Source organism: Lycorma delicatula, chromosome 2 (assembly GCF_047948215.1).
Source record: "Lycorma delicatula isolate Av1 chromosome 2, ASM4794821v1, whole genome shotgun sequence".
Taxonomy (NCBI): Eukaryota; Metazoa; Arthropoda; class Insecta; order Hemiptera; family Fulgoridae; genus Lycorma; species Lycorma delicatula.
In genome coordinates, this window is record NC_134456.1 from 232835966 (window position 1) to 232957861 (window position 121896).

Consider the following 121896-nt stretch of genomic DNA (forward strand, 5'->3'; position numbering starts at 1 on the left):
CTTGTATTTCACATTTTTAAAGTATAAACTTTTATTGATCAATTATAATATTTTTCTTGGTTTTTAATTTTTTTTAATTTTTTAATGTGCTGTTAAGAGAGCTTAAAAATTATTTACTGAATTTAAAACAGAATTACAATTTGAAATGCAGGAAGCACTTAATGAAGAAATTAAACTTCAGTATATATTCATATTACCTCAAAACAAAATACTGAAAAAATAAAATACTTGGAAATAAAAATAATAACGTGCTGATTGAAAAACTTAAAAAGCTGAAAATTTTATTCAACAAACTTATACAAAATAATAATTTAATAAGTTGTGCTGAAGAGTTGCAAAAAAATAGCAGTTCTCATTTGAAAACTGCAGTTGCAAAAATCGTAGAAGAAAAATTAGGAATACAGTTATAAAACCATGCCACTAACAATGTTTTTAGATTGAATAAAATGTCAGCCAAGAAATGTCATCTAATTTTTTAAACACTTTCTTCTAGTTTAGTTAAGTTCAAGATTTTAAATAATTGTCCAAAATTTAAATGAAAAGAATTTTTTGTCAGAGAGGATCTTAATAAATTAAAGAAAATGTTGGTCCTTACTGGTCCAAATGTTTGGTCTTCATTGGTCCTGTTTTTAAATACCTCCAAAACAAGGCCAGGAAAGGATCAATAATTAGTAAAAGATTAAGGTTGATAATTTTTTTAAATAATTTAGAGGAGACTAAAGCAAAATGGCCAACAGCCATGGGTGACCTTGATAGTGAATCTTGGGATGCTGAAACAATATCAAATGATAATATAAATGTAGAAGGAAAGTAAATCCTGTATTGACAAAAGGAAATTGCAGAGCCAGAAGGGAGGCTTGGAATTTCTTTATCCCCACACACACACAATTTGTAATGAATTTATCCCAAGTAATAGTAGACAGGGTAAAGAAGGGTTACAGAGGTGCTACATTCACCCTACCTTATCGGAAAGTTTGATAGTTCGTAGTGTGAAAATTTTTGTTCTGTAATATAGATAGAATGTTGCATCTTAATTTATTGAATAACTTTCAGATTAATTTATCATTACTGGACAATACAATTTGCTTGTCAGAAAAATTTATTGAAAATGCTTACCTATGTAAAATCCTGTTTCTGAAATTCTTATAAGATTATGATCGATTTTTGGCTCCTGCCATTTGAGATAAAATGGGAGCAATAGCTACTTGTGGCTTATCTATTTTTGTTTAGAAAATAAAAATGAACAGTATCTGTTGTAAATATTTTCTTCCAAATTGTAGTTATTAATAAAAATTAATATAAATTATGTGAACATTGTAATATGCAATATTTACTGGAAATCAGGTAAAGACACTAACCATTGTGTTGACCTGTGCCAAGATATGTAAGCAGAACTAAAAAAATTACCCCTCAATAACTTTTTTATTGTCAGTGGAAACTTTAATGCCAGGATATGGGATCTTAATCTTAATGTTTTATAGTTACTATATTAAACGAAGGAGGTTTTCATTTCTGAATTAATTCAAAAAGAACACTAATAGAATTTATGGAAAATAATGATCTAACTGTATTGAATAGGTGAAGAGAAAGAAATTATCCAGGTCAGTATTCTAGTTTTTGATCTAATGGCAGAACTACAGTGGATATGATTTGGGTATCAGAGATGTAAGCACAATCATAATGGATATGAACGTGTTACTGGTTGTTGAAATTTCAAATCATTTCCCTACAGTTTAGTAATATCTCATTTATATGGAAGAATAAACTTTACTGCTTATGAAAAAACAACTTATAGAAAAAATGCAAAATTATATTTTAGCTAAGTTTGGAAAAGGTGGGCCAGTTTACTGTGAAATTATTTCAGATTAATAATTTACATTTATTTTTATAGCGTAATATCACTCTTAAATGCTTCACAAACATCTGATATAAAGTGTAATAAATCTTTCATGAAAAGAGATAACTATAAAAAGTAACTGCTGTCATTTTGTCAATTGATGAGAAGTGTATACTAGTAAAAAAATTTGTCTTGAGATTGTTTAGGATTTGTAAAAGGCAGTGTTTTGAAGAAGACAAATTGAAGTGGCATTTGGATGCCAAGAAAAGTTATAAAGCAACTAATTGCAGTGACTAAAAAGCAGTAATTTCAGAACTCATTAGACAAACTACCTAATGTTAAAAATCCTGGAGAATTTTGGAAAGAAGTTGGCATTTAAGAATGAATAAGATCACCGAATTGATGGTCCCATTAAATGTTTTGGAAAACTTCTATCAAAGTCAATAAATCCCAATTGCAACAGTTTATTAATTTGTAACTATGAGCGACCAATATTCGGATTCATGGATAGCAGTAAATTTAAAGAGGAAGTTGGTTTTAATGGAATTCCTTATGAATTGTACAAGCTTATGACTGCAGAATGGGAACACTACGTACTGAATTTATTTAATAAAACATATACACATGAAAAATTCCAAAAACTTTGTCAAGAAACTGATTAAATTACTTTACAGGAGAGGAGAACGAGCAGTCCTTTTTTACAGACAGATAACATTGAAATTGTTATTATGAATTTTTTCTATAAAAATTTTCTGTTAAAAATATTTTTTCACTTATGAATACTATAGCCAAATTATTTTTACAAATAACAGTTAATACTAGGTTAATGACATGGAAGATAATAAATTGATACCAGAAGAATAAGCCAGGATTAGAACTGGAAAAAGTATAGGAGATAATACTTTTGTCTCGAGTGAGGCCACTATCACAGGCTTTGGTTGCAAATAGGACTGTAAGAAACACACTCATACAATCAAAACAGATGCTTGGAGTAGCAATTATTATTGTACAGATCTGTTATGAAGTGATTTAATGTATTGTGCAAAAATATGGGAACCTAACTAAAATCACTTAAGACATCTTAAAGTTACAGCTGCTAATACATGCAGTCAAGCAAAAAAGATACAAAATAACTGAATTCTACATTATACTGTTTTCAGTAAATTAGGTAAGAAAGAACAAATATAATTTGTTATATCCAACTGTAAATAAGACTCTTAATACCTACTGATATAAAGCACGTAAATAATCTACAATTTCATAGAAAATTGAAGATTTAATAATATTCATACAACTCACTTTTTCTTCAGATAATTTTCTTATAATATCTTCATTATTTTTTTAAGATTAGCAATTGTCTGTTGATATTCTGCTTCCATTGTAGCACACTGTTGTAAAAGAACTGTCTTTGTTTCTTGTGATCGTTTTTCACAGTTCTCAAGATCTTTAGTCAGACGACAAATTTGACCTTTCAGTTGTTCCTGAAATAATACAAGTAATTGGTTCAGAATTTGCTACATTTACAGAAACGAATTACTAAATTGTTCTATATGTATGTAGTAATAGCTGAAGAAGTAAACTTGTTTTGTAAAGTGTGAAGGTTTAGAAATAATTAAAGCATAAATTAGAACCAAAAATTATCATTTATTCTTATATTTTGATGATTTTTAACAATATTTATCTGTGTATTTTTTGAATAATTTTTTTATATATTTTAAATATTTTTTATATAATTTTTTTATAGAAATTAAATAATTATTACTTACATTTGAAAGAACATGGACCAATCAATAGAAAGGTACATGTATGCCTGTTCCCTTATCTTTTTGACAGCTATTGTCAGGATCTTTTTTGATGTCCATAACTTGATGTAAAAGCTAGGAGGTACTGTGCCTCCTTATGGTTTAAAAACAGAAATCCTACACAAACCTAGGAATGGGAGCATACAAAAAGTCCAATAGTACACAATCCCTTTATGATTTATGGCTTAATCATAAGGGATCTCTCACATTCTCCTTTACCATCTAATATAATCCTATACAATTGATTTACTAGAGTTCTTAAACAGATATAATTTTAATGATTGTATAATAATAATTATGTACACAAGGCATGTCAAACCATGCAGCAGTGTCGGGAACTGTTCTGCAGCCCACCAAGATTGATAATACATTTATTTAACTTTTGACAAAACTGGATTCTTTAATTAAATTATAAGAAAAATTCCTCAATGAAACGAAATTAGTTTTGAAAAAACAATTTATAAAAAAATAGTATTGCAAATTACTGATTGTAAATGCCAGTAGCCATGTTTTTTTTTGTTTTTTTTTTGTCTTCAGTCATTTGACTGGTTTGATGCAGCTCTCCAAGATTCCCTATCTAGTGCTAGTCGTTTCATTTCAGTATATCCTCTACATCCTACATCCCCAACAATTTGTTTTACATACTCCAAACGTGGCCTGCCTACACAATTTTTCCCTTCTACCTGTCCTTCCAATATTAAAGCGACTATTCCAGGATGCCTTAGTATGTGGCCTATAAGTCTGTCTCTTCTTTTAACTATATTTTTCCAAATGCTACTTTCTTCATCTATTTGCCGCAATACCTCTTCATTTGTCACTTTATCCCATCTGATTTTTAACATTCTCCTATAGCACCACATTTCAAAAGCTTCTAATCTTTTCTTCTCAGATACTCCGATTGTCCAAGTTTCACTTCCATATAAAGCGACACTCCAAACATACACTTTCAAAAATCTTTTCCTGACATTTAAATTCATTTTTGATGTAAACAAATTATATTTCTTACTGAAGGCTCGTTTAGCTTGTGCTATTCAGCATTTTATATCGCTCCTGCTTCGTCCATCTTTAGTAATTTTACTTCCCAAATAACAAAATTCTTCTACCTCCATAATCTTTTCTCCTCCTATTTTCACATTCAGTGGTCCATCTTTGTTATTTCTACTACATTTCATTACTTTTGTTTTGTTCTTGTTTATTTTCATGCGATAGTTTTTGCGTAGGACTTCATCTATGCCGTTCATTGTTTCTTCTAAATCTTTTTACTCTCGGCTAGAATTACTATATCATCAGCAAATCGTAGCATCTTTATCTTTTCACCTTGTACTGTTACTCCGAATCTAAATTGTTCTTTAACATCATTAACTGCTAGTTCCATGTAAAGATTAAAAAGTAACGGAGATAGGGAACATCCTTGTCGGACTCCCTTTCTTATTACGGCTTCTTTCTTATGTTCTTCAATTGTTACTGTTGCTGTTTGGTTCCTGTACATGTTAGCAATTGTTCTTCTATCTCTGTATTTGAACCCTATGTTTTTTAAAATGCTGAACATTTTATTCCAATCTACGTTATCGAATGCCTTTTCTAGGTGTATAAACGCCAAGTATGTCGGTTTGTTTTTCTTTAATCTTCCTTCTACTATTAATCTGAGGCCTAAAATTGCTTCCCTTGTCCCTATACTTTTCCTGAAACCAAATTGTCTTCTCCTAACACTTCTTCCACTCTCCTCTCAATTCTTCTGTATAAAATTCTAGTTAAGATTTTTGATGCATGACTAGTTAAACTAATTGTTCTGTATTCTTCACATTTATCTGCCCCTGCTTTCTTTTGGTATCATTACTATAACACTTTTTTTGAAGTCTGATGGAAATTCCCCATTTTCATAAATATTACACACCAGTTTGTATAATCTATCAATCGCTTCCTCACCTGCACTGCGCAGTAATTCTACAGGTATTCCGTCTATTCCAGGAGCCTTTCTGCCATTTAAATCTTTTAATGCTCTCTTAAATTCAGATCTCAGTATTGTTTCTCCCATTTCATCCTCCTCAACTTCCTCTATAACACCATTTTCTAATTCATTTCCTCCGTATAACTCTTCAATATATTCCACCCATCTATCGACTTTACCTTTCGTATTATATATTGGTGTACCATCTTTGTTTAACACATTATTACATTTTAATTTATGTACCCCAAAATTTTCCTAACTTTCCTGTATGCTCCGTCTATTTTACCAATGTTCATTTCTCTTTCCACTTCTGAACACTTTTCTTTAATCCACTCTTCTTTCGCCAGTTTGCACTTCCTGTTTATAGCATTTCTTAATTGCCGATAGTTCCTTTTACTTTCTTCATCACTAGCATTCTTATATTTTCTACGTTCATCCATCAGCTGTAATATATCGTCTGAAACCCAAGGTTTTCTACCAGTTCTCTTTATTCCGCCTAAGTTTGCTTCTGCTGATTTAAGAATTTCCTTTTTAACATTCTCCCATTCTTCTTCTACATTTTCTACCTTATCTTTTTTACTCAGACCTCTTGCGATGTCCTCCTCAAAAATCTTCTTTACCTCCTCTTCCTCAAGCTTCTCTAAATTCCACCGATTCATCTGACACCTTTTCTTCAGGTTTTTAAACCCCAATCTACATTTCATTATCACCAAATTATGGTCGCTATCAATGTCTGCTCCAGGGTAAGTTTTGCAGTCAACGAGTTGATTTCTAAATCTTTGCTTAACCATGATATAATCTATCTGATACCTTGCAGTATCGCCTGGCTTTTTCCAAGTGTATATTCTTCTATTATGATTTTTAAATTGGGTGTTGGCAATTACTAAATTATACTTCGTGCAAAACTCTATAAGTCGGTCCCCTCTTTCATTCCTTTTGCCCAGCCCGGATTCACCCACTATATTTCCTTCCTTGCCTTCTCCAATGCTTGCATTCCAATCTCCAACTATTATTAAATTTTCATCTCCTTTTACGTGTTTAATTGCTTCATCAATCTCTTCGTATACACACTCTACCTCATCATCATCATGGGCGCTTGTAGGCATATAGACGTTAACAATCGTTGTCGGTTTAGGTTTTGATTTTATCCTTATTACAATGATTCTATCGCTATGCGTTTTGAAATACTCCACTCTCCTCCCTATCTTCTTGTTCATCACGAAACCTACTCCTGCCTGCCCATTATTTGACGCTGAGTTAATTACTCTAAAATCACCTGACCAAAAGTCGCCTTCCTCTTCCCACCGAACCTCACTAATTCCTACTATATCCACATTTGTCCTACCCATTTCCCTTTTTAAATTTTCTAGCCTATCAACCTTTTTTAAGCTTCTAACATTCCACGCTCCGACTCGTAGAATGTTATTTTTTAATTTTCTGGTGACCCCTTCCTTAGTAGTCCCCACCCGGAGATCCGAACGGGGGACTATTTTACCTCCGGAATATTTTACCAAGGAAGGCGCCTCCATTATTGCTATGTGAAAATGCAGAGAGCCACATTTTCTTGGAAAAAAAGCTGCTGTAGTTTTCCATTGCTTTCAGCTGCGCAGTACTCAGAGGACTGAGTGAGTGATGTTGATACAGCCGTTTAAGTCGTCCTGACTCACGCCCCTAACAACTACTGAAAGAGCTGCTGCCCTCTTTCAGGAATCATTCCTTAGTCTGGCTCTCAACAGATACCTCTCCGATATGGTTGCACCTTCGGTCCAGCTACTCTGTATCCCTGAGCACTCAAGCCACCTCACCAACGGCAAGGTCTCATGATTCATAGAGGAGGAGTAGCCATGTACGGTGGATAAACTAACTACATGAATACAAGAAGGCAATTGAATTACCGCTTCAACTCAGTACTTGAGCGCATCGCACTATCCCCCCTACCGTACTAACATTACCCACAATGCTAGTATGGTAGCATTGTAGGACAACAATGCCACTTCACATGCCTCACCGAGTTGAGTTTCTGCGCACCCATGTGTTCATGCTTTCTTAACTTAGAACTGTTATACTTCAAGCACGACAATGAGTCACGAAATGCCAGTGGAGTCAGAAGCTATTAGTTAGCAGTCAGTGAATGAATGCTGTATTCAAGTCTAGTTTGCACATAACACTTTTTCATCTGGTTTAAAAAAGTATTGTTCTTTGTTTAGTGTTTAAATGACAATTTATTCAAACAATGCACAAGTCCTCTAGAGGTATGAGCAGAAAACGATCAATTGAAGAAGAGCATCGCACTTTTCAAGAAGATTTGGTAATTACAGTACTTTTGTATTTAAAGAAAATATAAAATTTTATGTTTGATGTGTAGAAACTCCATAACGAATTGTAAAGGGTATAATGTTAAAAGACACTATGATACAATTCTTAAAGAAAATTATGACAAATATGTACAGCAGCTTTGTGAATATAAATGGTCAAAATTAAGGTTGATACTTCAAAAACAACAAAGCATATTTGCCAAACCTATTGAAGATAATACAGCTGCTATAAAAACAGATACTCTGGTCCATAGTGCGTCTCAGAGTATCCCCGTGGTATACCTTACTATCAGTGTTCTTTTGGCTGTCGGTCGTGTGTGGACCTTCAGACAGTATCGAGGTTAGCTGGTCTTAAGACCGTATTCATGAACTGCGCATTTTAAATTAGACTCGGCATCTGTAGCTCTGCTACGGTGTGATTGGCGTGGACTTGTGCGACGCGTACTCGCCTCAACGCGGCGAAAGGGTGGCAACGACTGCTGGTCGTTAGTCCCCGTAACAGAAAAAAGGCTTTGCCTTTTAGTCCTTCTGCGCTCTTGTCAGAGCGAGGGCCGTAATCTGCGGTTCATTGTTGTACGTCTAGTGCACCAATCAATCGTTCCAGCAGCGGCGAAGAGGTATGAAGTGTGACAGGAGAACGCAAGGGTTTCCGGCTGCCCGTACTCGCTGCGGGTAGTTGTCACTGTGTGGGCTTGCCCAAATTAGTCAGTAGTAGGTAGACAGCGAGATTTTAGTTAATTCAGCAGGACTTAGGGAATCTTCGGCCATGTCGGAGTTCCAAGAGATTAAGAAGTCCAGGCGGAAGAGGAAACCTGCGCCAGCTCCTCCGAGGACGAGGTCAGCGAGGCAATGGATACAGGGGCACCCACCCAGGTGCGGTCCTCCCCTGTAGTAGAGGCTTTTAAAAATGCTAAGGACAGACCTGGCAGTTCTGCCCTGTTGTTGAAAGTAGTCCAGGAGGACCTGGACTACTTAGTAGATTTTCTAGCGCTTCCCGGCGGAGTCAGTTCGGGGGCGAGAAAGACGATTCTCCCTCGACTTGGCAAGTTGAGGGAAGCTTTCAAGGCGGTTAGTGAGGGTTTCGATGCCTTGGCCTCCAAGCCCCACGAGGTCAAGGCTCCCAAGGTGGTTGTTCAGTCCCCAGTGCAGCCCAGGCGCTACGCTGAGGTCCTGAAAACCAAACGCGGCCAGCAAGGCAGCGAAGAAGCCGGAGGTAATCTTCGTAAACAAGGCGGAGGGCTCGAAGACCACGAGTCAAGACTTGAAGCGCGATTTCCGTGAGGCCCTTCGTGGTGATCGGAATCGGCTTAGGATTCGTGATATTAAGGAGACCAGCAGAGGGTTAGTAGTTGTTGCAGACAATAAGGAGACGGTCCAAGTCATCAAGGACTCTCCTGCGGTACAGAAGCTTGAGGTCAAGGTGGACCTCAAGCGGTTGAGGAAGCCCCGGGTCATAATTTATGACATCGAGCAGAGTTTCTCCGATGAAGTTCTGTCTCTCATTCGAGAGCAGAACACGGATTTGGACGAGGCCTCGTTCAAAGAGCAGTGTAGGCTAGTCTTCAAGACTAGAAAGCGTGATGCCTCTCGGTATCACGGAGATTTTGAGTTAGGTGCTGGTCTCCACCAGAAGTTTTTGTCTGAGGGTAGGGTCTTCGTTGATTTTGCCTCCTGTCGCGTCAAGGAATACCTTGACGTGCAGAGGTGTTTCAAGTGTTGTAGATTCGTCCATAGGGCCAAGTTTTGTAAGTATGCGTTGGTCTGCGCGCATTGTGGTGAAGAGGGCCACAAGCGCGACGACTGTCCGCAAAAGAAGGAGGCTCCGGTCTGCGTTAACTGCAAGCGGTTACGCAAAAACCATAGGCACTCCATCAATAGCAGGGTGTGTGGTAGCTATTTGAGAGCGGTTGAGGTCTACTTCAACTCGCTCGATGGTTAGGTTCGGTCAACTCAATGCCCAGGGTGCCTATGCGGTCCAAGTGGAGTTAGGTAACGTCGTTGAAAAGCGGAGCCTCGATGTTTTACTTCTGCAACACCCGTACGTTGTCAAGGGTGACCTGCCAGGTTTTTCAGGTTGGAATAAGTTCCATGTTGGTGAAAGTAAATCCGCCGTTCTGTGCGGGAAGTCTATAGTTAGTGTCTTTGTACGGCAAGCCTCTGACACGCATCATGTCGTTGTTAAGCTTGCTGTGGATGGTTTCGACCTAGTTGTGGTTAGTTCGTACTTTCAGAACAGAGATCCCACTGATTTACATTTGGAAAGATGGGATAGAATTATCAGGCTGATAGCGGATCGTCCTATTCTTATAGGAGTTGATGCGAACGCCAAATCGCTTCTTTGGCACAGTGGGATCACAGATGACGGCGGTGAACTGCTAGAAGGCTTCATCGCGCAGCACCGTTTTGAGGTGTTCAATATCGCCGGCGAGTTCGCTACCTTCGCCGGCGCGGTGGGATTGCGGAGGACCTTCCTTGGTACCAACATTGATGTTACCATAGGCAAGGATATCCCTGGTAGGATTCAGAACTGGTCTGTAGTCGATGATTGCGAAAGCGACCATCGGCTCATAGTTTTTGATTGGATAGATGGGCTGCGCGATGTCTTTAGGGCGGACGCCCCTGTTCAGCAGGGGCGTTTCTTGCACAGGCGAACGGATTGGCACAAGTTCTCTAACATTCTTGCGGCCAGGATGTGGGTGTTCACTTACCCTGGACGAGGTCCCTCTAGATAACCTGGCAGAGAATTTCTCTTCTGCGGTGGTTGAAGCCGCAGAACTCTCAATCCCTCGGAGTACGGGTCGAGAGAGAGTAGCTGGTTGGTGGTCTCGGGACTTGACTGCGATAAAGCAGGCCGTGGGCCGACTCAGGAGAGCCGCACAGCGTGCGCGTGATCCTGACCGGCGCGAGGCCTTGTTTGCGGAGTATCGTCAGAAAAGGAACGAGTATTTTCATAGAATTAGGACTTCTAAGCGAGATTCCTGGCGCTCTTTTGTTCAAGAGCAGGGGAATAAAGACCCTTGGGGTGTTGTTTATCGTGTACATGGTCACAAGCGGAAAAAGGACAGTCTTCTGTCGGCTCTCTCGACCCAAGACGGCGTTGTAGTTGAGAAAGATCGTGTTCTATCTCGTCTGATGGACGATCTGCTCCCCGATGATACCGAGGTTGGTGAGACCTCGTATCACCGGAGAGTTCGAGCGGCGGTTGTGGATTTCACTACAGACTCTGTGTCTTTGGAGATTGCTAAAGCGGAAGTCCGCCAAGTAATCTGTAGCCTGGATAGGAACAAAGCCCCCGGATATGATGGTATTACGGTGGAGCTCCTTGTTCGCACCCTCCCTGTAATTCATGGCCCGTTGACTAGGGTGTTCAGTAGGTGTTTATTTGCCGGGTATTTCCCGGCTTGCTGGAAGCGTGGAAAGTTGTTATTCAAAGGTGGCGACAAGAACCCCACCGTTAGTTCTTCTTACCGTCCTCTGACGCTCTTACCAGTTGTTGGAAAAATTTTCGAGAAGGTACTTTACCTCCGCATTAATAGTAGGCTGAGTTCGAATCACATGTTGATGGACGACCAGTATGGCTTCAGACCCGGTAAGAGTACAGAGGATGCGATTCTTAGAGTCCTGGATCTGGCTTCAGGCAGTGAGTGCAAATATGTACTCGGTGTCTTCTTGGACATATCCGGGGCATTTAATAACTTGTGGTGGCCCTCTGCCTTGTTTCAATTGCAGAAGAGTGGTTGCACGCAGGATGAAATTAGGACTCTCTCGAGTTATTTCGGCGAAAGAACTGTCGTCCTTCGTGACGGCAGTTCGCAAATAGGAAAGACCTTGTCAAAAGGATGTCCACAGGGCAGTGTATTAGGTCCACTCGTCTGGACCATCGAGTTTGACTCTCTCATGCGGCTACGTTTGCCCGGTGGCTGTCGCGTTGTGGCGTATGCCGACGATGGACTGCTGCTGTTTGAGGGTGGCTCGCGTGCTGAGATTGAGCTCAGAGCGGCACAGGCATGTAGGGTTTTGCAGTTGTGGAGTCTTCAGCATAAGATGGTGCGGAGAAAACCACTATGATGTTTTTGAAGGGCCGTCTAGCTGCAACTCGCCATCCGCGGGTTGTGATGGACGGTCGTTCAATTAGGTATGTCACCCTTCAAAAATATCTGGGTGTTATCCTTGATGAGAGGCTTCTCTTCAAGGAGCACCTGCAGTATGTGGCGAAGAAGGCAGTTGATGCTTTCTTCGGAGTCCGTAGAGTGGTCCATCCCGATTGGGGGTTGAATTTCCGTACCATGCGGATTCTTTACAAAGGTGTTTGCGAGGCCATTATGTTGTACGCTGCGCCCGTCTGGGCTCATCGTTTGCGGTACCAATGCTATAGGGACATTATATTACGAGCCCAGCGTCTTCTTTTGTTAGCGGTTGTCGGTGGTTACAGGACTGTCTTGCGAGAGGCAGTAACTGTGATCGCGGGCATCATACCTGTTGATATTTCGGCTACGGAAAGTAGCCAGCGGTATGTTGCAAAGAAGGGAGGCCTTCTTACTTCTGGGCGTATGCGTGAGATCGAAGACCAAGGTTTCGACTCTTGGCAAGATAGGTGGAATACTTCTTTGACAGGTCGTATACAACAGGTTCTGTAGTCCTGGTGTAGCTACCGGACACGCTACTAGGTGGAATTTTATCCCCTCGGGGGGGAATCGAAATGCTATAAAACAAGCTATTTGACATCGCATTTAATTGCAACCAAGTCAAAATCATTCACTGAAGGGGAATTTATTATCAAATGTATGATTCAGATGGTGGAAGTATTGGGTCCAGAACAATTAAAAAAGTTCGAAAATGCAAGCTTAACAAGAAATACCATTGCCAGCAGAATTAATGATATAGCCAAAAATTTACGCAATCAACTAAAATCAATAATTCTAACATTTGAAACCTATTCCATTGGAATTGACAAAAGCACAGACGTACAAGATAAAGCTCAGCTAGTTGTTTTTATTCATGGATATGAAGCAAACTTGAAAATAAGTGAAGAGCTTCTGGAAATTATTCCAATGCACAATACAATAACTGGGAGTTGATATTTTTAGCGCAGTGATGGATAATCTGAATAACTGTAATTTATTATTACAAAAACTAGTTTCTCTTGCAACTGATGGTGCTCCTGCTGTGACTGGTGTTATTAAAGAAGTTATTACACAAGCAAAAGATAAATACACAGAACAAGGCAAACAACATGTGGTTACCACCTTATTTGACAATATCAACATTTTCAAACAGAAATTATTACTCTGGCAAAAAAAATTCAAAAAGAAAATTTATCTCACTTTGAATCTTACCAGTCATTACAGAAATCACCACAATTGAAATTTTCAGAATATACCAACCAAATTAAATTGTTAGAAAATGAATTTAAAAGAAGATTTTTGAACTTTAAGAAAAGTGAAAATCAATTTCAATTATTTACTTCTTCTTTCTCCATTGATGTTGAAACTGTTGATGGAAATTTACAACTGGAACTAATCAAAATTCAGTACGATTCCATATTGAAACAATATTATATGGATGTTGGGATTCCACATCTCTATAATTATTTATCACCGGAGCGATTTCTCAATGTGTTATTAGCAATTAAACATATTTTATCTATGTTCGGTAGCACATATTTGTGCGAACAACTATTTTCCACTTTAAAAAATAATAAAACTGCAGAAAGATCAAGATTAACAGATAAGCATATGCAAGCAATTTTAAAAATAACTACAAATTCAACCAAATTTTGAAGATTTGGTTAATGAAAAACGTTGCAAAATTTCTTTAAAAAAAAAAAAATGATATTATTTTATTTAAATAATGTTAAATTGAAAAAAAGAAACTTTCCTACATACATATATTTATATTCTGTGTATTATTATTTTGCATGTATTGATTTGTTTATAATAAAAGTTATGCTTATCTTTATTTCCATTTGTTTTTTTTTTGTTTTGCGGCTCGTGATTTAATATATAATACTTAATATGGCTCTTGGTGGTTAATGAGTTTGACATGCCTGGGTATGCAGTGTGGTAACACATAAAATATTTTGAGTTTCAATCTTTATCAAGCTTAGTTTTTCACATTAAAAAATTCATCTCTGATCAAATAAATTACAGCAGTTGTAATTTGCAATTGGCTGTTCAGTCTGTAACTGTGAGCATTAATAAATAAGTAATACAGGAAAAACAATATAATAGATTAATGATTGAAAAGAATGAATTATACCTGCTTCACAAGTAAATCATTAACATCTTTGTCAAGTTGTGTACGTGTTGTATCAACAGCTTCCAGATTAGTCTGAGTGTCAAATAAAACCCCTTCAAGAGCTTCTTTTTCACTACGAAGTGCTGCCAGTTGTTCCTGAAGCCGCTGCAGCTCCTTATCATTAGTTTCCAACATTACCTGAAATTTATCAGATGTAAGGATGTTTTTTTTTTAAATCTTTCATAAGAAATGATAGATGTCTAAATATGTCATTACATGTTATGCACAGTTGTTCAGTTAATAACAAATGCTTTTAAATAACCAACTTTAAATAAAAAACATATAACTGTTTGGTCAGTAATAATGAACAAACTAAGTAAAAATTTGGTTGGAATTTGAATTCCTTTTACTTTCTGCAAGATGTTTACCACCTGCATGGTTAAACTGTGTTTTAACCATGCAGGTGGTAAACATTTAACTTTTTTTTTCAGAACTGAAAAAATTTTATGAATTTACCCACTTTAGTGAAATTCAATTAAATTTATTAACAACTGCATTAAAAAGAAATCCATTGGTTATAAGATCAATAAACTAAATAGTTTTATTACTTAAAAACTTGAACAAATGAAATGAAATATATGGATATAACAATATAGAAGAAAATAAATTAAAAAAAAGAAAATATAATAACCTGCTTCTCCTCACAGTCCTTGACAAGGTCTTCTAGATTGCGATTAATACGAGCGTTTGTTTCATTTGCTTGTTCTAAACGCTGTCTCACTCTAGTCAGTTCATCATTAAGTCCTTCCTTCTTACGTGCTAACACAGATAATTGATTGCTAAGATCACCTCGTTCTCTTACAACTTGACTCAGTTCCAGTTTCAGCTGAAATAACATTATATAATCAGATGTACATAAACACTTATTGCTGTGTGTGAAGAATAATATATAATGATTTAATATTTGCTTTTATCTAATATTTTTCAACATTACATACATAAAATGACTATTGGTTTGTGTATTTCTACTGTCACTGCTCCTTTCAGTTGTCTATTGGGCCATGTAGCACAGAAAATTTTGCAACCTTTCATAAAACTAAACCACATGAGTACATATACTTAGTAAATACTATGCCAGAAAATAGTGCAATGTATTCTTGATGGGTATATGTAACTGCTACTAGTTACTCTAAAAATATCTATGTATTGTTATTCAAATTTTATCTAATATAACAGAGATAAAATATTATTATCTTTAAATTTAAAAATTTGACAATAGTCTTAATAAAACTTACATTACTGATTAAGCAATGGTTGCTGTTAAAGTGCTCATAAGGAAAATATGAAGTGTATTTTTAAAGTAAGATCCACTTTGAATTTGCCGCCTATATATGAAATGTAACAGATTGTGCTTGCATAACTCAGTTATTTTGATCAATAGTCAGCTGTTAGCAACAATAGTTTAGTTATTTTATTGTTAATTATTTATATTGATATGATTCGTGAGGCCCACCAAGTGTGAAGAATGTGGAGTAATCTGAATTTTGCTGGAAAACAAGCTGAGACTGAAATTCACAGACAAATTTGTGATGTTTACAGTAAAAATATTATGACTTGACTATCTTATTAAGGTAAGACAGTGGTGCTGTTCAATTCGAGAAGAGCAAATTAATGTTCATGATGAAGAACATAGTGGCCAGCTAATGGTGATAATGGATGATTCGATTGAAAAAGTTGAAGAAAAAATTTGATCCGACGCTTTACTGTTGTCACAGCTGTCTTCGATGTTTTGCAATCTTTGATCTATGAAGTTTTGGGATAAAAAAATTGTGTGCCAGGTGGGTGCCAAAGAAGTTAACTGATATATACAAGAAAAACATCTTGCTGCAGCACATGAATTTTTGTGGTATTATGAAAATGAAGATGATGAATTGTTGGTTCACCTTGTTACCAAAAATGAAACCTATCTTTCTTATTTGAATAACAAGACAAAGGAGCAGTCAATATGATGGCTGCATTCATCGTTTCCTACACTGAAGAAGCTGAAACAAGGACATTCGGTAAAGAAGCTTATGAAAAAAAGTTTTCTTTATCGAATGTAATGATCTTATAATTACTGTGAATACCGGTACATATTACAAAACATTAAAAAATCTTAGAAGATGTATAAAAAACAAAAAATCTAAAGATACTGCAAATTTTTCAATTAACCTATCCAAATAAAGAGTTAACCAATTTTAAAAATTGATAAAGAAACATCATATAAATCAAATTAGATGAAAAATAATAATATTATTGATGTTAAAAACAATTGCTGACTGATTATCTACAAAGAATCTTTTTATTTTTGTAAATTACCCAAAATGAGACTACCTCTGAAATCACAACTTTTAAAATGGTTGTTTGATGTATCTAAAAATTCCCTCAATCAAAGCATCTGAACAATGATTAAAGGCAAATCAAAGTCACAAAACCTATTTGGATAAATGATTTTTGTACTTTTTATTCATTATTTGTGATACTGATAAAATACAGTGATACTAACAATTCACTAAAAGTAGTGGATACTATATTCAAACTAATAAATAGATAATTATATAAAATCACAAAATGTCACCAATTCACTGGCTTTTCACATATACTTTTCAGTATTTTCTAAATATCTGGACTGAAAAATTGAAATTTAATTTTTTAAATTGGATTAATGTAAAAATGTTACACAATTTATAATTCAACTTTATAGACAGAACCATAGATTCTAAGAAACCATTAACAAATCAACTAAGTGCAGCATAGTAGCACATTACCATTCAGATTCAATGACAATGAACAGCAAGACACATATGGAGGTGTGATATTTTACTGATTGATTCTTCAGGTGGGCAAAACCTAGCATGGTATAGTAGCTTAGTATCAATGAGGTCAAGGATGGCATAAGTTATCTCCAAAAATTAAGATACTACAAGAATTATCATGTAACCATTTCTAAAGAATGACCGGGAAAAAAAGTCTCCAAACTGCTTTTAAAAATAGGATGGGCACTTGAAGAATTATGTAGCAATCACTAGTCTAAAAAATTTGTATGAGATGGTGAAGTAATTAGAGGTTGATTTATAGTTTATCCAAACCTTGGGAATCTGAGAACATTCTAAAAACTAAAAGTGACCATAGAAAGAGACAACTTCATTAGAGAAGGCAGATAAGTAGATTTTTACTAATTTGCTGATATACGAATGGAGGACATGCTGCTGCTAGAGGTTGAGGATACAGTACACTATCTTGAAGAGATTCTCTTCATGCTCAACCTTCCAAGCATTCCTCTAAATAACCTCATTTCCTTAGGGTATCTCAGCTCCTAGTTAAGGAATGTTTTGTGATTGCAACTAACAAGGTACAGGGAGATTCTCTGAGGAAGGAGAGCATAGAATTGATGGATGATAGTTTTTCTCAAGGCCCATTACTCATCTTCTATGTGATTTGTTCCAGAATAAGACCTTTTGGTTGTCTGATATGCCTGCAAGAGAACAGACTAACAGCCATCACAGTTTTAAGAAGCTTTTCTCTGGAAAAATAAAGTAAGAAATTTGTGCATTTTTATTTTTGACAGTTAGTGAAGAAAACTATAAACTTTTGAAACAAACCAGATTTTATAATAAAACATAACTTAGATTAAAACATTTTCAATTATTTTGAGTCAGTGAAGACAGTTGGAAAGCTGTGATTAAGAATGTTTTGAAGAAGTTAATAGAAATGTTTTTAAAAAAATGTTGGTTCAGTTTGTTATTTCAATTAGAAAGATTACAAAGATAGGATTGCTTTATATTTTTATTAGAAATATTGTTTTAATTTAAATCAGTTTCAAACTGATGTAGTTTATAATTTTAATTTAATGAGATGTGCAGGCATCGACTGCTATGATCATTTAGCTCAAATGGAAATTTGTAGAATATGAAAAATGACATGCTTGACTGGGATTCAAACCCAGGATCTCAAGGTTTAAGACAGAGATAGCTACCACTCGTGCCATGGAGGCTGGCATAAAAATTTATTATGACGGAATAAAATTAATAATAATAATTAATAAATAATAATTATTATTATTTTTAAGAATAAATATTAGTAAAATAAAATGGTATTTTCATTTAAGTAACTATTGTAATTCCTTTACTTCTTAAAAATGCTAAGCACACCTCATTTTAATGGAGCAAAAACTGTCTGTTAAAGATACCTTCTGTTAAATAAACTAGTAGAACTAAATCTGAGAGTTACATGCAGTAATGGCTAACTGCCACCTGGAATTTGTTTATTATTTTTTCCTTTCTCTTTTGTGATACAGCCATTTCAAAAAAACTTTATAAAGATAGTAACTAAAGTCCAATTGCCAAAAAAATTGTCAGTTTGTAAATCCAATCAAACACAGATATTTCACTCAAAACTAATATTTCATCAAAGCAATAATAAGTAGATAGTCAAATCCTGAATCCACGAAAAATATTAAGTTTCACTTTACAAATAAATAATGTGTTCTCTCAACACAATCATTAGAATTAATGCTATAATATATACAATTTAGCAAGGAAAAAAGCTTTTCCCATTCAGCCAGTATGTAACATTTGTTAATTGCTTTTGTTTTTAACAACAGAATGCTCTTACACCTTTTACTACTCTTCAAATATCTTACTGCTCTTTTCTCATTTTAACGCAATGAATACCTAAAAGCAAAATAGCTCAATAATTTAATTATTGCCATTCTTATGTGATTATTTTTCCATTATTTTATATTAAAACCTTTCAGTACCTCTTTATAATCCCTAAAATTTGGTTTTTGTTGTGTTTAGTTAATGATTTAAATCATATGATATCACTGTTTTGAAAATAATATCTACAAAGTGTCAAGAAAAGCATCACAAAATTTTAAAAATTCAAAAAGAAAATCCTGTGGTGAATATTATTTTCAACAGCACTGCTTGAAAGAATAAATAAAAAAAGTAGATACATGCATTTCTGTCTTTTTAAACAGTGAGAAATCAATGAAAATTTTAAGCAATAAAAATTATAAAATCTATGCAATTAATATATAATATACACTTACTTTTTCTTTTTCAATTTCAAGAAATTTGCATTTTTCATGGAGAGACACCTTTTCAGAATCAAGATCAAGTCTCATCTGTTCAGCTTGAAGCAATTCCTTTCGTAAAGAGCTGAGGTCATTTGCTTGATCAGACACTTGACTTTGCAGACCTGACTTCTCCTCCTCCAACTGTAAAAATTATAAAAGTTGTATGTTTGAACAATATATAATTATTATTTTTTAGTGGTTATGGCCAGTATCTGTATCCATGTCTGACTTCTGTTACATTTTACATTTCTAGCCAGAGATTTAAAATGGATTTTACAATCCATTTTCTGGCAAATAATTAGGTAATCCATCTAACACCACTTTTTATTTTTTCACTTCATTCACATGTTATCTTCTTATAATTTTAAACGCATTTTTGGTGCTATTAGTTCATATTATATACAGAGATCTGAAGGCCTACAACCTCTTTAGCATTTGAGTCCCAGTTATTCCCAGCCATTATTAAATATTCTCCACTTTTATATATTTGATTAGATTGTTTGTTTATCTTCTCAAATGTATTTTCTGTTTCATAATTTTCTTTTAAATAAGTAGGCATATAAACCTGTAGTATTTTGGTTAACTAGGATTTTGAATTAATCCTGAATTAAATATTTCTGTGTTGTTTATAACATTCCCCGCTGGTCTACCTTGTTATTCCTCTGACTACATTATCTGATTTCATGTCAATAAACCTCACATTATCTGATCAAAATTTCAGGAAATGAGGAAACCATTAATTACCATGAGTCTGAAGAGTCTATCAGAACAAACCTGAATAAAGCCAGCTTAACTAAGCTAAATTAATAAAGCGTAAACAATGTTCTGATGATAAGTTAAAAAGGAAAAAATTATCAAAAAAGATCTGTGACAATACAAATGACTCAGTGCAATGAAAAAACAAGAAAATGAGTTATATTAATTAATAAATACATTAAATTAATAAATGAAGCACACTGTCTTAATGAGATACATTAAAACTTTTTAAAAAACAAATTTTAAGTTTGCTTTTTAAATATATGGAAAATACAAATATACAGTATATAAGTTCTACTCTGTATATAGTAGAATCTTTAACTGCCATAAATTCTTTAGAAAAAACAGCCTTCCTTGTTTAAAGTTTCTTCTTTGCATCCATTATATAAAACAATGGCAACAATAATACGTTTGTATGGTAATGACACTTGGATATTAAGAGAGATAAATGTAAAGTACTAGTTGGTGAAATAAAGTTTTTTCATTTGACAAAAGAGAGGGTCAACTCAACTACAGCAATATATAATGAAAATATTAAGAATTTAGAATTAAATAATATTACAACTCAGATAACCAGACAGATATCATAAAAGGAAGAAAATAAGAGACAAATACAAATGTGTGCTCTTCAAGAAAGTGGGTTAGGCAATTAAAATATTTTTCCAAAAATATTTAAAAAATTAAATATTAATTAAAATATTTTACATAAATCATAAAATAGAATTAAAAGACACCATTTATGTTATAGGTTATTGATTAAATTTCACACAGATTCTATAATTGTACAGGAATTCATGAAAGTTCCAAAATGAGAGAATCAGAATATTAGTTTGAACATAAACTCTTCATATACAAATTAAGAAAGTTAACAAATATCAAGAGTGTTGTTAGCAAATATAAATAATGTAAGTAATTTTTAAAAGCTAATGTCAGTAATTTAACATTATTACTCATAATAGATAGTCCACAAATGATTTATCATTAAAGAATAACCAGGATTCAGAATTCTACTTAGTGCAATTTCCATGATTTTTTTCTGTCAGCTACTCAGTATCTTACAACATGGATTCATGAAATTATATAATTTGAGCATTTTTGGAAAAATATTTTAATTACCTAAATCATTTTCTTGAAGAGCATAAATCATTTTGTATTTATCTTTAAATTTCTTTCTTTTAAGAGTTAGATATCTGTCTGGTTATCTGCACTGTATATCTGTTATCTGTATTGTAATGCATGTAGTGGAAGGTAATACTATTTAACATATATGAAAAGAGATGACTCAAGATACACTGAAGTTTTATATCATTCTATAAAATATTTTGTTAATGAAAAATGGTTATGAATATGGTCCTGGGAATAGTGTGAACTGTACTCTTTCATGATATTGCCTAACTCCTGGAATCTCACAGGAAGTTGTACCTTAAAAATTAAAGTATGTAAGTGGTCAAAGACATGATTAAAATATTCATTACCACAGTTAAATAATACTGAATGCAGTTTATGCAGATGTGCAGGTTAGCAATTACATTACTGCAGTAAGCATATTTTGCTATTGATCTTAGTATTCTATGTCCAAAAATAAATCAAGTTAACAAAAAAAAAACAGTAATAAATAAAATGACTTTGTTACAAGAATTACCTTTTTTATCTAATCATATAAGTTTCGTTTTTCATTTTCAAGACCCACAGTTGCAGATTCAGCCTTTGCTAGAGTTTCATGTACGTCAAATCTCTCCAGCAGCACTCGTTCCAATTCAAGCTCTAATTCTCCTTTATAATAAAGAGAGAATGAAACATATTTTGTTAATAAAATATATAATACACATTAAAATATATCGATAATGAACATCGACACTGGGCACCAAGTGGCAGATGCACTACTTTTTTAAACTTGGTGTTCAAGTTGATTTCAAATGTGCTTTCAACTCTGACTAAATTTACATACTGAACTGTACTATAATCTGACTAACAAAGTAAAATGCTTGAGTTTAGGCTACTTTAATTTTACAATCAACAGTAACAAATCACATGTTTTACATCAAATTAAAGCTCCTTCTGTTTTTTATAATAATTGCCATAAATTTATTAAACAGCAAGAAATATATCATTTACACTTAAAAGATAATTTTAATACATATATTATACATTTAAAAATGTATACATGCAAAAAAATATGTATAAATAAATGTAATGAAAAATAAATAGAAACATTACAAAGAAATTAAAAATGCTTTATGGAGAAACTGTTGGTTATAAAATGTTGGATATCATAATACCTTTATCAATGGAAAATGATTGTCCTTTTTTCATGAATAGGCTGCTCTGTCTCATGTACTGAGCAACTGATTCAAATTTTTTTTGAACTTGATTGAACTACTACTTTCATTTTTATTTCAGCCACCTGTTTAAGTCTATAAAGATTGCTCCATAAATTTGTTTAAAAACTGTTTATTATACTTAAATACTATTTTGATATGATTATTGGAGATGAAAATATCACGTTTTTAAATCTCTTATCACAGATCTAGATACTGAAAAACCCTGAAATGTGGTAAATGTAAAGGTAAAAATTCCTACTTTAATAAAAATTAACTATACATTTTATAGAATTTCGTAAAGTTTTACAGCTTAGAAGCCATGCACAAAAATGACATAAAAATGTGCTTTTTCTGTGTTTTTCTTTAAGTATTAACTCATACATTTATTGCTTTTTAAATAACCTTTTAATAAAATAAGTTTCAATCTTCTACACAGCACTAAAACATACACAAACAAAACATAGATATCCATCATGATTAATTATATTTTTGAACTATTTATTAGCTTTTTTCAATATTTAAAAAATTGTAATTGATAACTACTAGTTACAACATAATAGCTCCAAATCAGTTACTTTTTTCATTAGCCATATTACACTAAGCCTTAAAGTACAAATTTTATTTCAAAAAAGAAGTGCATGAGTGCTGCATGAAAATATTTAAATATAAATTTATAAAAATATTCAACTTTACTTTCCATGTTAAAAAAAATTAAATAAATAACATAAACCTGAATTGCCTGCTTAAATTGATTTTATGTAGGGACTAGGAAATGATTTTTAAACAATTAAGGAGGAGTTTATGAGAAGTAGCTAAACATGTACTTGAAGAGCTGGTGAGACCTAATTTCACCATTCATATTTCAAAGTAGATTTAAATTTGGAGAATATGTAATACACAAAGTATAGTAACAAAGAAGTTCAGTATACTATAAAATATAATTAATATAATTCAGTGTAACCAGATAATGGAATGATAAGGGTAGAGAGAAAGAAAAATCTCATGTTTGGAAAAGGATCGCAAAAAACCAACTAACTGGCTTGCTATGACTTAATAAGGGATTTTTTGTGGTGTAAAAAAATTATAATTTAACTAATTGGAATGAGAAGAGTTTATTAATTCGAGAAGTAGAGTCTCATATTGCCAAGATTTGAAACATGAATTTATTTTTTTAAAAACTCATAGCTAGGATTATTGTTGTTAAGAAGATGCTATTATCATTTTTATATAATCTGCGCATATTTTTAAATATCAGTGTATGTGAATTTGCCAGATAACTAGATTTCTTGCAAGTAAGAAAATGTATAGCCATACCTACATGTGGAAGATACTTTAGAATTTTGCACTTATGTTTAATATAAGTACTTTTTTCTTTTTTTCCCACTTTTTAGCTTCTGAGAATCACCGTCAGGTATTACTTCAGAGGATGATATGTATGAGTGTAAGTGAAGTGTAGTCTTGTACAGTCTCAGTTTGACAATTTCTGAGATATGTGGTTAACTGAAACCCAACCACCAAAGAACACCGGTATCCACGATCTAGTATTCAAATCCATATAAAAGTAACTATTTTAGCCTAGCCTTTACTAGGATTTGAACGTTGGAACTCTCGATTAATATAAGTACTTACATGTACATAACTATACTTTTCTGCCAATTTAGTTTTAAAGCTACTTTTAAATTAGTTAGAAAAATTGTTAAACAACTGATAAAAAAAAATACCCACTTACAAGTCGACAAAGCAAAGCTCATATTCATTACTAGTACCACTGGAACGTAACTGTACAAAGCAGTAGTTCATAAACTCTCCAAATGTGCACCTCATCTTGTCGACTAGTATATATACTATTTCTACCATAATGATGTGTGCTAACAGTAAAACTTAAAAACAACAATACATTAAATAATTCCATACTATTAACTTAATGTCAGTTCTGGATATAATTTTAAAATATCATATAAAAATAGAATTAGTTTGCTATAAACAAGTGTAAATTAAAACAGGAATACTACAATCAGCAGTTCCAAACTTACAGAGACTGTTTCTATGGTGGTATACCACTAATAACCAGGTCAGCATTTGCCTTTGTAAACCACTATCAAGAAATTCTCTATATTTTATCAAAAAATAAAGAAAATTTTACATAATTTTTTTGGAGAAGTTTCATGTGCATACAGATCAAAAAATAAAAAAAAATATTTTTTATGAAATGTAAAATCTGCTGAAAGCAAATATAAAGTCATAAAAAAAACAACCTCTAGCCTTTTCAGATTCAATCCGATTTTGTTCAAGCATGTCCTTAGACAGATATGCCTTGTTCAAATCTTCTCTAATAGTAAGCAGCTTCTTCTCTTAAACGACTGCACCGATCCTCTTCAGCACGAAGATTCATTTCTCTGTATAATGAAAAAAAGATATATACACATTTAATGAAATTTATCATTTACTTTCTTAAATCACTTATATAAAAAAAAGTATGGATCTGCTGCAATGTATGGCACGTAAATATTAATTTAGATCAGTGATTCTCAAAGTGGCTCCTAGATGTCACCCTGGAGAGCCACGACTTCTTCACAAAGGAGCTGTAAAATATTAGACTATTTTTATAATTTATTTTTATTTTTAATTCAGTGTCATAGATTTGCTGATGCAAACAACTTAGTTACTGTTTGCAGAAGCCTCTGTAATGTTTAGTAGATGATATGATATTAGTCTCTCGATTGTTTAGTTGTTGAATTTTCTAATACTTGGTATTTATAAATAAATAAATGTGGGTTTTGTGCAGTTATATTGTTTAATTAGATTTCGGAAATTGTATCAATTGAATATTGTGATAAAGTCAGCTGAAGTTTTTGAAGTATTTTTTCCCATATACATTTTTAAAAATGGATCAGTTTTTACTAAACAATAATAAAAGTAGTGAGAGAAAAAATGAAGAGATTAACCAGTATGAACAACTGTAAAAATTAAAAAAAAAAATGACAAGCTAAATTGGTTGTGTGGATCTTGGTTTTACGACAACAGAAGTCAATGGTGAAGAGACGCCACAATGCGTTTTGTGAATGAAAGTTCTGACCAAAATGCATGCTGCTAAGTAAACTACGCTACTAAGTAAACCAAAACACCATCTATAAACCATTCAACCTCTTATAATCACAGAAGAACTCATTCTACCACCTGCTGTAGATGTGGTGAACATTATGATCAGTGAGTCTGGTGGGAAAACTACTTTCAATAAACATCTTTTGAAAGAATAAAAAAAGTTTCAATAACACCTTTGACAAATAACACCGTAAGCTGCAGAATACAGCTCATAGTAGAGGACTTCAATTCTGATCTTATTCTTTTAAACGATGGGTCAGGAACGTTTTTCAATGTCAGAGATGGATCGACGTCCTGTATAGATCTTGCACTCATAAGCAGATCGATACCACTGAGGTACACCTTCCATGCTTTAGACGATCTGCATGGAAGCAATCACGTCTGGGTGCAAATTGTAACTGATGTTACAAGAAAAACATACCCCATTTCTAAAAGATGGTTGTCTGATAAGGCAGATTGCACGAGCTTCACAGCTAGGACAATACTCCCTGAAACAACTGGAGTTATCAGAGCCGATGTCGACGCTATAACTAATGCGATACTTGACTCGGCATCGAGAAATATTCCCAAGACATTTGGGAAACTTACAAAGCGACCCATTCCATAGTGGAACAATGAAATAAATTAGGCTATAAAAGAAAGAAAACAGCGTATAATGCCTTTAAGAAATGTCCTACGACAGATAATCTTATTGCCTTTAAAAAATACAGGGCGTATGCAAAACGACTCATGATAGATTCAAAGAAACGATCCTGGCAGCAATACGTGTCATCCATTGACAGAAATACTACTGCATCAGATGTTTGGAGGAAAGTGAAGGTGATTTGTGGGTATAAAAACTTTGCTCCCATAACTAGGCTTCAAAATGAAGATGAAATTAAGGACACTCCAAACAAAATCGCAGAGTTATTATCCAATCACTTTGAGAAGGCCAGCAAAACGGCTAACTACAATGAAGATTTTCAGATGAAAAAAGCAGAACTTGAAGGTCTACTAAATTTCAGAACTGTGTATAATTACTCATACAATGTACCCTTTAGAATGGAAGAATTCATGAAAGCGTTGGAGAAAGCAGGAAACACAGCTGCTGGTCGGGATGAAATCCATTATAACATGATCAGGCAGCTGAATACCACTGCAAAACGCAGATTACTAGAAGTATATAATCAAATATAGCGGGATGGAATGTACCCGCAGCAGTGGAAAAAAGCACACGTTGTTCCAGTACTAAAGAAAAAAAAAAATTTAACAGATCCCAAAAGCTATCGTCCTATTTCCTTGACGTGCGTTATGGGAAAAATACTCAAAAAAATGATTAATAATCGACTAGTTTGGCTTTTAAAAAAAGAAAAACTGATATCACCATATCAAGCAGGTTTTCGACAATACCATTCTACCACTGATCAAATGATCAACGTAGAGAATATTATATACAACAGCTTTATTACAAGGAAACATTGTGTTGGAGTCTTCTTCGATCTTCAGAAGGCTTTCGATATGACCTGGCGACATGGAGTAATGCTCCAGATACATGAATGAGGCATTCGTGGCAATCTGCCAGTTTTACTCAGCAACTACATTAATAACCGTACTTTCCAAGAACGCGTCAATAATGAATATTCATCTGAAAGAAACTTGGAAAATGGCATACCACAAGGTTCACCGTTGAGCGGTACCTTGTTTACGATTGCCATTAATAAATTGATGTTAGCCATTCCAGTAGAAATCAGCAAAAGCGTCTATGTTGATGATTTGGCAATTGTGTATGCCAGCAAAAAGACTGCTATGTGAAATACAAATTACGAGTGATTGACGCTCTAAACAAAGTTGCAAGGAATAATGTTTTAAAATTTTCACCAGAAAAAACGTGCTGTGTACACTTCTGTAGGAAGTGAATTCCTCACCATGTCCTATTTTGATAATTAGCAACAATCCAATACAACATAAGGATAATGTGAAATTTTTAGGACTGGTATTGGATAAATCCCTTACGTGGGGATTACATATACAGGACTTGAGTGATAGAAAAAGCCCTAAACATTATAAAATATTTATTGAACATCAACTGAGGCTCAGATAAATATCAGAAATAATATTGATACTCAGCAATATTATTGAGACTGTATAAGGCAATGGTTCAATCAAAACTAGACTATGGATGTTTTGTATACTCATCCGCTAGGAAGTCGCATTTAAAAAAGTTAGACGTAATTCATAATAGCGGAATAAGATATGCGACAGGCGCTTCCCGCACAAGTCCTGTGACTAGTCTAATGTCCGAAGCCAGAATATGCCACTACATTATAGAAGAGAGATATGCTCTTATCAAGATATGCAGCAAACATATGGGCTTATCCTGCTCATATAAATAACAAACGTTTTAACAACCATCCTTTGGCTGCTTTATATGAACATTGTGCTACCTATTCCAGACCAGCCGGAATTAGGTACCATGAATTAAGAAGAAAACACGAAATTGCTATTCTAGAGACATTGGCAATTTCTACAAGAGAAATACTACCATGGCTCTTGCCAGCGGTAAGTACAAGGTTGGATCTCTCTCACGAAGAAATAAAAAAGAAGCCAGCAGTGATCATCCAACAGGAATTTTTATCAACTGTCAGTAGCTATGAAGAAGATATTAGAAGTTATACTGACATTTCTAAAATCGAACATGGTGTTGGATGCTCCATATTTGTAAATGGAGAAGCCCACTTTTAGAAACTGCCAGATATGGTCAGTGTCTATACAGCAGAACTTACTGCCATACAGCAAGCTCTTCGGTACACAGAAAACTATTGCGAAGAAAAAGTGCTAATATGTTCCGATTCTTTAAGTGCACTTGTTGTAATTCGGAACAAGAACATTAAGGATGTTCTAATTGCAAACATCCTGTCCATTTTGTACGTTCTAAATCAACGAGGACAGCGATGCATATTTGTATGGACTCCAGGGCATGCTGGTATTGCAGGTAATGAAAGCGCGAATGAAGCTGCCAGAAAGGCAACAGTCTGCGATGTTTTGGATGCAATTCCTGTAAGGGTGGCAGATGTCAAAAACTGTCTAACCAACATAATAAGAAACAAGTGGAATACTGACTGGAGGAGTTTAAATACAAAATTAAACTCAGTCAAAACTTCTCCGTATAAATGGAGCGATGTGAAGTTGACTCGCTGAGAACAAGTAGCTGTGACCAGGCTTAGAATTGGTCACATGCGAATAACAAATTCATATTTGTTAACCGGTGAAGAGAGACCAATGTGCGATGTTTGTAATAAAACACTTACAATTAAGCATCTAATGGAAGAGTGTACCATATATGAGGACCTCAGAAAGAGGTTCCAGCTAAGAAATGATATTGCTGCTGATTTGGATAATGGAAATGAAGAAAAATATTTGCTTATTTAAACACCAGTGGACTTCTTAAAAGTCTGTAACTGAAAATTTAAAGCTGTGTTAAACAAACTCTAAGGGGTAGTTTTATATATATAACGGAGTCTCGAAGCATGGCACGTCTAGTGATGGGAGGTAGCCCTCTTGCCTAGGCCGCCCTGGCTCACCTGCATGCAAGAGCAGCGAGTCGAGGTGTGTCCATTGATGGCATGGGGATCCTCAAGGGTGGACTGAGGGCGCAAGGCTATGGGTAAGCGCAACGCATGCCTGTAGCCAAGTAGGTCAGGACTGAGAAGGGCAGCCTCCGCTGAGGGGCTTTTTGACCGTCCTGAAGAGGTCAGATTGACCACCTCTTATGAAGCAGGAGGACCCTGATGGGTTACGTCCTACGGGACTGATTACTGGGGGTGAGTCAACTACCACAGACTCCTGGGGCGGCTAATATGCTGCTTAATGGCGGTTCTGGTCTCCCCGAGGGTGCTTAAATAAATAAATAAATGAGACAGGTTGACGGAGATAATGGTATTGTAAAGACTGATATTTTCCTTTTATGTTTTTTGAGATACTATCTCAAATTTTAAGATCAGGGCCCTTTACACTCCATAAGTGTTGTTTGTTTATTGTTGTGGTTTAATGTTTTTGTGTACTTTGTGCTTTTAAATAAAAATGTAAGGACCCTTTACACCCTTATATGACGACCCTGATGGTGATACTAACCTCTTTTTAAGAATGTGACGAGGGCTAATGACCTTAACAGTCGATGCCTGTAAAAACATATAAAGCTACAACGTAACTATAAAGCTACAATGCTTCCTACATTATAGTTGATGCTAGATTCTACTTAGGCTGGCTACTGAGTTCCTCTATAAAGATAATCTTGGATGAAAATTAGAAGTCAAAGGTGAACAATTGTCTGGAAATGATGGTCTATTTAATGCATTAATTGTTAACAAGCAATGTAAATAAATTTATAAGAGAATAGTATACAAAACAGCTAATTAACACACTTGATATTAATACAAAGGGGAGACTGGAGCCCTAGCCCATGCTGGGGTCTAAATTTAAGAATTATATGCCTTTGGCTGTATGATCAGCTGATGACAGTACAAAGAGTTGCAACCACACAGTATGTTTGTGGGGTTTCTGGTATACTTATATAAATGATTGTGCTTGTTCCATCCTGAAATCTTGCAGGAGCCATTTCTGTATTGAGACACTATCAGGATAAATGCTAAGTCTGACATCACAACATGTGGGTAATCGCCAGTTCTATTTGGACGGTCTTCACAGAGTAGTCATGTCTCAAGCAGTGAATTGTTTGGAGGCAGGTAACATCTTTGACAGGAATAGGCATTACACAAGAATGATCTCTAAATCAGGTCTTTCTACAGCAATAACCCATTGCATTATTCCTAGTAAAGCACTGCTTGGTGCTGGATAGTGAGTTGATGAACTTTCACGTCTGGAATTTGATCACTGTTGTAATTTTAATGTGTGAGAAGTGTTTAATTTTTTTCTAAAATCCACATTGAAATAAAAACAGGAGTGCAAATCATGTCCCACTTAAGAAACAGCTGATGTTTGATGATAAACGGTACTTGCAATCAGTGGCAATGCAATCAAGACTTAGCCAGTTGATAACATGGCCTACTAAAAACAAGTCTATGGCCACATTATTTGTCAGTAACTTGCTATACTGATTCTTGGAAAATCCTAACACATGTGCTGATACTAATCTAAAGTAATTAATATTATACTGAATCAAAATAATTTACATATAAATTAAGTCAACTATATAGCTGTAAAGCAGTTGACTAAGAAATATCCAATGCTTTTGATAATCAAAACTTAAGTTAGTAATGAATCTGAGTTTAATACATTTTCTGGATATTGAGAATGCATTCTGTACACTCTTAAATAGACAGGTTGTACAAAATTACACCTCTTATTTCATATCTTCTGGATAAATTCAAACCTGTTTATAAACCCAAGTAAAATTTGTCTTTAGATGAAGGAATGATTCCCTGGCAGGATAGGCTGCGGTTTTGAAGATACAATCCTGCTAAAATTATAAAATATGGGTTATTAGTCAGAATGGTATGTGAAAGTGACAGAGATTATGTTTGTAACATGGAATTGTACACTTGGGAATGTAAAAGATTGGAAGAAACTATTCTTTCTGTCCTTGATTGTAATCTTGGTTTATGGCATCACATATACCAAGATAACTACTACAATAGTGTTTCAATTGCTTAAAGGTTATTAAAATATAAAACCAGACTTTGTGGAACAATAAAGGCTAATAGAGGTTTACTGTGCACTTTGAAAGCTAAACTGAAAAACTTGAAAAACAGGGAATCCACATTTGTCCGTAAGGATGATGTACTACTTGTTGGGTGGAAAGATAAAAGGGAGATCAGAATGATTTCAACAATCCATGGTAGTCAACAGTAAACAACTGGTAGAAGGGTCAGAAAAACAGGAGATGAAATAGCCAAGCCTGAATGCATTTTAGAATATAAAAGCCATGTGGAAGGTGTAGATCATGCAGATCAGTACTTGTCACATTACTCAATGATGAGAAAGACAAGAAAATGGTACAAGAAGGTGGCTCTCTTCCTAATAAGTTGTGCTCTTTTCAATTTATTCAGAATATACAACTGTTTGAACCCCCCTAAAAAAAATTGCATATAAAAACTTTCTTTTGGCTGTGGCAAAAAATTGGACACCAATAGTGAAAGAAACCTCACAAGATTCAGACTCCAATTCAGACACTGACAGTGTTCGTCTAGGTCCTTCCCAACCAACCAAATGTGCCCCATTTAGTGACCTCCCTCCATATAGACTGAGTGGTGACATGAAGAAACATGCTCTTGATGTTATTGTTAGTTCTGGAGGGAAAAAATATCCTACAAGAGCATGTAGAGTGTGTGTTGCAAAAAAACTTAGAAAAGAAACAAGGTACATTTGTAAGTTTTGCCAGGTACCACTTCATAAAGCAAGCTGCCTTCAGAGGTACCATACCTTGAAGGAATACCAGAATCTCCTCTCATTATTTTCAGCAAGTTTTGTGGAATTTGGACAATGGTGAATGAAGATATGATTTTTTTCTAAATGCATGCATAAATTTAGAGATCCTGGTTTAAATGCCCAGTAACTAGGGTAAATGTGGACCAGTAACCTGGTCCACAATGTGTTAAGTTTAGTTTTTACAAAATGAGAAGGTATGTTATTATTCCATAGATGTAAGCAAAGGTCTTTTTTATGTAATTATATACAGAGTTCAATTTTGCAACACTGGAATAAACAGAAATTTATAAAAATATCAAAGTCAAGCTTATTACTTTAAGAACACTTACTTACTTATTTACAAGTTTACAAACCTAATTTCGGCATCTTTCAAAATACGATCCACTTCACCTTGCAGGAAAGCTTTCTCTTCTTCTAAAGTTTCTGCCACCTTTTGCAAACGACTGTTAGCTTTTTGAATTTTATCATAATCTGTATTTAATGCTTCAATCTGTACTAAAGATAAGAAATAACTAATTTTAAATTACTGTTGTTGATGGATATTTTACATTTTACATTGTTCTGATTAGCTTTGAATAGAAAAAGACACTGACATAACAAAATGATTTCATTACTAAAAGTTGAGTAGTATCTAACTAATTTTTCTACATAATCACCAAAACAATTGAGGCATTTGTCGTATCATGACACCAGCTTTCCAATGCCCTCTTCAAAGAAGTTTGTTGCTAGTGAGGTAAGATATGTCTTGACAGCCTTCTGAAGTTCTTTGTTGGTGGTGAAGTGTTGTCTGCCAACCATGCCTTCAATTCTCAAGAGGTGAAAATTCCTAGGTGCTAGGTGTGGACTGTACAGTGGATGGTCAAAAACTTCCCACTGGTATTGTTTGAGAAGGCCTTGCATCATGTTGGCACAATGCGGTCCTGCATTGTCATGGATCAAAACCATGCCAGATGAGAGCATGCCTCTATGTTTGTTCTGGATCACTCTGTGGAGGCAATGTAATGATTCCCAATAAATTCCCTTTGTTATTGCTGTCCTCTGCTTCATAAAGTCCACCGACAAGACATCTTTATGCTCCCAAAAAAATTGTAGCCATTGTTTCCTGTTGCTCATTGTCTGTTTGAACTTTTCGGCTTGTTTGAAGTGTGCATCCACTTCTTAGACTGCTTTCTAATTTCTGGATTGTCATACTGGATGAAAGTCTCATTGCCAGTAACGATAGATTTATTTGCTGCATTTTGTGATCGCCATTCAATATTTTTCAGACCCAACGTGTCCACATATCCTACATGGATATCCCACGTTCCGGAATCCTAGGTCTTTAGTTACAATTGTGTACCTTGAAATTTCTGGGATTTCTGTAGAAAGTTCACTTATCGTAAACCTCCATTTGTTGTAGATAAAATCATCAACATGCTCAACCAGGCGTACAGTAGCACCAGACTTGCGTCCTTGCCTACCTTCGTCATGGATGTCCGTTCACCCTTATTTTCATTTCCTACACCATTCCTGGACACTACCATCACTCAAAGTTTTCACCATACACTAGGCTCGTTCTGCAATGGAATTCAGCAGTGCTACATCCTTCTGCCTGCAAAAAACTTATCACACTTTGCAACTCAAATTTGGCAGGAGCATCGATCATAGAGGGGTTCAATTAGAGTAGTTCAGCATAGAGTAGTTCAGCTTAGTTTGAGGCAGTGGAGCTGGCAATGGCAGTGGTTGAGGTGGGTGGGACGGTGCAAATCAGAACATGCAGACCTGGGTCCCATCTATCTCTTGTTTACTTAGATGAATGACGGTGGGCTGAAAAAAAAAACTGCTTTATCAAAAGCAGGTGGTAATAACTCTTGAACATGTATTGTGTGGATTGTATATAATTGTTGCTCCCATATGTTCGCCACACACTTGATTTCGAAATATGAAAGCGATGTTATAATCTTCTGGTGTTTGTGGTGGAAGATACCTGTACCACAATCAATAATGCTTCTTCAGTGTTGGCATTTCTCACTAAACGTTCACGACTAGCATCAAATCATCGTGGTTTAAGCATATCTGTTTCTTGAACTCGCCTCTCCATAGCCTCAAATGTTTTCAAGTGTAGTCTTGTACAGTCTCAGTTCGACCATTCCTGAGATGTGTGGTAAACACTTCTCTACAGAAGAGGTTGTCACGGCGATTCATAGTCTAAAAGACTGAAAGAGTCCAGGACCAGATGGTACCCCCGCATCCGTGCTGAAGGGATTGGTCAAACTGGTACCTTGGGAAGATGACTGATATTGCAAATTACGGTCTGGAGAACAAGGTCTTCCCAAGGTGCTGGAAAGACGCACGTCTTGTCTTTTTGCCAAAACAGAAGATTGGAGGATTACCCACTGAATACTGCCCACTAAGCTTGATAATCAACATGGGAAAGGCGGTTGAAAGGATGCTGATATTCCGGCTACTGGAGGAGTTAAGAGCGAGCGTCAGCATCCACCCAAATCAATTCGGATTTTGGGGCGGACGGTCGGCAGTTGCAGCCATTGTCAAAGTGGTAAACTGGGCAGCAGAAGTACGCCAGGACACATGGAGAACTAGATCTAGGCCAATGTTTATATTAATGGATGTCAAAAACACGTTCGGATACTTAACCTGGAATTTAATAAAGACGGCCCTTATGAGGAAAGGAGTAAGCGACTATCTACGTAGGCAGATTGGGGAATACTTGAAAGATCGTTGGATAACCGCAGATGTACAGAATGACAGACTGCAATTCCAGATATTTGGCAGGGTATTGCAAGGATCAGTCTTGGGCCCGCTTCTTTGGCTCTTAGTGTATGACGGAGTGCTTAGCTTGCGCCTACCAGACGGAGTTGAAACAGTGGCTTATGCAGACGATTTGGCCGTCTTGGTCAGCGGCAAGACAGAGGGTGACTTGGAGATGTGTGGCAACAAAGCTTTAAGCTATTAGTATAAGTATGTGGCTGAATGAACACGAACTAGAACTGTCACTGAATAAATTCTAGTTCACAACGTTAACCAGCAAAAGAAAGATAGGTCGCATTGATCTAAGAGTGGGAGACCAGCCACTCCAGAACAAAGACAGTGTAAAATACCTAGGGATAAAGATTGATCAGGCACGCAAATTTAGCCAGAATGTGTCAAAAATTTAGCCAAAATACTGATGATGTCGCATACAGCTCCTCGCGTTTCTAAACTAAGACTAGTAATGTCGGCGGTAACATCTGCGATCCTGTATGCCCCCAGGTTTGGGGCTTTGCCATGAGAGTGAAACGCAATCTAAATAAAATACAGTGTCCACAGACGCACACTGTTGAGAATAATTGCAGGTTACAGGACTATCTCTTACGAGTTAGCATGCATGCTGGCTGCAGTTCCTCCGATAGATTTACAGATTAAGGAAAGGAGTAATAGGTATGGAAGCACAGATAGATCAGATGCAGAACGTAAGAACGCTCAATATTTGGAGTGAAAGATGGGCAACAGGTGATAGATCATTATGGAATAAATGTCTCATATCAGATCTAGAGGCATGGATCAAACATGGACATGGTGAGGTGAATAATTAACTATCCTAGATGTTTACAGGCTACAGTGCCTTTGAATATTATTTACATAAGAGTGGGCAGGATGATTCTCCTTGCTGTATGTCTTGCAGCAGGGATGATACAGCAGAACATACCATCTTTGAATGTAACAAGTGGGAAGAGTTGCGAATACAGGCAGATATGGAGGGCCTAAGACCACCTGAACTGGTGCCACATAACTTATCTATAAATAATTGGAGGGCATCTGAGAAATTAGCAACATTAGTTCTGCGCACAAAGGATGAAGAGGCTTACAGAGTTGCGAATACAGGCAGATATGGAGGGCCTAAGACCACCTGAACTGGTGCCACATAACTTATCTATAAATAATTGGAGGGCATCTGAGAAATTAGCAACATTAGTTCTGCGCACAAAGGATGAAGAGGCTTACAGACGTGGTTTTTAGTGTAGATTAGGGAAGGATGGACAGCCCCAGTTGTGAGGGCTGGCTTGCCGAGGTATGCCAGTTCCAATAAACAGCTGGGAACTCCTGGGGCTTTAGGTTGGGGAATTAAAAACAAAATAAAACAAAACACTGAGTCCCGGCCACAGGGTGGGGATCCGGGGGCGATATAGTCAAGCCTGGCTTTCCGCTTCCCCGTAGTTAGAGGCAAAAGACACAAGTAAAAATAAAAACAGAAGATCTGACCGTGGGGGGGGCGCTGCTGATCTGCCATGCCGGACTTATTGTCGGTAGGGCGGGAGGCCCCCTTAGAGTTAAAGGACACTTCCCTGGGCTGAGCTTTACTTAATTTTAATTGTATGTCCGGCCCAGGGGAGTAGGGAAAAAAAGGTTCGCTGGGGCAACCCACTGTGTTGAATGTCTAGTGGTGAATGCATCTTCCCAAATCAGCTGATTTGGAAGTCGAGAGTTCCAGTGTTCAAGTTCTAGTAAAGGCAGTTACTTTTATACAGATTTGAATACTAGATTGGATAACAGTGTTCTTTGGTGGTTAGTTTTCAATTAACCACACATCTCAGGAATGGTCAGTAAAAGACTACACTTCATTTACACTCACATATATCATTCTCATTCATCCTCTGAAGTAATACCTGAACGGTAATTTCCAGAGGCTGAACAGGAAAAAGAAAGAAAAGATTTACTGGGGCAACTATACATGCATGTGTATGTACGTATGTATGTATCTTAAAAACGACTAGCCGTAGGATGTTGAAATTTAGCATTTAGGTCTGTTGTTACAACTAGTTGTGCACCTCCCCTTTTGACTGCACCAAAAGTATCCAAAAACCAAAACTTTGGATTTTGGACTTTTTCTTAACTGCAGTAATAAGCTCTCATTGACAGCTTTTTAAAAATATATCATAAGTGGTACTATTTTCATCGGTTCCAGAGTTATAGTGAAATAAAATTTTAATTATGAAATATTTGGATCTTACAAGGGAAGGCACATCAGTTTGAATCAGACTTCATCTGCTTTTATTTTTTTTAGCTTTTTTTAATTTAAGTATATTGATTTATTAATAATAATTATTAACCCATGATTATAAAAAAAATTACAATAATTATTCAATAACAATAACAAAAAATATATATATATAAAAAAAAATCAGAAGTTATTAGTGAAATAAAATATTTAAAAATGTGTAAGTAATTTAATAGGCATTATTAAATATGTATATATATAATAGATTTGGTGAAACATCTGATTATTTAATATTAATTGAAAATTATAATTTAGAATAGTATTATTTTGGATTTTCTAGTTTAATTTCTGTTTTATTTTATTTAATTATTCTAAGTTTAATTTTATTTACATTAAAGTTAACTACAGAATAACTGAAAAATAGGCCTTCACAAGAACAACATATACCACTGAAGAACAACATATACATGCCCAATTTTTAATAAATTGCAAAAAATTTTCATCTTTTAGTTCATTACTCCTCTGATATTGTCAGACAATATTCTCCCTAAGTCAGAGTTGATCATTGTTTCGTTTATTTGTTTATTGTTGCCAATCGTTTAATCGCTCTTTGGTTTGACATAATTCTTCTGACCTTAATTTGTATTCACTTCTAGTTTTCAAATTTTCTTTCACTTTATATTCATTATCCTCTCTTAATCTTTTTATTCTTTTTTTTTGGTCTTAACATTTTCTTCCTCTTTATATTTATCATCTTCTCTAATGTTTTTATTCTTTCCTTGGTTTTAACATTTTCTTCCTCTTCATATTCATTTTCTTGTTGTTTTTTTTAGATATATTTCTTCACGTTATCTTTCTTTTTCCTTATTATTGTTTCTTTTTCATTTTTGATCATTCATCAAATAATCCAATAATAGAAACTGAACATTTTACACCGTAAGATTGAAATTAGCATTTGTAACCAGTATACAGGAGTTCACTAAATGAAATATTTAAATTATTATTAAATGTTATTTGTACAACACACCAGAAATCTAAAACTTTTGTTAATCAGCAACTCACAAAGATACGAATAATACTGATCTAGTAATACGAGTAATTAAAGAACTTTTACTCTATCCTAATATTTCATGTAAGATTGCTGAATTAATAATTGTATAAATATTTGATGTTAATAAAAACTAATATTTTGGCAATTGTGTAACTATCCACTTTATTAAAGAATTGGAGGATCTTATTTCACTTTCAAATGTAATAAGTTTAAATGAAGTGCAGCAAAAATTGTGTAAATGTAATTTAATAGGTGTACAAGGAAGTTATGTGAGGCAACATCAGATTTTCTCATTTCTGGCTATAGAATCATCTCCTGAGAGATTGCTGGGGAATTTGGAATCACTCATACATAATATATATATATATATGTGTGTGTGTGTATTTATTATTATTATTTATATATTTTTCAACCCCCCCCACTATATAAAAGTGAAAACAATACTATGACCCAAAAGACATTAATAATAAAATTAATATAATGGCAAACGGTTTTTGTTAGTAAGGTGTGGTTTGTTTATAAGGAAATAGTCTATTTGCATAAAAAAAAAACATTACAATAGAACCAGGTAAATTTTATTGATATATGGAAGCTGTCAGGTATGAAAGAACATTTCAAAACCAACTGAGATAGTAAACCTTTTTGAATTTATGGAAGGAAGATTTCACACAAACTGAAATAAAAAATTTGGGGAAATATCAAAACCATTTTTTTTTAAAATTATTCAACAATTTTTGCAAAAAAACCCAGATTTAAACAAAATTAATGTTTTTCCATAAAGAATACATGCAAAATATAAGGTTTGCTTTCATCATGTTGGTTTTTTGTGATGTCACTAAGTAATATGGCTTATCAATGGGCCATATAAATTATTGTTTATATTACCTGCAATATGTATTGCAATTTACATAAATGGAAAAATTATATTTCAATTAAAACTAAATATTTATTTTGTATTCTTTAAAACCAAAGTTTTTTCACAATATCTGTTTGTTAAACTACATCAGTCATTTATAGTCACATCAATTATGTGACATTTCTAACAGTTAATGATAAAATACCTAGAATTAACACATATAATAATTTTAACTGGTACTCCATCTTTCAAAACTAGCAGCTGTCTTATGAAACTGACAAAAAATTATGTTAACAGTAGAATTTCTTTAACAAATAAAAGAACAAATCTGGGGAAAAAATAAACTAAATTTATTGTTAAAAAAATCGTCAAAAGAATTTTATCTCACCTTGATAGTTTAATTGTTACTGTATACTCTGTTAAGAAACAAGTAAAAAGAGGTCAGTACAACGACATGTATTACTGCTGGTCTAATGAACAGCTAGGATATGTAGGATGGAGACTGAGATTGTCCAAAGAACTTCATGCAAAGGGAAAAGTTCTGCTACTTTTGTTATCAGTCTGAAATGACGAACAAAAAATACCTTGAATTTCATAAACCTTGTTGCAGGGTAGCCACAGCTAATTTTTAGGAACTAATTAAAATAGTTTATTATACAGACAACTAGAAGGGCATAATTGCTTGAGTTTAAATACATTTTTCTAGAAAAATTAAGATAACTTCTGTAGATAAATGTCCATTATTCTGATAAACAATATTTTACAAACATAAATTTCAAGTACTGTGTAAAAAAATAGCATTACCATTGCATTCATTTCAAGCCTGTTTTTATCTAGTGCATTTTTCTCAGCACGCACAGCATCAAGTGACTTGGAAAGTAAATCTTTCTCCTGCATGAGCTGTGAGTTACTTGTACGACTAGAATCTAACTGTTGAGTCAGTTCTGCAATACGATTCTCTAGTCCCTGTTGAACTTCTTCCCAGCCATCAATTTGTCTACGAGCAACACCAAGTTGTTCTTTATTTGCCTGAAGTTTTACCTAAAATCAAAAAATATAAAAAAACATTATACTATGATGTAAAAGCAATAAACACAACTGAACATTATAGAATTTATAAACACATTATTTGAACAATGCTAAATGGGTTTTCTAACCACTAGAAACAAAAGTACCATTAAAGAAAGATCTGTAACAGCACTGATGATAGTACTAAACTATACTTCCAAACCTATCTGCTTAATTTACATTTGCACTTATTTAGAAAGTAAGACATTTTTAAATTTCATTTTAAATTTCATGTTAACACTGAAAGTGTTAAGTTACTAATATCTTCAGAATAAAATTTTGGTTTCAAAGATTTATTAAATAAGGCTTATAAACCACGGCCTATAACCTTACTAGCCACATATTTTTTTATAATTTTTATAATACAGAGTGCCTCACAAAGAAACATGAAGAATTTAAGGACAAGTAAAAATACAATTTCCAAAGTACCTGTAATTTACACCAAGTAATTTTCTACAAGTTAAAATACAGAAAAAAATTTACAATAACATAGGTATAAATTTCATCTTGATTTCTACTCCAAGGGTAAAAAGAACCCATGCTGAAACTCTGGTAAAAATAATTAAGAGTTTAAATTAGTACTGTTTTTAATAAAAGAAATTTGACTTTTATTAAAGACAAAACAGACCAAAACAAGGCAGAAAAATACTATATAATAATTTTAGATCAAAACAAGAATCATTAAATTTGAAAAACATCTAGAAACAAAATCAATTATTAATAAAATTAAATAAGACAATTGTTTAATAGCATTATTTTAATTTTACTGTAATGTAAAAATATTAAGAAATAAAAATTCAAAAAATTGTCCAATTTTTTTATTAATAAGCAACAAAGATTCATCATCCACCTCACTGACACAAAACACAAATTTACCAATGCTGACAAAAACCTACCACAAAAACATTAAACCTTATCACACTCAAATAAAGAATACGGCTCAAAAATCACTCAACACAAAAAGAATGAGTTTGCACAGAAATCTAAAAAGTCTACAACAATTACATAAAGAAACACAAATAAAACAAAATACACATATTATCAGACAATCTTCCTATAAAAAATTCAAAAAGTTTGATAAACCTGAGTTTTACAAACTTGACTGTTCAGATTATATAAAGATCTACATAGGTCGGTCAAAAAGGACATACTTTTATATATTTACAATGATAAAAATAATATGTACAAGCAATTATTTGCTAAATCAACTTTCACAAACCAACTCATATAAACAAGGCAGATACCCAACATCAGCAACATGAAATCTTACAATGGATGCAATCCTGACACACTTGAGTAACTTAAGATGTTAAATACACGAAAATAGCATTCTTTGGAATAAGCATGTTGAGCAAACATAATTTAGATCACATACTCCGTGTACATAAACTAAAAAATTTAAAAAAAAATCAGATTTGAACACCAGCAACATGAATATGTTTAGTATGTTTATATATTTGATGTATAATTAACAAAAGTCAAGAGTTGCTTTCTCAGAGAGAAAGGATGTTTGCTATTCAGCCAGTGGCTGTAATGAGGAAATTGAAGCTTTCACTTGTAGAGCTGAATATCACATGCATTTCATTGGGCTTGTCATGCAAAACATTGTATTTGTCTTTGAAATGGAGTGAACTCACATTTGAAAGAAATTATTTAACAGCACTCACAATGACATACAGTAAAACTTCCCAACATCAGACACAGCCTGGGAGCAACAATCTGTCCATCATTTAGAGGCGTCTGCTATTCAGAAAAATGTGAATAGTGTATTATGTTCAGTGTTCAGTTATTATAAAAAAAAATATATATTTTGAATAGGACAACAGTATTAAGTATTTATTTCATGTAAATTAAAATTAAAAAAAGAATTAGTCACTGATTAAAACTTTGTAAAATTCAAGTTTTTTTTATTGTTTTTCTGAAAATAAAACTCTATCCTCTATGTTAGTATTTGGATAAAAAAATAAAACTGTACTACTGCAATCAACCAACAAAATAAAAAAAATAAATTACTGTACTATATTAAAATGAAATAAACACAATATAAGCTACAAAAATATTACTCAAAGAAGTTACAGTATACAAGAATATTCATCAAAACACATGTATGAAATGTAATGTAAAAATCAAAATAAAAACCCAAATACAGATATGTACAATTTATTTATACAAAGATGGTTTAAAATAGCTGTGTATTTTAATTTAAACTAGGTCCTGGTACATTTTTTTCAATAAGCGACTGCATTTCTGATATTCAAATAACGCCTTTTGGTAATCCTTTTTGTAAGAAATGTTACTGTAATTTTCTAACCTCTTCTGTTACTTCCTTACTTGTGATGGTAAAGCCGGGTTCATTGTTGTCAGTCATTGTTGTTCGTTTTGTAAGTAATCAAGTCTGAGGCAGCAACAAGATCATGGATGTCAGTCAATAAGTCTGTTAAGACTCAGAGTTATTTAAATGATTTATTTCATTTTTAAATACTCATAATTGTTCACTTTTTTGTTGCTCTGGTTTAAATGTTGGAACTTCAATTTTTATTTAATATAGGATTTTTAATTTAAAGATCTTCGGCTTCAGTCGGATTCACTCGGCGCTTTACACTTCACTTGGTTCCTGACAATTCAGCAGCTTTTTACAACTCACTTGGCTCCTTTTAGATGCGCACTCGGCTCCTGACAAATCAGTAGCTCCACAAAGAGTATATAAGCAAGCTCTTCATTACATTAATGTCCAGTTCTACGCCAGTTCAGATTCAATTCATTTCCAGTTTTACAGTTCTATAATTCAGTTCATTTCACTGCAGAAATGTTTACAATTACAATGAAATAGTTATAATTAATGCTATATTTCAATCATATTCAAACAATTAATGTTATATATATAAATAATATTTCAATCACAATAAAATATTTATAATAACAAGAAATCAAGACTTAAATTATTAAAAGAATCACCGCCAACTTTCAACAACATCCTGTGTTGAGTGCGTTATCAATGTTTGGGTACTCTTTGAATTTTCCAAATGGTTCAATAAATTTACTCTCTTCCACAGAATTTTCATTCCCAATCTAAGATCAAAATTTAAAAATCAGTCTTTCATTATGTCCCCAATCATCCAAGATTTTTTATTTGAATGCCATTAAATTTCTAATGAATTTATATTCACGCCATTAAATCAACATGGCTTTGCAGTTTTGCCAATTATTACTGATTTTTCAAATTCACCTGACTTATTCACAGCCAACATAACAGTCAGTATTTCTTTTGATATCTTCACCCTGTACATTTTTCCTTTTTTGAAATACATTGTTTAACTGGGCAAAGCCCGGAAAAAAATACCAATCTCATCACAATTAAAAATATTTCTTTCATTATAACACATAATTCATTTAAAACTTTTCCTTTCACTCAGTCACTAAATAAATTCTCACCTACAGCACCAGCATTACCACAAACATTTTTATATGAAACATTATGTTTAATTTGGAATTTATCTAACCAACCCCCTAATGTTTTAAACTCATTTTAACCAAGTTTTTTAGCAATTTCTAGAGCTCTCTCAAATACCAAAGTACCAGAGACCGGAATGTTGTTAGCATGAGCCCTGCAAAACCACTCATAAATCAAATTGTCATTCACTAGGCCTGGCATTTTAGGAAATGCACATATGCTTAACTGATTGTCATTTTCAGTCCATGACTTTAGGATATCAAGTTTGCTTTTTAAGATGGAGGTTATCTGAGTTTTTCACACATCAAAGCATTTTGCCATATCAAGCATACTGAATTTTTCTTTTTTTGTAGAAATTTATATCTGATACTTTTTCTTTTAATGTCAAACGATTTTGAGATATTTTGAACATAAATTTGAACATACAGTAAACGTGTGTATTGAAAATGTGCTATAAGAAAAAAATATAGTACTATACCATAACAAAAATATTACATGTGTTCAATGTACAGTATACACTTGTACAACAACTGATGATGACTCATGCTAGATGATGAATTGATTGAAATCATAACATCAACGTCTAGGCAGGAAGTGATCCAATTCACAACAGAAAACAAATTAGTCGCACTAAATATAAAATAAAACACGGAAAATTACAATTTTTATTCCTACTGTTTGTTTTTCAGAACTGATTGTACAGTTTTTATAGGTAAATTCATTGTTCGTATCTGTTATTTAGAAAATCCATAACTGAGAAGTATTTTATCCATTAATACCACTATAAAACTGTCGGGGAATCTAGACATGTCCAGTATTGAGGAGTCCGTTTCTGGGAAGTGCTCGTTAAGGAAAGTTTTACTTTATAAACGCTTAATATGGAGCAAAAGCTAGCTGAGACAATGTAAAAGTATTTTACAATTTCCTGAAAGTTAAAATTAGAATCCAAGTAGATTGTTTACATAGATTACAAAATAACTGATAATGCTACTTTATAACTTTAATTTTGAAAAATACAGCCTGTTCACAGCACCTAAAATGCTTAACTGAAACTTTATTATTTTCTCCAGGTCTATATTCAAATTCTAAATTATTAACAGCTACTACATATGATGTTACCCATTTTTTTTTTTGATGTTGATAAAAAATTCACTTGGAATTTTATTTTGGGTAGGTATAGATATATAATAATACCTATACCTATGTGTAATTTAATTTATACATATTTATTTTTTTAATAAATGCAATTTAATCAATTCTGGTAGCGGATAAATAAAAATTTATATTTTATTATAACTGGTTTGTTATGACAAATATAATCAAAATGAAAATGAAATAGTGATTATAGTCAGCTCTGTATTTTTACATGGTGTAGAGCAGTAATAACTTTATCTAAAATATATTTTATCACCTATCCATCATTTCTGTCTTTCATCATTATTAACACAATTAAAACGCTTAACATAGGAAATTTTAATGAACATTTTGTCTTACATTCATAAGCTCAACTGAATTCAATAATTAAAATTATAATATAATTATTTGTGAAAAATAAAATGTAATATTTTGTTACACTAATACTACAGTGGTACTGAGTATATAGAAGGTTCAAATAAGTCCACACCTAATGAACTAACAATATTATTAATTGATTAGTTGCTATGCACCTTTTTTTGGTTTAGCAGTATAGTTGATATTATTCTGCCTCCATTGTTTTGAGTTTTCCTTATTTAAATCCTAAGCAAATCTGCTGTAAACAGTCCAGATTTCCAAAAGCGTTCTAAAATAAGTGCTCCTATTTTAAACCATTCATGCATTGTAAACCAGATGTGATTATTAAAAAAATTATTTCCTCCATCCAGGAAGTTCTTAATCATTGCATACAGTACAAAGTATTTGTTTTGGAGCAGGTTGTGGTGCTATATAGTTAGTATAGACTTTATTACCCCATCATTTGAAATGTGATGCTTTTTCATTAATTTTTGAAGAAACAATTAGAAAAATATAAAATAAATAAATATTTGACAAAAGGTTTATCAGTACTTAGGAGTTTTTCTCCTACATGTACTTAGTAAAAGTAAATTTATTTTAAGTGTATATATCTTAAATTTTTATTATATCCATTTTTTTCTCACTTACTACCTAAATCATAATTAAAATTATCATAATTTCCTAGTTTTACTTTTATTAGCACATATGCCAGTAAATGTTAAATTTTGTACATTTTCTAATCAAATTAATTTTTATAATAGTCACTTTGGTTCTAACAACTCATTACTTTATATTAAAATTAAATACTATTTTCAACATCAATGAGATTAATAAAATAATCAAAGTAAATCAATAACAATCACATACTGCTTATTGCGTTACAAAGCACATAAGGGTAAGGGAATTCATATGATCTTAACTTAATAAATCTCAATCCTAGTATCTATATTCTACAATTATTGCTATTAAACATTCTTTATCTCTGTTTTCTGAAACTGTTTTGAATGTACACACAGACTGGTGCAAGTGCACACACAAATAAATTTACCATTGATACGACTATGGAAATATATATTTTTTTAAAAACATTTAGAAAATCTCTTTTTCAGTCTAGAAAGACTAGACAACTAAGGTTTTACCTGAAGTTCATGAATTTGAAGTTGGTATTTATGTAAAGATGCCTGAACTGCAGATATTGTGCTTTCAGCAAATGCTGGAGATGTTGGTGTTCGTAAAGAGCGTTTTGGTGATCTAAACAAACAAAGGTATCCTTAAACATAATTTACAAAAAAAATCACAAAAGTATGAAAAATAAATAAATTCCTGCCTTCAATTTATTCTTTGTCAATAATGAATCCTTCATCCTCTTCTCCCCGACAGTCTTATACTTTAAAACTTTGGGGATTGGCGTCCCCACAGCCCTAGCCTCTGCAGCTTCTCTTCCCATTACACTCAGAGCTGTGGAACACTTTACACTATACACATACACTACACCAAGAATACTAATACTACATAAATTACAGCATATAACCTTACACAACTACACTTCAACATCTTACATTACTTCTTTTTACACATATACTCTGTAGTGTTGCGACATCTTATGAAATGCAACCCAATGTGCAAACTATTGTGCCAATGGATGGATAGCTCTAGCTCTCTTTTTGAGTCTCAAAAATGATATTGTCTAGGCACCTGGGCGAACCCAGTTATATTTAGCTCTACTTCCAGTATGCATGCACTCTGCTGGAGTAATCCCTTATATCGCTGGTACTTGTGAGAACCATATCCCAATCTCTAATCCTTTGGCAGTTGTTGGTCCAGTTGAAAAACCAACAACTTCGGGACTTTAAAAAGGCTTCAACCAACCTTGTCAGCCAAAGATATGACGAATGACGATGAAGGTAGAAATATAATAGAGAAAGGTAAAATATCTAATGTGTGTTTTCATGTAGTTAGATATAAAGAGGAACATTCTCAGGAACAATCTTCCTGAGAATGTACAAGACTACACTTCATTTACATTCATACATATTCTCATTCATCCTTTGAAGTAATACCTTACAGTGGTTCTGAAGGCTAAGCAGAAAAAGAAATAAAGAGGAAGGTTTGCTAAAGTTTCCCCATTTATAATAAATAAGTGCATAGTGGCTCACCAAAATCCATCAAAAATGTTAGGAGTGGTGCCCTTCTACTTGAAGTAAATAAAGAGCAGAGTTAGAAGCTCCTAACTCTTCAGAAATATAGGAAAGGATGAAATGTTAATGGAGCCCCATAATTCACTGAATTCCAGCAAGGCAGTGATCTTCTGCTGTGACTTGGGTGATTTATTAGAAATATCTGAAGAGCTATCACTGCAGTCTGTTTCATCTATGCTGAGGATCATGAGAAAGGCAAATGGTGTTGATGTGCTATCATTTTCACTTATCTTAACCTTCTCGACTCCGCCTGAGCAAATAAGAATTGGCTACCTATCTGTCCATGTGCGATCGTATATACCAAACTCAAAATGCTGCTTTCAGTGTCAGGGTTTTGGTCACAACAATCATAGTTGCACAGGAACAAGTCTGGGTATATTATGGCTGTATAGGGCATGATGGTAGGACATGCGCTGAAGTAGAAAACTGTATTAATTGTAAAGGAATACAGAAGTATTTTTTATGGCCACAAAAATTATTCAATGTAATGTTAGTAGTTTCCATTCTTGCTGTGAGGATATTGAAATCCTAATAAAGGAAGAAAATCCTCTAATACTGTGTCTGCAAGAGACTCACCTCTGCCCTCAGGATGATGTGTCCTTTCGCGGATACGCCTACAAAAGATGTGATTGTCAGATGCATCCATTTGTGCTCACAGCAACTGCCAAATAACAGTGCACCACATCCTTATAGATTATATCTGTTATATGACATTGCATCACAAGTTTAAATCACAAGCTTGGGGAGAAGCAGCAACCATGTCTTATCCTATTTCTAGATCAACTTTTCAGTTTGTGATAATATTAATATAATCTATGTATATATTTATGGATTTTCAGTAAAATAAACACTCCTCTATTATCTATAAGAGATAAAATCAAAGAAGTTTTATTATAATTTGTGGTAAAATGTTTTATGTAAAATGCATTTGAATTACATTAAATAATCCCGAAATATGTTGTTGTCCTGTCTAAATTGTATTATAGTGTAGTGTATTTATTTTATGAAGTATTTTGTATTGATTTAAACCAGACTTAAATAATCTTCATATGACCTGTCATGTCCATAGTGGAAAAATAGAATTCTTCTTTTTCTACTCACTCATCACAAATGAGATGTCTAAGAAAGACAATTACCTAAAATGATGTCAAGATATTCTGTTTTATACCTTCTTTCTTTTTCTGTTTAGCCTCCAGAACCACCATAAGTATTACTTCACAGAATGAATGAGGATGATATGTATGAATGTAAATGAAGCGTAGTCTTGTACAGTCTCAGGTTGACCATTCCTGAGATGTGTGGTTAACTGAAACCCAACCAACAAAAAACACTTGTATCCTCGATCTAGTATTCAAATGTTTTATACCTTGGAGGTACAGCTGGTGTCTGGCTGAGATGAACATGAGGTGAAGGTTGAGCAGAATCAGTATCACGATTCTCAGCATCCTGTAATACTGCATGAGCAATATCTCTTAAAGCACCTTGGAGCAATTCAACTTCCTCCTGAAGATGATTTATCTGCAAAACTCCAGATTCTGCTTGGTTACAGCGTTCTTCCTAAATAAAAAGTTATATATTTAAAATTCTGAACAAAACAATTAAAAATAATAGCACTTCAGTAACTAAAGACATCAATTCAGTAAACAAAAACAATAGCCTTCAGCAACTTGAATAAAAATTAAAAAACCTTCTGTAACAAGAGATGAAAAATAGAAGAGAACCACTGCTTGGAAACATGAATGATGGTCTTAAGTAGTTAATGTAATAAATATTAGTAATGATACTATAGTACATTTACAGTGTTTCACTTCACGAAATATTAATTGTCAATGGTTTTTAATTGAATTTTATTTATTCATGAGTAAGCAAAATATATAAAAAGTAAGGGAATCTATGCAAACAATTCTTCTATTTCTGAATTTTAAACTTTTTTCATAGCTATTATTTATTCAATAATCTTTTATTTTTTATTTCAACAAATTAATTATACCTTTTTCTAATTACTTCATTTTCATATCTATTTCTAAAAATATTCTTTCAATTTACACAATAAATGTTTATTTTTATTTGAATTATACTACTTTAATTTAGTTAAAGAGCAGTGGGATAATATAAAGAGTCTGAAGATTAGCACAGCATTTAAAGTGCGGATGATTTTTTTCTGTTGGGTTGGCAATGCTTTCTGAAACACATGCTGTAGTAATCACATTCCATCAGTAGTGAGTAATTAAATATATTTAAAAAACCCTACACACACACACACACATACACACACACACACACACACACATACACAAGAGGCCCATGTTCAAACTCATTCAAACATTTGAATTATATAAATATACAATAAAAACAACAAAATACACTTGCCACAACAAAAACAAAAACCACTGGGACTCATATTCTAGCATTCATAAGAAACGTTACATTACCTCATAAATTATGGGCTAACAAACAGCTCTGAGAGGTACATGGAAGAGTTGGTTAAAGGGAGGGATCTCAAAAAGAGGTTTAACTCTCATACTGCCTACCAAACAATACAATTTTGTGTAATGTTATTAAAAGCATAATCAAATAACTAACATTTGAACTAAGTTTAAAATGTTAATTATGAAAATGTTTAACCTGCACTAGTGTCAGGTTTAAACAAACTACATCTCAAAATTCTATAATTTCAGGATTACTGCTGATAGAAAAGACCCTCACTAACTGGATATAAAATTTGTACATCTGAACTGATTAAAAAGATTTAAAAAAATGAGTAAGATTCAAAAAATGATATATTACTAAACAACATTTATTTTTTTTTAATACTTTTATAAAATATTTATTTATCATGACTTGGGTATTTATTAAATCTGGATAACCATTTTATTCACACAAAAAACCAAACCTATTTATCAGACCTATTAATTAAATGGGCATTTCTTGTAAATGCAAGAGAAAAAATGAAGAATAGTGTTCTCAGTGTGATAGATCTTCTTTTCATTCAGATTGGGAGTTGCTTTATAAAAGGAAAATTTTGGGACTTTTGTAGTATTCCCTATATGAAAATGTATAGATTTATATACAGATGTCTCACAAAGAAATGGAAAAACTTTAAGAACACATTCTGCTGGTGAAAATAATGAGAAAAGTTCATATAAACATAGGTCTGGAAATGCTTTGTTTTCGAGTTATGGCTATTGAAGGATTTCACCTGGATTTCAGCTCTTCTAATAAAAAGAAGCCCTACTATAATTTTTGGGACCCAGATATTTTTGAGAGTAAAGTTGGTGGTCTCTTATGTAAATTGAGCTGGAAAATAGGATAAAACAGATTCTACAACTGCAACTCCAGTAGTATAAGATATCCAACCAACATAAAACACAAAATTCAAAATCAAAAAAAGGTTTTTTTTTTAGGTTTGTAGTACATAATAGCTTTGTTAAATAACTAATAAATGTGGACAATTTAGTAACAAAACATGTAGAGAATTTAATTCTGAGAAAATTAATGTAACTATACCCAATGAAAAGTAAATAAAAGCTTTTTAAAAATTGTTTTTTTATTGAAGAAAAACAGACAGAAAATCATATTATTCTTTCTGTTCCTAATAAAAGCTATTCTTAATATAGCAAAACAAAAAAAAATAATATTAATAATATATACAGAGGCTAAGAGAACAACTGTGGCGAGAGCATCTGTATCAGCCGTCCCAACCACAGCCAGACATTGAATCAAGTTCATCAGCTGCCGAAAGTGCATCGCTTGCAAGTTTAGATTCAATTGCAACGATGCTTACAGCATCAATGAAGCTTTCATCACCTGATGTAAGCCGGCGAACGTCATTGGCATTAGAAAGAGAAGACGATGCCATGGCTGAAGCCCTGTCAGACACACTGTCATCGGAAGTTGAGGCCGTTCGCAGAATAGAAAAACGCAAGAAAGGATGGCCAAAAGGAAAGCCTAGGCGGTAATTTTTGGATTTGAAATTATAGAAGAATGTGAAATTTTAAACATTTTTTCATGAGAATGTGAATTATTGAACTTTTTTTTTATTTTTCTTGAAGTGGGATGGGGCTAATGAACAAAGTAGTCGATGCCCCTAAAAACCTCAAAAAAAAAAAAAAAAAACAAGTACAGATAGCATATAAACATAAGACACTAATTACGATTAATTCGATCACTAAAGATAAAAAAATGATATTTTTATAAATGCTGCATCTCAAAACAATCTATTTTTTGATAAGAAGCCACCAAAAATCAGAACTCCACAGTTGGAACACTAAACATTTAAAATGTAATGGTTAAGGTTGCAGAAATCCAAACCTGGATGTACGTACACACACTTTAGTAACACTTTCACCATGTAGGTTGGGCAAAAAGGATAGCTTAATTTAGTTTTAATGGTCATAATAATACAAAATATTTTTAATAAACTTGCATTCAGTCACACTAATACAATCTATTTATTTTTATAAAAAGGAATGTTTTAAAATAAAAAAACAATCTGTTTTCTGTGAAACTGTTTATTAGTTTAAAAAATGAACCACTTGGAATGTACATTTGAAAATTAATCTATAATACAATTTTTAAAATAAAATAAACATATATAAATTATCATTTAATCCATAAGTTTCAATTTCACAGATATATTAAAAAATCAAAATACATAATTCTGAAATATTTTATATTATAAACAAAATGTTATTATCATCACATAAGAATTACAATTTATATTTTATACGTGTATTTCTAAAACTGAATTTAAATAAACTAAGATTTTCATTAGAATAAAATAAGTCTATTCACAAAGAAAATTAATTTCTAAAAAATTAATTGCAGATAAAATTTAAGTAAATATATTTTTAATTAAGTCATATAAACTTGTGATAGCAAAACTTTAGCAAATTATTATGAAAAACTATTGAAACAGCAAAGAACCCCAAAGAAAAGCTCAACTGTTTGAAACCAGTAACTTAACTAAAAAACTCAAATCCCCCAAATAAACAAAATATAAAGAATATATAATCATATTTCTAAAAAATAATAAAGCATCTGGTGAGAATAACAATGCAATTTTTAAAATTATGATGATTAGATAATTAATATATGATCTATTAGAGAAATTATTTTTAGAACATTTGCCCTAATTTACCGTTTACACAAAAAAGGAGACAAAAGGAAGTTAATAATTTCAGAGGAATTTCTCTTCTTTCAGTATCTATAAAATCTTACAAAAGTTGTAGAGAATACAAGGGTACATCAATAAACAATTTGGAGAATACATCAGGGTGGTTTAGAAAGGGAAGATCTTGGGTTGAACAAATAGTATGTGTAAAATTAATAAAGCTGCATAAATTATAATCTTTTAAAGTGAACAAACAATTTCTATTGCCTTTTCTAAAGTTTAATTTATTTTGAATTGTCAGAACCATTAAAATCAAACATACAATTAAAAGATGGTATTCATAAAAGCATGGAGGAAAACATTGAAACTAGTTGTGGCACAGATATCGGATTACATACTTCTTGTGTGGTTTTATTATTTGAAAACATTGCTAAAATGTAAAACATGTGATATAAAGTTAACTTTAATATAAAATCAGAACAAGGCCTTTAAATTCAATCACGATCACGGTTATTTGTGAAAATGCACTTGAGGAAAAAATGTTCAAGAAAAACAAGTTTCACTTAAGAACTTTACACACACTTTTTTACACCAAATTTTCTGATTGCCATGGTTCTGGGCTTAAAATGTTCATAAACATAAATACAGTAATATAAATCTATGTTTGAAGTATACAAGGTAGAAGAAACCTCTCCACCTTTAGTTGTAACATATGTAATGTAATGTAAAATATAAACATTAAATAAATTTTGTTACATGAATTTTAAATTACACACGCTTGAAAGAATGCTATTAATTTTTTTCCTTAATCAATTTTCTTACTATAAAAAGGTCATAATGATTTTCTAATAAGAATAACATTAAGATGTCTTTCTAAAATACAACTCTATTAAAAGATTTTTTAAGTATAAATAATATTACATAAAAGATTTTTTATGAATAAATAATATAACATACCAATAGTGTCATGCTTAAAAAACTTATTTTGATAAACGTTACAAACATTAATTTTTTTCTTTAGAGTGGAAATAAATGTGTTTTTTAAAATCACAAATGCAATTAAACGACTTTTGGCAGAAGCTACAAGTACAATCTCATCCTCTTTTGTATGAATAATAAGATGTCTCTTTAAATGATTTTTATTAACAGACTTTTGGCAAAAATGACAAATATATTTTTTCTCCTAGCATGAATTATTGTGATTTTAAAGCAGAATTTTGATTAAAAGACTACTGACAAAAATTACAAACATAATTTTTCTCTTTAGTGTGAATATCTAAATGTACTTTTAAAGCATAACTTTCACTGAAAGACTTCTGACAAAAGTTGCAATCATTATTTTTTTCTTTTGTATGAATATTTAAATGTGATTTTAAATTAGAACTTCGATAAAAACACTTCTCACAAAATGTACAAACATAATTTTTCTCTTTTGTATGAATATTTAAATGTAATTTTAAAGTGGAACTTTGATTAAAAGACTTCTCACAAAAAGTACAAACATAATTTTTCTCTTTTGTATGAATATTAAGATGTCTCTTTAAAGAGCTTTTACAATTAAATGACAATTGACAAAAGTTGCAAATATAATTTTTCTCCTTAGTGTGAACATTATTAACATGTCTTTAAAAGGTATTTACTGTTACATGACTTCTGACAAAAGTTACAAATATAATTTATCTCTTTTGTATGAATATTAAGATGTCTCTTTAAATAGCTTTTACAATTAAATGACATTTGACAAAAGTTGCAAACATAATTTCTCTCATATGAATATTAACATGCGTGTCTAAACGGTATTTAGTATCAAATGACTTTTGACAGAAGTTGCAAACATAATTTTCCTCTTTTGTATGAATATTAAAATGTCTCTCTAAATGGTATTTACTATTTAATGACTTTTGACAAAAGTTACAAGTATAATTTTTCTTCTTGGTGTGTAATTTAATATGCACCTTTAAATAAGAAATATCACTAAAACTTTTTGGCAGAAATTACAAGCATAATTTTTCATTTTTGTATGAATATTTAAATGTGATTTTAAATTGGAACTTTGATTAAATGACTTCTGACAAAAGGTACAAACATATCTTTTCTCTTTTGTATGAATATTAAGATGTCTCTTTAAATAGCTTTTACAATTAAATGACATTTGACAAAAGTTGCAAACATAATTTCTCTCATTTTTATGAATATTAAGATGTGTCGTTAAATTGCTTTTGTTATTAAATGACTTTTGACAAAATTTACATACATAATTTTTCTCCTTCATATAAGTAGCAAGATGGATCTTTAAACAGCATTCAGAATTTAATGACTTATGACAAAAGTTACAAATACAATTTTTCTTATTTGTATGTTTTTTAAGATGCCTCGTTAAACTGCTTCCAAAATTAAATGACTTTTGACAAAATTTACATACGTAATTTTTCTCCTTGGTATGTAAATTAATATGAATCTTTAAATAAGAAACATCACTAAAACTTTTTTGGCAGAACTTACAATCATAATTTTTCGTTTTTGTATGAATATTTAAATGCGATTTTAAATTATAACTTGGATTATATTCCTTGGATTTTTCTTTTATAATTCCATCATATACTGAATTATTTACGCACCTCTTACGAGTAATGCGATTCTTGGTACTTCCCCTGTCAGTTCCTTTATCAATAATAACCTGTAAATTAAAAATAACTAATAATTCAAAGGTAATTATGAATAATGTTAAACTATTTGAATTACAATAACATTAAGTATTTTGTGTGTCATAAAACTGTTTTCATAGAGTCAAATTTGACAGGGCACACATACGTCTACATGTTTCAAAAAATTGCTGTTCCTCAGATTCCTGGAGGATTCAGTTTTCAAAAAAAATGGTGTTATACAACACTTCTATCACGACGTTAGCGTGTTCCTGGAAAACACTTCCCCAGATATTGGATCAGACGAGGAAGTCCAACTCCATGGCCACCTACATCATATAAATATATAATATATACACGCGCATGCACACGCTATATATAATATATACACGCATGTGCATACACACACACAAACTAGTTAACATAAACTGTATGTAATCCAAAATTTACATAATGAAAAGTTAACCCAGTGGTTCAGACAAAGTAATTTTTAAAAAAATTAATACATTATATGAAAAATTTAAAGACTATTCAAATAAATATGTTCTTCAAAAGGATTTTTTTATCCATCTTTATTTTACTGGATTTTTTAACTGAATCTTTGTAATTCATTTAACAAAAATAATATGTATATCTAGGCCTTTGTTAAACTAATCATAAAAGAAAATTTCTTCACATTGCTTCTTTAGTACCACTTTACAGTTTTTTCTTACACTGTACAAGTGTGCAAGGTTTTGTGTGGGAAAACCAGTAAAACGCTTGTAAAACGTTACCTAATATATTTACCACAGTTTCCATACACGTCATTCCATGTTAAATCAACAAGGCACACAACTTGAGCAACTGGTTTTTTTCATAAAATTTTGTATGAATTAACTGCTGATAGAGTTATGAGAAAATACTGAAGTTCAGATCTCTCATAAACTGTTTCGTTTTTACAGATCTTCAGATTTGCCGGAAAATGGCAAGTTTGACTTGTGGTAGTAGTGATATACAAAACTATATTTTCATAAATTATGATTTAAGTGTCACCATGTTTAACCTTGAATTTCAGAAAAACCAGTCTTTAATTTGTTAATAATATATATATATAAGAGCTACAATAATATAAATAATAACTGTATGACTAATAATTAAAATATAATAAAGCACATCTTTAAATAATTACAGTTATGGCATTTGTGATTTGTACATTTTGACAGTCTTAAAATCTTGCACAATATATATCCTTCAAACATTAATTTCACATTCTGATGGATAACATGCACACATACACAATGAGTTCCACTGCCACCTACTAAAACACAATATTTACGACGTAAAGCAGCAAAGGTAGAAAACCCAATTTTAATACCTGTATGAGTTTCTTTACTGTTGATATATCTCTTTCAGATTAGCCAGTACTAGTTTTTACTTAGTCTTGTTTTCGCCCTATCAGCAAATGCAATATTTTTGCAAACCTCGTAGATAAGTTATTTTATAATAAATTACACCTTCCAAAAAAAACTATAAATTATAAATTATTTCTCTTTTCATATGAATTTATTATCTATAGAATATTACAAAAGACATTAAAAATATACAGGTATTATTTTTTTTAATGTGTATGTTGCAATTTGTCCGACCAGTGAACAATAAAGTAACTCTACCATGGCCCAATTAGATAAGGATGATCTGTAATCTTTTACACTCAGGCCTACCATTCCTGTGACATATGGTTAATTGAACCCCTACCACAAAAGCAAATTGTTAGTAACCACGGTTTAGTTTTTAAAAACATATAAAAGCAACTAACCTTTACTAGGTTTTAACCTGAGACCACTAGACTTCGGAAATCAGCTGTTAGACAACTGATTTACGAGTTACCCACTAGACCAGCTTGGTGGGATAAATATATACATATACACACTCACGCACACTCGAGTAAAGAAATAAATTATATGTAATCCAAAATTTATTATGTAATAATAATGAAAACTTAACAGTGGGGCACCAATTTTCCAGATGTCCAACTACAATGCTTAAAATTCGAACTAGGTAATTTAAAAAAAAAAAACTAATATATTACTTGATAAATTTTATGACAATTCAAATAAATATTTTCTTCAAAAGGACTTTTTTTATCAATCTTTATTTTACTGCATTTTTTAACTGACCTTTGTAATTCATTTAGCAAAGACAACGTGTATATTTAGGCCTTAGTTAAACTAATTATAAAAGAAAATTTCTACACACTACTTTTTTAGTAACACTCTTTACAGTTATTTCTTACACTGTACATATATTCAACATTTTATTTTAATATTACTGAAATACATTTATTTTTCTATATACTTTTTTCCGTAGCGTGTTACCTATAAAATATTAGAATGATATGTACAGTACGTATAATAACCGTTTTTTAAATTACCCTTTCCAATTATCCAGCTTTGGCCTTGCTAAGGTCCATCTGGGTAATTGGTGTTCCATTGAATACAAAATCTAATACACTTACCCTTTCATTTTCAACTTTTAAATTTTCTAATTTAACAAAGTCGGTTTCTTCAATTGCTAAAGGATCTTTTTCAATATCACCATTAATAACATCTAGCGGTTCCTCTTTCAGCTGCATTGAATCTACTTCATGTAATAAAAAACCAAATTTGAATGCTATAAAGTAAATATGTTTATGATTATTTGTATAATCTATAAAATAAAACTAAATTGCAACTCTAATTCACTTTCAACACATATTAACAGTGCAGCGACTGTTATATTATTATTAGGCAACTTTAATGTGAAGGTTTTGCTTGGGAAAACCACTAAAATGTTTCTTTTGTTAAATTTTAACATCCAAATTTAAATGTTAAAAGTGCTTCTACTCACCTTACAAGTTACTCTACAAATTGTAATATTTACAATCAAATAAGTGTTAAACTGTTGCAGTAATTCTCCTGATTTAGTTTTTTCTAATCTTACTGACATTAGTGATAATATTGCTTATGGTGAAATTTTTTATCGTGATAAATATCATTTATCTAATTTACCACATTGACCATAAGTTGAATTCTTATCTGAATAATATATACCAGATTATAAAAATATAAATTTTGTAAGATACAAAATTTCCATGAGCTTGGTTCTAAATATTAATTTTTTTACAGCCACTTAAACGTGAAGCTTTTGAATGGAACGTGGAGATGAATTGCAACAATGTATTAAAAATATTCTTGATTGTCCTCACCAGAAGTACTTACAAATAAACACAATTTTCAAAGTGTTTTTCTAGTACTTATAATCACTATTATTAACCCCTTACCGGTCTTTGATGGAATATTCTGATGTAGCTGATGAGTACAATTGAAGTGTTTATCGGAACTATGTGACATCTACTTTTTGTCTGGTGACAATTCGTTTTCTGTCATAATAATTGACCATTTTCATAATTTTTTTTTTTGTTAATAGTATTCTGCAATAAGAGATAACACCAGCTGTTTGTTTTAAGACACTATAAAATGACAGATTTTCATGTGTATTTGATCATACTCAACTGACCCGCTGTGATGACGTGTTTACGGTGTTCTGTGAAGTCAGTTGAAGCACTATATTTCTTATTATGTTGTACAAAGTGAAATTCTACAAATATATCAGCATATAAATGTATTATTATGGAAATATTTTGTGTGTATGTAAAATTATAAAGCTTACTGTGTAAAGTTTAGTATATATGTTATGGGAAATCTGCAAATGTTTGAGCGTGCATATGTACACACCTGCATACATTTGTAATGTGTGTGTAATATATTCTGGATCGAAAACATTTGCAGAACTGAATTAAAAAATTTGAAGTTCCAAACGCAGTAACTTCACAAAAATTCAGTTGCACCTTCATGTGGTCCATCTGGATATATCTTCCAGAATTTTGGAGGTCCTGTAATACCTTATACAGAGCTATTCTAGCTTATGAATGATAATTTTGTTATGTACTTAAGTTTATTATTTTTTTAATATGATCTTGTATTGATGGGTTTTATGCTTGTCAATCTGAATTAAATATTAAAATTTACAACACTTACCAAAATTTACAAACTTACCAAATACCAAACAACCAGCCTTTGGCTTAGGACAAAACAACAATCACAAAATTCTAGCAAAACTTTGAAAATTATTAAACTATCAAGAATTCGAGGTAAGATTTCGATTCAAAATTCAGCTAATGAACTAAAAAATCCAAACCACCTAATGAAATATAAATAGACAAAATCATCCTGAAAATAAACAACAAGGTAGCAGGTAATGGCTTGATTGCAGGAGAATTACGGAAAAAATCATGAAAGTAGCCAAAAAAAAAAGTTGAAGAACTTCCATATAAAATTGAAAAAATTCTTTAACACTTCAACTATGTAAATAAGGAGATGAAACAGATGTAAACTATTACAAAGGGATTTCCTTCTTACGTATGACATTCAAAATCCTTTCTAAACACTTCAAAGTAGAACTGAATTAATCGTAGACTCTGACAACTGGGAGAATACAAAAAAGGATTCATAAAATGAAAAACATGTATAGGACAAATTTCAAACCTTAAAACCATAATAAGGGAAAAAATGACAAGACAGTAACTGTCTTCACAGATTTCAAAAAGGTATACATTTCTATAGATAAAACTTCCTTATTTAACATCCTAGGAGAATTTGTTGAAGATCCCAAAACAATTAACATTTTTAAAAAGACTCTTTCCAAACACAAAATCAGAAGTAAAATTCATGTTAGTATCGGGAGAATTGGAAATTAAAACAGAAGACAACAAATCGGTTTAACATCAACTCTTTTTATCTGTGTCCTAGAAAAAGGAATAATAGAATGGGATAAGAACTTGAAAAAAGTTGAAACAACCTAAATAGAATCGGGTTGGAAATTGAAAGAAATTGCAATTAACTGCTTAACCTTAGCTGATGATGTTACAATTTTCTTGGAGCACCTCAAAAAGGCAGCAGAACAAGAAAACCAAAACCAAAATTTCTTTCAAAAAGGCAGAATTTGTAACCAACCAAGATTCCCCCCAGGACCCAAAAAAAAATATGGAAAAATCAATAAGTAAAATTTAAATTACGTGGGACAAATAATAAATTAATGATTTAGATAAAGAATTGTTTGACTTCTTTAAAGCAAAAGAATGAAAGAATGAAGAACTCTTGGAAAACAAGTAAAGAAAATATACAGAAGAATAAGAAATGAATGCAAAATGCTACTTCATGGTCCTCAGTCAGCAAACATACAAAAAAAAAATTAAAAAACTTACATGCACAGATGCATTAGTTTCAGTTGTGTGATGTGGTAAATAAAAGCATATCATTTCTGCTACATTCTCCTGATCAGTCTCTAATTTAATATCTTTATTAAGAGGAATAGCTTCATTAATAAAACTATTATTTACAAGCCCATTCATTATCTGTACAAAAAAGATAAAAAAACAGAAACAAAGATTAAAATAAATATCCATAATAAAAAAATATATAAGTATAAAAAAAGACTCATAGATCTCTGGTTCATCAAATGCAGCGTTTAGGTTTGCAAATGCACCAGTCAAGATTACCTATGGATTAACAGAGGATAATCCAGATTGCCGTTTAAAATTCTACAAGATACTTTTAAATGAAGAAAGACAAGGTGATATCATTCTAAAAGTTTGTTGGTTTGATGAAGCAAATTTAAAACTGTTAGGACCTGTTGATAAGAATAACTATCACTATTACTCAACAGATAACACCCATGAAATGATTGAAAAACAACTGAATCAATCTGGGGTTACAGTTTGGACGTGCCTTTCATGTGAAGGGGTGATTGGGCCTGTTTTTTTCTATGCAACTGTTACCCAAAACATCTATCTTAATATACTGAGGGGCACTGGTATTCCACAAGCTAGAGCAGGATAATGAAGAGCTCTATTTCCAACAAGATGGAGCTCTTCCCCGCAATGCTTTAAAAGTGCATGAGTTTCTTGACAACTAATTACCCTATAGGTTGATAGGTTGATGAGGGCCACTTGAATAGCTACTATCATCACTAGACCTTTCCCCAAATGACTTTTTCTTTTGGGGTGATATTAAAGATGTTAAACTGTTAATGACACGTGTCAATTCATAAGAGAAGCATAGCATGCCAAGAAATTGATAACAATAAAGATCTCTGTGTCAAAGTGTGCTCGAGTGTAGTAACTAGATTACAGGAATCTGTAAATGCTGAAGGCCAGCAATTTGAGTACTTAAGAGATTGCACTTAATTGTATTAAACTTAATTACAGTTTCTATGTCATCCTTTTTGTGACTTCATAAAGCTATTGTTTTTTCATAACAATAATTTTGTACATAATTTTATTAAAAAATATACTAAAATTACGGTCAAGTTCCAAAAACTAACTAATAAAAAGAACGATACCGTGCACATAAGTAACTAGAAACTTTATGGTTGCTGGAAAGTAAACAAGATGCTTTTTGTTAACGATGGAATTTTAAAAGTAAATAAATATGTAATTTTGAATGTGAATAGAACATAATATATGTCAGTATAGGATAAGATAAATCATAAATATAAAAACAAATTATAAGGTTAAAATTAAAAACGTAAATATGTTAAATGTAAATAATTACTACAAAATATATCACAATTCAAATGTTGCTACTGAAAATTATTTCTTGCTCATACTTATAAATACATTGAATGGGATGCAGATTTGTCATTTTTTTGTAATTAATAGTAATATTGCCTTAATAAAAAAATATCATCAAATTCAGAAGCTGGATGTGTGTACAGCGTGGCAAGAACACCATACTTAAAAATTTATATTGATAAAAAGCAAAATAAATCACATTGAAAAAATCGTATGAATCTGTATCGGTCTAAATTAATTTCTATCGTATATACTTATATAAATCTATTGGTTAGAGTCTGTTAATCTTTCACCTAATAACTATTCAGTTGATTAAGCAGAAATTGTTTATGAACAATTTTTATACTTGCAAAGAACGTAGAACTCACCTTATCAAATTAGAGACCATTTTAATAACTTGCAATAAGTATCAGATTACGTTTTTTGACGAAATTCAACTTTAATATGGCCATAACGTTGGGCTCATCAAATTTAAAACGCTTGGAATATTGAGATTAGATTTCCTACATAAAAGGTCTCTTTTTCATTTTCTTTTAACGGCTCAATCAACACAAGCCATCTCCACTCTTAGTGTATATGCAAAGCAACTGGACCTACACCTACCTCCGGTTACGTGACTAAAATTAAAAAATATAAAATATCTTTCTAATTTAGAAAAATCTAATTAAAAAACTAATAATTTATGAAATTTTTAAATGTATCTTCTGAACTTAAGGTTGCAAGTGTTATTAAATCAAAAGAGCACATTTAAACAAAAAATTTTAAAAGAAAAATAATAATTATTCATATTTTAATAAAATAATTTAATTGTTACATGTAAATTGAAATATCTCTCTAGCCACATGAAATTATAAGATCATTATCCAAAAGACTTCTGCAGATGTACAAGATGTTGGCCAAAACTTAAGGGACTTATTCAGGACATCCAAATAGATAAAGATGTATAGTCAACTAACTATCTCTCGTCATGTGTTTTTTTCAGTAACAATTGACATCTTGAGAACAAATAAAAGATATTTAATGAACCATATGTATATACACCCAACAACATCTCCTTCAACATTTCTGGCCTATTTATTACTAATTATTATGCATTAGTGAGGAAAGCCCCAAATAAAAGAAATGAAGACTAATTTACGTACTTTAAGGAATTACACCCCAAAATGTAATTGTTTAGAGTTAACAGAAAAAAGTAAAACCTGGTTTGGATTTTATCTGACAAATGTATCAAAATGGGTGGCAATTTAAGTGATTGGACTGTATTACTATGTGGCACTGTACCGGATGCTGTCCTCTCTGCTGCTAATATTTATTAATGACTTATGTAATGAAAATTTCAGAGGAAAATGTCCTTCATTGCGGATACTGTCATAGAATAATGTTGTGTTAAGTGGCTAGATATAAAACGTCAGGGATTGGTTCTACAATAATAAATTAGATTTTCGTACAAGTAAATTCAGCTTCATTAATTTCCTGGAAAAGGAAGAAGCTTTTCTGTAAAGTATCATAAACACTCTTGCACATGTAATACTATCTGTGTATATGAATGCATTAGGAAAACTGTTTCCACTAAACATTTAGGCCTAATTATAGCTTCTAAATTTGGTTGGAAGCCTCACATACTGAAATTATGGGAAGAATTATTATTATGCTCATAAATTTTACAAGTTACGACATTATTTTAATAAAAAAATGATTGGTTTGTATATTTAACGCACTTAATTAATTTAGACTTTTCTGAATAGAATGATGGGCAGGCACGTATAAATCTTAGTTAACAAGTGTGAAAATAGTACAAAAAAGAATAATTAGAATTATGGATTTCAAAAGCAGTTTCAAAAGAGTTTTTTGAGGTTTTCAAAAACTGAACATTTTACCCATAAAGAATCTATATATATAGAATGTATTATGAGTATTTTTCAATAGTTGTAAAGATAATAAAATAAGTAATGTATACAATACAAGAAATATGGATGAAGAAAATACAGAAATCCTGCCTGTTCTTTGTATTCGAAGAACAGTTTTGAAAATCATTTGTCTATTTACGACCTAAAATATATAACATGTTACACAAAAGTATAAAGCATATAACTGTTGAAAATATCTTCATTAAAGGGGTGAAGAAATGGGTTGCCAGTGTCAAGACTACACTTCATTTACACTCATACATATCATCCTCATTCATTCTCTGAAGAATTATCTAAACGGTAGTTACCGGAGGCTAAACAGGAAAAAGAAAGAAAGAAAGTATTCAGGACACTAGTGTGTTTTCTAAATTTGAATGAATAAAATTAAGATAGTATTCAAAATTCACAATATGAACAAAGGTTTTTACTACTGTTGTGAATAAAACTATTAATGAACAACAACCACTATATATGTAATGATTAGTAATATGGAACTAGACTCGATAGGTCAAAAATTAGATTAGGCAAATATTTTAAGTAATACTACATTAATTCATGTATTATTACTTTTGGCACTGGATCTTTTATGTTGTTCTAGGTATTGCATAAGAATGGAACCTTGTATAATTATTTGTAAAATTATTATTGGAATAAATTTAAATATTATTTATAGTAATAAATGTAATATTAAAAAATATATTATATGAATTTTAAATTGTACTCGTTGTTCCAAAACAACTTTATCAATCATTAAAATACATGCATTTTAATGAATTATGATATTGCACAATATATAAGTAATATTTAAAAAAAAAAAAATCATTTGGGAAGAAATTCCAAAAGAATGCCCGCTATTTTACCAGAAAATCATAGCAGTTCATTAATACTTACAATTCACTAAACAGTACAATTTTTTTTTTTTTGTTTCGTATCAAATTATAGGATTTAACCTATAATTTGAAAAAAACGTAATATAATAAATAACCTGCAATCTAAACCATAATTGTAATTCTACACTGAATATAATAAGTGTTAAAATGAAATGAAATACTTACAAAACTAATAAAGATCACTTCACCATAACTCGCTTAAAAGTAGTTATTTAAATTACACAAGTTGTGAAACACAAGTACCAAATACTAGTAATGGGAAGAATTGTGAACGAGTCGTTCCTTCGATTAGACTCTTTATACTGAACGAAAGAATAGAGAATTGGTTTGTTGCAGAAACCGAAACTGATAACGATTCGATTCTCAACTATGAATTGGATAGGCGATAAGATATCAAAAAGTAGCGGCTCGTAATTAAAATTAGTAAGGGGTGCTGCTCCAGAAAATGTTTTTCTAGGCCATGGTTAAATCTTTCTGTACGATAAAAGAACCAAAAAAATGGAATCAAATAGAATAGCAGGAAGCAGGATAATAATCTAATTCTAAACTTTATCACATTCAAGAATATAGTGCACGGATTTTAAGCACAATATGCTTAAAAGCCGTATTTGATTTAACCGTATAAATAATAAAATGTCAATACAGATAATATTTTTTTAGTATTATCAGATAACTTAATAAAATGTCCGCTTAAAAACAATATAGTCCGATGGTGCTTATTTTAAATTTCTATGTACAGAGAAAAAATTCTTATTAATTTTTTCTAATTAACTACTCTTTCGCCCTACCAGCGTGTTTTTGGAAAGATTTGGCAATCAAAGAGCCCTTGCTTTCTGCCATCTTCTGATCAGAACTGAAAAAACAACTAAATCGTTTTCATATTCCTGGGCGGGCAACCCGGACATTTGGTCGGGGCACCAAAATTTGGAAGTGGCATTTTGGCTGTAAATTTGAGAAAAATATTGATGTGTTAAATACCAAATTAATAGAAAATTTCACTTATCGATTTTTCGTTCGCTAAAAATTTACAGGGCGTAGCGTATTTATATTGTTTATGTCTATAAGCTAAAAATATTTACACTATTAGCGAAAAATTTGTAAAGAACGCTGCTTGAACTTGTTTGAACATGCACATACTTCTCTGAACAGAATAGCATTAGCACGCGAGCAGAGCGCTGCTTCAACTTGTTTTATAACATGCATAGACTTGCTTATTATCTCTAATTACAAAAAGCGGTTTCATTACACAATAGCATTAATGTGTATAAAACGCTATTATCACTGACTGAAACGGTAACAAATAACACCATACTAATTAACGCAAGATTTATAAACAAAAAAACAAAGATATCAAAACGTTAGTGACTGATTGAGAATGAGATAACAATTTAAATAAAATACTGCATTTGCAGAAAATAATTTTTAAGAAGGGATTCGTTGCGGCGCCAATAACCAGCAGCTAGTATTAACTTATGAAATAATCCATTAGTAACAGCTATTAAAGTATATTACTTAAACTAATAATCTTATCCAATGTTTGTACTTGTGAAAAAATTAGTAATATTTATATTTCGAATGGATCATTCGATATTTTGCACATCATTAGTAGCGGCCCATCTGAGCGTGGTGGGTAGAGTTGAGATGACAATTTTGTGTTTCAAGTGTGTAATCAATAATTTTTTTCGAACACTTTCGATACGTATCCCCATATGAGTAAAAAGCACTGGTCTCTATGTAACTGAATAGGGGATCCTTATGGCGTAAACTACAAAGTTTTCAATGTTGAAGCATACTTCAGCGCCGCAGAATGAGCGGCTGTGAACTAAATAAAACCATTGTACGCTTGCGCGACTATAATCGTAATGGTAAGGATGTTTATTTTAGTAGTCAGATAACCAAAAGATCGGTCATTTTCGCAACACCAGCAGAAATTTACGGACAGTTATAGAAATTTTATATAGAGATCAGTGTTCAAAATACATAAGCACTTCTATGCATCGGTTTAAAACGTGGTTTTATCTCTACTCTTACTTACCTTTGCGCATGCACAGTTTCATTATATTTAGTTCTACCACTCATTTTATGGCGCTAGTTTATGCTTCAACTTTTACAAACTTCAATATATGTTTTCCAGTTATATAACGATTAGTAGTAAAAAGGTATGTAATGGAATTGAATTTACTCGTCACCGTAAATCATTTGTTTAACAGCAGAGGTTCGCTGAAGGCTCAGTTCTAATCCTAGTAAAAGTAGCTTTACTTTTATAAGAATTTGAAAAATAGAGGATACAAATTTGGCTCAAATATTTCTATATATGAGGCATTAATCGTGTTCATTTTTTCAAAATTCGTTAAAGTGGTAGTGGGATATTGTAAAAAAAACAATTTCGATTTTTTTTTCGGAGGCATTTTAAAGAGAACATTATGAAGGAAAATTTCTTATCTACAATTCATATACAAATAATTTTAAAAAAATCTCCCCAAAAAATCAACTCCTCCCTCTTAAAATTGAAATAGGTTTTTTGCTCTATCTGCCTTTGGAGATAGAATCTTAATATTAAATTTGTCAATTTCAAATTCCCCTATCGCATCTAGTAGAAACTACAGCTTTGAAATTTTTCCCACATTTAAATACAACTTTATCACATCAGCTGATACTTTTTCATATTACTAAATTTAAATTTTCTAAAACTTTTTATCAGTTTTTTGGAATTGTTAGCATCATTATACTAAGACTGAAAAAGATTACATGTCAAAAAAAGTATAACTAGCTGTACTAATACACTACATAGTTCCTCAGAAAATTTCATCTTCCAAGTTGAATGATTCTCATGAAAAGGGTACAGAAAGTTAAAAAAATCTAATTTATGGAAAACTTGAATTAAAAACAGCTGCTTATCTTGTTTTAGTGTATCCCTTCACCATATGACTGGTCATTTGGATTATCCTCTTCAGGAACAACAAATTATCTGCCAAATCTTTAAACACAGGATTAACAACTTTGGCTATAGGAAGTGGTACTGGTTTTTTACAACCGCAATTTGCACCCTACCCTACATATATTTTTTTCTTTAATCTCCAGGACCACCGTTACGTATTGCTTCAGAGGATGAGATGAATGATTTGTAGCGTGTGTGAAAATGCCATGCCTGACTGGAATTCGAATCCAGGACTTCCAGATGAAAGGCTGAGGCGCTACCACTCGCACCACGGAGGCCGGCTACCCTATATTTTTGCTTTATTACACCTACACCAAGTTTTTCAATAACTAGAGCACAGTTTAAATAAATAAAAATTAGTAAAGTCTCAGTATGTTCTAAGTAGCAGCTGTGACAGATAAAAAAATATGAGTTTTTTTATATTTTGAATATATTTTTGGACATAATATGAGTTAATTCAATTCATATAAATTAAACTGAGAATCCAAAAACAATTCATATAATTGAAAATTGATTTTTACAACCAAAATTGTCATGCCTGTTCCCCTTAAGCATAAAATATCTCTCTCTCATATTACATATACAGACAGATATATTTGAGTAGTATACAGAAATACATTTGGTTGCTATCTATCTCGAACTGCATAGTCCCCTGTTCCGTGTCCAGTTGTCTGACATGCAAATAGTTGTTAACGGAAACTACAAGATACTCACTAATTCCATGCACCCTTGTGCCTCAACCGCCACGGACCAAGGGCTATTAAAAACACCCCTGACCCCATTTCACTTTGTTTTGTGTTAACTCTTAACCTCAACATATTTATCACAACTACATCCTAAATTATATGTTTTATTTATCCAGTTTTTTACCTTCTACATGTTACAAAGTTTAATCATAAAATTAACTAAACGTAGATTATTTAATATGTGACCCTAGCTAATATAGTTTTTCAAAACTGTCACAAATTTGATCATCTCTTATTCATCTTAACACCTTTTCAGTTTGGATTTATCTAATATTAGACTTACCTTAATAAACGTTTTCCTGTAATTGCACATTTCAAAGGTATCTATTTTTTTCCTCTTTTTATCTATTTACCTTTCACTATCATGAACTGCTACACTCCATACAAATAATTTAAAGAATCTCCTTTTAATACTTAGGTCTATATTTGATTTCAGTAGAGTTCTATTGGTCTACTGAGGTCTGAGTGACTACCCATTTCTTTGAAACCGGTGAAGCTCATATTTCACAGTAGAAGTACCTACATGTGGGCGATATCTATGTACAGAAAATAGTAGCAGCCTAGAAACTGGTTATAAACAAAGAAGTAAGGTATTATGCCGATGGCTGAAACCAAATTTAATAAACCAGTTTCTCCTACAGATTACCAAAGTTAAATAATATTAAGTTCTATCTCATTGGATGCTCTTGTAATTTTTATTATTCATCGCAACAATTGACTTTTTTAATTGCTAGAGCAGTTTATTATAACTAACAAAAAAAAAACTTTCAGCTTTTTGGATGGTCCTTTATCCCACTAAAAGTTGATTCAGAATCTGTCACTTTTCTTAAGTCTTCCTTCAGAATTATTTATTTTTTATATCAAATTAACAGGATATTCCATGAATACAAAAAAAATTAATAATAATACAATCTATAATAATAGAATTGCTGTAAGATAGTAGTACGAATATAAAATGTCTTCTTCTTACAGTAATTAATCCTAGGATTGGTTTGCAGTAGTCTTCCTCCTCCAGACAGTTCTATCTTGTGCTAATTAAGGTTTTTCCATTTACATATTATACCCAATATCTTGTATGGTTTGTTCCATATACGCTAGCGAAAAAAAAATATTTGCCAGCACTGAAGCATTTTTCAAATACAAGACATTACTAATAACAAATTTAATTTATTTATTCTCAACTGCAACATGAATACAATACGTATACACAAAGACAAGTAATACAATATAATGCATTATATAAAATATAAAGCACTTAGGTAATTAATTTAGGTCGCACTGATATTTAATCACATTAATATGTAAATAAATTAATATTCCGATAAAGATATTACTGTAATTGCATATGAAAATATATTACCTGCAAAGCAAAAGCTTACAATTTTAATTAGAAAAACACTAAAATAAAAATAATAACTTCTTACACACACCCAGTTTTCTTCAGTTATCTTTTTTCTCTCACATACACACTTAAACACACAACACAATATTGTTGCCAACCAGGTATGAATATAAGTATATTAAGATCCCATTTAGATTTAAAATTGGTAACTTTCATGACTAAATCACCACTGAATACAACGCTTTCACCTCGTCGATTGCTAAGCAGAAATTCTATTCCTTTAAGTTAAATTTAAATTGATTCAGATTACAGGTGCTTCTTACATTACCAGGCAGTAAACTAAAGAACTTAGGTGTTAGAAAAAGAAAATTATTTTATACAGTATACAATAAGGCCTAGGAACAGTAATATTTTCTGTAAAAATCTGCTAGTTATATAATAGCTTTCACCCTTAGCTATCACCACTCTGACATTACCACTTCTTTTGTAAAAGATTAGAAGCACCTCATAAAGAAAGAAATCTAATGGAAAACAAAGATATTTTCTAAAAAAAAAAAAGAAGTAAATAATGTTCTATCACACCACACATTACCTGTACAATAACTTCTTACAAAATTATAATCAGATAAAAATAAGTGATGTAGATTGAGCCTCAGCAATGCAATCCATAATTTAATTTCGAATGAACTATAAGCAAGTAAATTTGATTAAAAATATTTACAGGAAAAAACCTTTTTAATGCTTGTATTAAACTAATCATGATAATTCTGCATCATTCTATCATTCACGTACCAGTGCCGCTGATAACTTCATTAGATATTGTAACAAAGATTCATTAAAAATATTAGTAGCATCACCTTCAACACAAACAACATTACTATCTACACATTCTTTAATAGTAGAAATACCAGCAATCATTGTTTAATTCGTTCATCAAAGTGAATGATAATTTTTTTATTGATGAAAGCAGAGATGCTTTCATCAATATCATCCAGTCTTCCTTCATTTAGTTTTTAACACAAATCTTGATCTGCATTAAATGGTAATTTCATTAAACATTTCTCCCAAGAACAATTCTCAGCATCGGTATCTGCACCAGAATCAATCAACAATTAAATAAAGTCGATATCATCACCGCTAAAAAAATTACTTACTGCTAGCAGTAAGTAATATTGAATTTCCTACATGGTCATATGTTACATTAACATCTGCACCCATTTCTAATATTTATTTTATGAAATTTAAATTTCTTTTACTCTTCATAAATTTTAATGATAGTGAAACATATCTTACATTTGTAGTCCCAATATTGTTAAACTTAAAATAGTATCTATATAAAATTGTCTCGCATGACTCCATCATATTTATAGCATGGAAAATAGGTACAATTGGAAGAAAATTTCCTATATGAAGTAGAATTACTTTCAAACTGGCCTTGGAAGCATCTATAAACAATCGCCGTTGTTTTGGTTTATGTTCACATTTCAGATTTCATAATTCCATCAATGTCTGTGGCAAAGGTCATATTAAACTTTGAAGAAACGAATGTAGTAAATGTTTTTCACAATTGCGATAAACAGATGTTTTGACATTTTCCTGCAATAGATGCCTTTCCAGTAGTTTGGAAGGTAGGAGCTCTGCTTTTTTTTCAGTTCCATCTGAGAAATTAGATGGGTGGCAAAGAGTCCTCTGCTCCCAACCGGTCAAACCGTGAATTCTAATTTCTATTTGGAAGTAATGAAACGCCTCATGGGTCGCATTTGTCAAATCCGGCCCCAGTTCCGGGATCTGGGCAGTTGGACTCTTGCACGATAATGCCCCAGTACAAATGGCAACAGTTACTATGTCGCAAATCAAATCACCGTCTTATCCCACCAGACTTTGCTTGAGCAGACTATTTTCTGTTCCCAAAACTCATGCTGAAGATGAAGGCCGCTTTTTCGACGACATTCCGCCCATGCAAAGGGCTTGCACCGAACAGTTGAAGGCGATCCCACAAATTGATTTCTCCAGAGCATTTGATGGGCTCTACCGGTATTGCAACGAGTGTATAACTACAGAAGGGTTCTATGTAGAAGGCTGTTGTGAGTAAATCTTTTTATCTTTAAATCTGTATTTTTATTTAATATAGTTTGGGAACTTTTCAGGCATACTGTGTGGGCACAGCAAAAGGCATTGAGCTTCTTTTTCCAGTATGCTAAGCTCTAAGGTCAGTTGCATAAGTTGAACAACACATATGTGGAGCCTGTGGTTTGTCTTGACTTCTAACTGAGCGACCAAAATAAAGTTTATAAGCTTTCTAAATTAATGAAGTCACAGACCTCCTCTGAGATTTCAACATAAATTGTTCACAAAAATAACAAAAAACATTGCTGTTATTCACACACTTTCAAGAAGACATGTTGAAGCACTGACAATAGTATTAATATTCACATCTGAAGAAGCTGTTTTTTATACATCAATCCAGAAGATGAGAAAAGTAGAATTAACAATATTGCTTTTTATTATTTATTTGCAACATTTTGTGAAACATCATTGTGCATCACAGATATGAATTACAAAAACCAAAAACCGTATAAAAATGTATTTCTTGAAAATTGAGGGTGATGGGAATAAAATTTAAGGATTTTTGGCATTTGGCGGTTATGTTTTATTTATTTCAGTTGTAGTTTTACAGGAAGCAAAATTATTGTTCCACAGTGTTATCGATAAGAAAAATAGATCAAGATGAAGTTGGTTTATAAATGCAACATTTTATTAAAAATAATAATAGTTTTTACTAATTAGTGAGTTTAAGAAACTTGTAGCTGTTGTAAAAATATATTCTTGTTTCAGGTAAATATAAAAATAGATTTTAGTATTAATGACAATGATAAGATATTTTCTTTATAAAAAAAAAAAAACATATTTTATTAATAAACAGAAGTAGAATACCACATATCACACTGATATTTTTATCTCTTGAGGTAATTTTGAAACTATCAAACAATTTTACATGCAACACTTATTCTGCTTGGTTCAATTGCCTTATTATCTAGTAAAGGATATTTACTTTTAATTGGCCAACAAAAGTAGATGTTCTAACTATAATTTGGTAACTGTTAAAATTTCACTGAATATACTTTGATAAAAAAAAATCCAAGGTGTATTATAACTTCATGAAAATTATAATCGTTGAAAACAGAGATTTTTTTTAAAAGATCAATGCAGGTAAATGTTTAGCATATGTTAATTTTGTGAAAATAACACCCCAAAATGTATTTGTTAAGAGTTAACATAACATCTTTATGAAGGAAACCCGATGTAGTAATTAATAAAAATGAAAAAAATATAATCGGTTAAAAAGTAACACAGGAAAGATATAATTATTGAAGATTTTTTAATTTATTTATTTACTACAAAATTTTTAATGTCTACAGATAATCAATTAGCAGAAATGTAATTGTAACATTAAAATGTAATACAAATATGTTGAAATTGTTGAATCTGTTAACAATTTAAAAAAAATTAGTAATCAAAGAAAACAAGAAGATATTTAACAAATAATTTATTAATATTGCACAAAGTTAGATAAAACAAACCATTAATCATATAAGACTCTACATCAATATAATGGTATCTTATCACTCAGTCCTTGGAAATCTAAAATCTAAATCAAAAAAATAAATCTACAATATCAGTCATTACTCAAATTGTACTCATAATATAACAGAATAATTACTTTCTATCAAAATTATAATGAAGCAAGCAATAAATTAACAACATGTCTATCGTACAAATATTTAGAAATACAATGTAATATGTCACAATTAAGAAAATTGTCAAATTGAAAATGTCAAATTGTACTCATAATATAACAGAATTACTTTCTATCAAAATTATAATGAAGCAAGCAATAAATTAACAACATGTCTATCATACAAATAATTAGAAATACAATGTAATATGTCACAATTAAGAAAAACACACTCCCATAACTTATCAGAATGTTCAACACTACAACAATTATTTAAATCGGCTTCATATTTCTTAGGATCATACGATTTAATAGTTCTATTTGATATAATTAATCTCTCTAAAGCATTTATTAAATGTCTTTTACTTAAATCGATCTTACATTTCTTTATTTTCTTAACTTAAAAACCTTGGTTCACAGTCTGAATCTTCACAAGGAATGGGATTCAGGTAACGATTCACAAATTAATCTGGATCGTGAATATACATATTTGAAGAGAAAACTATATAACTTGGCACTATAATATGCACTAATAATTATTATTTTTACTTACGAATAAAAAAAATTACACAAAAAAACGTAACTACTTTGTTTACACTCAATTCCACACATTTTGGAACTGAATGATTACATTATGTTTTGGGTTGATGCAGATTGTGCATTTTTAAAATGGTCCAGAAATGAATAAGGGTTCAAGTCCTAGTAAAGTCAGATATTTTTACACGGATTTGAATACTAGATCGTGGATACCGGTGTTCTTTGGTGGTTGGATTTCAATTGAGCACACATTTCAGGAATGGTTGAACTGAGACTGTACAAGACTACACTTCATTTACACTCATAATTATCATCCTCTGAAGTATCTGAACGGTATTACCCGGACGCTAAACAGGAAAAAGAAAGGGGGGAAATATGAATAAGGGAAAATGTAATAATTACATTTTTTTTTTTTTTGAAGTGAATTATTCTCCTCTTTACTCAGTAAAAGGAATCCTCCTTAACATAGTTGTACAGTTGTACAACTAATAACATTGTTCTAACTCATGTCTATAATGCAAGAGATTTTCAGTTTATTTCATTATTCATTTACAGATGTCTAGGCCTCAACAGAAGGATCCATTTTTAAAAGAGAATATACATTAGTATACTTTTATAACAACCCCTCTGTATACAAAATATGATTTTATATAGCTCTGGGATTTATAATCCATGTCATGATCAAGGCACTGCCATACAATCTTTCCAACAATGGCCTCAAATTTGCTTCGAACATTGACTCCAATGTACACTCCATCTCACCATGTGCTTAAAATTGGAGGCAATGCAGTCTGTTTTTCAAATACAATAGTCATCGCAATGAAAATTATACAACTGGCTTCTTACCTTTTTCTTCGTCTTATAAGAAATATGAAGAAGATACTTGACCATGGAGATAACCAAATAATGTGTTAAATAGAATAACACTACAAGCAAAGAAGAAATGACTTTTTGAGACCACTCGTATATAGAAAATTCAGAAAAAACAGATTAGTATGAACTTATGTGATAAAATGTAAAAACAGTAACATGAGATAAGTATAGGAATAGTACATGCACTAAAGAAATTGCCAGTAAAAATGATAGTGTTATAGGAAGAGGGAAAGATATTTAAAAGGTGGAATAAGTGTATAAAGGAACAACACTGCTCAAAAGGAAGCCAAATAAAGCTTTATAAAGGTATAAAGGCTGGAATAAAATGAAAACCTGAAGTAAGACCAGCAAAAATAAAATTGGAAGTTTTATCAGCATTAACAGAACTGCTTATGTCTTAAATAGGATCAGGAGCTAACAAAATTATGCAATGAGATCTACAACGATGGGATGTAGTCAGATTTTCTTAAAACAATCATGATTTCATTTCCCAGAAGTGGTGTTAAGTTTTAATCTTCTCTTCAACAAAAAGACTGTAAAGAAGAAAAAAAAGACAATTTTATATATATAAAACAAAATAGATTTACAAGGAATATAGGTATTATAGATGCAATTAGGCTAATCAAAACTATTAGTAATAGGTAAATAGAAAGAGATAAAGGAATAAAATACTGTGTCAAATAGAAAAACTAATGTAAATAATTAAAAGACAAAGAACACATACAAGATTAATTACAGAATTGCACCTGAATTGGAAAATGGTTACTAAAATATGGCATACTAAATTGAGTTTAACCTAGGATGCTGCCTTTATTTAATATGTAGTTGAAAATATGATCAAAAATGCTCTAGAAAATGAAAAAATAAATCTAGGAGAATGGAAAATAAACTGTAAAATGTTTACAGAGATTATACAATTTATTTTTTGAAATGAAGCAAATGACATTAAAAATTGGAATACATTATTGCAAAATAGAGTGAAATGAATATTAAGCGAACAAAAATAATGAGATTAGGATAAAATAAGCCCATGAATATCTCTACTAAAAAAAAAAAAAAAACAGTTGCAGAAATACAACAGTACTGATACTTTAATATGATGTCAACAAAAGATTGCAAAAGTGAAAATGAAATAAAAACAAGAATAGCAACAAGGAAGGAAACATTTAATAGAAAGAAATGGTTATTATGTGGTAAGGTGGTTGATGAAGTGTCTTGTGTATGTACCTCCATGTGCATATGAATCATGGAAACTAGGGGAACGCGAAAAAATTGCTAGAATTAGTTAAAATATCTGTAAGGAGGAAACCGGAGATTAAATGTATGTACTGAAAAATGAAGAGATAATAAGATTCTACAAGAATAACTGACTGGGATACATTCTGAAAGGAGAAAAATTTGTTAAAACAGCATAGAGCCATTCAAAACAAAAGAAGAGGGTAGCTGAGAAAGGGAGTCTATCTACTGCATGATAATGTTCTGCCCCACACTATACGCAAAATGATCAATCTCTTCAACAGTTTTTGGTTGGGAAATTCTGAACCGTTCAGCCTGTAGTCCCACCCTGGCACCAAGTGACATCTTTATTTTCACCCTTTTGAAAGACCTAAATATTTGACATTGCAACGGCAATTTGGGTTTGACATTAACTCTGTTAAATGACTGATACTTGTTTATTATAAAATTATTTTATTCATACTTTTCAAAGTTATTTTGTGATAATAAATAAAATATGAATATACAAGCTACAAGGACACATACTATTAGAAATAATACCACCCTAAGTAGTTGCTACAAATTATTTACACCAATGTAAATTAAGATTTACAAGCGGGCTAAAATATACAAGGCTGTTACTAAAGCTGTTCTGTGATCATCGAAAATCATGGTTCACGAACCATGATTCATACACGAGGAATGTCTAGGATACAAAAGTAACTGAGGAATGATCAACCCGAGACTGTACAAAACTACACTTCATTTACATTCATACATATCATCCTCATTCATCCTATGAAGTAATGCCATACGGTGGTTCTGGAGGCTAAGCAGAAAAAGAAAGATCCTGTATCCTTGGGCTTTTTGGGTGTTTTAAAAAAATTCTGCTATAATTTTATACTTGTGATAGGTGAATGATATGAAAATGTTTAGAAAGAGAACAAAATGCAGTTTATTTCAATATATTATATGAAATACTTATTTTACCTATTTAAAAAATTATGATGTTCTAAAAATTACATAAATAAGAACAAAATAAAAAATTGTGTACTACTGTTTTTAACAGTTAAATTTTGAAACAGACAGGTATACACAAACCCTGTACATTCAGAACACCACCAAGTAGTAGTTTCCTTTCTAATGGCTTTCCCTGAGGCTGCCTTTGTTTTTCAGAGGACTTTACAGACCTTTGTGGGCTGTGCTTTCTTTTCAGTTTGGGTTGTTTTCTAAGGAAAGTGATGACCTGTAAGTCTGTTTTCACTGCTGTTGGTGTGGCTTCCTGTCCAAGAACTCCTGCCTTTTATCCTAAAGCCATTCCAATCGATGTAATAAATTTTTCTAAATGACATTTATGCCTTAAGGGTGATGGTTGTGATTCCCAATATAAAATAAGGGCTTTGGCAATTGACATAAATAAACACAAAAATAATTTTTTCCACCATTTCATTTGCTTACGTTTGAATGGATAGTATGAAATAATCTGGTCATTTCTATCCACCCCAGTTTTATTTTTATATAACTGAAAATTATAAACGGTTTTTGTTTTTGAAATCAAAAACTAACACGTGTCCTCTTTGGAGCACACATGCACTTAACTTTTAGTCTTTCTGTGAATTGAAGATAAGACTAATCCATCTCTAGTGTCTTTCCATTTGACACACAAGAGATGATTTCTTATAGTGTAAACAGACTCGTTTCTTCCTTCCTAAATTTATTTTTGGGAGCTCTTACAGATAGGGAATCCAGCTTTAGTCTCTCGCTGCCACAAAAAATCAGTCTTGTACAGTAGCAGGTCAACCACCCCTGAGATGTATGGTTAGTTGAAACCTGTTCAATTTTTGGTCAAGGTCGCAGACACAACGTTGTTCGAGAGCCAACAGTTTTGTCGATTTCGCAATACCGGGCTAGAATTTGTCAACAAATCAGAAAATAGTTATAAACAACATACCAATCTGAAGAGAAGATTAAAACCTAACACTATGCTGCTTGGGAAATTGAATCATGGTTTTTTAAGAAAATCTGACTACATCCCATCGTTGTAGATCCCATTACATAATTTTGTTATCTCCTGATCCTATTTAAGACATAAGCAGTTTCTGTTGATGCTGATAAAACTTCCAATTTCAGTTTTTCTGGTCCTACTTCAGGTTTTCATTTTATTCCAGCCTTTATAAGATCATTTGGCTTCCTTTGGAGCAGTGTTGTTCCTTTATACACTTAGTCCACCTTTCAAATATCTTTCACTCTTCCTATAACACTATAATTTTTACTGACAATTTCTTTAGTGCATGTACCATTCCTATACTTATCTCATGTTACTGTTTTTACATTTTATCACATTAGTTCATACCAATCTGCTTTTTCTACATATGAGTGGTCTCAAAAAGCCATTTCTTCTTTGCTTTTAGTTTTACTCTACTTAACTCATTATTCAGTTTTCTCCATGGTCTCATGTCTTCATCATATTTCTTATAAGACGAAGAAAAAGGTAAGAAGCCAGTTGTATAATTTTCATTGCAAAGACTATTGCATTTGAGAAAGAGATTGCATTGTTTCCAATGTTAAACACAAGGTGAGACAGAGTGTACAATGATAAACATTGGAGTCAATGTTGGACACATTGTATGGCAGTGCCTTGATCGTGAAATGGATTCTAAATCTCAGAGCTATATACAATCACATGTTGTACACAGAGGGGTTGTTATAAAAATATAATTATGTATATTCCCTTATAAAAAAGGACCCCATCCTTCTGTTGAAGCCTAGACATTTGTAAATGAATAATGAAATAAATTTCAAAATCTCTTGCATTATCAACATGAGTTAGATCAATGTTATTAGTTGTACAACTATGGTAAGGGGGATTCCAAAAAAAAAAAATATATATATATATAATAATTACATTTTCCCTTATTGATATCTAGATCACTTAAATTCACCAATTAAATACACAATCTGCATGATTTCAAAACATAATGTAGTCATTCAGTTCAAAAATGTGTAAATCATTCACAGACATTAAATAACTTGAAATCTTGATAACTGATGACAATTATTTGCAATTAATAAAAACAATGTAATTTACTGTGATTTATTATTTTCAATCAGGTAACTATAACAGAATCTCCTGGTGCAAAATTTATACACAATTTTGATTTATCTTCAATTAATGATATGGTAGCTATTCTAAATTGATTTATTTTGTCTGTGTCATATTAACAAAATTATGAGGTGGCAGTGACATATCTCATGAGCAAAGTAGGGATCCTAAATTTTCTTGAATGAATCAGAAATATTTAAAATGATAGTACTCAGTGCAATCTGACACCTTTATTTACTCCTAACCTCTTGGTCAAATTTCCTTGGTGAATGACTTGAGATTTATATTTCTCTTTAGCAATGTTTATTATGTTTGTTGGTAAATTATATCTTTCATGGTTTTCCAGATATTAAAATTTTGTTAAATATTTAACCAAGATTTTCCTTCAATCTTCACATTCATTAAGGCTGTTTTGCATCTTACATCAGCCAACTCGACTTTCTCACCCACTTCATCCAACTTTTTATCTCCTAACACTTACTGAAATATTAAATTAACAATTACTGAAAAAACTATAATCGTACTAAAAAACGAAGCGATAATAAGATTTTAGAAGAACAGAAGCTTAATCAGAAAAAATAAGAAAGCTAACTGGCTGGGATACATTCTGAAAGGAGAAAAATTGGTTAAAACAGCATTTTATGTTCTTGGATGTCTGTAGCTGGAATAAGCAAACGATTTGAAAGGCCTTGAAGACCTTCCTATGATTCCAAAATATAACTTTTTTTTAATAGGAGATATTAACATAAATATTAATTAAAGAATAAACAGTATTTGTAAGCATTATCTAAAAATATTTGGTATGAATGAGTACAACTCCTTAGTTAATATTGATAATAGAGGTACTGATGATGATACGCCAACCTGTATTGATCACGTTTTCTATAAATCAATTTTATATAAACACAATGTTTCTAGTGCTGTCATTCTGGCACATTTTAAGGATCATAGGGCTTTTGCTATAGTTATTTTTAAGGATGGAACTCAAAGTAATTCATAAAGGATTTTAAAGAGGTTAGGATTAAGGTAAATTAAGATCATATTTATATGAACATGACTGGAGGGAAATTCTTGTAATGACGATGTTAATTTTCAGTTTAATAACTTTTTACATATTATATTAGGGTATATTAATCAATCAAAATCTGTTATTTTAAAATAAACCTGTTTATTTATTTTTATTTTAAGCCATGGATAAAATCGGGCTGTGCACTACCATTTCTCAGAGAGAGATGGAAAGTATAAGATATGACATAAAAATTCTCACAACCGCAAAATTAAGACTGAATCATTAGGTTTAAGAACAAGATAGATGTATGGATTATGGCAGCTAAAAAACATTTTAAAAATATGAGGGTATTACTTGCAAAGAATCACTGAATTAAAAAACCAGTGTACTTCTATGCCTACTATTAAATATAAAATATATATAAATGTTTCTGATACGGTAAAATTGGTAATATTTTTAATGAATAGAAATACTGGAATGGGCACGTGTTAGAAATCCGTGCCAACAAAGATAGCTGATTTAGAGGTATACCTCTCTTTGTCTACAATTCGTTCAAAAAGTTTGTGACGATCTCTCTCATCACAAGTTATCTTTCATAATTCAAGTTATTGTAGAAAGTTTTTATAAAAACATTTATATGATACAATGATTAACTCAACATTTATTTAATATTCATAAGCATTGAAATTTTTCTATTAATTAAATAGAATTATGAGATTTTATCACTTAATATTAACTACAATTAAGTTTTATGGAATCACTTTCTGAAGGTACGTTAGGTACAATGCGCTGCACTGTGCGACAATGAAAACTATACCTCTAAATCTATCTGTCTCACTTTCGTTTTCTGCTCACGTTGGACATAGGCAGTGCCCATTCCATTATTCCTATATTTCAGTGTGTTGTGATATACACAATTTGGTACTTACGTATTAACGCCACCGCAGCTACAGCTTTATTTAAAAACAAAATAGTCAATTGGATTTCTCTTTATTAATTTTAATAAATGGTTATTTATATTTATTATTTTATAAATATAATTTAACCAAACTTAACCTACGTTCGCTAGCCTTGACTAATTAATTTTTTGAGTATTTATTTAATAAATTCAGTAATTATTGGAATTATTTATTATTTAAATAATCAAAACACTCCTGTTAATTAGTAAAGGTTAGCGAGTGTAGGTTAAGTTTGGTTTAACCCACCGGATTGGTCTAGTGGTTAACACGTCTTCCCAAATCAGCTGATTTGGAAGTCGAGAGTTAGAGCGTTCAAGTCCTAGTAAACCCAGATATTTTTACATGGATTTGAATACTAGATCGTGGATACCGGTGTTCTTTGGTGGTTGGGTTTCAATTAACCACACATCTCAGGAACGGTCGAACTGAGAATGTACAAGACTACACTTCATTTACACTCATACATATATCATCCTCTGAAGAATTATCTAAAAACGGTAGTTACCGGAGGCTAAACAGGAAAAGAAAGGAAAAAAGGTTAAGTTTGGTTAAATTATATTTATAAAATAAATAAATATAAATAACCATTTATTAAAATTAATAAAGAGACTGTTTTGAATCTATGTTAAACTCTATATCGGTCCATTTTCCACCAAAATCCGATTGACTACTTTGCTTTTAAATAAAGCTGTAGCTGCAGTGGCATTAATACGTTAAGTACCCACAATTTCTTAATAATTTTTTTTTATGATTCTTCAATATATCAAATTGATTATACAATTTTTCAAACATCAACTAAAAAATTACATTCTATGCCCAACTTTCCCACCATGACTCAGGGAACAAAAAACAATCAAAGAATTTTATTGAATAAAACTAAGGATTCTCTAGGAAATTTTTAAAGTATCTTCGTTAATTTCACCTATGCAATTAATAAGTGTTCTTCTTACCTTTAATGTTTAGGCAGATACTGATTTTTTTCATCAACATTAATTACTTAAATCCTTTAGATGGCTGGGCAATTATTTTAATCTTTGTTGGTCCAACATTTCTCTCTGAAAAATATGAAAAATTAAAACTTACAATAATTAAAAATAAATAGAATAAAGCTAGGCAGAAAATTATAGTGTGTAATTATATTTTTATTTTTTTCAATAAAATTAAGATTTATGAAAAAATACTATAACTTATATACAAGTATAATTAATTGTCTACTGGTGTATCCTCCATCCTTTCTTTATATGCACCCAATTTGGTACAAAGTTAAAATTGATGTTTACATTTCCACTGATCCTAACGGTTACAAAAATAAAAAAATAAAAATGTTAAGTTTTTCAAAAGGAAAACTAAAGTATAGATTTTTCATAAGTTTCACTTAAATTAGTTCAAATAGTTCTCAATTTAAGTATTTATGTAACTGAAATACTAGTTGCAATATACTTACATGGAATATTTTTGCTTTAAAAAAAAAAAGTATTTTTGAGAAGTGTTTTGTTACAATGTTTTCAGAAGTGATTGGAACTATATGACCAGTTGTAACAAATTAAAAAATCTGACTTTCTTTGTATAAAAAAGTAGTATCGCTTGCTATTCAAGTTGAGTTAATTTAAAAAGCCAATTAAAAGCAATTCTCAACTAAAGATAAATTGAAAACGCAAATTGAATTTAAAATATCAGCTGGTTTGATAGAGCTGAGCTTTAAAAGATTCACTTATTTCTACCATAGATAATTTGAAATTAAATAACATAAAAATCTAAAACATTTTTTTTTGTATTTGCAAAAAAGTTAATAATAAGATAATAAATAATCATACCAAAACATTAGAGATCTGAAATTAATATTTATTTTCCTAAAATTCCTAAAGACATACAATTCAATAGAGAATCTCTGGTTAAAATACTGCAAGAATTTATGTCAATAACATTAAAACATTATAAAATAAATATACTCAGAAGTTCAAATTTAAGGTGGCATTCCCAAACCCTTTCAAATAAAAACTACAGTAAGCCAAAAGATGGATGGTCTCTCAGAATATTGTTCAACTGGACTCTGAAAAAATTATTGAAGAATCGAATATGAAAATACAGATACTTAATAAAAATGAGGGCACAACACTTAAATGTAAACGTTTTACCATTAGTTGATGATCTGGTGACTTTGGTAAAAGAATTAGAAGATTATTCTTCTAATTCTTGAAAATTCAAGAATTAGAAAAATATGCAAACAAAAACCAATTACAAATTTCATATAATAGATTCCAATAATAAAAGTAGAATCCAAACCATGAAAATTTCAGAATTACAATCAATCAAAACAGTCAAAAAGTTTAAATATTTAGGTAAGATAATTACCCTGAATTCTTTATAAAATAAATAAATAAAAGCCAGAACACAAAAATGAAAGTGGCTTTTATCTTAAAAGAAACATAAAATAACAAATTCTTATTAAAAAGCACATTAAGACACTATAAAACCATAGTTTTACCAGACGTGTTGTATAGTACGGAAGGCCTACAGAACTTCTTAAGATAAATATAGTAATTGTTGAAAAAGATTATTTTAAGAAAACTCTATGGCCAAAACTCAGATAATATTTATAAATTATGCAAATCGGAAGAAATTTACCAAAATTTTGTAATCATAAAATTAGAAAAAGAACTCAAATTTTATTGTCACTTTAATGGAATGGATGAAACTGAATTAATAAAACAAATATTTAACTTTTTTTGAAAAAAGGTAAACCAAATAAGCTAGTTCAAAAAAATTGAACATCTCAAATTATTAAATATTTCCAAAGAAATAATTTTTGATGAAATCTTTCAGTAAACTAGTGGATGAATCTACATAGCCAGAGAAACAGAAAAGGAAACACAGTGAATGGACCAAAGAAAGAAAAAAAGAGTTTAGGGAAAAAATTGAACAATTTGGAAAAGAAAGAACTTGGGACTGCGCATGGGTAATCCTTTGAAGATCTGATCGCAAACAAAAATAAAATAACAAGGTATGTTTATAAATGTTTGAAATGTAGTCTAGCTTATCAGAAACAAAACTGAATCAATCTATTATGACACACTTGGCTATTGATTCTGCACTTACTTTATTTCTAAGTTCACATCTTCTTTGCACTGACAACAGGATTCACATGTTTATACATTGAACTACCCTAATCAAATGACTGTAATTACCAAATTTATCAGGAACGTCAACATAAAATTTCTTACGAAGAATCACGTTATAATTTCATCCAGATTACGATGCAAAATTAAAATAACTTGATAAAAAATCTATAATTTTCTCAAGAATTCTTAAGACATAGACATTTTTTAAACTGTAACTATTTTCAATAACTTAACTACAACTTTTTTTAAAACTATAACAAAAGTAACTTTGTCAAAACAAAAAATACAGTACGTTTAAGACTTCATTCAGAGTTGTACCTTACTGTGACATGACAATATTTTATCTGTAAAAGCATCTTCACGAAAAGAATTTCATTTAAAAACATTTCATAATAATGAATAAACATTGAAAAGTATTTTTCTTTTAAACGATTGCCTTTACATAGTCATTTTTAATATAGATTAAAACAGTTATTCTGAAGACACTTAATTAAGTGAAGCCAATTAAGAAACAGAATCACCTATGATCTCGCCCACTTATGTTCCATTTACTTCTGCTGTATTATATAATTCTATGATAGTTTATGATAAAAATATCATCAAGTGTTATTTATAAATATTATATTCACTCAAAAAAGAGAAATTAACACACTAAAAAACAGTAGTTTTGCCTGAAGTCTTATACTGTTCGAAAAGCTTACGGAATTTCTTAAAAAAATAATAAAAGTTGTTAATATACAAATATGTAAATAGAGCACATAACTAACACTTTTTGGGAGTAAAATAAGATAAGAAATCCAGAAAGAAAATCAACAGAAAGTTTAGAAATTGAATTACAATGTTACAAATTAATGTTGAACATTTTATACCTAATTAAAAAATTTAGTTTAAAATATTCGTTCTCAAAGTGGGTGATAATGCCCCCTTGTGAGCACTGGTGGCATTCAGGGGGGCTCACAGAAAATTGGGTGTGTTCAGACGATCTACAAGGCTGATGGCTGATTAAAAAAAGGCAAAAATTATGTTTTCCTGATATTTCAAACTAAAATTAAATACCTACAACACTAGTACAAAAAATTTTTCAATCGAAAGCTTTGTTTTAATTACTGTATTGTTACAGTGAATATGCTATTACTATTGTTGTTATATAACTATATACAATTGTAATTTTTTGGAAAGCAATTTTAATAAAAATAATTCTAAATATGATGAAATATGCGTTTTCATTGCTCTCATTTAAAATGTAAGTTTCAACTCAGAAATAGGATATGCCACATTTAAAAACAATAATTTCAATTGCTGTTTTTAAGAGTGCATCTTAAAAACAGCAATTGCAATTATTATCTTTAACAGACGGTAATTTTAAAAATATTGGGGGCACTAGAAAAGTTTTGATTCTCAATGTGGGCAATGGGTGAAAAAGTTTGATAATCAATGGTTTAAAAGAACATTATTATATATAAAAGAAGCATCATGAATATTTTCACCGTACAACTAGGCTAGCCAGGGGTTTGACTGAGGTTTGTTAAGTCTTTCATCATTTGGCCATTAACATTTTACTTTAATCTTCAATTTCTAGGATCTTACTCTGCACAATGTTGTAGAATCATCAAACTCTAAGTTGTGGTAGGGTATCATCTTACCCAAGCCTAACTCCCACCGCTGAGTTAGTTATAATTTAGTAATAAAAAGAATGATCTACTATAAAAAATATGAGAAGATATAATATTAAGAATTAATTAACATGTAGTACTTATTACATACATTGAGATCACAAGATAAGTAGAATTTTGGAGAAGAGTTCAAGTTATATAACTTGAGCTTATAATCACAAATAAAAATAAATTCTGAATTGTTTTGTAAAAGGGAAAAATTAAATTTGTTTTAAAACAATTTAACAAAATTATTAAAACTGATTTTGTCTCTCAAAAATCTGAATTCTAGTTTTAATTCTCTAAATACATTTGTTTTACATTTACTTTTAATTGAATCCATATTACGTTTAAAGTTTGACTACCAATTTCAGATTAATGAAACTTTCTTCCAAAATGCCTATGCAGCTAATTACTATTTCATTCTTATTTACTCCACGAAGAGCCAATAATTAGCTACACATGACTTGGAAGAAAAATTACATTAATCTGAAACTCAATTATTAATAACTTTAGTAGTTGTCATTTTTTTGTGATAATTTTCAATGAATAAATGCACTATGCATTTCACAATAGCATTATTACAAATTTGAGTGTATATACACAAATGTTTGAGGTTTACATTTAAATCATTTGTGGGGGGAAGTAAATAGATAGCTAGGCTGGGTAAATCTGATACTTCTTATTCAGCAATAAGTAGTATGCCTTACTAATATTAAAAATAATTATTACCATGTAAGTTAGAACTAACAACACGTATGAATAATAAAAAGTAATTTTGTTCACGAGCCAAAAAATAATATTAAAACAGTATAAAAGTTTCAGGTAAAAGATACACCAAAAAGATAAGTCAAAATTAACTACAAACATAGTCTTAAAAAAAATTTTATATTATCTAGATAACACAATTAGTATGAATTAAGAACCGTAAATAAGTAATAAATTTATAGTAATAGTAATAAATTTTATAACCATGTAATTTGTTTCATTTCTGTTTGTTTATTTTTGGGATACTACATCGCCGGTATTATAAATAAAAAACAATATTAGAAATGCTTGGATATGATATTAAAAAATGATATGATATTTTGTAAAAATAGGACAGTGCAAATTGTATTCTAAAATCCATTACATAAGTATGGATACACCAGGAAAACAAAAAGAACACTTATTTTAAATTATATTAAAATAATATAAAAAACATCTTACCTCAACCAAAAATGAAGGTCACCTATCTAAAACAATGTATAAGAAATAATAATTGTTGATAATAAATCAAGAGTGACCGCAGACGCAAGGATCAAAATTGAACAGCGTACCGCACGCCATCTGTAATCTTTTTCTAACAAACCCGGACTGACCGTTACATTTCATAATCTCATTCTGTCACGTAATTTTTCTGTCGCTCCCCACCACTACACTACCGCAGTGGTGGGGAGCGTCTAGACAAACAACAATATCTTCAACTGCCAGAAAAAATAAATTATGAAAAAGTATTTCACGCGCACATCCGCGTGTACGGGACGGCAGCAGCAGTTTAACCTTGGACACAGCTGCTGTTTGATAGAGAAGGTTAATAACCTCTCATAGCAACAGGATTGTAGACAGCATGTCGCCGAGCTCTTCCGTCGATTATTGCTGTATGATTTACAAAGTTATCTCGCACTAAATTAAACTAATTTTTATAACCGGTTCTTTTTTTTATTAATTTATTTTACTCGAATTGACAACATCTATATGAGTAAGAGTTAAATAAAAATATAATGTGTGTGCGCGCGCGCGTCCTCCATTATTCTTTAATTACGCAACAGACTCAAAATTTAACGAAATATTTTTTGTACATCGCAGATCCATTCTTTTGATTTCATCGACCCAAAAATGTAAGGGAAAATTATTTTTTTTACAGAAAATTTACTGCATTAGAAACTGTCAGGTCAATTGAGGCGCTTAACTAACAGACAACAGATAATACGTTTTACAATGGCAACAGGATACAATTTTCCGGTTATTTTTTTAGTACTACCGTTCTGGTTGACAAAAAATGTACATTTAATTTTACTTTATCAGATTAAATGTATCACGTAACTGACTTATATCCGAAAGGTTCTTGATACGAATCCCGTTAATTTTTTACGTACGAAAATATTTATCTACCTCACTGTCATATTAAAAAAAAAAAAACAATAATTTTAATTTTGGGCATGAGCCTGTAGGGGTTAACAAAGAAATAAACATCGAACTTATATAATAATTTTATAAGATGCAAAAAAAATGATATGCACCAGGCCCCATAATGTACTATTGGTGGAGACATTAATTTTGAAAGTTTAAATAATTTTTTGTAAAAAGCCTTTAAATATGTTTTTTTTTGTCTTCAGTCATTTGACTGGTTTGATGCAGCTCTCCAAGATTCCCTATCTAGTGTTAGTCGTTTCATTTCGGTATACCCCCTACATCCTACATCCCTAACAATTTGTTTTACATATTCCAAACGTGGCCTTCCTATACAATTTTTTCCTTCCACCTGTCCTTCCAATATTAAAGCGACTATTCCAGGATACCTTAGTATGTGGCCTTATAAGTCTGTCTCTTCTTTTAACTATATTTTTCCAAATGCTTCTTTCTTCATCTATTTGCCGCAATACCTCTTCATTTGTCACTTTATCCACCCATCTGATTTTTAACATTCTCCTATAGCACCTCATTTCAAAAGCTTCTAATCTTTTCTTCTCAGATACTCCGATCGTCCAAGTTTCACTTCCGTATAAAGCGACGCTCCAAACATATACTTTCAAAAATCATTCCGAACATTTAAATTAATTTTTGATGTAAACAAATTATATTTCTGACTGAAGGCTCGTTTCGCTTGTGCTATTCGGCATATTATATAACTCCTGCTTCGTCCATCTTTAGTAATTCTACTTCCCAAATAACAAAATTCTTCTACCTCCGTAATCTTTTCTCCTCCTATTTTCACATTCAATGGTCCATCTTTGTTATTTCTACTACGTTTCATTACCTTCGTTTTGTTCTTGTTTATTTTCATGCGATAGTTCTTGCGTAGGACTTCATCCGTGCCATTCATTGTTTCTTCTAAATCCTTTTTACTTTCGGCTTGAATTACTATATCATCAGCAAATCGTAGCATCTTTATCTTTTCACCTTGTACTGTTACTCCGAATCTAAATTGTTCTTTAACCTTTTCCCATCACAATGCTCCGCGCTTCTTAGCGCTCCGCAAAAATAGTTGGTATCTGATTGCCTCTCTTCATAGTCTTATGCTACCCTCTTGTGAAAAAATTTTCAAAAAATTACAGTATATTAACGAGATTTAACAGATTCTGACAAAAAAAAAACCCTTACGATTGGATATTTTTTATGCCTGTAACAACAAAAAAATTGAAACCGTACAAAAATTACGATAATTTAATAGCAGAATTTTTTTTGCGCATTTCTACCGCGTTTTTTATTAGCGAAATTTTTTTTTTTTTGATTTGTGTTTATGAAACATAGTTTGCTGATTAAAAAAAAAATACTTTCAAGCAAATCGGTTGAAAGTTGGGCAAAATATGATGAAAAACCCGTGTCATAAATTACAGATTAATTAGCATATCAGTTTCGAGAAATTTTTATAGTTATTTATTTTTTCTTAGCGTTACATATAATGTAAAATTTATTTTAAAAATTATAAGACTTCCTTAGAGCATTTATTACGTAAAAAAACTTTTTTTACAACAGAGTATTGCTGTTACACGCCACGGGGGGGGGGGGGCAATAGAGTTCATGAAACGCATAATAATTACCCCAGTAATTACAAGCTATTCGGTACAAACAACAGTTATTTTTTATGTTACTATGTATATAAAATCGTAATATATATTATATATATATAATATATAAAATAAGAAATTACGAGCGCGCACTAGTTTTTACACCAACATATAAATCGCAATATGGGAGATTCCCCAAAAAAACAAAAGAATGAAATAGATGAAAAATAATAAATAACCTAAACAAATAAAATGAAGTAATAAATTTATAAATAAAAAGCTCTTACCCCTAGTTGGTGATATTTTGGCGTGTGTGATACACGAGAAAGCATCCATCTAAACAGAGTGGTACCTCACAAGCCACACACCTCCAGACTGATCTTACGCGAATGCCGTTTGCCGAGCACACAACGCATTGTCTAAAACTGTTTGTTCCCTCACGTTTAGGAAAATGTCTTGCTTCACAACTTTCAAGACGTAAAAATTCACGATTTCTTACATAAGATCCTCGTGCAGAAAATCTCGTAGGAGATGATGAAACAAGCCCTTTCAAAACCTCATTTCGAAACCATCAGAAGGATTGGTTCTTCTCCATCTTATTGCCGTATTATTTATTATTTATTGTAAGCCGTATAAGCATTGACAAGAAGCATATCAAAAATGTGGAAAAAAAGTTTTTTCGTCCATTTTGTCATGCGCCTATGTAAGTAATAGCTTGAAGACAGAAGATAAGATTGATCAACAGCCCCCATATAATTATTGTAATCTACAATCATTACAGGTCTCACGACATTTTCTGTACCGTGAATTGTTACACTGTATTTACCCTCTTCAGCAGGCCCATGAATAGAAGACAGAAGTGTTACCATTCGCTTGTCATTGAATAGAATACAAGATATTCCATCCAGTGTCGTACGACAGGCTAACCGGTGTCTGGTCAAACCTAATTGTTTACGTCTGTTTCGTGTGAATTCAGCTGGCATTCCAGCACGATTGGATCGAGCTGTTCCACAAGCTAGAATTCCCACATCTTTCAGCGTCGATATAATTGCAGGGATGAAAAACAATTTTCCATATACAAATGATATCCACAATTTTCATAACCTGCAATTAAATCGATAACTGTACGTTCAGTAATTTTTTCGTTTACATTTTGTTCCTCTCGTTGTCTCCCGAGATATACATTCATATCGAATGTGTACCCAGAATTATCGAAAAGTCTGTAAACCTTTATCCCAAAGCGCTTTCGTTTACTAGGTATATACTGCCGAAACAAGACTCTACCCTTGTAGGCGCATAAAACCTCATCAACTACAATTTGTTGTCGTGGATTACAGAGTTCACGAGATTTCTGACGAGCAATTTAAAATATTTCGCGTACTCTCCAGAGACGGTCATAGTTACCAGTTTGCATTTCTGATTCTATCGGTGGATCCTGGTTAGTGAAGTGTAAATACTTCAAAATATGAAGAAAGACAGTTCTCGGTAATGTATTCCCAAACCAAGCGAAATGGGAAACCTCGTCAGTCGACCAGTATTCTTGTAAAGTGTGTCTTACAGTATGACCCATTTCCAGGATGATTGCAAAGAAACGTTTCATCTGGGCAAGACTAACGTCACCTTGAATTCTGTCCTTAGGTAATGGCCTATCAGGTCTACGGCTTTGAAAATACAAATTAGTTTGTGATGTTAGTTTTTCAAGGATAGCCCCAAAAAACAACATAGATACGGCAAACGGCGTCTGCCCATGAATACGGGGATCAGGAATATATTCAGGCACATTGTGTAAATTCCTACGACGCTTCTTAGGCCGACCTCTCTTATGAGGAGCGGATTTAGCCAAAAGGTCGGGATTCTTTACAAATGCACCTGGTTCCGGAGCCGTAAAAGGCAAACTGTTTAGTGTGTCATATTTACACCTATCAGTACAAACTAACCAGGGATTTCCAAGAACCGGCAGACGACCTTCCAACTCGTAACCTTCGTCATCTGTAACTGTTTCGTCATTTTGGGCCCGGTCAGTTGGATTTTCTTGTAACTCCGCCGTGTCAAGTTCCTCATCTTGGAGAGGAAATTAAACAGCTGGTTGCATTTCAACATCCAACTGCACTGGAGAACGATAATGGATTTCATGAAATATATTACCGTTTCCTTCAGCATGTGGATGTAGAACTGAACCGGCTACATTTATTTTCTGTTCCGTGTCAGTATCACTAATCGAATGACCTGGATCATCATCGTCGCTACTAAAATTCAGGAGATGCGGTTCCGAAAAATCGTTACTCCTAATTTCAGTATTTTTGATGTCATCCAAGCCCTCAAGGTCGTCACTGTCATTTTCGTCATAATCTGAAAGTTCTTCGTCAAGAGCAAACCTAATCTGTTCGTCATTCATTGTCTCGATAAAAAAAAATTACGGCAAATAAAAAAAAATCACAAATTTAAAAAAAACGCCCAATATGTGAAAAAAATCGCACTGAATAAAAAAAAACCGATGTAATTTTGAAAAAAATAATGAAATAATATATTACCAACGGAACGCCGGTTTGCGATAGTAAGTTACTTACTGCAGTTCACTCGTACTCACTCACACAATAAAGTAACATATGTTAGTATAAAGAAAGAGATTCAGTAAAAACTACGTTTTATAAAAATCCCCTCCACTTAAAAGGCTATTCGGATTGACAAAAAACTATTTTTACTGTATACTGTTATTCATTACGAATCGGTATGTGTTTCATTGATGCCGATATCTTTTGTCAGAAAAGATTTATTAGGCCTCAAATAAAAGTGACACATTTATGACCACAAATTCCTTTTTTTTTTTGTGTGTGCCGTATAACATAACTTATTATGTGTTTCAATACATCGTTATGTTGCTGATATAATAAGCTAGTTTTGTAAATAATAAATAAATCCGTAACCCTCATAGCAATTATAATACACCAGTCACACACACACACACAAGCACATTTCTGAGAAAAAAATGGTCATATTCTTTCTTGTCCAAATAAAACATTTTAATTCGTATAACTATAGTTCAAATTGTATAATAAAACTGATTTCTTTGTGAATATAAAAAAATATAACCGACTTAGATCCCATATAAAATGTTTTTGTAACAGCGTTTTAAAACTGTCACCGCACAGAGCCACTTTACTGGCTTCCTGATCTGAAAAGGTTAACATCATTAACTGCTAGTTCTATGTAAAGATAGAGATAGGGAACATTCCTTGTCGGACTCCCTTTTTTATTACGGCTTCTTTCTTATGTTTTTCAATTATTACTGTTGCTGTTTAGTTCCTGTAAATGTTAGCAATTATTCTTCTATCTCTGTATTTGAACCCTAACTTTTTTTGCTTCCCTTGTCCCTAATAATAAGAATTAAATCTTATTGTGAGAAAATTATTAGTTAATTTGATACTAATTTACAATACTAGAATTAACAATAAACAAATAAAAAATTAATATTTAATCGAATTTAACGTAAAGTGGAGAACAAGATTACAGATACAAAATTACATCACATTTCTGCCATAATTCGGCTATTTATTAACCGATTTAAAAAAATAAAATGTCACTTTCTTTAAAATAAGAAGCTTAATATTTTATCGAGTAACATACATTTTGATAAGCTAATATTTACGGAGATAAAAAGAATTGAAAAATAATAAGTATGACTGCCATTTTTTAATTTGCAAAGGTATTTCATTCCTGATTTTTTTATAATTTTAAAACTTTATAACCAAGACGCTTATCAAATATTAATGTGATTCGTCTATCCGAACTTGAGATACTAATTTTTATATAAAAATAACAAAATGGCCGACAGGGAGAGAAAGAAGGAAAAATCGTCATTTTTTCAAAGGATATATTTTTTTATCAAAAAAAATATATATATATTTATAAACTTGAGAAATGTGAAATGCGCAGATATTTCGAAATTTTCCGGAAGTCGAATCATATATCCATTACAATAGATAGCTTTCTTATGAAATCTACTTAAAACATTAGATTGTTCAAAAATATAATGAAATAAACTATTTTGTAATTTGGGGTGTTTTACCCATTTACAACCCCTTAAAACTAGATAATTCATTCGGCTTGAAAAAATATATATTTTACTGATTTTAAATAAAAGTCCATTTAAATCCATCACTTCGTTTATATTAAACATCGGACCTTTAATTATTAAATATCACCTCATTATTTTCAAGTCATTTAAATATTAAATGATGCGTTATTAAAGTGTAAGCTGCCCAAACCTAGTCCTATTATAATATAATATTAAATTTAAACTTCTTTTCATATTATAATTTATTACAAACGTGTCATTACACGTGTATTATTCGTATTTTTTTAAAAATAAATTTTGTTTTTATAACTTAAGCATTTTTAATATTATTACGTTCTATTAAATGAAATGTTTTATCGATTTACTTTTGAAATAGATAATTTAATTTTTAAATAGAGAATGTAATAATATTTTTTATTACATATTTGTTTTTTCGAAGAAGACACCACATCAACACCCAAGTGATCCGATTTTGGCCGTTAACGAACTTGACCGAGATGCTGGGCCGATTTTTATTTAGGGAACAATTTGAAAGTGATTGATGCAAAATAAGTTCATTGACCTTATTGTCAAACACAAAGAATTTAACGATTTAATTTTTTTTTTTTTTTTTAATATATAAATATAAATAATAAAATAATAATATGATTCATTATTAAATTTAAAAAAAAAATCTTAAATCTTAAAAATTTAAATTATTAAATTTAAAAAAATCTCTCTCTCTTCTCTACTAATACTATTCTTAATACGCAGTGGATAATAACCGCAGCTCTAACATTGTGACTTCAACAGGTCCTATGTTGCCAATTTACCTGACTTTTCCTTCCCCCCTGGCCCTTTGGCAGCCAAGATCGGCATCAGGTAATTTACTGCGTTGCGTTTGAGTTATTCAACACTTTTACATAGAATACATCTTCTAAGCTAACCAGTAAGGAAGATGAATGAAAAAAATAATTTTTAATATTTTTCGTAAAATTTTTATTATTTATTTTTTTTTAAATTTAATAATGAATCATGTTATTATTTTACTATTATTTATATTTATATATTAAAAAAAAAAAAATTAAATCGTGTTAAATTCTTTGTAATAGTATTAGAAGGGAAGAGAGAGAGAGATCCTCTCTCTCACTTCCTCACCATCGTTGATCCCCCTATCAGCCCTCTCTCAATCACCCTCGCTCTCTCTACCAGCTGTGTCTCTCACTCTCCCCTCTCTCTCTAACTCATCCCCTCCATCGTTGATCCCCCTATCAGCCCTCTCTCAATCTCCCTCGCTCTCTCTACCAGCTGTGTCTCTCACTCTCCCCTCTCTCTCTAAGTCACTCTCTAACTCATCCCCTCCACCACACTCTCTCTCTGTATGCGGTGGCTACTTAAACATGTTTGTATTTTTTTAATTTTCTCACTCAAAGTGCATTTTTACAAAAACTTTGTAATAAAAAAATTGACCGTTAAGGTTTTCGAAGCTTTTTAAATTTATTAATGCCTTTCCGTTCGTGAAAAAGTTTTAAAAAATTTCTCGTTGGAATTAAAACAAAAAAACGGAAACTGTAAATTAAAAATTTACGTAAAATTTAACCTCTGATCCCAATATTTTTCCCGACGAGAAGAAAAGTTATAACGGCGTTTGTAGTAATAAAAAATTACGCGTATAGAATTTTCGGTATATCAGTCGCTTATTTTATCAACCGATCTATCTAAGGAGGGTCGTTATATATTTCTTAAAAATAGTTTTCCTCTAAAAGAACGATCGACTATACATTTTCAACAATTTTGTGATTTTTTTTATTTAGCTTAAAAAATATAAATTAAACACGGGAAATGTTAAATATAAAAATTTGGTCATGAACTGTTTGTTGTATATATGTCGTACTGTTTACGAATAATTTCTGCTTTAAATATTATGTACGCATAATTATTAAGATATATTATAATTACTCGGTGTCGAACTCAGAACCTCACAATTATAAATATCGGTCGCCTTCTACAAACTCACTACCGATGTTTTTTTCCTTTCTTACGATTAATTATTGTTAAATATATATGTTAAATAAAAAATACGCCGATAGATTTCTAAAAATATTTTTACAAATTTATTAAAATGATTATTTGTAGCTTTCTTTCCTATCAAAAATTATTTTTTTCAAATTTTTATGTTATTCCCTATACATTCATTTATGAATATTTAACATTAACTGAGATCGGTGAAGAAACGGTAAGCTATTTTGGGTGTCGAACCAGTAAATCAGTATATTCTTTATAACGATACAGATGCGAATTATTTTCTCTCTAACACGATTCATTTTCATTACCAGACTTAAAACTTAATATATCTAATATATCACTCACGAAATACCCTTTGCGAAATACCCTATCAGTTTAGTTAAATATATACACCGTTAATGGCCAAATAACCTAAAATACAACAATATAACTTGTTTCTCTTTATTTATTTATTATAATTAAATTTATTAATTTATTTTGTAAAAATCAATCGGCGTTAACTGGAATCTAACATTTTTAATCTAATAAATAATTTGAGTAATACATACACAGAATAAAACACCTGCCAATTATTGTTTAAAAAATTGTAATAATATTAACAAAATAAATAAAACTCACCTTAAATCAGTAATAAGGAATATCTCAATAAAAAGATGAAATTTGGATAACGTTACATGTGCATTAGGTTAGACTAAACACTGTTATGTGAAGGCAGTAATTGCACTACGTATTCAGTCGCCTATCTACCGATAATTCCCGCCAATAACTAACTACAAGACAAAACATCTCGGTGAATTTCGTTAGTTTACACTCATGATGCTCTTCTCCATCTTCCCCCCTCCACATACGGAATCAACCGACATCGAAAGACACAACCATTTGTTTTAAACAACAACAAAATTATTACATCTAAAATTCGGTTCGCAAACTGTTTCTTTCACAGTCAATTTTTTTTTACATCAGACCATCGGTTACACGTCCTCTAATATTTAATTGTTTTTAAAATTTACTATCAATCTTGCCGAACTTATAATTAGATAAAATATTAAAGAGAATTAATTTTCCCTTAAACTATAAGTGGACATATTACTACAACAGCCAACCATATACAAAGGGGTTATAACGAGATTTTTACTTATTATTTAATTACATATAATATTTATTTTATATTCGTAATCAAGCTCAAGACATAGTAAATGTAAATACGGACCCGCACGCGCGCGCACATACAATTTTGTTATTAAGTGTTACTATATTTTTTAAATATCAAATCAGGAATTAAAAAAAAATATATAGTATGTGTGTAAGCGCGTACATACACCCGTAGATCTATTTATTAATTCACTTTATTATACATGTAAAGCCTAATTTTATTTTATTTAGATATTTACAAATACATTTCGTCGTTTTTAATCAATACTTGGCTCTAAATGAATAAAACAATTTAATCCAAAAATTTTTGAATTTATTTGTTTTATAAGATAACACTCAATCCTGCTATTGCGTAAGAGATTTATAAAAGCACTAGACTCTGTGTTAACCTTGAAAACGTTCGTAGTCGGTGGAGTGAGGAATGTTTACAAAACAACGAAAGCCGGCTAGACACAGCAGCAAACAACTTTTTTTTATCTCTTCATCACGCATTATTAAAACAAATATTCTTATCTGTTTTAAATAATTTATTAATTTTAACTAGCAGACTATGCTTCACTATGCTAGATTTCGGTATATATATATATATATATATTGTAAGTTAGAAGCATTAACAAAATGATCATTACGGAAAAATACAAAACTTAACCTTCCTTTTTACCCTTTCTCTCTTTAACCTTCAAATATTAAAGAGAATAAATTTTCACTTAAAACTATAAATGGACATACTACTACAACAGCCAACCGTACACAAAGGGGTTATAACGAGATTTTTACTTATTATTTAATTACATGTATAATCATTTTATATACGTAATCAAGTTCAATATATAGTAAGTACAATACAATTTTGCTATGAAGTGTTATTATATTTTTTAAATATCAAATCAGGAATTAAAGAAAAAAACAGAATTAATCTGTTTTAGATGTAACATGACCTCCGTGCTATTAGAGAGGTAGCTACTTTACCTGCTAGACTAAAAGTTCCAGATTCGATACCCGGTTACATCTAGAAAATAGGACCTCAGAAATGGTCGGCCTGAGACTGTACAAGAGTTCATTTACACTCGTACATATCATCCTCTGAAGTATTATCTAAACGGTAATTACCGGAGGCTAAACAGAAAAAAAATAAAAAGGTTAACCGTATTAAAAACAACTGTAGGTACTGGGTTCGGCTCTTTGAATTAACGTTTTTTTGTTTTTTTTAAATATTTCTTTCTTAATTTGCACATAAAAATAATTCTTAACCCGACAAGAAATTCAAAAACAAATAAATAAAAACCATCAGACAAAGCTTAAAGTTGCTTTAAGTTGTTTTATTTTATATTTTTGACTTTATTTCCTGCCACTGGGTAAAGGGATATATAAAAGCGATAAGACTCTGTTAACCTTGAACGTACGTGATTGGAGTGAGGAACGGTTACATAACTGTGTACAGCAACAAAACGCTGATGAGACAGGGCGGCAACGAACTTTTATCTTCATCACGCATTATAAAAACAAATATTCATAATCTATTTTATCTTAAATAATTTATTAATATCAATTGACAACATTAATATCCAGTTATTTTTTCTCTTTAATTATGAAATAAGGAAGGCAGTTAACGGTTTGGAAAGAAACATAGTTATTAATACTTTTTTTTTTTTTAACCTCCGGGATCACCGTTAGGTATTACTTTCATAGGATAGGATGAATGATTTGTAGCGTGTGTGAAAATGCCATGCCTGACCGGGATTTGAACCCGGGATCTCCGGATGAAAGGCCGAGACGCTACCACTCGCGTCACGGAGGCCGGTTATAGTTAATATACTTGATTATTTTTTTTTATAATCGTAATTTATTTTTCTCGGAAAACCACAAAAAAAATTCATTTATAATAATGTAATTCTAAAAGAAAATAAAAGTTTAAAGCATCTTTTTTTTTAATTATTGATTACAGTTAAAAAATACGTTTATAATAAATTATATTGAAAGTAGTTTAAAAGTGTTATAATATAAAAAAAACCTTTCGGCACGCCGGAAGGCGAAGGTAGATTTCACCGGTGCTAAGTAGGGGATAAAAAGGATTTCCACCAGATTAAAGTTAAGAAAAACTTCATATTTACTAGATACAAAAATAATTTCACGTGAAAAAAAGTTTCACATGTTTAGCGTACGACAATTTTAGCCCATCTTACAATTCCGGCAATATTTTGGTCGTCCCTTGCCGTAAGGGTTGGTCATATCAAATATTGTTTCGAACAAAAGTTTTAGGCAATGTTTAAAGGATTAACGATCACTTGAAACCGATTCGATATTGTGCCTATTAAGAGAGGTATGATTTTTTTGTCTTCAAAACCCCATTTTTTCCAACCCCTGGGCCAATAGTTGGTGATATCAAAAAACTTTACTTACATATATGTTAGGCCCTTATCCAAAGAATAGTAGGAACTTGAACAGAAGTTCAATATTTTACTTAATAAGAAAGTTATAGCGATGTTTTGTTTTCTAAAAAAAAGCCACCCCATTTCCACTCCCATAGTCCGATTTTTCCCATTAACGAACTCGATCGAGATTTTGGGTAGTTATATTTTATGTATCAATTTGAAAGCGATTGGCGCAAAATTACGGCAGTTATCGTGTCCATAATATAAAATAAGTGAAATATATATACTTATGATATATCGTTGAAAAGCTCTCAGTGAGGGCTTATTACTCAAAATTTTTTGGATTTTGGGCACTTTTTGTTCAGTCGATTGCAATCAAAAGCGGAGGTGTACAATTAGATGTTACAACAGTCCTAAATCCAAAATTTCAACAATCTAAGGCTAGTCGTTTTTGAGTTATGCGAGATAAATACGTACAGACGTCACGCCAAAACTAGTAAAAATGGATTCAGGGATGGTCAAAACTGATGTTTCCATTGAAATCTGAAAACCGAAATTTTTCGCGATCATAATCTACTTTCTTTACTTCGTACAAGGAATTAAAAACTATTAACTCGAAAATTAAAACTAATGAATGCAGTAATCTGTATTATTAATATAAGGAAGTAATAATAAAAAAAAACTAACATTAGTAAAATAAAAAGATGGCTCTGAACATAATTTACTTCCTGTGATAACTGATGATTGTGTGAGGGAGTGTGCACGTGAATGGGACAAGATAGCAAAATTTCTGGAATGTTCCGACTCTCGTCCATCCGCTTCGCGCCATAATTCGTCAAAAAAAGAACTGCGTGTGTCAAAATGTGATACGTTGATGAGACATTATATTTATAAAATTATTTATAATATTATTATTACCTGTTCCATTATAAAGCAATGTAGATAAAATAAACCAAACTTATATATATATATATATTATCTAATCTTTTCTTTCTGATAATTTTTTTAATTAATATTACTGTTATTGACGATTAAAGTTGTCAAATACACCAAATAATATTTATTTCTTTACGATCTGTAGCGTCGTTATTAAAGCCGTATCAAATTTTGTTTACTTACTCAGTATATTTAGCAATATTTTAAATGAATCTAAACGTCCATTCAGAAAAGAATTCAACATGTAAACCGGGTAAGTTCGTTTAATAATAATATTTTATATTAAGAAAAGTAGTACGAAATTGAATAATGTGATTTGCATGTATGTTATATTAATTACAATGTTAGGTTAAGCAGTAATTATCGGAATTGTAAGGCTTTAAAAAATTATTATTTATAGCTTAATCAAATATATTTTAAATAAAATAAAATAAAATTTATATAGATTACTTTATACATAATAAAAATAATTTGCTTTCAAGTAAGTACAGATACAATAAAAGAGAGGTTTCTGATTCTTTTGTAGACTAAATTTTTTGTATTTAATTTCTATTTAAATGTGCTCTAATAATTGCTACTTATTAATTATTTCGGGTGTCAATATTTTATTTAAATTCTGTTTTTTGTTTTAAAAAAAAATTAGATTTCTGTTAATAACAAAATCTTTTATCTGTGTCTGCATTTGATGATTAATAAATTAGCTATGTATTTTAAAAAGGTAAAATGGCCTTTATTGTTGCATGAAATACTTTTAAATATTTTCTCGCTTTTTTTAAACTTACATTGATGTGTTTTGCAGATCAAAACGGTCGGTTTTTATGTTAGATGGTCATATTTATTATTAATTTTTTTTTCAACAAACATTTATTCTGATTTTTTAAAATATTTTTTATTAAGCGTGATAGCTTACAACATAATAAATGAATGCAACTTTTAAAATTCACCTGCATGATTAGCTAAATAACATAGCCATCAGTACATAAACAGGTAATGATGAGGCCTTCAATTATTTAATTTTATGTAATATTCAGTATGTATAAATATAATTACAACTAAAAAAAAGATCCATATCATTTTTTTTAAACATCATGTCTCTTTTACTTTCTCTTTAAATACTTCATTTCCAATACTATAACCTCACGGGATACTTTTCTAAACAAAACATATTGTTATTACCTGTTCAATTCACTATTCTAGAATACGTGTTTGGTTCTCAGTGAAGATTTCCTCATCATTCAAAAATAATATTCATTATTTTATCATTGTAACTAGTCTCTAAGCTCAATCAACTTGTATAGTTCTTTGTACTCTCTTCTCTAATTTAAAAAAAGTTTTACACATACTGAACACAAACCAAAACTCACCAGCAACAACTTCACACATAAAGCTGTAGATTGTAAACTAGGTAATAAATCATGTAATAAGTGATGTTAGTTCAATGAATCTTGGTAAGCAGTCACTAGTTAAGTGGCAATGTAAAATCCCATAGGTTTATTATCATTTATAATGTTTCTTAATGGAAAGTACCCGTAAAACATATACAAATGTACCCACGGCAAAAACTTAGGATTATCTTCAAACTTAATTGTTAAAATATATACAGCAGCATTTAAAAGTAATATAGTTACTGTTTGTTTATAACGATTAAATATTAACAACAAATTATTCCACTTCACTGAGAATATCTCGGGTAATGTAATAATAAAATTTATAAGTTAAAAAATAATAAAATAACAAAAAAAAACTAAAAAATACAAAATAATAAGTTTGAAATTAATACAGACCTACACAGGTGAAATTCTAAACCACAATAAGGAAGTATCAAAGGTCTCCCGACTAGTTCAGTATACTCTCCAATAACATCACTTGGTGTTCTTATATACACAATATATATTCTTAAACATTTCTTTTAATTCTGATATGAAATATCTGATTTTTATGAAAATTATTTTTAAAAAAAGAAACTATGTAATTTTATTAATAGGAATATTATTTTAAAGTAAGTAACTTGATGAAGTAATTTGAATAACCAATATTTTAGTATTAAATAAGTAAACAATATTTGCCAACCCCTACTACTTTGCAATATAATATTTACCAGTGAAAAAAAAATTAGTCTTAAAAATTATTTAAAATTACAGCCAAATAAACAGACTTCTCTTTTTATTGTTATGAACTTTTATAATAGTACGCTCGCACAACACAACACACACATGCGCGTGTGCGGGCATGCCTAAGATGGATGACTCATTATGGAAAGAGATAAATTATAGAGCTTTTACAGTATCTAACGTTTTGAATGGAGCCTGGATGATGAATACACAAGATCTGTAATTTTATAGTAGTGGGTACTTCAAATTTCTCTCAAACCTTTAAAAGTGATTCCCAAACTGTGCGCTGACACCCCAGGGCAGCCACAGCCTCTTCACAGGGGTGCCACAAAATATTATAAAAGCTTTATAATTAACTGAACCAAGACATTTATAATTATTAATTTAATGTTAATAAAGTAAACGAATAATGAAGATTCATGAGTTTTATTTATTTTTATTTCTTACTTTCATGCTTAATCATACTTTCATTTAAGGTAGGATGGCCTGGAAAAATTTTAATTGAAAAAGGGCGCCATGGAAAGGAGGCCATGACGCAGAAAAGTTTGGAAACCACTGCTTTAAAACATAAAACAGACCCAAAGCTATTACGATGCCATAAAATTGAAGTTTTACTTTATCTCTACATTAGATTATTTGTAATAAAGCCAACTAGGGCACATAAAGGTAATTTTTTTTCTATAATAAGCTTTTTGTCCCACCCAATTCCTTAACTGTTAAAATATAAAATTGGAACCTTTTTAATATATTCTCTGACAGAAAATTAGATTTTTTGTAAGATTATGAATTTTACATAACTATAATAAATTTTTGATACAGGTTTAAAAAAAAAACGTTTGTACCTATTCATCAAATTGAGTGTATTATTTAAGTGAAAACCAAACATATAAGAGCATTTAAAAGCATTTTCCAAGCAATAATTTTTCCCATTTTATAAAATGTAGCACCATTGTAACCTGTGTTTTTTAAGTTACGAAAAAATTTGACTTTAGAATGATTTTATTTAAATGTTATTGTGCAACATATTATTTTTATTCATAAATGATTTGTCTACAGATTGTTTACAAAATTGATAATCTTGGAATTTGAAATTTGTTTTTTTTATTAATAAATGTGTGGTCGACTCTGAAGTAAACTTAAATGTTTGTTATTTATGATAATGTTATTAAGTTTATTGTAGAAATATTTTTTTATATGAATTGTCTACAAATAACCAAAGTTCAGTACACTAGATAAATACAATAATCACATGCAGTCTACATATTAAAAAAAAATTAAATTAAAAAACTCCTGATCTAACAAAAAAAAAAAACTACTAAAAATATTATTAATCTGTAGTCAATCAGAAGAGATATTAATTTTATAATACCCATAATTAACATTGCATTAAGTATAAAAATGAATATGTATAATTAATTTTTTAATTACTTATCAATATGACTAATTATTATTAATATTATGACTAATTAATATCAATATTATTAATATGGAAGAAGTGTTAGGAGAAGACAAATTTGGTTTCAGGAAACGTATAGGGACAAGGGAAGCAATTTTTTTGCTCAGATTAATAGTAGAAGGAAGATTAAAGAAAAACAAACCAACATACTTGGCGTTTATAGACCTAGAAAAGGCATTCGTTAACGTAGACTGGAATAAAATGTTCAGCATTTTAAAAAAATTAGGGTTCAAATACAGAGATAGAAGAACAATTGCTAACATGTACAGGAACCAAACAGCAACTGCAATAATTGAAGAACATAAGAAGCTGTAATAAGAAAGGGAGTCCGACAAGGATGTTCCCTATCTCTGTTACTTTTTAATCTGTACATGGAACTAGAAGTTAATGATGTTAAAGAACAATTTAGATCCAGTGTAACAGTACAAGGTGAAAAGATAAAGATGCTACGATTTGCTGATGATATAGTAATTCTAGCCGAGAGTAAAAAGGATTTAAAAGAAACAATGAGCGGCATAGATGAAGTCCTACACAAGAACTATCGCATGAAAATAAACAAGAAGAAACAAAAGTAATGAAATGTAGTAGAAATAACAAAGATGGACCACTGAATATGAAAATAGGAGGAGAAAAGATTATGGAGGTAGAAGAATTTTGTTATTTGGGAAGTAGAATTACTAAAGATGGACAAAGCAGGAGCGATATCAAATGTCGAATAGCACAAGCAAAACGAGCCTTCAGTAAGAAATATAATTTGTTTACATCAAAAATTAATTTAAATGTCAGGAAAAGATTTTTGAAAGTGTATGTTTGGAGTGTCGCTTTATATGGAAGTGAAACTTGGACGATCGGAGTATCTGAGAAGAAAAGATTAGAAGCTTTTGAAATGCGATGCTATAGGAGAATGTTAAAAATCAGATGGGTTGATAAAGTGACAAATGAAGAGGTATTGCGGCAAATAGATGAAGAAAGAAGCGTTTGGAAAAATATAGTTAAAAGAAGAGACAGACTTATAGGCCACATACTAAGGCATCCTGGAATAGTCGCTTTAATATTGGAAGGACAGGTAGAAGGGAAAAATTGTGTAGGCAGGCCACGTTTGGAATATGTAAAACAAATTATTAGGGATGTAGGATGTAGAGGGTATACTGAAATGAAACGACTAGTACTAGATAGGGAATCTTGGAGAGCTGCATCAAACCAGTCAAATGACTGAAGACAAAAAAAAAATGCCAATTTCAAAGCAGAATAAAGCATTCATACATGTATAGAAATTTTCAGTAAAAAGTAAATATATAAAAAGACTATCCACTGTCAGAAACAATAAAAACCACAATGACCACAATTAAAAATAAAGAAATGACCAGCTATTCTAAAATCTCATTTTACTTATTTTTATATTTCAAAAAAATGTAGTCCCACTTTTATAAAATAAACATGATTTGCAATACAAGATTTTTAAATAAGTATAATTAATTCAAGTTCATCTTATTCTTTAGTAAATCCTAAAAACTTTTCCATCTAAGCACTTCACCATAGTATAAGCTGCTATTTTAATGTTGGGAGAAACTGACATATTGGAAGGGTATGTAGAATTTCCATTATAACATAAATTCAGCCAATTTTCCTACAACACAGAGTTAAGTATTACCAAACTTTGGTAATTTATCCCTAAATTCTCTCTACAAAAATCTAACCTTAACCCTAACCTCTCTCCACACAATGGATTAATATCTGAGAACATGTCTCAATAACTCACAAAACTGATAGTTAATTGACTATAGTACCGATAATGTGCCGTGGACTTTGACCTTGCACGGGTCACCCGCTGTCCAAATCGGTTTTCAAAATTTACATCTTGTGTTTTGCTGATCCTAAGCACATATTAAAGTATAAAACAAATTAATGTTCATCAAGTAATTGCTCAGGATTACCAAATAAAAAGAGATTTGGTAATGGTTTTTAGATTTAAAATTAATAAAAATAATTCTGAAAAAAATACACATGAAACTTTATCAGGACTGCAGTCAGTAAATACAAAAACAGAAATTGATAAATATATACACTTTTAAAAACCTTACAGTCCACTCGTAAGATATTTATTCTTCAACTCTGGCTGAATATAATTTCAAATTAGCAGCAACTTTATTCAAAAAGTAGTGGAAAAATAAAATCATTAAAAAAAGGGTTTGTTTACATTAAATATTAATATTAGCGTAATTAACTTACATCGAATAAACAAGTAACGAATATAAACTATCGACAATCAACTTATAATAACTTGCTATAGTTGAAATTCAACTAACCTAACTCGCAAACAGATGATTACGACAAATATGTCGGACCAACGATGCCAACATGAATTTTAGAAGTAATGTAAATTCTGGAATATAAAATTACTTTTTTTAGTGCAATTTCCACAAAAAAGCCAAAAATTATTACAATATAAAACAACATAAATATGTGGAAATATACTCACAGAAGACGTTATCGAAAGTATCCACCTTTAAGAGATAACAGAAATTTTATATCTGTTAAAAAAACTCGACTGCCAAAAAAAAAATGTCCCGGCCAGACCAAATTGTACTTTACACGGTGTAAAGTACAATTCCAGAGCTCCTAAATTTCCGACCTTTGCCAATAAATCCGTGAAGGCAGTATATAAATATGACTTTTTCTTTCTTTTACCTGTTAATAAAAAAAAAAAAAAACACGAAGAATTCTGAAGTATCCTATTATAAATTATTTGTTACATTGTATAATAATTATAAAACAAAATTAAATATTTCATGAATATTTTGAAATGACTGCCTTTTAATACATTGCTGAATTACATTACAATCAAGTAAATTAAACATTATAGAAATCCGTATTGATTTAAGAAAAATTATTTCTGACTAAGCTTTTTAACGTTTTTAAATTGTAACAATGAACTTTCCACGATCATTTTGACAAGAATTTAAAAAAAAAAATGGTGTTCACAAATGTGATTTTCTTACGATTTATTAGGCATATTATCTTCTTTAGTGCCTTCAAGCAAAGAAGTTGAAGTTGACATGTTAAGGTTTTCAGCCAGTAATTAAACTATTCTTGTTCTTGTATTATTGAATACTGATAACTGCATATGAATTTATTCGATTTTCTGAGATTAATAAAGGACTGAACACCAATTAAAATATTAGTTTTGTTTGGAATGTTGAAACTTGGATTGGCTAGAAATAAATTCTTGGACAGGATAAAATGGCTTACATCAAAGTCAGAAGATAGGTTATCACTTAGGATTTAACAACTGTGTGTTAAATGGTATTGTGTCATATCTCCGAAACAATTCTAAGTTTCTTAATGGTCCTAGTGAATATTTGTCATCAGTTTCCAGACCAAAACTGTTGGCAATCGTTTGTATTGTAGTTATAGATGATTTTATACACTACATTTTCCTTTAACGTCAAACATAAATATATATTTCCTGAATCCATAATCATGTTTAAAATAGTATTAGACAATGGATAATAATTATCTTATAAAATATTATAGGATAAGATTAGTTTTATAATTACGTGTAGATTTAATAAAATTATGAAGCTGTGACATTCATTAAAAAACATAGTTAATTCCAGTTTATGGTCAATTATGTTCAGTCTGTCATCCAACTTGGAGTATCAAAATTCAACGTGTGAATCTTGCCTCTCAATATGTTGGTGGCTAATTCATCAATAAATGTACAACATTTTGCAATATTCAGTATTATTAGATAATGTTTATTTTCATATTATTAGTTTACTGTTTATATTAGTACCTAAGGGTAGATATTTTAGAATGACTGTCTGAATGTTCACATTAATTTATATTACATTATAAGTTTAAGTTCACTCTTTTAAGATTACATTATTAACAAAACAACAATGTGTTCTTGAGAAAGAATCGGTCAAGAAAAAGAATTAATTTACATATGACAACTAGTTAAAAAAAAGAAATACTACACACGTTTCCACAATGGAAGTTTATTTATCAAAAAGTTTTATTCATTTCAGAAAAGCAGACTACATTTGAAATATGTTTATTTGAAAACTACGTAGGTACAACTTGAAAACTATGAGACTGTACAAGACTAGACTTCATTTACATTCATAGATATCATTCTCATGCATCGTCTGAAGTAATACCTTAACGGCGGTTCCAGAGGCTAAACAGAAAAAGAAGGACCTTCTTGCATGAGATGTTCAAGAACTGAACGTAACCGATTCAATGTCATGCACTTGGTTGGCTACCTATTCAAGTTTTTAATAGATTAATAATCATTGAAATTCTTCATACTTTATTTTATCTAGCAGAAGTTTCATGTATAATTCATTATTAATGAGTAGCAATAGTCAGTTTTTTTCCTTGATAGTAATGTTTGCTATGCACTCATTCTCAGTGATTAAGAGTCGCGGCGTCTCTAGTAGTAATGATTATTACTACATATAGTAATTACATATATGTCATTGATGTATTATTTCATTTATCAATGAATAATGATAATAAAACAATAAATAAGCGTTTGAAATATCAGAGACAGTTAATGATAAAAAATTTGCATAAAAACCGGTTCTTAGTTTTAGAATTCTATTCTGTTTTATAAATAAAAATTTATTTTGCCTGTTTTTATACTGTAGGACTGTTTTCTCTGTTACAAGTAAATTTCAATCTATAAAGGCACACAGGATACTTCCTAATACAGGTTTACATTCCTTGTATTCTATAGTTGTCACTTTCTTGGGTTTCATTCTGGATACATCAAGAAGCAACAAGCGACAGAGTCGGTTTAGGCATGTAATTTAAAAGTTATCTTTTAATTATCGTAACATAATTTGCTTTTAAAATGATAGTAAAGTATAAACTGTGCCAAACTGTTAAGCATGTAAAGCGCCAAATTGTTACTTGGTTTAAAGATTCCGAGTTGCAATATAATCTCACGAATGGATGCAGAAGTTGAAAACTTTAACATAAGATGTTATGAACTTATTATTTATAAATGAAATAATCTTCATGGAAGAGTATGTAAGAGGATAACAAGACTAATACCACACTTAACTGTTAATAAAACATTCAACTAATAAAATTATCAATTGTAAACACATAATTTTTATAATTAAACCGCTAAATTTATCATCACAGCTCTTTGAACATTCTAAGTTACGGCAATAATACAAAATTCTGGATAAAAGTGATGTTCTTAAGGAACCCCGAACCAGTTCTTGCATTGTTGTTTAAGTTTTGAAGGAAATGCAGGTTTTACTGGATCTGTTAATCCCAAAATTATCGATCGCTAATATGCCGGTGCAATTTGCACAAAAATATCATGATCTTCCAAGAAATTGTGGGTTAGATTAATGCCCAATGACTAGAGAAATCTTACATTTTCTCTGAATGGAGTTATTTGTCTCATAATACAGTTTCTCCAAGGGTAGATTGTTCTTCTCATCGTTTCTTCAAACTGTTTTTCGTTAACAGTTTTAGTTTTCCTTAATCTCGAATCGTTTATTCATTATTATTAGCTTGATGGATATAGCATCTGACCTAGTCATGTTTGGATTCATATTAAGAATGCCGGAACTTACATCAATGGTATTTTTTTATTACCCATGACAGAACAGAGGCAGCTTATGTGTTTGATGTAAGAGCTTTTGTGTGTATGTGTCCATTTTCCTCAAAAACTACTGGACCGATTTTGATGTGTTTTTTGTATTACATAGATATCACTTCACAGCAGGTTCTTAGACATGTTTTATCATTATAGGCCAGCAGAAAGCGCTGCAATAGTGTTTCTCTATAACAGCTGGGCTAATTTTGATGTGATTTTTTACATTACCTAACATAGGTATCACTTCAGAGTAGGTTCTTGGACGTATTTTATGGTTACAATACACCAGTGGGCGCTGCAGTAGATATGTTTCTTCAAATTAGCTTTGTGGGGTTTTTAACATTTTTAATTTTATCACTTGTTTTTTCACAATGAATTACGTAAAATAATTACTGTAAAATAGTCCTGATATTAAAATTCATTGTAGCGTGAAGCTAGGTTTATTGATTTTTTAAAATTATAATTCGGGTAATAAGAAGTCACGAATTTTAAGAGATCACATAATCAAATTCTAATAGCTTCAATTGTGAAGTAAACAGCTGCATCTAAAGTAAACAAGCATACTCCTTCAATAAACTAGACTCAGTAAATTAATATAAAAAGCAGCTCTGTTCATATTACTTATATAGAATTATAAAACATAGATTTGGCCACTAGTAGGATTGTATCTGATCATTAATCCATAACTAATGAAGTAACTCGACCAGTATTTTTTCTTTCTATCGATTAAAGGTAACCGATATAATTAGGGTGCCAGTATTTTTTCTTTCTATCGATTAAAGGTAACCGATATAATTAGGGCGAGGCAAAGTTTTTTTTAAAAAAATCACACCTATATATTTAATTTCACTTCAAAGGAAAGACTTTTTGCAGTTTCAATTTTAAAAATATTTAGAAATTTATCATATAAATCGGCACAATATTTTAATGATAAGATTTACATTTACTTTTTTTTAAAGGGTACTTTTCTCCTAGATGGTATTAACCTCTAGTTAATTTAAATTTTAATGTAATATCTTAATATTACATTATTTTTATATGTAAGTGTTTTTGTAAAGATTAAATATAATTATATACTACACATAATTATATATATATAAAATTATAATCGATGTATATTTTTATAAAATTGATATTACGTAAAAAATATATATATATACAAAATTGTCTTTTTACATATATAAATAAAATACATATGAGAGAGAGAACAGAGAAACCACATTATATAAATATTTTAAAAATATATATTATTTATAAATAAAAATAGTGAATTAGTATTTACATGATACTCTAATTATTACTCTATAATGTGCTAGTTTTGGGAATACTTTACCTTGGTGTTAGTAAAAATAAAAATATTGATGAGTGCTTCTTTGCACATCTGTGCAAAGTTTTTTTTTTCACAGATTAACATTTTGTGAAATTTTGTAACATATTAATAAATAATTATTAACATGCAGCTTACTATGTCTTATGTAAGTTAAATATAGTGTAAACAGTTAATCTGATTTATTTGAATGTTTTTGATTAATGTTAAATCAGTTAAGTGCATTCATGTAACCCTTTAATTGTATAATCAATTTAAACAATTTTGACAATATTTTTATGTCGACCTTGTCCTGAGATGATTAATATATTAGCTGAATTAAGCTGGACTTCACATCCACAGATTAGTATGTCTTCTACAGAACAATCGATACAACATCATTCTGTCATTTCAGTCAGGCAAAACAGCAATCAAGATCCTGAGTCAAGATTAATGAGTATCATTGATGAATTATGTAATCAACAAGGTACTCAGCCGTATATAGACATCAAATTTTCAGTGTGTATTTTATTTTTTAATACATTATAATTATATATATATATATATATATATTAGTGCTAGTCCTTATATCAGAGTTTACATGGGAGCTATGTGTTGTGCACCCTACCACTTCACATGTGCTACATTGCAGCTTATTAAACATTGTACTTGTTATCAAGGTATTTGTAGCACCAAAGAAGATATATTATTTAATTTTAAATTTATATTAATACCTTGTAGTAAACTATCCTTCTAAAATTAGAATTTTGGAATGTAGGACAAACATAACCTTTGCTAGTAGCAGTTACATTACACCTCTTAAAATTGTTCTGTGAGCTCTATCTGTGTACAGTTCTTACAAAAAAAGGTTAATTTTTAGTAATTCTACTACTAGATAGTGGTAAAAATTATATCTAAACTTTATTAAGGATTGTAATCCATATAATTAGGTTAATAAAAATACCTATTACAATTTTATATCAGAGCATTATAAAAAAAAAATCATGTTGCAATAAAATCCATATTAAATAGGGTTGATATTAATTTGGATAATGAAAGCCTTGATAATCATTAGATTACATGAAATACCTTATATAGTAAAACTCATATATGAGAGGTTTTGTAATTACGAGGGACGTTCATTAATAACGAGACAAATTGTTGCAGAGAAAAAGATGTTCATTCAGTGACAATGAAGCTTTTTGAGGGTCAAGTTGCCAACCTTGGGAACACATAATTAATTTAAACATAACCGCTTTTGTTGATTTCAGAATGTCAGGTCTGCTTGAAATGTGTTTGCCAGAAAAGCAATGTTCAGTGATAAGATTTTTGCTATCAGAAAGTGTGTAACTGGTGTAAATTTACTGAAGAAGTTGAAACAGGGTGGTGAAAAGTGCAGTAATATGTGTAAGTAGGTGGAACAGTTTAATTCAGGCAGAACAAGTGATAAGGCAAAAACAATAGGGTGCTCTCTCAAAAAGTGTGAAAATTCTCTTGCCTGACAACACACGCTCCACATTGCTTAGAGAATGGAAGAAATGCTCAAGATGTTTGTTTGGGAGGTGATGTTACATCCTCTTTACAGCCCAGACTTTGCTCTGTCTGATTTTCATTTGTTCGTCTCACTCAAGACTTTTTATGCGCCAAGAAGTTGGACAACGAAAACCAGTACACGAGTGTTTCATACAGCAAGGTAAAGACTTCTATGCTGTAGGAATCAGAAAGCTCACAGAACAGTGGGACAAGTGTCTAAATGTTGATGGAGACCAATTTGAAAAGAAGTGTAAGTTTCATTGTCATTGAATAAAAGTTTTTTTTTCTCTACGTCAATTTGTGTCTAATTATTGAACGTCCCTCGTGTGTTGGATATACTTACAGATTTATGATGCAGAATGGATTTATTTCTACTTTTCTCTTTAAAATTATATATTATAATTGAACTTTATTAATATAATTTTTTTTTTATAAAACTGCAATGTTGCACTTTTAAGAGATTAAACATGGAAACTTAAGTTTTAATTGACATAAACTTTTGTAAATATTTTATATGAGTGTAGCATTTTAAGTAGAAATAAACAGCACTTAGTTTAAAAGGCATTAAATTGCTTAAAGAAAAAAATGGTAATTTTTTTTTTTTGCTTTAGTTTATTAAATCATTTGGGAGCTGCACAGTTGCTTAAATGAATAATGGCTATTAAATTTATCAGTATAGTATTTATTTAATTGGCATTCTAAGAAAGTCAACATATTTTCTTCATCACATTCAGTATCCTGCTTCACTTGAAGTCGCAATCTCATCAGTACCTAGAATTTACATCACTGTTGTCCACTGCACAACAGTTGTTAATTGTATAAAACATTTCCTATGGTTTTTAGGAGCCTGTAAGAAAATAATATTCTATCGTATCTTTGTTACATTGGTAAATTATTAAGTAAATTATTAATTATTTCAGACAATATTTTTTCCCAGGCTCTGTTGGTAATTGATTGCATCTCTTTAATTTACATCTTTAATATAGATGGTTTTATTAAAACTTTGATTATGTTTTAGGGAGCTATAGACTGGTGGAGTCATTGTTCCCATCGCTGGAAGGCTTCAACCGGTAGGGCTTTTAACTGGTCGGTCACAGTCTTTTGAATGTTCTCCAGAGTTCCGAAATGACATCCTTTTAATACATGTTTCAATTTCGGGAAAAGGAAAAAGTCATAGAAACTCAAATCAGGTGAATAGGGGGTTGAGGAACCGTAGGAATGCGTTTTTAAGTAAAAAATTCTGTGATGGAAATGACCATGTGACACGGGGCATTGTCATGATGAAGCATCAACTTGTCTATAATGTCTGGCCTCACGCCAATCACTCTTTTCCTGAGCCTTTCAAGGACACCTTTGTAAAACACTTGGTTGACAGTTTGTCCTGGAGGAACAAATTCTTTATGCACGATACCCCTACTGTCAAAAAAGCTAATCGGCATGGTTTTGATCTTTGATTTGCTCATTCAACATTTTTTTCGGTCGACGAGATGATGGGAGTGTGCCACTCTTCACTTTGCCGCTTTGTTTCAGGATCGTACTCAAATATCCAGGATTCATCACCTGTGATCACACGACTGAAAAATTCTTGGTCATTGTCAATCCTTTCAAGACGATCAACGCACACGTTTCTTCGATTGTCCTTCTGTTCTGTAGTGAGGTTTTTCGACACCAATTTCGCACAAACCTTTAGCATGCCCAAATTGTATGTCAAAATGTGATGTATGGTGAAAGTGTTTAAATTTAACTCTTCACTCGTCATCCTTATTGTTAAACGATGGTCCGATCTCACAAGAACCCTCACACGCTCAATGTTTTCATCAGATTTTGAAGTTGAAGATCTCCCTGAGCGAGGTTGATCTTCAACGTGTTCTCGGCCTTCCAAGAATGATTTGTGCCCGCGGAAAACTTGTGCTCTTGGTGAGCATTGTTCCCCATAGGCCTGTTTTAACTTTTCAAAGGTCACACTCGCGGATTCCCCAAGTTTAACACAAAACTTGATCCCACAACATCGCTCTAAATTCCGATACTCCATTTTCATAACACAACAAAAACCCAACTTCACTGATGACGCTGTCAAAAATTATGTATTGGCTGAACGGAATTGAAACTCGTACTGATCATGTGGAAGGGATGAACAAACCTGTCTAGCACAGACTGATAGACACAGCATTGCCAGATCGCTCGCAGTGTTACCAATCTCATTACTTTTCTCGCACACCTCATATATGCACATATTTTTATCAAAAATATATGCAGATTAATATTGAGTATTTTATGAAATAAACTAATATTATCCATTGAACCAAATGTGTATTCTGCGTACATGTATTAAAACTACAGATGTGAGATTAACAGTCCACAGAAAGGTAAAAGAATTACGTATTTTAGGGCTTATTTGTTTTAGAAACAATAATACTCAAGCTATGTAGTTTTACCACCAAAACCAAATACCTTTAACTTTCATAATTGAGAATATAATATTCATTAATAATTAACAATAATTATGTTAAAGATGGTTTCTGAATAAATGAAATCTGGAGTAGATTTCATCGTAACAGCTCTAAACCAAATATTATTGCAACTAAAACACTTAACACTTATTAGGATGCGTAATATGAATTATAATTGCTAGTGTTTGATAAATTATTATATTATTGATATTGCTTAGGTACTATTTTTATAATGTAACGTACTAAAATGCCTTGTAGATAATTAAATACCTATAAAAAATCATTTATATAACTAATGAGTAATTGTTTAAGTAACTAATTTGTAACTATGTATATGTGTTATTTATTTGGGTGCTATTAATACAATATTGTTAGAGATCAGGCTTAACTGTTAATGTGGAAACCTGCTAAATTTAGCATCTGTCTCTGGTCATGACATATACCTAATATGTACATATATATTCATTTGTTTATTTTGTATGATTTTTATATTTATTAATTATTATTTTTATTATTATTTTATTAATGAAGCAGATCCATTTACGGTTGAAATCACTTAACATCATTGACTTAACAATTTTTATAGTACTAACTATTTAAGTCTCTTAATATCTTTTATAAGAATAATTTTGAAATAAATTACTTGTAGTGACTACAGATAAAATTGATGTTATTGACAGTTACAAAAGTTTTTTTACACACAGTAAATAGTTTGTAATAGTTTGTTAATTTTTATTTGTTATGAAACAAAAATAAAAGAATATTTCATGTATCAAAGATCTTTGTTAATTAATAACTTTGTGAATTATATTTACTCGTTGCTGTGCTTGTAGATTGGCATCATAGCAAAATATTTTTATGTTATTTTTGTATATTATTGCATCTAACCTCAGTTAAAGATAAATTTTTAATTAAGCTTTTAAAATTCAGTTGTTTTTCTTCTGATGTAGCATTACTTTTGATGTTTTACTTTGTTTCTATTACTTCCATTCATACAAAATCATATACGAGGGTTATTTTTTTCAAGGTCCAATCAGTCACAAAATTAAAACCACAGTGAATATAAAATTTTTTTTTGTAACAAGTACTTACATAGTTACGCAATTTCTCTACATAGTTGCCACTCCAATTTAGACATTTATTGTAGTGCCGTACCAACTTTCCAATACTCTCGTCATAGAACGGAGCCGCCTGTGTTTTCAGCCATGTTTCTACGCTGGTGTGTAGCTCGATTTCTGTGCTAAAATGTTGTCCTCCTAGCCAGCGTTTCATGTGAGCAAAGAGGTGAAAATCGGATGGAGCCAAGTCCGGGCTGTATGGTGGGTGCTCAAACACTTCCCGATGAAAACGCTGCAGGAGCTTCTTTGTTACAGCTGCAGTGTGCGGCCGAGCATTATCATGAAGAAAGACAATCCTTGATGACAACATTCCTCTCCGCTTATTCTGAATCACCCTTCGTAGACGTTGACGAGTCACGCAGTATTAGGCTGCAGTGATGGTCGTGCCACGTTCCATGAATTCCACCAAGAGAACTCCATTCCGGTCCCAGAACACAGTAGCCATACACTTTCTGTTGGAGAGGGTTCGCTTGAACTTCTTTGGTTTACTGGGAGAATGAGAATGCATTCCCTGTTTGGATTGTTCTTTGGCGTCTTCAATTTTGAAATGGACCCGTGACTCATCCCCTGTGACAATTTTGTTCAAAAAATCTTCTCCTTCATTGCGGTAGCGCTGGAGAAATGTTAGGGTGGCGTCTATTCTCATTGTTTTGTGATGGTTGGACAGCGTCTTGGAACCCATCTCGCACACAGTCTGCGGTACTGAAGTCTCTCACTCACAATGGTGTAGAGAGCCGACCTTGAAATTTCAGGAAACGAATCGCTCAATACAGAAATTGTGAACCGATGATTTTCTCGAATCACCTCATCCACTCGCTCAACGAGATCATCGGTTGACACTCACTTCCTTCCCTGACCGCCTGCATCATGAACATCTGCACGTCCTGCTTTAAAGTTCCTGCACCATTGTTGCACTTTGCTGTCACTCATTGAAGTTTCACCCTACACATTACTTATTCGTCGATGAATTTCAAACGCATTACACCCCTCAGCCTGAAGAAATCAAATTACCACACGCACTTCACACTTGGCGGGAGATGCTATCGTTGTAGACATGTTTACGTGCTAGCTGATGCGGTGTGATTGAAGGCCATACTAGAGATGCTGCGCAACACATATGCACAAAGATTTTGCACGGGTTTTTATTTCGTGACCAATCAGACCTTGAAAAAAAATAACCCCCGTAGTATAAGAATGTGATGACATTTCTGTATGGTTGGATACAGAGAAAGTGTTCTTTTTTGCCTCCATCCCTTAATGGCAGTTTGAATAAAACCAAACACCATCAGAAAAGTCTTAGCTACCTAAGAAGAATTAAATAATTGAAAAAAGTTTACCTTTTTGAGTAAAATTTTGAGATCTGGGGCCAATGTGATCCATACCTCCTGCCCCCTTGACTGACTGTGATCAAAAATTAAATGGCGTTAGTGCTCCATTCACTGAAATCTTGTGCCAGATTTCATCCAAATCGACCTAGTCAGTTGGACATATTAAGCAAAAAACAGGCCAACACATGAGTGTACCATGAAGTTCTCCAGGACCTTTGATAACCTACTTTAGTGAAAATGATGGAAAAAAATTATATAAACATGTGACCTGAAAAGCTTCATTTGGAGTTATGGCTAGTGAAAGATTTCGCTGTATTTCAGCTACCTCTGTGAAATGAGATCGCATTGAAATTTTTAGGACATTAATTAAGGGGCAGAATTAGACATTTCTTACGGTTTTTGACTAGAAAAATCAAATGAAATAGGTCCCAGAATTATATCTGCAGTAGTTTTTGAGAAATCTGGGATGGACGTACAATGACATTGTTAAATGGGTAATAAATATAAAAGTTTTATGTGTACTGTTTCTAACTAAAATTCTAATTTTTCTAACTTTACTTGTTTAATTCAAGTTACCTTACATTATTTTTTTCAGAATTAGATTCTCTATAAGTTTTGTTTAAAAGTTTTACGTGTGTCTATTACCTATTTATCAAAGTTATTGTACGTCAAACATACAAAAACAGGGCACTTTACCCCAATTTATTGGTTTTCATCACAGATTTCTCAGAAACTACCGCAGATGTGGTTCTGGGACCTATTTTACTCGATTTTTCAAGTCAAAAACTAGAAGAAATTACTAATTCTGCCCCTTAATTAATGTCCTAAAAATTTCAATGCGACCTCATTTCACCAGGGTAGCTGAAATCTGAGTGAAATCTCTCACTAGCCATAATTTACAAACAAACCATTTTAGAACATATGTTTATATGAACTTTTTACATTATTTTCATGAATAGAATAAGTTATGAAGTCTCAGGAGAACTTTGTGATATATCTTTTATATCCTACAGAATTTTTCAATGTTAAAATTGTTTATTTGGTTAGAGGAGTTTATCAACATAGAAATAATTAATAAATTGAGATTAATATTTCATGAAGTTTCAATAAATTCCGTAAACATTTTGATATTGGAAGATACTATTCTATTTTGGAGTGGAAAAGACCAAACTCCAATATTTGAAAAATATTCTACCAATTCAAGAGAAGTAATCAACAGTTATATATGAGGTGCTATCCAAAAGTTCAGGGAATTTGAATTTCGCGTGTGAACCATTGCTGGTATGACCTGCTGCCGCTAGATGTAGCTAACTATACTCTTTGTGAATCAGTGTTCCACCAGCTGTGATGGTGTGGCAGTGCTGACTTTCGTGCGGTTGTGTAATGTTGTGTTTTATTGCTTCGGTGAAGTTCTAAATGGCAGATTTTAAAGAGCAAAGAACCCGCATCAAATTTTGCTTCATGCTTAAAAAACCAGTGCAGAAACCCATCGCATGCTTGTGGAAGCATTTGGTGATAATGCTATGAGTACAAGTAAAACTTTTTTTGTGGTACAAATGATTCAAAGATGGACAAACTACAGTCGATGACGATGAGCTATCAGGAAGACCATCAAAAAGCACAACACCGCGAAAGTGCGAGAGGCTATTGTTGCAGATCGTAGACAAACAATCCATGATGTTTGTGCAATCGTACAAATGTCATATGGATCCGTGCAACGGATCTTGTCGGACAATTTGAACATGAGACGCATCGCTGCAAAATTTGTACCGAGACTGTTTAACAGCAACCAGAAACAAAATCGCATAGCTGTCTGTAGCGAATTAAAAATTCAGCAAGAGATGACCCTAATTTCATCTCCAGCATCATAACCGGTGATGAGACATGGATGTACGGGTATGACCCTGAAACTAAGCAGCAGTCATTGCAGTGGAAGTCGCTAAGTTCACTGCGGCCAAAAAAAGCACGCCAAGTTCGCAGCAACGTGAAGTTCATGATGATTGTTTTTTTGACATCAAAGGCATTATCCATAAGGAATCTATTCCTCTTGGTCAAACCGTCAATGGGATGATCTATTGTGAAGTTTTGAAGCAGTTACGTGAAAGCATTAGGCGCAAATGTTCAGATCTGTGGGGTAACAACAGCTGGGTTCTGCACCATGACAATGCGCCCGTGCACACATCACTATTCAGAATTTCTTAGCTTCCAAAAAAGACGGTAGTGATTCTCCACCCACCCTATTCGCCTGACCTTGCCCCGTGCAACTTTTTTCTCTTTCTGAAAAAATAAAATTTCAATTTAAAGGCCGTCATTTTAACACAATTGAGGAGATTCAGGAAGAAACACAGAACATGCTTCGAACACTTACACCTGCAGACTTCCAGGGATGCATGGATTCATGGGAAAAACGCTGGGATCACTGTATCAATGCCCAAGAGGATTACTTTGAAGGAGACAGTGGATATTATAAGTTATGGTAAGCTATTTTATTTTTATGGTAAAATTCCCCGAATTTTTGGGTAGCACCTCGTATATTAATAATGTGAATGCTACAAATTAACAGTTCCACTCTCTGGTTAAAAGAAAATCCATTTTGATGGTAATATGTACGCATATGGCTGGGTGAGTACTCAAAGGTTTTCTTGTAATTTTTGAGTCGAGTTTAGTATTTTAGAATCGAGTAGACAACTATTTAAAAAGGTTTTACTGAGAAGTCTTTTAAGACTCCATCTCTGATTATTTCTGTGATTAAGATTAAAATATTTCTACTATGAAATATATTTTCATGTTACATCGAAATTAATTTTGTACTGATGATATATATGACCAGTTTTTGAATTTCTAATTTGAATAATCATAACTGAATCATTTATTTCAGAAACTTGCTACATTCCATATAAATATCATTACACGTAATGGGTTTTTTAAATAAGCAATTCAGTTGTGTGCTACTTTGTACATTGTTTGGAAAAATAATGTTAGAATTCATTTACGTCATGGTTATTTTAGACTCAGGGAAAATCACTTTCTAAATTTTGGGGGAACCCAGTAACGTTATTGTTACACCTAGGTTCTTAAACAATACTTATTTATCTAAATCTTTACCTACATAATTTGAGTTGATAAAAAATTAACTACCACATCATTTTGTTAATATGATCTAATCATTAATCGTTAATTCTTGGATATAACCTTGAAACTTATTGTGTGAATTTCATTTCTACATCTTCTTCATCTGCCAAATCTTCTGTATCATGGAATATATCCATTCTTAAATAATTTATTTGAACAAAAGAAATGCCAAGCAAACCAGTCATTATACATACAACCATGTGAGTATTAGAATTTTTATTTTTGTTTATCTGCTAGCTAAAAGTATTTACTTTATATTATACGGTCAATTTTACAGCACTAACCAACATCTCTGTACTTATAATAATTAGTTTAGGATATAATGGTAAGTCAATGTATAGTGTACCTGATAGTGAATAATATCAAACTTTTATTCACAATTACACATCCATTTTTTTATTTAAATAATGGGTCATTTACGTGATTTAAATGCATAAATTTGCTAATGGTTATGTCATTTTCATATCCGTAATTTTGGAAACCCTAGTTTGTAGTGTAAATACAATCATCGATGGACACTCAAGATTAATTATTCGTTTGTTTGCAGCTTCTGCAAACAAACTGCAAAAAAAGGGTCTGCTTCTGCATGTATAGACATGGATATCGATAGCTCAGAGACTGATATAGCATCGGTATTGTCCGCTGCCCAAAAGCGAAACGATATCGAAAACTGGCTTAAGCATATAGATGAAAATATGTGATTTTTGTTCCTTCAGCAAGGCCAGGAAATTGTTCAGCATATCAATACTAACTTCGTCAAAGTATCAACAGTAACACATTTGGAGTTGTGCTCTTTAACATCAAAAGGAGAGACAAGCCGGCCTACCCGGAGATGGTTTTATCACACATTGACTAACGGCAAAAACATTTTACATTCTTGGATGGCTTATTTTCCTTTTTAAGCATCATTATTTTGCTTTTCCTGTCATTTGTTTGACAACGTAAACACACAGAATAGATCAAAGTTTTGCTGATCTGATGGATTTAATACTTGGTGGAAACAGAATCCTATGGTTTCAAGTCAATCAAGTGCACTACACGACCAAAATTATGCGACTGGAAGGACTGAGACCAGACTTAAAAAAGAACAGACTTTTGACAAGAAAGAGAAACACCTTGTGGGAAATGAAACAAAAAATTCTTATCAGAATGTTTGATATTATAAGATTCCTTGCAAAACAAATTTCGATCTTACGTGGTAACAGAGGCAAGTGTTTAGAATTGATGCATTTAATCGCAAAGTACGATTTCTGTACTTCGTGAACATCTTATAAGAAATAAAATGGCTCGCAAAATTTCAATCAATTATATGACAACAGAAATTCAAAACGAATTTATTGCAATTTTGGTAGATAAAGTTCACCAACATATCATTAGACAAGTAAAAAAGGCCAAATATTATTCGATTATATTCGACAGCACTACGGATGTTTCCAATAAAGACCAAACAAGCCAGGCATTAAGATACGTAGCGATTGAAAATCAGGAAGTACAAGTAGCTGCGGTTAATACATCATTTTATTCAATGTAACCTAGTAATTTTAACTAGCAATCCTTTGATTAGGAAACCAGTGTTCTACCATTCTGGTATCCCAAATTTTAAATATTAACCTATATGTTAAAACAAACAAATTCTCTTTCAGTAGGATTTTAATTTCTTACTCCCTCCTCCATCACGACTTTTTCTGACTAATCTTTAATTGAGACTGATTTTTTGTTGATAATTTACAAAAAAAAATTAAAATCAGCGAAAATAATATTGGTTAGGATACGAAGGAATATATGAAAAAATATTTTAGCGGAAAATGTAGAATTTATCGAGGTATCGATTAAATGCTATGTAACGATTAACTTTACAGATCGATTAATCTTTGTAAACTGACGGTTTTCATTCAGATGAAACCGATTGACATTAAACAGTAATTAGGGAATAGCTCAAGGAACACAAGATATATAGTCCCGATATGTATTTTTACCGTGGGGTGGAAATTTTTACATTCAAAATAACAGCAGAAATCGATGGAGGAATAAATTCTAACCAAAAAATGTTTTCGTAGAGTCAATACGTTTTCAGTAATTCATGATTGAAAATGTTGATTTTTCATCCAACCAATGGACGATTTTTCACAAATAACTCAAAAACCTTATTA

The 121896-nt window shown here is 31.4% G+C and overlaps 2 protein-coding genes across 5 annotated transcripts; both read right to left on the reverse strand.

Annotated features, from left to right (window-relative positions):
- Positions 1–19380: 19380 nt before the first annotated feature.
- Positions 19381–53032, reverse strand: LOC142320088 (uncharacterized). The gene is made up of 8 exons (XM_075357764.1): positions 53021–53032; positions 48317–48507; positions 45885–46003; positions 39547–39776; positions 32214–32350; positions 24591–24731; positions 21657–21787; positions 19381–19399 (listed from the first exon to the last, which is right to left on the reverse strand). The coding sequence occupies exons 1-6, from the start codon at positions 53030–53032 to the stop codon at positions 24665–24667; spliced, it is 756 nt and encodes a 251-aa protein (XP_075213879.1). The 3' UTR covers positions 19381–19399; positions 21657–21787; positions 24591–24664.
- On the reverse strand, positions 51462–105577 carry LOC142319747 (uncharacterized). 4 transcript variants are annotated; one of them, XM_075357370.1, is made up of 5 exons: positions 105486–105577; positions 81560–81664; positions 59987–60136; positions 57200–57324; positions 51462–54740 (listed from the first exon to the last, which is right to left on the reverse strand). In XM_075357370.1, the coding sequence occupies exons 4-5, from the start codon at positions 57314–57316 to the stop codon at positions 54021–54023; spliced, it is 837 nt and encodes a 278-aa protein (XP_075213485.1). In that variant the 5' UTR covers positions 57317–57324; positions 59987–60136; positions 81560–81664; positions 105486–105577; the 3' UTR covers positions 51462–54020. The 4 variants fall into 4 exon arrangements, with proteins under 4 accessions (XP_075213485.1, XP_075213486.1, XP_075213487.1 ...); XM_075357371.1 differs by lacking the exon at positions 105486–105577 and adding an exon at positions 86590–86707; XM_075357372.1 differs by lacking the exons at positions 81560–81664; positions 105486–105577 and adding an exon at positions 64317–64445 and having other exon boundaries at positions 57200–57321.
- Between the last annotated feature and the right edge of the window lie 16319 nt (positions 105578–121896).

Coding starts and splice junctions, on each gene's coding strand:
- LOC142319747 (XM_075357370.1), bottom strand. CDS start 57,316: ATGCAGCTGAAAGAGGAACCGCTAGATGTTATTAATGGTGATATTGAA. Junction 54,741..57,199: donor TAAAAGTTGAAAATGAAAGG/GTAAGTGTATTA, acceptor TTTAATTTACAG/GTTATTATTGATAAAGGAAC.
- LOC142320088 (XM_075357764.1), bottom strand. Junction 46,004..48,316: donor ACACCAGCTGTACCTCCAAG/GTATAAAACATT, acceptor TTGTTTGTTTAG/ATCACCAAAACGCTCTTTAC. Junction 32,351..39,546: donor GGCTTGAAATGAATGCAATG/GTAATGCTATTT, acceptor TCTTTAGTACAG/ATTGAAGCATTAAATACAGA.